Source organism: Dipodomys merriami, unplaced genomic scaffold, assembly GCF_024711535.1.
Source record: "Dipodomys merriami isolate MVZ:Mamm:240054 unplaced genomic scaffold, mDipMer1.0.p SCAF_47, whole genome shotgun sequence".
NCBI lineage: Eukaryota > Metazoa > Chordata > Mammalia > Rodentia > Heteromyidae > Dipodomys > Dipodomys merriami.
In genome coordinates, this window is record NW_027206035.1 from 322,437 (window position 1) to 466,615 (window position 144,179).

Below are 144,179 nucleotides of genomic sequence, written 5' to 3' on the forward strand. Positions count from 1 at the left end.
CAGATGATACGTTCATAAATGTGAAAGATAGCCTATAGTTGTGAGAAAATTAGTACTACAATATGGCCAAAACACCTGAATTTTGAAGTGAATCAAATTAAGGAGCATCAAGTATAGATTGCCTTTATTTTCCACATTTGACAGAAGAAACACAAACAAACAATACAAACTAAAATCAGTGCATATCTTTCATATATTATCTTTATATAGCAGTGGGGAAAAGGCAGTGGCCAAGCTGGTGCAAGTGAAAATGTGAGGTGGTCATCATGAAGCTATAACCTTTGAAACCCTCATGTTCTTGTGTAATCCAAATATTTACCTCAACCTGACACATATGAATTCCACCCATTCTAACCCTAATCCCTCAAAAATAACTTCCAAAGAAACCAGTATGCACTCAGGTTCTCTGTGATCAATAACATAAATGCCAGTGCATCTTTCTGACAACAGTCATTCTGGAAGCTTTAGAGCCATGGAAAACACAGGGAAACTGGGACAGAAGTGGATTTGCATCATATTTCATTACTCAAATTATGATTGTGATTGTGAAACCTTTACTACTGTGATTTACAATAATCCAAGAGAACATAGCTGGATTCTTAGATGGTAGGTGGAGAAAACAACTTCTGACTGGAGACAAATCAGTTTTGCAGTTCTGTATTGTGTTAATTTGATAAGGACGTCACAATGAGAGAATATGTGTGGAATACTGCAATATCCTTATTACAGGTGCTTTTTCTAACAGTAAGATTTTGATTAGAATTTAGCAGCATACAGAGATCCCTATAGGGAATTGTCTTCATACAGAAACTTTCAGAAATCTGATTAACTGAAATTTACTGAAAGTGTATCTGTTGGTCTCATGGAAAACAACAGAAAAATCAAAAACCTCTTCAACTTGGCCCCAATCTACATTGTTAGGACTAACTTTTTACTTACCTCATAGTCACATTTCAACTCATTTCTTCTCATTACACTGTTGTCTGGATTGCAGCTTTCAAGAATTGCTCTATTCTCTCCTGAGCTCTGTAAGATTAGGTTAAAACTCATACCCTTATGCACAAAGCTTTTAAGACTTCTACAGATTAAAGCAATGCTGGATTCTTTGTCTTTAGAGAAAACAGAGAAAAGGATATTCATTCAAAAGTGACTAACAAATACTTGAAATATTATTATGATACTTGGTCTCATAATTTGTTTAGAAAATAGTTTATTTATGAACTTTTAGTCACTTTGAGCTTTAAAGGACTTAAGAACTCCCTCCTTTTTAGTAATTCACTGGAAAGACTTGAAGACCTGGGTAAAGCAGTGCCATTTATTGCAGTGAAAACTGAAGCAAAGGCATTAAAAACAAACCCGACAGCAAAGTCCATCAGCAAACTTTGAGTTATTCTCGACTAATATAGTAGAAGCAGACAGAAGTTAATTCCCCCAGCAACAGTATGAGACAAGGTTTGGTACCAACCAGAGAAACTCACAAGAGTGTTAACATCAGGGTTTTTACTGGGGGCTGCTCATGGAGGCATGAATCAGCTATGAGACTCAGTCCCTATAACCTCCTGTCTTCATTGAAGTAAACTTACATACTATGGTCAGCATCCTAGGATAACAAAAACATTCACACGTGTCATCCTTAGTATAAAGCCTCTGGTTTGTCCCAAATTCTCTGTACAAAGATAGAGCTTTCCAAAGCTCCCAGAGGCTATGAGCCAGGCCTTTGATATGGGCACATGGCTGCAGAGTAAAATCTTCATGGCACAACTTGTTTGGTGATATTAAATTGTTCTACCATATTTTATTGTCCTTTGGTGTCAGTGTAGAGTGAGGTTTACATATTTTATTAAAATATTACTTAATTTTAGAATTTTTGCATCATTATATATTATATGAATATGATAAATATGAAGTGTATGTCTCTCATTTATATACCATGGCTTTTGTTCAGAGTACTATAAAAACATCATTTCTTGGCTTAATTTTCCTCTGTTTTACAATGATATTTTTTGTAGCTATTTCACCTAAGAAAATGTAGTTGGAGCTATAGAATGACATTTTTCAAGAGAAAGTAGGGATATGAAATGTTCAGAGTGCCCATTTTCACTATAAAACCTGAAGAAATAAATCTGAAACCTAAATTCTTTCTTGAAGCCTAATGAGTTTCTCCATCAATTTTGAATAAGGGTTTATTGTTGTCTAATATTGAGTATGATAAAGAAAATATCCCAAATCCCATCCATTATAAGAATAATAATATTTTTTTTAATATTTAAGTTAATATTTTTAAAGCAAGGAAAGCTAAGAATAAACAGTTCTTAGGGATACAAATTTTCTTTGAATAACATCAGACCAGATTCAAAGTTCACAGTATCTAAGTTGAGACACAGGTAAGTGGCACGATAAGAGTAAGTGGCTGAGTATAAGGACTCATTCTGACAGGGACATCTGTAAGAAGACTACATTCCTGCACACATTCTGAAAGTGAGGTTGAGATCATTTGTTTTCATTCTTTGTAAAGGAATTTAATGTGTCACTTCCAGTCTAAGGCAGTAAGGGAAGTAGAATACATTCCTCAGGGTGTTCTGAATACCTAGTAGCCATTATGAAAGAATAAATCACAGTTTTCTATATTAAATCCACTGAGATTCAAGTTTGCTACAACCTTGCTTAACGTAGCCTTGCTATTGTACCTTATAATTCCAGCTCTGTAGTTCACAATATAGTCAAAGGCAAGATACTTCAGCTCTTTGGCTTTTAGTATACTGAAATAAAAAAAAACATATAGTTCCCACTAGTTCTATAATATTACCTTCAATTGCAATTGGTTAACAGGAGCCACCTAGATCCAATTCCTAGATAATATCACTGACTATCTGTGATGTTAGCCTCCATATTTCTTCCTCATAAAATTTAGATATGAATGTCTGATATATAGCATCATTTCAAACAATTTTACACATAAAAGGACTTGATAATTCAATAACTCATAAATATATCCAGTATAAACCATTCATGTGAAAAACAAATTGACAAACTACCAATTTGTTTCCTACAGATCCTTAATTTAAAAATAGTATTGTTAGGCTGGAAATGTGGCCTAGTGGTAGAGTGTTTATCTAGCATGTATGAAGCGCTGGGTTTGATTCCTCAGTAGCACATAAACAGAAAAAGCCAGAAGTAGTGCTGTGCCTCAGGTGGTATACTGCTAGCCTTGAGCAAAAGCAGCTCATGGACAGTGCCCATACAGAGTTCAAGCCCAGGACTCGTGAAGGAGGAGAAGGAGAAGGATGAAGAGGAGGACAAGGAGGAGGAGGAGGACGAGGAAGAGGAGGAGGAGGACGACGAGTAGTAGGAAGAGGAATATTATATTATTAGCCCCTTCCATATGGTTCCCTGGAATGATTTCAAATAAATATTAAACACTTAAAAATAGTATTGTTAACTGAAGTAAATACATACTTATATGTTGATTCTTAAAACCTTTTTTCTAATGAAGAAAAGATCACAAATTTATCCCAACCATTATTGTCTTCTAGTCATGCTTGTGACACTGAAGAATGATAAACCACAGTTCTTGCTTATCAAAACACAAAGCAAAATTCAGAGTATTCTGCAACATTTGTGACTAAAATGATAAATATAAGTATGAAAAGATTATGTCTTCTTGACATGATTACTTTCAACTATGAGACAAATCCATTTTGAATTTCCTTCAGTCTATACTTTAAAGTTGCTAATTTTTATATAAAGAAGATATAATTCTTATCTTTGAGGTAAATATATGAATGTTAACATACAAAGATTGCGTACAGATGCTTTAAATAAAATTTCAATGTACCAGATATTGAGATAGTAAGCTATAGTATCCATCCTTGGCCTGTGGTAACCCTCTTTTTATGCCCATTGTGTTTCACAGGCAAGAAGTGATGTTTCTTAGAATCCCTCATCTGCTGGACTTGAAAGGCAGAAGGTTGGCAGCCAGTACTCTGATGGCAGTAGGCACATCTTTAGGAGGCCAGCAGAGGCTCCTCTACAAACTCCTGAGTACCATCCACATTGAGATTCAATTGTACTTCAAGCAAAAGCTGTTTCCACATTGAGATGTTACTAATACGGGTAGAACATAAGATTTTTTTAGAGCTATTTTCAATAATAGATTAGACAATAATAAATAAATAAAAGCTCATTAAGATTGGCAAATTAGTAGTTTCAAACTTTTTTCTTAAAATCTATATCATCTATATTCAAGGACGTGGATTTGATTATAATTTAATTGCTTTTCAAAAATATATAATAGTCTATCCTGTATATCTTTCTCTTTAAGCCTATAGTTACATTTGAACTGTCATGAAATCTCCAAAACAGAGGTGGCTTAATAGAGTTGGCTTATGCCTATAAGCTTAGCTACTCAGGAGGCTCAGATTCAGAGGAACACTGTTCAAAGCCAGCCCAGGCAGAAAAGTACTTGGGAATCTATCTCCGAAATAGACAGCAAAAAACAGGACTGGAGACATGTTCAAGTAGTAAAATGCCAGCAAAGAAAACAAGCTAAGCAAGCACAAGACCTTGAGTTTAAACCATGGTATCAGCAATAAATATATAAATATTATGATATAATAAATACACTATAAATATAAATAAATATGAAATAAAAATAGATTTATATGGCATGTACCATTGCTCACATATTTTGTCAAAAGTCTCAGAGAAGCTGTATGCTCCTACCATGTGTAATTTCTCTGCACTGATGTTATAGCTCTAAATGCCCATGGATTCTTTTTTAAAAAGTAAATTTTCATAGTAGTTAGTGTATCAAAGCCCATCAAGTGGAAGACACAAAGCCAACAGACTCATAGTCCTAATATTGCTTAGTTTTCTTTTCTTTTGTATTATTTATATGCAAGATATCTAATTCTTGCTTATTCATTAACTATGAGCAAAAACTAAACTGGAAGGAAATCTACTGACATTTAGTTTGATATGAAACTGTTCATGAGAAGCTATGGTTGAGATATAACAATTTCTTTACAAAATATTTCCAGGTGGTATGAGATGTTGCTAAGAGAGATTTCTGAATTTGATAATGGGTCATGAATTTATTAATGATAAATTAAGTTGATCCCATTCAAGAGAGAATATATATCATTAAAGGATATTTACTAACATTAGTAAATATTACTTACTCTACTACTTTTACTTACGCTTACTCTATTTATTCTATTTACTAACATTAGTAAATGTGACTTACTCTATTACGTTTACTCCTATTTTGCATTTTGGGTGAGTATGCTTTGATTTTATAAGACAGGATATCATCCCCTAGCATAATGCATCCTTATTATATCACACTGAGAGAATATGTTAAATTCAAAGAGGAAAGGTCACAAAAACTGCCCAGATTATATCAATTTGTCCCATCTCCCTTATGCCAGATAGTAAAGAGCACGTTTTTAAGTATCATGTGTAAGTTTTTTCTTTCCTTACTTTTTCCTTCCTTCCTTCCTTCCTTCCTTCCTTTCCTTTCCTTCTTCTTCTTTTTGTATGTGTGACTCATGGTGATTGAACTCAGGATCTGAGTACTGTCCCTGAGCTCTTTTGCTCAAGGCCAGTGCTTTCCTTTCCTTTCCTTTCCTTTCCTTTCCTTTCCTTTCCTTTCCTTTCCTTTCCTTTCCTTTCCTTTCCTTTCCTTTCCTTTCCTTTCCTTTCCTTTCCTTTCCTTTCCTTTCCTTTCCTTTCCTTTCCTTTCCTTTCCTTTCCTTTCCTTCTTTCCTTTCCTTTCCTTCCCTTCCCTTCCCTTCCCTTCCCTTCCCTTCCCTTCCCTTCCCTTCCCTTTTTCCTTCCCACTTTCGTTCCCTCTTTCGTTCCTCTTTTCTTTCCTTTCCTTTTTTTGTGTGAGTCGTGGTGCTCGAACTCAGGGTCTGAGCACTGTCCCTGAGCTCTTTTGCTCAAGGCTAGTGCTCTACCACTTTGGGCCATGGAGCCACTTGTGATTTTCTAGAGTTTGATTAGAGGTAAGAGTTTCATGGACTTTTGTGTCCTGGCTGGCTTCAAACCATGATCCTCAGACCTCAGCTTCTTAAATAGCTAGGATTACAGGCATGAGCCACCAATGCTTGAACTGTTTTACCTATTAAAATTTGATGTGAGATACATTTACTAGGTAAATGAATATGAGACAAACAAAATTCCTTAAAGTTTATCTGATTCTGTTCTTAAGTAATTACAAAATGATTCAGATTTCAGAAAGGAAGAACTTGGCTGGATTTCAACCCACTGGATTTTGCCATCTGGTAAATAAACAAAATGTTTCCAATTCATTCGATTCCATTGTAAGAGGATACTTCTAGGGAAGAGAAAAGATGACTAGTTAAATATCCTTATAAACAAATATTCTAAGGATAATATCCTTTAACCAAAAACCCAGGGTATTGCTAACAAGAAAGTTGTCATTCACAGCGGGGTATACCTGGCATAAGATTGTTTATTGTAAACATAACAGGAATCCAATCGTATAGATTACCACATAGACATGCTTCATATAAGGTGTTATTTGTATGAAGTAACACCTGTTTGAAATGGATATATTTTATGGCCAAAGTATTAAAGCCTCTGTAAGTAACCTAATTAACATATAATCATTAGAGACCTTGTATGTTAACCTAAACCCAGGATACATTGAGATTTAATTCTTAAGAATTGGCCCTTACTCTGTATTAGCAATTCTGTTACCTAGCTCTTGTCTGCCTTCTGTTATCTGAAAACCTCCCTTAACAAGATTGTTGAGTATATCAGTTCTTTTTGTTTGTTTGATTGATTTTTTTTGGTATGTTACAGCTTGAACTCTGAGCCAGCTTGCTGTTCCTGAGGTTTTTGCTCAAGGTTAATGTTCTACCACTTGAGTCACACCTCCTTTTCCAGGTCTTTGGTGCTTAATTTGAGATGAGTCTACGGAATTGCCTGCCCAGTCTGGCTTTGAACCTCAATCCTCAGATCTAAGCCTCCTGAGTAGCGAGGTTTCAGGCATGAGCCACCAGCCAGCTAACACTTGAATGTTTTATGACAATATTTGGCCAACATTTTGAATCTTGCTACAAGGCCAGGCATGGTCACTTTTGACTTCGTGTCCATTAAAAACTATGATTGATAACTCTTAGAACCAACTCCTGGAATTTGTGGGCACTGTTTTTGTTGTCTCGTGTCAGAAAAATCCTCTAAAAGAAAAAAAAAACAGGAGAGGGGGTAACACTGTTCAACAAGAAATGTACTCATTGCACTACTTATATAACAGCAACTCCTCTGTATAACACCTTTATAATAAAATTAAAATTTAAAAAAGCCTCCAGTGCATGCTACTGAGTGTATAAGTGCTGTGTCTGCAGTGACTGGCTTTATTCTCGCTTCACTATTAAGAATAATATCAGGTTTATCCCTCTTACTGTTCCCCTTTCCACCCAATCATACATAACAGAAATTGTATCTGAGCATTAATTTATATTTGTCCACAGAACAGACCTGTGCACAGAAAAAGAAAGAGAACCCACATAAGGCCTACAAATTGCTTATGATCACTAACCATCAGTCAAAGTATGAGGAACATCATATAATTTTAAATCTTCAAAAAATATATCCTCAAAATGGACCATTATTTAGTAATAAACACTGGCTTTATCCAAGGCTTTCCTTTCAGAAGAGGAGAGATACAGGGAAAGGATTTTCTGGATTCTAGCATAAACTTGCTCATAAGTCCATGGGAGTTCCTTGTGCATTCTCTAGTTCATTACTATACTCTTTTCACCAGCAATTAAGGCAAAAGAAGGAAATCTTATCAACTGCATCATAGGAATTTAACAGAAATAAGCAATAATCTGTTTAGACTATAGAGAAAGATGGTGCACACCTCATAGAATCTAGGGAGAAAATGAGACAAAAAACACTTCATGTTAATATTTTTCCTACTTAATTTAAATTTTGTGTGAAGAGGTTTTCCCCTATTGTTGAAGATACATTGTCTTGTGTCTTCTTTTTATCATTTGTACATACATATGAAAAAATTAATTTTGAACACATAATTTTCATTTGGTGGGTCCAAATTAGGTTACATAGATTTGACCCATCTTAAAAATTATTTACAATGATTTATAGTATAGTGATGTCAGTAATGGATCTTCACACTCTTACACAAACTTGATACATAGGACTCCAAGTGAGAAATTTAGTTTTGCCATTTAATCACTAGAGGGAAAGCAAACCAGGCAAAAATATACTTTAAAATAAACAGAAATGTGCTTATTATTAGTCAAATAAAAACATGTACTTTTTTGATATATCATGTAGAAAAAGCTTATAATGTTCTCAGTGGATGCCTCATGTCACAGGACAATTTCATTTTGACACTAGATGCTAATCCTCAGATAGATCTAGTTGTTTCAGTGCCTAGAATATACCCAACATCTTAAGAAATGTTTGTCAACAAACTTCAAATAGTATCTCTTCTGCCTGTGAAATCAGAAAGAAAAGAGGTGGAATAGAGCAGAAAGATAGGTAACAACTTACCTCTTCCAATTCCTACTTTTAAAAAAATCCTGTAGTAATTATTACATAAAATTCAATTTTTTTCAGTAAAAGTGTGTTGAAACTCACCACTTGTTCAGAGGTTAACAGAGCTGAAATGAGAGACCAGATTACTGCTATTTTGAAACACAACAGATTCAAAGGGAAATTTCTTCACAGAAAAACAAAGATACTGAAATCACCTAACAGAACTTAATTCAGAGCATTAGAAAGTTTTATTTAAGCTAATAAGTGGAGTAGAAATTATCCATACCTCACATTTGATAATGAACCAGAAATAGTATTAAATAAATCCAACTTATCCCAGTTATTTTGGCATATAATAGCTTTACGTTATATCTTTAATCTAAAGAAGATAAAGAGTTAACATATAGCTAGTGGCAAAAAGCTTGCCTAGCAAAGGCAATGTTAGAGGTGGTGGTCAAACAGACTTGTATACTTATTACTTGGGAGATTGAGGCAGAAGGATCATGCTTTTGAGGCTACCCTAGGTTATTCAGCAAGCTCTTACTAAATAAAAACGTGGAAAAATTATAAACTTTTTTGCTGTCCTTTGTAGGAGTGTAAGAATTTAGTTATTCTGAAACTTTGTGTATATTGTAGAACTACATAAATTGAACAAGTAAGGAAATGTATTTATAGTGGGAACAAAATTTCTCATTATAGATGGTTATTACAAATGGAATATTGATAGTAAAGGAAAAATTCTATGAAGTCTGGATTAGAATGTAAAGCTTAGTAGAAGTTTGAATGCATGGACATATTTTGTGTTTTCTAGCTTTCTTTACTAAAGAAAATTAATTAAACACATTATCAAGCACTCAAATCTTTTTTCCTTAGTACCTTTCCACACTAATAAGATCTAGAGTTCCTAGGAAAATAATATATATAAATATCTGGGGACACAACAAAAGAATATGGCAATTGATCAATTCTAAAAAAGTCCCATTTGGCCATATCTATGAAAATGTAAGTAGACAATAATCCATTGGATAGAATAAGAATCCAAGGCTACACATTGGTTCTTCCAAAAGTGCAAGACAACAGTGATGATAGACAGACAGACAGACAGATAGATAGATAAATAGATAGATAGATAGATAGATGGCTATGTGGGTAGATGTATGGATAATTATATAAATTAGATAGTAAATAGATGTGAAGAAAAGGCTTCTTTTTACAGTAGAAGTGTGACACTGAATACATCAGAGAGAACAATGTAGTTAGAAATTTACCATTTTATATTTATAATAAATGCTAAGAGATAAGTCAGACAAAATTACTGGCTGCTAAGTGAAAAGCCTTTGGAGGAAAGGGACTACTGGAAAGAGGATGGATCTTCTGTGATCTTGCCCCTGGTAAAATGCCTGTGTGTGTGTGTGTGTGTGTGTGTGTGTGTATGTGTGTGTGTGTGTGTGTGTGTGTGTGTGTGTGTGTGTGTGTGTGTGTGTGTATTTGTAGAATTTGAACTTCTGTTTCAAAACCCTCTATGAGAATGACTGGAGTTTTCCCTCATAGGTTGATGCAGGAGAAAGTGTGCCTGTCTTCATGCCACACCAGTGCATACTCAATGTAACATGTGGTGCATGACCATTGGTTCTGTTATACAATATAGGACCTAAGCCTTGCACCTGCTAGCTTTTCAAGGACTTACATAAGTGCTGGAAGCATAAAAATACTTTGAAATTAGTTTCGAAATATGAAACTGACTAAAGTCAAAGTCCAGAAATAACTAATTAAATATTTAAATTAGTTATGTCAACTTCATTCTTAGTATTTATAATCATTAATTTTATATGTAAAAAGCAATTTTTAAGCTAAGATTTACAGGGGTGAGCCACTAGTGCCCAACAGAACATATACCTTTAATAGTCAAAAACTTTGAGACACACAAGTTCCAAGCTAACCAGAACTTAACACTCCAACTCTTGGCTGCCTAATCCCTCTACAAAATCCCAATGTCTTCCCTCTGCTTTAGAGTTGGGGGTTGAAATACTCATAGTTTTATGTCTGTATATTTACTTGATATTTTCATGGGGGTCATTCCTCTCTATAATGTTATGATATAAAGTTTAATTACCAAAGCAATCAGAAGGGATACTTTCCACCAAACCCTTAAGCCCTATCACACTCTCAGTTTCCATATCTATGTGCAGTGTGTGTGTGTGTGTGTGTGTGTGTGTGTGTGTGTGTGTGTGTGTGTGTGTGTTCCCTTTTTTCCCAGTACTGGGGCTTACTGAGTGCTTTCCCTTGCTTTTTTTCATTCAAGGCTGGCTCTCTGCTCTCTACCACTTAAACCACTCATCTACTTCTTGTTAATCAGAAATAATTTCACAGGCTTTCCTGTCTGGCTAAGCTCCAAATCAGGATCCTCAGATTTAGTCTCCTTAGTAGCTGTGATAGCAGGCATGAGCGCTTACATATATTTTATCTATTGTTCTAGTTCCCATTGCATATAAATCTTCCTCTTATACCCCTTCTCTTGTCCATTGTATAGAGATCTCTACTTTCATTATGTTTATCTTTCTTTTTTTTAGAATTAATTGAGAAAATGTTTTGAAATCAGTTCTAAATTTTACACATTTTTTCTATTCCTTATGGTTATAATTATAGTCCTATTCCTTATGGCTATAATTATGGGATATAATTCTGTTAATTGTGTATCATTCTTATCTTTTATGAAGATTTAAAGAAAGTTATTTAGGCCCTAAAAAGCTTTGTTCAATGCATTGTTTGACATATTTCATGTATTTTGGAGCTAGTTATTTATTGGAAATTGAGTATCACATGCAGATCTAGAGAACAAAGAGATTTATGTTGTAATTGAAGACATGAGTTTCTAGGTAACATTCATGTGAGTCTTAAAACCCTCATAAATGTGAGGCTTAAAATCCTCACATTGTAAGTAATTAACACATTCAATGTGAGTGTTTTGGATAAATTATTTAAGCCTTAGTTTTGTTAGCGCTAATTGGGAATAATGATACCAGCTTCATAGAATTGGAAACGGCTGAACATTCCTAACCTGAACATCTAAAGTCCAAAATACTTGAATCCAGAGCTTTCAGAGAATTGACACGACCTCACAAGAGGAAAATTCCCAATTGCCTCTGATGTAATTCAGCGAAAATGAAGGTACACACACACACACACACACACACAGTATATATATATATATATATATATATATATATATATATATATATATATATATATATATATATATATATATATATAATCACCTCAGAATATGTTCATTGTATATGAAACAGTAAATTTCATATTTTTATTTCAATCTTGTCCTAAAAGATACATGCAAACACACACACATGTACAAATATTCCAAAATCCAATCACAGATCTGAAATCTAAAACACTTCTGATGCCTAAAATTTCAAAGAAAGGATAGTTAATCTATATAATTGAAATAATAGAAATGAAACACTTGACCATTGAGTTGAAACCACTTATACAATAATAAAAAATGTTAATTAGAAATAAAATTAATTTAAAAATGAAACATTCAATTCACAATAAACACTTAATGAACAGTAGTTACCTATATCATTAATGCCATCGTCATAATTAACATTTTCAGTGTATCTAAAATTTTTGAAATTACTGCTCAAGAGGAACAGAGTATGTATATAGTTCTGTAGCTCTATAACAGAGAGTTCTCACATACCAGAGGAATATCACTTCTTTTAATTTCATGACTATTGTTATACCCAACCCTTTAGAAGTACTCTGTATTCTTAGAACCAATCAATCAAGTTGAAATAATTTGTTTTTACAATCAGTTCAATTTCTTTCAAGTCTGTAATTTTCCAGAATACTTTTGTAACTTATCTATTGTATTATCTTTGGAGACAGAGTGATTTCAAGTGAAGTATTACAATGGAATGACATTTTTATCATTATCTTTGTTTTAGTAGATAATAAATATAGTAGGCATAGATAGATTAATATTAGAAATTACTTAAAGTGCCTAACAAAAATTATATCAATCACTTGCTCTATTATGGCTAGAAATTTTGAGGAAAATATACTATTGACTGAATACTCCTTAAAAGTTTCAGTTATGACAATGTATTGTTTTCTTCCTTTTTTATAGTCTATCCTTTATCTGACATCTTAGTGATCTTTTAAAAGGCAAATTTTTAAACCTATTTTATTTTATTTTTATTGTGAAAATACCGTACAGAGGAGTTACAATTACATAAGCAAGGTAATGAGTACATTTCTTATCAAGCATTGTTGCCTCCTCCTTTGTTTACCCTTCCCATCCCTTCCCATCTCCCCTTCTTCCCCGCACCTCCCCGTCTTCCTCCCCCCTCCCCCGCACCAAAGTTATAAAGTTCGTTTTTCGACATAACGTCTTGTACTTCTCATTGTTGCAATGGGTCAAACTGTATCCCTATTTAAACACTTTGCTTTTTCCCTTCCCTTCCCCAAATGATACCAACATCAAATACAGTGACAGGGGTTATAACGTGGGGGAGGGACATCCAAAGCAACAAAGAAATCATCTCATAAATATATTAGAAACAATAGCAAGTAAGAAAAAAAAAAACATTTGAGTCCCTATCTTGGGGTTCATTTCACCTAACATCAACTTATCTGACCGTTTCTACTTCTGAACCAGGTACCAGAGGCTCGTATCTATAATCACAGATGCTCAGAAGGCTGAGATTTGAGGACTGAGGTTAGAAGCCAGCTAGAGGGAAAAAAAGTCCAAAGTCTCATCTTCAATTAACCAGGAGAATGCCTTGAGGACAATACCTAGCCTCTGAATTCAAGCTCCAGGCCCAGTGCACACATGCTCTGCACATATGCGTACCTACGCATATACACACATGCACACTCAGTGCAAATCTGACCGCATTTCCCTTGTTTACCTTTTTCTGAACTCTCATATAACAAAGCCCCCATGAGGTGTTTTCTACGATGCAATTCATCCGTATGCACCCCATGTCTCAACCAGATAGAACTATTTTCAGTTGTCAGAACATATGATATTTTACTCAGAATATCCTCCTTGCCTTGAAGGCCCTTTCACATTGTTTACTAAATTTCTCCGTGGATTGTAGGACTCAATTCTTTTCTTTTTGAATTATTTCTGTATATTTTATCAAATGAAATTGAGCTCACTGACTTGTACCCACCTACCTGCTGTTATCCTTTATTGTATATACTTTGTATCTGTCCCATCAGCTGGAGTATTGGCTCTATGAATGCAAGGCAGAGATTTCTGCAGTGAGAGTGATTTCTCCTGTATCTTCTGATCTATACCTATATAGATTACACTTCTGGCTTGTCATACTTAATATGGCATGTCTAGGGGAAGAGATGTGGTACTTAAGGACATGTCCTTGAACTTTGCCAACCTCAGCATCCTATACTTTTTACTTTCTCATAAGCAAACTGGAGATGGTAATAAAATGAGTTTATTGCTTGGCACTCAGAAAACAATATGATGTCATTATTATCCTTTGTCTGTACAATGTATTTTTTAAAATAAGATAATACATAGTCTCACTACATGAGCTATTTATTTTTAATAAAGGAATTAATGAAGATTATCATAATAAACTAGTATAGCCAAAAGTAAATACATGAATAATATTTTTTAAAGTGATCAGAAAAAGGTGGGCATTGTGGTATATATCTGTAAGTTCAGCACTTGAGAGGCAGAAGTGGGAATTCTGATAAAGAGTTCCAGGCCAACCTAAGCAACAGGGAGACCTTATCTCAAGAAAGAAAACAGTAATCACAAACCAAATGCCTATTGAAAGCATGGTAGTCTATTCCTATATGGCATCCTCTATAGAAATGGTTCTCAAGATACGATCCCCATTCCAGCATCACATATTGGCATTGTTAGTAAAACCAGTCCTTAAAACTTACCCTAGAGTAGCTAAAACAGAAGTTCTGAAAGTGGATCTAGAGATCTGCTTTAATAAACACTCCAGATTTTTTCTAAACATACAAAGTCTTGAAAACAGTGCTATGCAGTGTGAGTATAAATAATCTACCAATAAATACACGAATATGGAAGGATCTCACAAATACAGTGTTGAATGAAAGAAACCAAACAAAAGAAAAACACATAGTACATAAATCTATTTACATATATCTCAAAAACAGTCAAAATTAATCAGAATTGTTAGAATCCAAGTAATTATTATTGGTCACTCTGGCTACATAATTTGAAGGGCCCAATAGAAAACTAAGAGGCAGATACTCTTGTTAAAATCTAGTCCTTTTAAGTATTTAGCATTCATCTCGGGTTCTAGGATTTCTACTCTGTCAGATTCCATTTTAGAATGGGTTGATTTTTAACATCAGACTTAGTTCTTCTGCAATGTCAATGTCTGGCTGTCACTCAAAATTTTCTTCAAATATTTTTATTCTCATTAAAATAATTCATGTGACATGGTTAAACTCTCATTGGTACTTCAAATCATAACAAGAAAGCATTCCTCCACTCTACCTCTCCCACCATGTCCACTTCCTGTATGACAGTTACCTTCAACTCTAAACATCACTCCTAATATCTTCTACTCTTCTTTGTATAGGATAGTATTAAAAAAAACCTACTACTTCATTTTCAATAAATATCTGTGCTATGTGTAGGACATTTGTTTTTGGTTGGTCGTGGGGCTAGAACTCTGGGCTTGGGCGCTGTCCCTCAGCTCTTCAGCTCAAGGCAAGTACTCTACCGCTTGAGCCACAACTCCACTTCCGGTTGTCTAGTGGTTTATTGGCGATAAGAGTCTCCCGGACTTTCCTGCCCGGACTGGCTTTGAACTGTGATCCTCAGATATAATCCTCCTGAGTAGCTAGGATTACAGGTTTGAGCCACTGGCACCTAGCTTTGCTATGTTTAGAATATTATTGTCTTCTCAGAACTAGCACTGAAACTTCATCATCCAAGGCCTATTAGAAAGAGGCATTGTCTTTAGGAGGTACTTGACAGGTAAGTAGATTACAAGTCCTTGTATGTGTTTGATGAAGGGAATTGTCCCCTCCTTGCCCTTAGATCTCCTATAGGGAAGATAGAGCACCCCTCTTAGAAGAGTGCAGTGACAAGATATCATCTTGGAAACAGAGAGCCTGGGTCCTAACCAAAAGAGACCTTGAGCTTGGATTTCCTAGCCTTCAGAAAAAATGCTATTATTTCATAAAAAGCAACAAAAAAGGCATTCAAAGTTCATAAATGATAAGATATTTTTATCAGTAGGGATTGTATTTTATTTCTAAGAACAAGTTCCTGCTGTGGTGTCATATCTAAACTCCTAGACTATAGTTCCAAGTCTGGAAACCTAGCACTACGTTTATTTTCAATGAGTGACTTGTTCCCCTCATTGCATTTATCAATGGTAACAACAGGAAAACTCTGGAACATTATGGGATAGATGGTGGAACTAGTTTTGTTGCATTTTTGAGGTAGGAGTCACATAAAAATGATTCAGAACAAGTCCACAAACAGTCATAAAGTCTTGAGAAATAACATTGTCTGCTTTTTTTCTTTTTTTTTATACTGAGTTTGTTAAAGCTGACAACACTGCCTTGTATTTTTCAATTAACACTTACATGGAAGATAACCTTGCAAGTGAAAATTTACAAAGAGCCTTCCCCCCAAATGGTTGAAATATTCTAATAGCAGCAGAGGAAGACTCTGAATCATAGAAGGCATCTGATCCTTGAGACAAGAAAAAAAAATTGGCAGACAAGAGCTAAATAATATGACGAATCTTGTTTACCTTGAAACAGCAGAGAATGAAGTAATTTATCCAGAAATACATGAAGTACTGGCAGACCCAGTTTACTACTCTTATTAGAGACCATAATGTAATATACTACCATAAAAAATCTAATAGACATAGTCTTGTTATTCTAAGGCTAGACGTCTAGGACAAACAGAAGTTCCAAGAATCTGAAGCCTATTTAAAATGCAGTCCAAATGACAGCCATGTTCTATAGAAAGTGGGTTCAAAGCCAAAGGAGGAAGAGCACTGTGACTGTGAGCATCACAGGCAGGTAATGGAAGAGAATGCCAAAAGAAAATGCCAAAAAAAGCAGGAACCTGAATACGTTTCGTTCATGGACTGTCTAATATGCAACAGGCTCAAACTTAATTTTGGAAGCCATAAACATCAATTGCTGGTTGCATTTGCAAGAATTCTGTCCCGGCAATCTGAGGATGACAGTTTTTGTTGAAAGTGACATTCTTTCAGAAGAATAAACAGATGTTATAGACTATTAAGAATGTTAACAGATGTTATAGATGTTAAGGATTAAGAAGACAATGATCTTGTTTTCTTATTGTGAAAATACTGTACAGAGGGGTTACAATTACATGGGCAAGATAATGAGTACATTTCTTACTAAGCATTGTAGCTTCCTCCTTTGTTTCCCCTTCCTATCCCTTCACATCCAATCCCCACCACCCCGCCACCTCCACCGAATTCACCGCTCCCTATACCCCCATCACCAAAGTTGTAAAGTTAATTTTTCAATATAATGACTTGTACATCTCATTGTTGCAATGGGTCAAACTGTATCTCTATTTAAACGATTTGTTTGTTCCCTTCCCTGCCACAAATTATACCAACATCAAATACAGTGAAAGCAAGGGTTATAGTATGGGGGAGTGACATACAAACCAACAAAGAAATCATCTTACAAATATGTTAGAAACAATCACATGAAAGAAAAAAAATTGAATATATATCTTAGGTTTCATTTCCCTAACATCAACATAACTGACCTTTTCTGCTTCACTCAGAAATATACTAGTTATTGAAAATAAGGGAAACTATGGGACCTTTGTTTCTTTGTGCCTAGATTACTTCACTTAATGTAATTTTTTCCAAGTCTTTCCATTTCCTAACAAATGAGGCAATGTCATTCTTTCTGATGGAGGCAGAGAATTCAATTGTGTATATATATGGCATTTTCTTGATCCATTCAGCTACTGAGGGGCATCTGGGTTGGTTCCATATCTTAGCAATGGTAAATAATGCTGAAATAAACATATTCGTGCTGATAGCTTTAGTGTGGTCTTGTTGGTGATCATTTGGGTAAATGCCCAAAAGTGGGACTGCTGGGTCATAGGGGAGCTCTATGTGGAGTCTTTTGAGGAATATCCATACTGCTTTCCAAAGTGGTTGAACAAGTTTACACTCCAATCAACAATGCAGTATGATTCCCATCTGTCCACATCCCCTCCAGCATCTGTTGTTATTAGAGTTCTTGGTTATAGCCATTCTAACTGGGGTGCGGTGATATCTCAATGTTGTTTTGATTTGCATTTCTTTTATGGCTAGAGAGGTTGAGCTTTTCTTCCTGTGTCTATTGGAAATCCTCTTTCCTCTTCAGAGCAGTTTCTCTTTAAGTCTTCAGCCCACTTATTTATTAGGCAGTTGTTTCTTTGAAGATTTGTTGTTGGGGGATTTAATTTTTTGATTTCAAGCTATATTTTAGATATGAGACCCTTGTCCATTGTGTGGCTATTGAAGGTCTTCTCCCAAACCGGGGGTTTCTATTGATCTTGCTAGCTATGTCCTTTGCCATACAGAAGCTCTGCAATTTCCTACAACCCCATTTTTCCAATCTTTCTTTTATTTGTTGAGTTTCTGGGTATCTATTAAGAAAATTTCTGCCTGTGCCAAGGAGACCTAGGGTTTGTCCTCTATTCCATCCAGAAATGTTTTCAGAGTGTCTGCTTTAACTCTGAGGTCTTTGATCCATTTGGAATTGATTCTCGGGCCGGGTGATATATAAGTATCTAGCTTTAGTTTTCTACAAGTAGTTAACCATTTTTTTCCAGCACCATTTACTGAAGTGGCTGTCTTTCTTCCATTCTATTTTTTTTAGCTCCCTTATCGAAGATTAGATGGCTATAGGTCTGTAGGTTCATTTCTGGGTTTTCAATTCTATTCCATTGGTCCTGAGGTCTGTTCTTGTGCCAATACCAAGCTGTTTTTACTACTATGGCTTTGTAGTAGAGTTTGAAATTTGGTATTGATATTCCTCCAGCAGTGTTCTTTCCGTTGAGGAGCGTTTTTGCTATTCGGGGTCTTTTATTGTTCCATATGAATTTTTGGATTGCCTCTTCTATTTCCTTGAAGAGTGAGGTTGGAATTTTGATAGGTATTGCATTGAATTTGTAGATAGCCTTGGGAAGTATTGCCATTTTCATGATGTTGATCTTTCCAATCCAGGGACATGGGAGTTTTTACCACTTTCTAGGTTCTGTTTTGATTTCCTTTTTCAGGTTTTTAAAGTTCTCATCATAGAGGTCCTTAATTTCTTTGGTTAAGTTAATTCCTAGGTAATTTATTTTTTGTGGGGCTATTACTAATGAAGTTGCAATCCTAATTTCAGCCACACTTTTCTCATTGTTGGCATACAGAAAAGCCATTGATTTTTGAGGATTAGTTTTATACCCTGCTATTTTGCCAAACTTGAATAAGTTTGAGTAATTTGGTAGTGGAATCTGTGTGATTCTTTAAATACAAGATCATGTCACCTGCAAAAGGGGAGAGTTTAACTTATTCTTTCTCTATTTAGATCCCATTTATATTTGCATCTTGTCTTATTGCTGTATCTAGGCATTCTAATAGTAATTTGAACAGACGTGGAGCGAGTGGAATTCCTTGTTTTGTTCCAGAGTTAAGACGAAATTGCTTTAGTTTCTCACCATTAAGTATAATGCTGGCTGTAGGTTTGTCATATACAGCCTTTACTGTATTGAGGAATGTTCCATGGATTCCTAATTTTTCCAGAACCTTCATCATAAAGGGGTGTTGGCTCTTGTCAAATGGTGCATCTATTGAGATAACGTTGTGGTTGTTATGCTTTCTCTTGTTTATGTGATGAATTATATTAATTGATGTACCTATATTGAACCAGCTTTGCATCCCTGAAATGAATCCTGTTTCATAGTATGATTTTTTGGATGAATTGTTGAAGTCGATTGGCCAAAATATTGTTGAGAAGTTTTGCATCAATGTTCATCAAAGAAAACTGCCTATAGTTCTCTTTTTTTGATGAGTCCCTGCCTGGTATGGGGATGAGGGTATGATGGCATCATAGAATGAGTTTGGTAGTGAACTTTCTTTTTCAATATTATTGAAGTGTTGGGGAAGTATTGGTGTGAGCTCTGCTTGGTGTGAATTCTGCTGAAAACCATCTGGTTATGGGTTTTTCTTAGCTGGGAAGTTTCTTATTGCTGTTTCTATTTCAGTGCTTGATATGGGCCTGTTAAGATGGTTTAACTCTTCTTGGCTTTCTTTTGGCATGTCAATATTCGCTAGAAAAAGGTCCATTTCTGTCCATTTGTCACACTTATTAGCATAAAGTTTTGAGAAGTATTCCCTTATAATATTCTGAATCTTGGTTGTTTCTGTGGTGATGTTTCTGGGTGTGTTCTCTTCTTTCTCTGATAAGATTTGATAAGGATCTGTAAATTTTGTTAATTTTTTCGAAGAACCACCTCTTTGTTATGTTGATCCTATATATGTTTTTTTTCTAATCCTAATTCATTTAATTCTGATTTAATTTTAATTATTTCTTTCCATCTACTGGATTGGGGTTTATCTTGCTGCTCTTTTTCAAGGAGGTTCAGATGTGTCATTAAACTGTTAGTTTCAGATCTCTCCAATTTGTTGATGTAGGAACTAAGAGCTATAAACTTGCCTCTGAGTACTGCCTTTGCTGTGTCCCATAGGTGCTGTTAATTTTTGTGTTCATTTTTGTTCAATATCTTGAACCTTTGAATTTCGTTTCTAATTTCTTCCATGACCCACTCGTGATTCAGCAGTGTGTTGTTCTGCCTCCATGTGTTACAGGATTTTGGTGGTTTTTGGTGTTGAGTTCTAATTTTATACCCTTGTGGTCTGAGAGAATCCAAGGTATAATTTCAAGGTTTCTGAATTTGGACAAGTTTTCTTTCTGACCCAAAAAGTGGTCTATTTTAGAAAATATTCCATATGTTGCTGAGACAAATGTGTATTTGGATGCTGCCTGAATGAAATATAAGGTAGATGTCTGTTAAATCTAGTTGACATATGCAGTTGTTTAGATTTGTGGTTTCTCTGTTGAGTTTTTGCCGTGTTAATCTATCTAGTGGGGAGCATGATGTGTTAAAATCCCCAATTAATATCTTTGGATCTATGTGGGATTTGAGGGAAAGTAGTGGCTAACTATTGGTGCTCCGTTGTTCGGTGAATAGAGATTTAGAATTGTAATATCCTCCTGAAAGAGAGATCCATTAATTTGTATGTAGTGACATATTTTATCCCTTCTCAATAATTTTAATTTGAAGTCTATGTTATCTGATATTAGGATTGCAACTCCCGCCTGTTTATGGGGGCCGTTTGCTTGGTAGAATTTGTTCCAGCCTTTCACCTTGAAAATGTGTTTGTTTTTATGGGCAAGGTGTGACTCCTGAAGGCAGCTGATAGAAGGATCTTGATTTTTAATCCAACTAGACAGTCTAGGTCGCTTAATTGGAGAGTTAAGTCCTTCAACGTTGAGAGATAGGAATGAGAGGTATTTGGGAGTTTGTGCCATGTTATCCACCTTCTTGTGTGCTGCAGCAACTGGGTTCTTCCTATGATTCTTGGATTCTCAGTTTAGGGGCGATTTCTTGGCCTTTATTGTGGAGTTGCTGGTTTTCTATGTGTAGGACATCTTTAAGAATTTTTGTAGGACTGGTTTGTTGGATATATATTGTTTCAATTTTTCTTTGCTATGGAAGGTTTTTGTTTGACCTTTGGTTATGAAGGAGATTTTAGCTGGATACAGTATTCTTGGTTGATAATTGTTTGTCTTTAGGCCATGGCATTCATCATTCCAGGTTCTTCTTGCTTTAATTGTGTCTGCTGAGAAATCTCAGGTGATTCTGACTGATTTCCCTTTATATATGATTAATATTTTCTCCTTGACAGCTTTAAGGATCTTTTCCTTGGTCTGAATTGATCCTGTGTGGATTATACTGTGATGGTGGGATGTCCTATTCTGGTCTTGTCTATTTGGAGTTCTAAAAGCTAATTGTATCTGAATAAGCCTATTTTTTGCATGTTTGGGAAGTTCTCTGCTAAGATTTTGTTAAAAAATTTCCTACACCATTAACTTCTGTCTCTAAGTGCTCCTCTACACCCATTATTCTCAGATTAGGCCTTCTGATGGTGTCTGCCATGTTTTGGATAGATCTATCATATTTCATGGATTTGTCTTGTACGGTTGTATGTTCTTTCTCTATAATATCTAGGCTGTCTTCAATCCCTGATATTCGATCTTCTGCATGGTCTAGCCTACTATCAAGACTTTCAACTTTGTTTTTATATTTCTTTTCCTTCTATTTGGTCGGCTTTGATGGCTTCAAATTCTTTGTTGGGGCTTTGTTTTACATCTTGTATGAACTTTACTTCCTTAATTTGGTGTTCAGTGTTTATTCTCAAATCACTTAGTTGATTGGTTATGGTTTCCTTGACTCCCATTCCTTCTGTTGTTTTCCATTCAGCATTCTCTTTGTGGACTCCCTGACTTCTTTCAGCTTCTTTCAGACATTCATGGATTCCATGAATGTCTTTAGTGATCTTTGTGTATTCTCATCCTGCTCTCTCTATTCCTTTATTACTCTTTGATTAGCTTCCTCAGTTCATGAAATTCCTGTAGTTTTCTTTCAGTGTTCTGAGCATTCTCACAGCATTCCTGACTTTCTCTTTGTCTGTCCTCAGCCAGCTGATGCAATTCCTGTCTCTTTGACTGATCTCAGCCTGTTCACGCCATTCCTTTATTTCTCTTTGAGTGTTCTCAAGCTGCTCATGCAATTCCTGTATCAATCTTTGAGTAGCTTCCTCAAGCTCATGATATTCCAGTATTTATCTTTGTTTTGCCTCCTCTCTCCTTATCACGCTCACAGTGAGTCTTTTGCAGGTTTTAATCTTTTCATTTACCATGTTTACCAATAGTGTATGTAGAGCTTTATGGGAGCTCTCCTCTGGATTATTCATTGTCTCTTCTGTCCCTTGATTTTCATGAGTGGGACTTGAGATACCAGGACTTGCCATTTTTCTTTTGTTTTTCCATCTTCTTCTGCCCATTTGTGATGAAAGTAACACCAGTTTTGTGCTAGAATACTATCTTAATGCAAGCATCAACCAAAGTGTGTAGTTGAACAGTCAAAAGTCTGCAGATACAATCTAGTTCAACAGATATATTTATTCAACATCAAACAACTGTGTATTAATGGACTACGAACAGCAAAGAAGAATTTGTCAAACCAGAAATTATTAGGTTTAGGGTAAGATGTGGGTAAACATAGGAATAGAGGGCTGTGGAAAGACAAAGGGAGTGTTGAATTAACTAAGTCCTACTCTCAAAGAGGGAAATAGATTGGATAGAATGATAGTAGAGAGAGAGAAAAAAAGAAGAAAAAGAAAAAAGAGAGAAGAAAAACAAGAATTATAATTAAAAAGTGAAACACTTTAAAATTCTGCAAAATTAGAATTGTAATATACCGAGAAGAACGGGGATAGGATGAGAAAGGTGGAGGGATAGGAAGAAGACCTGAAAACCTAAAAAATAAAAATGCTTAAAATAGTATATAGGTATAAAGAGGTAGTACTGCTATTAAGGAATTTAAGTCTAATCAACCACGGGTATATTTGAGGGTGAGCAGAACAGCAATTAAGTCACGCAAAAATGAACAAAAGAGAAGAGAATGTGAAAAGAATGAGAAAGAAAGAAAATAAAGGATCAAAACATTAGTAAACCTATATGAACAAAAACACCCACACACATATACCCCTAAAATAAAAATTATGAGGAAGAAAAAAAGTTTAATAGAAAACAATTTTTTAAAGTTAAAAATTAAAAATTAAGAAAAGTTAAAAAAGTTTTTTTTTTTTAAAAAACGGTACAATAAAAGAGTTCTTTGATATTTTTGAGGGGCATGGGAAGATCCTGTATGTCCCTTGTGTCCATAACCAGTCTCTTGTTGGAGTCTCTGGTATGATTATGGTGTTTGATTTTCCTGTGGGTTGATTGGTTTCTTAAGTCAGTTTGTTTGGGTAAGCAGAAAATTGCTCTGCTTTATCCAAGATTTTGTGATCCTCCTCCTAGGGTAGTTCTCTGGGAGGAGATCTGCTTTGAGTATCACAGAAGAGAGAGATGGCTGTTTCCTCTATTTTGGAGATGCTTTGATGAGGCTAGGTTCTGGGTAGAGTTGAGGCCTTTCAGCAAACTGTAGCTTTTCCCTGAGGGGCTAGCTTCTGAGACACTCACAGAGCCCATCCTGGAGCCATTCTCATGCTTTATGTTTACTGAATTTCCATTGATCGTCAAGGCTGCTGTAGGAAGGGGCTGCCTCTGGCTCTATTTACCCAGTGAACAAAACCACTCCTGTATGGGTGGAGCTTTTTCTGCCTGGGCTGGGTGTTGCTGAGCCTGCCAAGTCAGGTTAGGTTCCTGTGACCTGCTAAATCAATCTTTTGTTTTCTTCCAAGTCCTGAGTTGGAGCTAGCTGCCCAGCCAGCCCTTTGTCAGTATCAAAGATGGAGATCTCTGGTAGTGGGGATGGGGAGGGGTGGCCTTCCCTCCTCTGCTCCCTGAGAAGGAGTGAGGATGTCATGCTTCTACTCACTCCAGAGTCTTGTTTCCTGGGTTGTCTCTCTTCTGAGATCTGCAGGATGAAGATGTCTTCTCCTTGTCAGTTCTTGCTGGTGTTGAGTAGAATCTGCATGCCCACTCCGTCTGGCACCTAGGTCCCAGACTCGCTGTGTTGCAAGTATGGTGGCTACGGACGCTGCCACCTCTGCCGTCACTGCAGCTGCGGCTTCTGGCATTTGCTCAGGTCTGTTTCCTTCCTTGGATTTTCCCTCTCTGGCCAAAGTCTCTGTACTGTAGTGGCACACTTGGTGTGATTCCTTGGCTTAAGACTGTTCACTGGAACACTAAACCTGCTTTACATGCGAGAGCTTGTTTAGCCTCCAGCTTCTCCTCTGCCGTCTACCCAGAACCACTGAAGACAATGATCTCTTTCTGAACAGATATCTCCTGGTTGATATATTATTGGGAAAAATAAATGAAATTTCATATTCAATTTGTAGAATACCTGAAATTTCAAATGCACAGAACTTCAGACTGCAGGTATATAACAGAATTCTTTAAAAAAAAAAGATGTGACTAGCTATGTAAAAATAATTTTTAAATTAAAATTAATTAATTAAAATATGAACATTTAGTCCTGTAATCATTATCTTTATTGTCTCTGGAGATACATTGCTCTAGGGCATATCTCAATGACGTCTGTCTTAAGTAGTGTCCTGATCAGATTTATTCACCAAGAGGTATGTATTGCAAATACAATTGTTTCATTACGAAAATGATTATGTGAATGTACAGTACACAAACACACAACCTCCTCTATTTTAAACAGCAAATAATCAAATCAACTTATATCAGTCATGACAAATGTGAAGTGTCATGATTCCTTTTCAATATGCAAATGAAAGATACTAGAATTCTAAAAAGTTCATAAAATCCTGAACAAAGAAAGCATCTTAAAATAAACATAGTGTGTTTCAATTTTCATAGGATGGATTTTTTTCTTCTTTAGTAAAAAAAATAACATAAAGCTTTAAATTTCTGAATACTAATTTTGACAGGATTTTTAAATGCCAAGTATGTGCTAAATAATTCAAAAATTCACTAAGGTCTTTTTGTGCATCTAATGAAAATCTTATGAATCTTTTGAAAGTTTGGAAACAAATATTTTTCTGAGCATCTAACCATTGATTACAGATGTGAGTATTTCGTTATTTATTTAGTTAATTTTTTAATTTTAATTTTTGTCAGTCATGGGGCTTGAATTCTGGGCTTGGGATGCTGTCCCTCAGCTCTTCAGCTCAAGGAGAGTGCTCTACCACATGAGCCACAACGCCACTTCCAGTTTTCTAGTGGTTAATTGGAGATGAGTCTCATAGACTTTCCTGCCCGGGCTGGCTTTGAACTGTGATCCTCAGATCGCAGCCAGCTCATTTGCTAGGATTACAGGCGTGAGCCACTGGCGCCCAGCAGATTTGAGTATTTCTATACAACGTTGCAATTATAATTTAACATAACTGATTCTTTTAATACATCAAATCTTTGCACAGCAAAGGTCCCACAAATTCAATGACTTACAAAATGTGTTACGAAGTATACAATTAAATTTATTAAAACATATCAGCATCATGTGTTAACATTTTATGATTTTACACCAGACTAAGACCAGAGCTACACTATAAGACTTACTCTCTTCATCATGTTTGGACTTATTTTGACATCTTCCAAGGTTTGTGATAGTCTCACCACATCAGTAAAGGATACCAGTTTGTGGCAGATTGTTTATTGTTTAAACCAAATGACTTAATTTCTTCTTTAAACTTGGATTCAACTCTAAACTTTAGCAATCCATATTTTTAAATATGTTTCTCTTCTATGTAACTTGATGGCACAACTTACCAAAAAGTGAAACTTTTAAGAATTATTATAACATTTTCCAGACAAAATTATAGCGAAGTATAACATTTCTAACACCCATTCACTACCTGAAACCCCCATCAACATGTTTCCAAAATTATTTTATTTCTTCCTACTCTCTTTCTCCTTGAATATTTTAAAGCAATAGCAAAATCATGTTATTCCATGTTTTAACATTTCAAGATGTCTCTGACAAAGGAGTATTATCACAGCTACCCAAATTAGTGAGTCTTTGTTATATTTCAATTAGGAGCCCATTTCCAAATTATCATTACCATTGTTTTATTTCATTTTGTTTTGGGAAATAAGCATAAAAATCAATCTGCTGATATTTATTGGTCTTACTTTTTTGTTTGTTTGCTTATACTGGGATTTGAATCCAGGGTTTTTTAGTTGCCCGGCAGGTGATCTCCTACTTGAGACATGTCCCAAGCCCTTCTTTTGCCTTCGTTATTTTTTGGAGAGAGTCACCCATTTCCATTTTCTCTCGGGGGCTGCCTTGGACCATCATTTTCGTATCTATGCTTCTTGTATATCTGAGTTTATCTTGTATTGCTCCTATTTGTTGGTCTTTTAAGTTGTGTTAAAATCTCATGCTCTTTCATTCACTCTCTTCCTTTATGTTTTTAGCATATTATAGAAATTAGTCAATTATTTTCTTGAATATCTGCAAATGCACGTGGTTATTTCCTCCTATGGCAATTGACGTGTACTAAAGTATTTCCCATTGATTGGAAATGAGCACTAAATACTGAAGTGAATCAGATTCATTATTTGAAGGAGAAAGTGCTCTTAAGGATAACTAATAGGAGGTGCTATTGCTTTAGTAATATATTATGCCAGAAGTTACTGGTGCTGAGACCATCAGTGAATTCAAGGATTTGCCAACTTGATTCCTTTCATTGTAAAGCTCTACATCAAGATCTTAGCTAAAAGTTCTGGCATATATTGATCATCATTACTTAGTGTTTAAATATGACTTTTTTTTATCCTTCACAATTAACTAACTGGAATCTTTCTGTATTCCTTTATAATTTATTTCTTTATAGTTATCTGAAATAACATTTGTAAGTAAATATAGGATAATTGCTTAACTTTTTTTAAAGTTACTAATAGTAAAATAATGAGTTGATGTTTTAACAATGACATACATATTTCAATGAGTTTGGTATGTGATTTTCATTTTTGTTCCTCTGCCTCCTTTTAAGTACCAACAGAAGCAACTTATATTACATTGCAATTTTATTCTTTTTAGTTTTACTTTATTTTCCTTTTGTGCACTTTTATTATTATTATAAAGTGATGTATGGAGATGTTTCAGTTAAGTCAGCTAAACATGTTTTGAACAATATCATTACCTTCTGATTTTCTGGTGGTTGGCCAGAGATCAGAGTCCTACCCTGGCTGACTTCAAACCTGAGATCTCAACCTCCTGAATAGCTAGGATTATAGGCATGAGCCACTGGCACCTAGATTTTTGCATCCTATTTTTGACATAACCTCATTAGTTTTTGTTTCTTGCTTTCTGATACAAAAATACATCAGATGTTCATACTGAAAGAATACTTCCTGTCCTACACAAAGAACCAACCATTTTCCCAAGGAGCTCTGGTTCCATTTAGGAGCACATTTTTATATGACAATTTGGAATTCTTCATGTTCATTGCATCTGATTTGTCATACTCCCATGCCTTAAAAACAGCTGCATTTTTCCTTAGAGGGGAAAATAGCAATCATGAATTCTGTCTAATATTTCTAACTTAAGTTTAAATACACAAGGTTTTTACTTCAACATCTTTGAATTTCTCTCCTCAGCTTTCTCCTCTTCTTTCATCTCTGTCTCTGAAAATATTTCTTACTAATAGTATTAAAACATTTATTTGCCTTTTATGTATCCAGAATAACATCACAAATATTACAAACATGACTACAAAAGTGACCACAATTCAAAATATCTTCGTGGTTCAGGGTCTACAACTAAAATGATGCATTCCACAGTCAGTTACACTAATCATTTTATCTGCATAGTTATGTTGTAAGTTGTACTTTTAAATAATGACAAGGTTAACCATAATCCATTGTTCATCTTAAGATATCGACCTGTATTTTTAATATTGTTACACTTCTATATGTTTATTATTATTTTTTAATATTATTAAGATCTTCTAGAGTTGTCTCCAAGGTGGTAGAGAAAAACTGAGTTGTCATCATTAATCCCTTCTTGGGTCATTTGAGTCCTTTTTCATCCTGAACACAACCTGTCATCCTTCGTTATGATGTGCAATTGCTGATGCTCAATTCTCCTGAACTGTTGTGACCACCTGGTGTAAACACTAGGCTTTGGTGTAATTTTGGTTTAAGTGCTATTTTTACTGAGACCATCTTAGTATTTTCATATGTTCGGATAAAAATAAGTAACCATATATACTTCCTAAATGGGCAGCATTATACTGAAATCAATTAATATTCTACAGTAATTTTTTCCTTCTTTCTACTCTATCTTACTCTTCTATCCCCCTCCTTAGACATGAACTCCTTCTCAATCCTAGTTTTGAAAGAGCAGAGATAAAGGATCGAAGATAAAAGATAGAAGATAAAGGATAGAGATCAAAACAAGCAGAAATACAGTTGCTACTATAGTGACAGAGATGATTAATACTGATTTCATTTCCCAAGTTAAAATTTTTCATGGCAAGCATTGCCTTTGTTATAAAACATCGTTACTTTGACAAGATTTTCTCCTACATTGACAAAAGTTGTTAATGAATACCTTATGGTGACAAGGTAACAATACTGACAGAAGCTATATCTTTGATCAAAAGGACTGAATTTTTCTAAGAATACCTTTCCTCTCATCTAACAATTATTAGACACTTACATGTCAAGCACTGGGCTTAGAGCTAAGAGTACAAAAGTAAGAAAGCTGACGGTAAATAATTTAGATATTTTCCTGTCAGAAATTTGGACAATTAAAAAGGGCATGTTCTGATATTTATAATTCTATAAAGGTCATAAAAGAAGGTATCTTGGGTATTGAAAATTGATTCTTATTCAGGACAGGGAAATGAATGTATCTTTGCAATGTTTAGGAACATTCTTACTTTGCCTCATCTTTTTATAAACCTCATTAACTCTAGAAGAAATATAATGCTACCTGACAAACTAAATTCCCAATCAAAAAAGCAGTATATGACTCCAATTAGCATTTTAAATATAAAATTCTTTCAAAAGTTTTCTCTCTACTTGAGAATTTTGTGAGTGGTTTTCAGAAATAGATGAGAAATATGTTTGAGAGTGTGTAATTTGCAGGACCACTATATGTTTTAGAGTATATTTGTGTGGATTAATTTCACCTATTTCTCCTCACTTGTTTGTAATCAGTATGGAAATTTCCAGGAACTGAGAACTTGAAAAGCCATAAAACATTCACTTTCCCACTCTAGATTTCTACTCAACATTGCTGATTCAATGTCTAGTAGAAATGATTACCACTGTCACCTGCTAAATGCAGACAAAGCTTTTGGGCTTTTAGGTCATGATCTTTTGGAGATAATATAAACAGATTACAGAATAATTTGCTCCTTTTTCCCTCCTGGTAATAGACATATCCAACCCAAAATTTCTTCATATTCCCTTGTTTTTCTTTTGTAGCAAAAACTCTTGCTATGAAATCTAAACATCTTAAATTTTGGCATATGCAATATTGAATTGTTAACTACAAGCACCATATTGTAAACCAATCTCCAGAACATACTTATCCAACATAAAGTTTTTTTCTTACTGGGCACCAGTGGCTCATGCCTGTAATATTTGCTACTCAGGAGGCTGAGATCTAAAGATCTTCGTACGAAGTGAGCCCTGGCAAGAAAGCCGATAGAACTCATCTCTAATTACGTACTAAGAAATTTGGAATTGGAGATGTGGCTCAAATGGTAGAGCATTAAACTTGAGCAAAATAGCATCCAGGCCTTGAGTTAAAGTCCCAGGATAGTCACAAGAAAAAAAATCCCAATCATTATTCTCATCAAGCAACTTTCCACTTTCCCCTTCCCCTCAGTTGTTGGAAACCACCACTATGTTCCCTGTCTCTGTAGGTTTGATCATTATAGATACCTCAAAGAAGCCAAATCTCGTAGGCATTCTTCTGTGACTGGCTTATTTCACTTAACATAAAGTCCTCCAGTTCACACCTTTTGGGGAACGTAGCAGAACTTATTTTTTTATTGTAAAGATACTCTACAGAGGGGCTATGGTTACATGAATAAGGTAATGAATACATTTCCTATGGAGCATTGTTACTTATTCTTTGTTTTTCCCCTACTATTCCTTCCTTCCCCATCTCCCGAACTCCTCCCTCTCCCCGACACCGAAGTTGTACAGAGTTGTAAAGTTCATTTTCAACAAAGTGTCTTGTACATCTCATTGTTACAATGGGTCAAACTGTATCCTTGTTTCAGCACTTTGTTATTTCCCTTCCACTCCCCACATTAGAAGATGAAGAGCACTGAAATCAAATAGAGTTTCAACAGGGGTTATACCATGATGGGAAGAACATACAAAAAAATCACCTAGTAAATTAAAAACAACAGTGAGAAAGAAAAAACCACTTTTGTCCCCATCTTGGGGTTAATTTCACTTAGGGTCATCTTCTATGGCCACATGTGCATAGCTTTTGACCTTTTCTGTAGCAGAATTTTTTAAGGCACATTTATATCCCTTTATATGTACATACTGTACTTTCTGCATTCATCTATTGGGGAATGCTTGGTTTGGTTCATTATATTGGCTATTGTGAATAATTTTGCAAAAGATATAAAATATTTATGTCTATTTGGGATCCTGATTTTATTTTATTTATTTATGTATTTATTTATTTATTTATTTTTATTGTGAAAATACTGTACAGAGGGTTACAATTACATGGGAAAGATAATGGGTACATTTCTTTTCTTTTCTTTTCTTTTCTTTTGGGGGGGAGTCCAGTCAAGCTCAAGGCTAGCACTCTACCACTTGAACCAGAGCACCACTTCCATTTTTTTTTCTTTTTGCTTATGTGGTGCTGAGGAATCGAACCCAGGGCCTCATGCTTGGAAGGTAAGCGCTCTACCACTGAGCCACCTTCCCAGCCCATGAGTACATTTCTTATCAAGCATTGTAGCCTCTTGTAGCCTCCTCCTTTGTTTCCCCTTCCCATCCCTTCACATCCTACCCCTTCCCTCGCACCCAATCCTCCTCCCACTCCCCCCCCCCCGCACCAAGTTTGTAAAGTTCGTTTTAGACATAACGATTTGTACATCTCATTGTTGCAATGGGTCCACCTGTATCCCTATTTAAACAATTTGTTTTCCCCTTCCCCTACACAAATTATACCGACATCAAGTACAGTGAAAGCAGGGTTATACTGTAGTGGAGGGACATACATAGCAACAAAGAAATAATCTTATAAATGTGTTAGAAAAAATCGCATGAAAGAAAAAAAAATATTTGAATACATATCTTAGTGTTCATTTCCCTAACATCACCTTATCTGACCTTTTCTGCTTGACTCAGACATATACTAGATATTGTAAATAAGGCAAACCATGGGACCTATGTTTCTTTGAGCCGGCCTTACTTCTCTTAATATAATTTGTTCCAATCTTCCCATTTCCTAACAAATGGGGCAATGCCATTCTTTCTGATGGAGGCAGAGAATTCCATTGTGTATATATACCACATTTTCTTGAACCATTCATCTACTGAGAGGCATCTGGGTTGGTTCCATATCTTAGCTATAGTAAATAATGCTGCAATAAACATAGTCGTGCTGGTAGCTTTAGTGTGGTGTTGTTCATAAACATTTGGGTAAATGCCCAAAAGTGGGATTGCTGGGTCATAGGGGAGTTCTCTGTGGAGTCTTTTGAGGAATCTCCATACTGCTTTCCAAAGTGGTTGAATAAGTTTACACTCCCACCAACAATGACTTAAGGTTCCCTTCTGTCTACATCCCCTCCAGCATCTGTTATTATTAGACTTCTTGATTTTAGCTATTCTAACTGTAGTGTGGTGGTATCTCAATGTTGTTTTGATTTGCATTTCTTTTGGGGGGGGGTGTCTGGTCGTGGGGCCTGAACTCTGAGCCTGGGTGCTGTCCCTCAGCTCTTCAGCTCAAGGCTTGCGTTCTACCAATTGAGCCACAGCACCACCTCCGCCTTTTTTTTTCTTTTTCCTTATGTGGTGCTGAGGAATCGAACTCCGGACCTCATACATGCAAGGCAAGCGCTCTACCACTGAGCAACCTTCCCAGCTCCTGCATTTCTTTATGGCTAGGGAGGTTAAGCATTTCTTCATGTGTCTATTGGCCATCCTTCTTTCCTCTTCAGAGAAGTTTCTCTTTAAGTCTTTAGCCCACTTGTTTCTTTGAAGATTTGTTGTTGGGGGATTTAATTTTTTTGAGTTCAAGGTATGTTTTAGATATGAGACCCTTGACCAATGTATGGCTAGTGAAGATTTCTCCCAATATGTCGGTATTCTATTGATCTTGCTAGCTATGTCCTTTGCCATGGAGTAGCTCTGCAATTTCATGCAATCCCATTTGTCCAACCATTCTTTGATTTGTTGTGTTTCTGGATCTCTATTAAAAAAATTTCGGCCTGTGCAACGGAGACCTAGGGTTTATTTCTACTCCATCCAGTAATGTTTTCAGAATGTCTGCTTTGACTCCAAGGTCTTTGATGGGATCCTGATTTTAATCTATTAGATATATATCCAAATGTAGAATTACTAATCATATAGAAGTTTTATTTTTAGTTTTATGAGGCATCTTCATACTGGTTTCCATAGTTATTGCACTATTTTGAATTACCCTCAAGAGAGCACAAAGGTTCTGAGATCTAGGTTCTGAATTCTCTATCTGATTGACAATAGTTGTTTTTACTCCTCTTATCTGTTTTCTTATCTTTTTTTATAATAGCGATCTTAACAGCAATAATATCTTAAGATAATTTTACTTGCCTTCCCTGATAATGATGGCGAACATACTCTCAAAGACTAATGATGATGATTTGTATGACTTCTTTGGATAAACATCTGTTTAAACTGACATTAAAAATAGTTCACACATATAGATTGCTTCTTTTTATTTCTCATACAGGGAATATTTAAAGCAGAATAATTTGAGACTCAGGAGAGTCATAAAAGTTTACATTGCCTTCCTGGACTCTGAAATGGGGGAAATACTACCAATTTTGCATAAAAATCCCTTGAGTTTTTCTTTGTTCCCAAAATAGTAAGTGAAAAGAATTTCAACAGCATGTTGGTAAGAGCTATGAGTCAATTATGAATGGTATACATAATGGATAATAGCTTTTCCTGAAAACCCATGTAATGGTCATGGACAATATTAGCACAAAGCAAGTGAAAACTTTTGGATACTGTAAATCATTCGGAGCAAAGCCTCAGTGATGTTCTCATTTATTTATTTTATTTTTCTTAGGTTTCTATGGGAAACTTTACCAAAAGAGAATATTTTGTTTTATTTTAAAATAGAATGTTAACCATTTGTTTATTTATGCAAACCAAAAATGTTTGATAGTTTTCTGAACCCTGAATAAAATATAATTTCATCATTATTCATCTCCTAAAAAAGTCAAAATCACTAGAGACAACATTCCAAAATCTTTTGCAAATGTGCATTTGAGAAGAAAATTATTTCTCATCTCTCAAATAAAAAGGCTTAAATTATTTATTTTAGAAGTGAAATCCCAGGCAATACACATCTTAAGGCATTTAATATTTCACAAAGTCTGGCTAAATTTTTAATTCAACTAAGTTTTATTTTCATATGTTTCATGGTTTTTCTTAAAAGAGAATATTTAAAAACATACAAAACACAAAAACATGCATAGACTTATCAGGTAGGCACTGACTCATGTCTCATGCTTGTAATTGTAACTATTCAAGAGGCTGAGATCTGAGGATCACAATTTGAAGACAGCCAGGACAGAGAAGACTTTATCTCCAGCTAACTAGGAGAAGTTATATTTGGAACTTCTAGAGCACTAGCCTTGAGCAATAAGCCTATGGGGTAGTACCCTGGCCTTGAGTTCAAGTCCCAGTGCCCAGTGACAACAGCGCGCGCGCATGTACACACACACACACACACACACACACACACACACACACACACACACAGATCATCTATGAATCATCCACCTATAAAAAACAATTAGTTTTCCAGAAAACAGCTTTTATTTCTATTTCATTTATGCAAATCTTTGTTGCCCATTCCTATTCCTATGATAATTTGTTTTCCCATATTCCTCTTCAGAGAACTACAATGAACTACAGTTCGTCTTTATGGTTATATACACTTGTTTATTTCAACTTATTAAATATATTTGCAACAATAGTGGCTGCCTTTAGTTAAATATTTTATCCTCACTGTTAACCCGACCATCTTGCTCCACGAGGCCCATCTGTCTTTCTTTCATCATTTTATTTGATAGGAAATGGCTGTAGCCACTTTTTTACTCATTTGTTTTTATCATATCACGTCATTTTAGATTGCTTTCTTGGCAGGCGGGTCTTGTCTGGACCAATTCTGTAGTCAGACTTCCAGCTACCATGGCAGTGCTTCATGAGCTGTACCTCTGAATAATGTAAATTGTCACCATCTTTTGTTACCTCACAGCATATAATAATAAAGAATCAAATTACAATATAACCTCCTCCTCTATGTTCTGCAATATATAGCCTCGAAATTGTTTCTAATTCTTTCTTTTCATAAAATTTAAAGACAACATGTCATCAGGCAGAGCTAACTATTGTTCCCATAGCTAAAAATATGTTCTTCAAATTAGATTGAAAATTGAGAAAATGGATTTCCTTTTTCACTTGGATAGTTGACTTTTTAAAGACATAACTAGTTCTAAAAGTTGTAGGCTTAAAACCTAAAATGGGAGATTGAAATTCTTTATACAATCATTTTATTATGAGCACCCAACAGCCCAATAGCTTACCTTGCAGTATATGAAAAAGCTGAACCTTCAAAATAAATTATTGTTTTGTAATACCACACTTTCATCATTTGAAATTCTTTACTTCAAAATGGTTCTAGAAAACCAGTTGCCTGTAAATTTAAGATATTCCTGTATACACATCGGCCACTCTAACTAGGATGATAAAGGATGACAAATTTTAAGCCTATTTTATTTGGAAGCATTGTTAATTGAAGGCACTGAGAAACAATGACAATTACAAAGCAACAAATTAGCATAACTCTTTTAGATCTAGATGTTACTTTATAAAGCAAAGGTCATACATTTGTTCAAAACCTGAAAAGAACCAATCATTTTTTTCTCTTTTCTTCCTTTTCCTTTGCTTGAGACATTTAAAACTACAGTGCTATCAAATGAAAATCTTGCTTCTGGCTTCTCCTCAGGAAAACAAAACCAAACGAAACAAAAGAACAACACCCAGAAGATCTGGCAGGTCATATTTCCATGGGCAACAAGCAGCTTGGGATTGAGTAGCTGAGTCTTTTGGGTAAATTATGATCTGTGCCGTACTGCACAACAACCCAAACAAATCTAATCCCTGAAATTACCTTATCATTGGGTTTAGGGTCTACTCTAAATTCACATGTTGTCTCACTAAGATCCTTTATTGACTACATTTGCAAAGAGCCTATGTTTAAATGAGATCATACTCCCAGGTACGCAAAGGTAATAGAAGGGTCAGACTTTGTACCTATTTTTGAAGGTCACAATTTAAACCATTAAATATTTATTTATCTTTTTGACAGATTAAAGTAAATCTGTGTCCTATTTGTGTTTTAACTATTTAAGCGTATTTTCTAATTTAAAAGCAAGTACTGAATAAACTCTGGCTGTAACTGTGAAGTTTTACTTTGATTCTGAATCTAGGATCAGTGCTGGATTATCAAGAGTTGAAGCCAATAAGCCACCTGTTAACCATAGTTCTGAAATGACAGAGTAACTGTTATTTTTCTATCTTGGCCAATGTTTTTGAAGAGGAGTTTCATAGTATAATAGTCAGCTGGAAGGCATCTTTGACTTTACAAAAATCCGTGACAAAGTACTTAGAAATATAAAAGGGCTTAACTTTTGATTAGCTTAAAATAGCCCATTATGGGACTACTTACAGCACAAAATTTGGCAAATGCTGCAAATCAAGGTCCTTCCTCCCCAGAGTCACCACTAACTTCAGGTTATCAAATAATCTGTTGGTAGTTTGGAAATTTCAGAGAAAAGGTAATTAAAAACTTAATTTTTCTCACATACATTTCATTAATGTAAAATGCAAGAGCAGTTATTATAGTCCCCAAACTAGTACTTCCTATTATTATTCCTTAAGTGATCCTTAAGATCACTGAAGATAGGTACAAATTTAAAAAGATGAATTGATCTCAGAGAATAAATTTTTAAATCATTTGCCAGAGACTGGACTTGTTATCACAATGTTATTGACTACAGAAATAATGACCCAATTTCAGAAATTATTCATACTTTTCTGATGAACATTGCAATAGAAATATCACTATTCATCAAACATATAAACAATATTCCTGTGTAAAGTTTGAAATTCAATGTGCATAGGTTTATTTGCAAGCAAAAATAAAACAAACAGAATTAGATTTCCAACGCCTGTAATTCTAGCTACTCAGGAGGATGAGATCTGAGGATCATGGTTTGAAGCCAGCCTGAACAAGAAAGTTGGTGTGATTGTTATTTCCAATTAGTCACCAAAACCCTGGAGTGGAGCTATCAAGTGATAGAGCAGTAGCCTTGAGTACAAAAGTTCAGGGATAGTGTTCAGGCCCTGAGTTCAAGCCCAGAACCAATACACACACACACACAAAACCCATAGTCTGGGAATGTGGCTTAGTGGTAGAGTGCTTGCATGAAGTTCTGGGTTCAATTCCTCATTGAAGGCCAGAAGTGTTGCTGTGGCTCAAGTGGTAGAGTGTTATCCTTGAGTAATAGAAGCTCAGGGACATTGCACAGGACTTGAGTTCAAGAGTTAGGAGTTGCAAAAAACAATCCACAATTAGAAATATTTACAAAATAGATTGTTGAGCAAGAGATATAGAAAAATCTATCCCTTTGTATGGGTTTGCTCCTGGAGAGGACCTAGCACCACAAAGCTCTTCCATTTTCAAAAAATGCATATCTGGCAAACTAACTACAGTTTAGCAGAATAAGTTCAAAATAATGATTCCATCATAAAGTTGATTAACTGAATCAATATAAGGACACAGGCCTGCCTGGTATCATTCCCCATTGCACCTTTCACAGGAAAAAGATGTAGAGGTTTGGTTGTCACTGAGATGCTTGTTAAATTTGCTACAAAGTTAACAAGTACCATGCTCACAGGGAAACACAAAAAACTCCATTATGTAATGACACTATTAAATGGAATTTATATTACAATCCCATGACAGAGCAATGGCTGTGGCATGTTCACAACGTGTGCTGGGATCAGGGTTGATGTGTGTGTGTATTGAAAGGTGTATCATTAGACATGTAGAGAAATCACACCCAAAGGCCTTCTCTGTGGAAGTGCTGTCAATTATCATCCTGATTTTTTTTATCTTAACTCAATATTGAAGGAAATGATTGAGATTGAAAAGATGGTTTATATCTTATTATATCTGCCAGGTACTGGATTTAGGGAAGTAGGGATAGGTGACTGATGAAGCAGATAAAATGTCTTGTTTTAATGTTGGACCATGTGGAAGTAAACATAGAAACCAAACAAGAGCTTCTACCCTAAGTGAATCACAATTTCTTATAGTTCAACTTGTTATTTTAGAAGACAGTAAGTAGTGTGGAGAAAATGAAGACAGTGTGAGCAGAGAGACAGAAATTGGGGTTAGAGAAGTGTCTAGGGACAGGGTAGTAGGAGGTAAGGGAAGATTTCTCTGGGACGATTGCTTAGGTGCTGTGGAGGAAAATTGGTATAGAACAGAGTACTGCTACCTGTTCCAATGGCAGGTGATCACAGAGGTTTTGAAAAGTTAAAAATATTTGTTATAGGAGGGTGCCAGCGGCTCAGGCCTGTATTCTAAGCTGCTCAGGAAGCTGCGATCTGAGGATCACAGTTCAAAGTGAGCATAGGTAGGCAAATCCAAGAGACTCTTTTCTCCAATTAACCCACAAGAAGTCAGAAGTGGAGCTGTGGTTCAAGTGGGAGATCACCAGACTTGAGAGAAGAATCCAAGCAAGAGTGCAAGGCTCTGAGTTCAAGTCTGAAAGTTAGCAGAAAATGTTGTCATAAATTCAAAATGCCAAATAGATGGCTTATGAATATAAGCATCAAAGATACGTCCATTAACTTTGATAGATGAAACCCATTGTTACAGGGTCCAGGAATATACTCCTGGTTCCATAGGTCCAGTCTAACCATATATTTTCTTCTTTTTTATGTTTTTTATTATAAAAATAGAATACAGAGGGACAGTTACATAAGTAAGGTAATGAATACATTTCCTATCGAACATTGTTTCCTCCTTTGTTTTTCCTCTACCATACCTTCCCTCCCCACCTCCCCAGCTCCTTCCTTCCCCCTCTCAAGTTGAGTACACATTTTCTTTAGCTTTATATAGGAGGAAAAGGCAGTGGCAGGAGAGAAATGCATATTTTTTTGTTTTTGTAGTTTGGTTTTTTGTTCTACTCTTAGGTCTTGAACTCAGGGCCTGGATGTACTCCTTTAGCTTTTATAGTCAAGCTAGCACTCTACCACTTGTGCCACAGCTCCACTTTGGGCTTTTCAGGGCTACCTAATTGGAGATACATATCACTGACTTTCCTGCCTTGGCTGGCTTTGAATCAGGATCTTCAGATCTCAGCCTGCTGAGTAGCTAGGATTACAGGTGTGAGACACCAGCATCCAATAACAAATGCATAATTTTAAAGTCCCAGTCACACACGTGTTCATGTGGTGAGAGTTGGAAGGCAGTACTCATAGAGAGCCAGGCAGTTCATCATCTCAGGATTTCTCAGCTGGAACCTGGATACAGTAAGTCATTGGTCTGGTAGGTGGATATAAAGTCGAAGCTGAGATACCAAGCTTTTATACTGCTTTTGGTTAATCTCTGAGCCCAAATGATAGTGCCCCTCAGTCAAAGGGCCTTCGGACCTGTTACAATATTATGCTCAAAATGGCACAAAATATTAAGATTGGGGAACTCCAGGTTTCTTCTTGGTAGACGAAGTGAGACAAGTATTTGACTTGCTAAGGTTTTGGATAATCTACAATGCTTATTAGAGAATCTCAGAAATTGGACTTTATTTTAAGCAAAATGCAAATCCTACAAACAGAATATGGTTTATACTTTCAAAATTGATTATTACATAAAAATAGATTGGAAAGTAATTGGACATATCTCCCAATTGAAGCTTTCAGAGTTTGCAGTGTGTGCTAAATTATCTAGACCAGTGGAAAATTGCTTTATAATGCTGGGTCCATATATAGTCTAAAAGTCTGAAACAATAGGACAGAGTAAAAAAATAATCACTGCCCTTTCTAAGACCTAAAATTACAACAGAGGAAATAAAAACAAAGCTATGGAACCCATAGCAAATGCTATAGAATTCAAAGTGAAATAGAAATCCAGGTATGGAATTATAAATGCATCCTATCTCACAGAAGTGGCACAGAGAGGAGTACACTGCACTAAGGCACAAACAACAAATTCTGGTTTGTGCCCCCGGTCTGCCATTTAAACCGCCTCATAGAATTGAACAATTTATTTTGCATCAATTTCTTTCTGGAAAATTTGTAGTTACACCAACCTCAAAGCATAATGTAACTATCACACAGGTTAATAATACATGGAAAAAAAAACTAGAATAGCACCTAGTATAAAAAGGGATAAATAAGTAATAAGATTTCACAGTCTTTGTGATAACTTGATAGACTTGAAGTCATTAAAAATACATTAAGATGGACAGGTTCTGGTTCTCACACCTGTATTCCTAGCTATTCAATTTTTTCAATTGATTCAGACTTATCCTGCTTGATTTCTTCTTGTGTAAGTTTTGACAAATATTTTGGAAGAAATTGGTCTATTACATTTAGATTATCAAATTTGTGGCATAGGTTTGTTCACAATATTCCTTTGTTATCTTTATTATACTTTAACATCATTGAAATTATCAGATTTCTCTTTTATTTCTCATATTGTTAATTTATCTTATCCTCATCTTAAGTAGTATCTTACTGATTTTCTTGATCTTTTCAAAGAATTACTTTTGAATTTATCATTGCAGGTTTCGGTGTATGGATTTTCTACAAGTTTCATTTATTTTTTCTGGGTGGTGGTAGTGGTATTAGAGATTGAATTCAGGAATTTTTCTAGTTAACTAAAATAGAAACTTGGTTTAATAACTTGAGGTCTACCTCCTACTGTATGCATTCAGTGCTAGAAGTTTCTTTCAAAGCACTGCTTCTGATGCATTTCACAGTTTGAGATATATTTGTTCGTTTCTTTGTTTAGGTGACACTGGAGTTTGACTCAGGCCCTCACATTTGCTAGTCAGGTGTCATACTGCTGATCCATATCTCCAGTCTTTTTAGCATTGGTTATATACTTCTGAGATGTGTCTCACCTCCTTCCCATATGGATTTTCATCATTGCTGAGATGACTGGTGTATACCATCTTCATTCCATTAAATGAAGTTTTGAAGACTTTTGTTTTCCACCCTGGCTGGCCTGGAACATCAATCTGCCTAGTCTCAGCCTTTCACATAGCTAAGACAAGAGATATGTACCCTGGACACCTAGCAGTGTTTAATCTTTAAGTATCTTTCTATTATTAATTTATATTATGGATTTCAAGTTTAATTCTATTTGGTCCAAGAGCAGGTATTATATTATTTCTATTGTTTTCATTTATCTTCTTACCTGGAATTTTCTCTGTCTCGATGAAAGCTCATGTGTGACCTTTTTTTTTTTTTTTTTTCATGTGTGAACTTGAATACAATCCCTTCTAATGTAGATGTCAATTATATTTATCTGATTGATGAAGGATAATTTCATGGGTTCAGAATTCCAGGTTGGTGATTTTTGTTTTTAATAGAGTTTAAGTATTTCACTTCATATTCTTACTTGTTTGGCTTCTAAAAATGAAATTCTTGTCTTTGTTCGTCCATAGAAAAATATATTATAATCTCTCTGTACAGTATTTTCACAATAAAAAAGTAAAAAAAGGAAAAACATATTATATAATCTATATCATGGTTGGACTCTCTTACATGTATAAATTGATTATATATTTTAAATTATAGCTGTACGTATTACATGCGTATATAATATAAAGTTATAAATCTTGAGCCCCTTCTAATACTCAAAAACTTTCCTTTAGCAGTATTCTTTTTTATTTTTTATATTTTTGATGCTCCCCTCCCCCCATAACAGTATTCTTTTAGTTTGTTTTTCTGTGTGCCGTAATTGAGACTTGAACTCGGGGCCTTGGATTCTCTCTCTATTTATTTGAGATTTGAGGCTAGCATGCTACCATTTGAGTCATACTTCTGGCTATTTGCTGGTTCATTGGAGATAGGATTTCCTGGTATTTTTCTGCCCAGTCTGACTTCTTTGACCTGCCATCCTAGGATCTCAGCCTCTTGAGTAGCTATAATTACAGGTATGAACCACTAGCAGTGTTACAATGTAGAAAATAGAAGCAGGTCCAGGGCATGTATATGGTCATTAGTCAGCTGACTAACTTTGAGAATTCCATTTTCAGAGTTTAGGAATGCTTCCCATTTTCTTATTCTTATATTGAGCTATCAGTTCTTTCTTTCATAAATGCACTTTAAGCAGATTTTGCAGGAGTAAGCTTCATTTAAAGATTCATATAGCTTATAAGTAGTGTAATGACTTTGTCCCCAGGGAAAATAAGGTATTTCAGATTCATTGTCATAGGAACCTCGTAATCCTCTAGAAAGTTCTGCTCTCATGGGGTCAAGGAAGGTTTCCCTCTGATTGTCATAGACATCAGGAAATTGTCCAGGGACTTGTCATCACCTGTACTACAGTTCTGCAAGATGCTTAGACCTTTTGGCTATTTTTAATTTATAACCATGAACTATTACAGCATGCCACATATACCTGTTTGTGTGAGGATTTTTTTCTTCTTTTAGGGGCCTTTATTGTTGTTTGCAGAATTCATTCTGGTAACTTGCTGTTACCAGAGTTTCTCCTGAAAGTGTAGCTCATACCTGACATTAATTTGGGGAAAGTTCTGTCATTATTATTTCAAATACTTTTTCTATTTCTTTTCCTTTACTCCTTATGATATTCCCATCATCCATATGTAACGTCTTTTGCAATTATCCCATATTCCTTTGGTATCTTTTTTTTCATTCTTTGAAATGAAAAGGTATTTTAATATTTTAGGTTATACTATAAATCTTTTGTAAAATGATAATTGTTTATTAATATATTTTATAAAAAATAATTCATACTTTCATACAATATAATTGACTATATTTTCATTCTTCCATATTTTCAGTTTTGAATTGTCTTGTTTGTGAAATCCTCTCTCTGAAGTTTTTTCTAGGTGAGTTCTACATTCTCAGATCCTTTTATTTTTTTCCTGTCCAGAGACTAACCTTAAATCATTTCCAACTTACTTAGACACTCATTAACCTGTGTGTCTAACAATTATGTTGCTTTCATCAATTTTAAGTGTATATATATCAATCAGCAAGAGAACCAAAATATTCTCTCAATCTATGTGATGAATTCCTCTTCATTAACAAATGATTAAACAATTAAACAGCTTTGCTCAATGTTTCTATTAAAAATGTGCCATAAAAATTATTGCTACAGTACAATCACTATCAGTAAATAAATTATTCAATATGTGATTATCAGAGACTTCTGTAAAGTCAAACTAAATGAATTCCAACTCACATTCTCCTTAGTTAATCTCAAAATAGTCCTAGCCACTCTAGAAAGTATGACAGACCTGAAGTGGAACAGACTAGAAGGCGAAGAAATGAATACAAGAACCCACAGCTATCTGATAAAATGTATGGTGGAAAAAGACAGCCTCTTCAACAAATGGTGCTGGGAAAACCAAATGTCCATATATATGACCTCTCTCACACCTTAAATTAATATCAATTCAGAGTGGATCAAAAACCTCAATATAAGATTTAAAACTTTACTACAGGAAAGAGTAAACATTAGAATGTATTGACATAGGCAGAAACTCCCTAAATATAACTCCAGGAACTTAGAAAATAGAAAAGAGACTTGGCAAATAGGATTGTATCAAGCTAAAAAGCTTCTGCACAGCAAAGGACATGGTTATTAACCTAAAAATACAACCTGTAGAAGACCTCTAGCCAAAAAAGAAATGCAAATCAAAACAGAATCAAGATTTCATCTCATTCTAGACATAATGGCCATCATCAAGAATACAAACAGCAACAAATGCTGACAAGAATGGAGTAGGAGGGGAGAAGGAACCTTAATTGGTGGAAATATAAATTAGTACAACTTTGAACAACAGTTGAACAAAAAGAATACTAAGGAGCTCAAATATGAGTGAGAGGGTTGGGAAATAAGGAGAAGTGAGTAGACAAATAGAGGGATGAATGGTGGGCAAATATAGTCATAATATTCAATTTGTACATATGGAAATGGAACTCAGACATATTAGAAAATAGGCAAGGAAATGGATAGGTGGAGGGGAGAATGATGGAAGCATTAACTGATCAAAATGCACTGTACATGTAAAGGGACACATTTAGTTGAAACTCCTACAACTATCTAAAAATAATTAAGAAGGGAAGAAAGCATGCCAAATGACACAGGAGATATTGGGTTAGAAAGATATACTAGTTCTATCCATTTGAATTTATATGTCTCAAAATGTATCAAAATTTTTGACTGGGTGACCACAGCTTGTTCCTCTTCCAGGATCTTGAAGGGCTCCCAAGAGGATAAGCTTAAACTTCATTAGCTTCATACAAACCTATCTCTGCAGATTTTTACTTGACCCTCAAAATTATCTATTAGCTTAGTGTTTTCAGAAGCCTGGGCAGCTCTGGGAAAATGTTTAGTGAATTAATGAAAGTGGTCAAATTTTAATCAACACAATGAGCAGGAAGTCCATCAGAGGTGTGGTAAAAATAATGTACAGAGGGGATTTTTAATACACTAAATCAAGCAGTATTATAGTGTCAATGGTGTGTTAAGTCCTGTGGGTTCTAAAACAGAATTCCTGGCTTCCTCTTCTAAAATATCCTCTGATCTTTCCCATGACTCAGTTTCCTCATCTGGAAAATAAAATAGTATATATAATTCTAGTGACTTTTCGTGTGTTAACTATAGGTATTAGTTAACACAATCATTTTTGTGAGAAGTAAAATTATTAATACCTGTAAAGCTTAAAATTTCATGCCAAGTGTTGTAGTGTGTGTGTGTGTGTGTGTGTGTGTGTGTGTGTGTGTGTGTGTGTGTGTGTGTGTGTGTGTGTGTGTGCGGTAAAATTGGGCTTGTTCACATGCTTGCTTGGTTTTTACTCAAGAATGGTGCTCTGCCACTTGAGCCATACCTTGCCTTCTAAGAGTTTCAATACAGAGTAAATATTTTAAAGGGTAACTATCTTTATTTTTCAAACAGAACATTCCTTCCTTTGCACAAATATTTTAAGGAAAACAAAAGTAAACTATAATTCTTAAAATTAAAATGAAATTGATACTTGGAGTGAATTAAGTGATCCATAAACTAAAGATAAAAAACTTGACAAGAGCTGGTGTATGGACAAAGTGGTAGAATGCCACCCTGAGTTCAAACCTCAGTCAAACAAAAAAATGAGTTAATTTTACATTGAACACGGTGGCATATATATAATCCTAGCTATTCTGGAGGTGGATATAGGGAAGATTGCATTTCTAAATTGTGAAAGTACCATATAGAGAGGTTACAATTACATGAGCAAGGTAATGTACATTTCTTATCAAGCATTGTTGCCTCCTTCTTTGTTCCCATCCCTTCCCCCATATGCGCCCCCCCCACCAAAGTTGTAAAGTTCGTTTTTTGACATAACGTCTTGTACATCTCATTGTTGCAATGGATCCACCTGTATCCTTATTTAAACAATTTGTTTATTCCCTTCCCCTCCGCAAATTATACCAACATCAACTACAGTGAAAACAGTGGTTATACTGTGGGGGAGGGACATACAAAGCAAGAAAGAAATCATCTTATGAATATGTTAGAAATAATCACAAGAAAGGGGCAGGGAAAGTGGCTTAGTGGTAGATCACTTGCTTGCATGCATGAGGCCCTAGGTTCAATTCCCCAGCACCACATAAACAAAAAGAAAAAAAGCCAGAAATGGTGCTGTGGTTCAAGGGATAGAGCGCTAACCTTGAGCTGAAGAGCTGAGGGACAGTACCAAGACCCAGAGTTCAGGCCCCACAACCAGACCCCCCCCCCTCAAAAAAAGAAAAAATCACAAGAAAGAAAAAAAACATGAGTCCTTATCTTAGGGTTCATTTTGCCTAACATCAACTTATCTGACCGTTTCTGCTTGTCTCAGACATATACTAGTTATTGCAAATAAGGGAAACCATGGGACCTATGTTTCTTTGGGCCTGACTTCACTTAGTATAATTTGTACCAATCTTTCCATTTCCTAACAAATGGGGCAATGCCATTCTTTCTGATGGAAGCAGAGAATTCCATTGTGTATATATACCACATTTTCTTGATCCATTCATCTATGAAGGGGCATTTGGGTTGGTTCCATATCTTAGCTATGGTAAATAATGCTGCAATAAACGTAGTCATGCTGGTAGCTTTAGTGTGGCCTTGTTTGTGATCATTTGGGTAAACGCCCAAAAGTGGTATTGCTGGGTCATAGGGGAGCTCTATATGGAGTCTTCTGAGGAACCTCCATACTACTTTTCAAAGTAGCTGATATGGAATAATAAAATACCCTGAATAGCAAACACGATCCTTAACAGAAAAAATAGTGCTGGAGGAATATCAATACCAAATTTCAAACTTTACTACAAAGCCATAGTAATGATACCAGCTTGGTACTGGCACAAGAACAGACTTCAGTACTAATGGGATAGAATTGAGAACCCAGAAATGAACCCACAGACCTATAGCCATCTAATCTTCGATAAGGGAGCTAAAAAAAATAGAATGGAAGAAAGACAGCCTCTTCAGTAAATGGTGCTGGCAAAATTCGTTAATCACTTGTAGAAAACTAAAGCTAGATCCTTATATATCACCCTGTACCAGAATCAACTCCAAATGGATCAAAGACCTGGGTGTCAAAGCAGACACCCTGAAAACATTACAAGATAAAATAGGAGAAACCCTAGGTCTCCTTGGCACAGGCAGAAATTTTTGTAAAAGAGATCCAGAAACACAACAAATCAAAGAAAGGTTGGACAATTGGGAGTGCATGATATTGCAGAATTTCTGCAAGACAAAGGTCATAGCTGGCAAGATCAATAGGAAGTCCACTGATTGGGAGAAGATCTTCACTAGCCATACAACGGACAAGTGTCTCATATCTACAATATACCTGGAACTCAATTAAATCCCCCAACAACAAATCCTCAAAGAAACAATTGCCCAATAAATAAGTGGGCTAAAGAATGAAAGAGAAATTTCTCTGAAGAGGAAAGAAGGATGGCCAATGAAGAAATAAATGCTCAACCTCCCTAGCCATAAAAGAAATACAAATCAAAACAACATTGAGATTCCACCTCACCCCAGTTAGATTGGCTATAATTAAGAACTCTATTAACAACAGATGCTGAATGGGATGTGGACAGAAGGGAACCTTACTGCATTGTTGGTCGGAGTATAAACTTGCTCAACCACTTTGGAAAGTAGTATAGAAGATTGCATTTTGAAGCCAGCTTGGGTAAAATGTGAGTTTCCAGATCAACCAACAAGCAGGGATAATGGTACACATTATAATTTGAGCTATGAAGGATGAGTATGTAGAGGATTGTGATCCGAGGCTGGCCCCTGGCAACAACAGAAATGGATACCTAAACCTACATGCTCAACGTTATCTTTTGCAAAATGTGGGAGAGAAGCCCTTTAAGGCATATGTGTGTGTGTTCTATCTGAATGTCAAGGGTTGAAGTGTTGAAGTAGCATGGAAAATAAAAACATGGACCTCTTCTTGTTGAACTGAGGAGCATAACGTAAATTCTTTTTTTTTTTTGTCGGTCGTGGGGCTTGAACTCTGGGCCTGGGCGTTGTCCCTTAGCTCTTCAGCTCAAGGCAAGCGCTCTACCACTTGAGCTACAGCGCCACTTCCTAATGTAAATTCTTCTATGAACTCAGGAATGCAGCTCAGCTGAATCCCAGCTTTGAGATATTGCAATAACAGACTTTCATCAATTTTTCCTCCTACTGGAAAAAAGATACTGAACGAAATATTAGTGCTTAAGTCTCAAACACCTCTCTTTCTCATCCACTTCAGAGTTTACATGATGGAGAATGATCAAGTTTTCCTGGGGGGACAATGCTCACCAATATGGGGCAGGATTTATCAGGCATGTGCTCACTAATATCTGAGAAAGCAAGATTGGAATAAAGGGGATATTTGGGGGTTTTCTCTTGGGTGGTATTTTTTGTTTGGTTTCGTTTGGTTTTTGCTAATCCTGGGGCATGAACTCAGGACTAGGGTCCTGTACTTGAACATTTCTGCTCAAGGCTAGTACTTTACCACTTAAGCCACAGCCCTATTTCTGGCTTTCTTTGGTGGTTAATTGGAGATAAATTTCTCAGGAAGTTTTCTTCCTGGCCTTTCAACTGCAATCCTCAGATCTCATCCTCAGCTAAGATAACATGTATGAGCCACCAGCAACCAGCTGGAATACTTGGATTTTCTTGCTTTTTTTGATCCTGTGGGGCAAGCCAGACAAAATGTAACATTTTCTTTTACCAAATAAGAAAGAGAAACTTTTAAATCCAACTGTATGTGATCTGTTAGAATGAAGAGTTTTAAATTTTATAAAAACTTCATATTTTCATTGTGCTAATACACAGAATCTTAAAAATCCAGAAAATATTCATTCTGATTATTATTATTATTTTGTTGTCTCAAAAAGAAATTGAGGCATTCCTAAATGGTCGTGTTATTCTTTCCCATATTTTCTTTTAAAAGGTCTTTGATGTGCCTCTAAATGTTACTGGTTTCTGCAAGATAAAAGAAATTCCCTAGTACCACTTGAAATATAATGCTCTCCGTTAGAGTTTATGAGAAATTTCTACCTTCCGCATAAATTATCACTTCAGTTAACTCTGTTAGTGTAAATTGTGTCTCTCTTAGGAGCCACAGATTTGCTAAATATTAGTCAAAGAAATAATAGAAGCCATTCTTATAGGAAATGATCAGTTAAAACAATACTTTTGTTTATGAGTATGTGTGTTGTGATTTGGAGTTTTTTCATAGAAGTCGTGGGGATGGAGCACAGGGTCTTGTGCACACTTCGCAAGAACACTACCACTGAGCTGCATCCCTAGCCCCTTGTGTGTGGTTTTGAAATCATGATGTCACAAGCCTGTAATAGAAATCAGTATAGCAATTCTGGGATTTGCCATGCATTTATGGAAACGCTGAGGAAAGATGAATTTTTAAAAGTTCCTGGATGTGGTTTTCATATCCTAACATTAGGGAAACATTGAGAAAGAACAAATATTAGTAGGTTTCTTGAGTGCTGAGAACAACCATTATCATTTGGGTTTTTTTTTTTTGTTCTTTTGTGCTAGTACTGGGGCTTGAGCCCAAGTCCCTTAGCCCTTTTCACACAAGGCTGGCTCTCTACCATGTGAGTCACAGCCACAATTCTAGTTTATTTTGTATATAATTGGAGATCAAAAGTCCTGACTGGATTAGCTGCAAACTGTAATCCTCAGGTCACAGCCTCCTGAGTAGCTAGGATTACAAGCATGAGCCACTCATGTTGAGCTGTCATTTTGGTTTTTATCAGCCCATGAAACACATCTTTAATACTAATTTTCATGTTTTGACATTTTAAACTGTGGTGAATTATAAATAACCAAATTTCCAATATATAAGTGTTTAAGTTACATTGCTCATATTCATAGTGTTGTGCAACCATCACCAGTATTTAAATTTTTTATTGCTTCAAACAGAAACTGTAGAGCACATGGGCAGCAAAGATGGTGCTGGGAGGGAGTAGAGTGGGCAGAGCCCAATTGACCTTCTGATCAGTTCCTAACCAGTCCGTGAAGGCTTAGGTGCATGATAGGGTATGACCTTGACAGTGATTGGTTCCTCTTCCTCCCTTGCCTTTTTGTCTTTAAAAAGGGCTGCTCTCTGTTAATAAATGAGTTTTCTACCTGCTGGATTTGGCTCCCTCCTGTGTCTGATTGTCTCCCGGGCTGAGGGAGGCTGGGGAACGGGCGAGCGCCGCACTTACCTTTCCTCAGACCCCGTCCGTCTTTCGTGGGACGGACAAAGACCCGACAGAAACTGTATCATCATTAATCAATAAATTGTCACTCATCTCTTCCTCCCTCTAACTGTGGACAATCTCTAATCTGCTATCAGTTTCTGTTGTCTATTCTAGATATTTCTTATAAGTACAATCATACATGAGCTATGCTTTTGTGTCTGGTTTGAAATACTTAGTTTTATAATGTTTTTCAAGGTTGTGCAGTCCATGTTACAGCATGGACAGAGTGTCATTTATTTCTTGTGGCACATTAATTTCCACACTATGAGATGCCATATTTTGTTTATTCATTCATCTATAAATGAACATTCGGAAGGTTTCTCTCCAGTATTTATAAATAAGGCTACAATGAACACTGGCATCCATGTAAGTTCTATTGTCCATTGTTTGTTTGTATCTTTACAAATAGAATTGTTGAGTCATATTGTAATTCTATGTTAGACTCTTGGAAGATTCACCAACTTGTTTTCTATGTGGTTGTAACATTCTACATTCTCATTACCTTAGCTGTGCCAAAAGAGTTCAACTCCTCCTCTTTTTTTCCTAGTCCTGGGTCTTGAACTCAGGGTCTGGGCACTCTTCCTGAGCTTCTTTTTCTCTACCACTTGAGCAACACCATCAGTTCCAGCTCTCTCAGTTTATGTGGTACTGAGGAATTGAACCCAGGACTTCATGCATGCTAGGCAAGCACTCTACAACTAAGCCACATTCCCAGACCATTTTCTGTATTTTTTTTAAGTCACAGTCATTGTAGAAGGCATGAAGCAGTATCTTCCTGTGATTTTGATGGCATTTTCCTAGCAACTTTGGGGTTGCTTAGTGGTGCTTTATCTCTCTGCTTTGAAGAAATGTTTGTTGAAGTTCCACAACTATTTTAAAGTGAATTTCCTTTTGTGTTACTTGATTGAGGAGTTCTTCATATATTCTCTGAGGTTAAAATCTATAATATATAGTTATTTTCTCACATTATTTAGGTTTTCTTTTAGCTTTCTTGGTAATGAAACTTGGTCTGTTTAAGAATAGTATCTAATTTTTTTCTTTGGATAAAAAGGGATACAAAAGTTCTTAAAATAATAATAACAGCCATAATTAAAAATGCCATGGGTTTTTCTCTCAGAGGTTCATTCTTCTTAGTGTATAATAGATTAATTAACCTCTTTTCTTGTGTGTGTAAATAAAAGCTGCTTTTAGTTAGGAGCTCTAGAGTTTTTCAGAGGTTAAAAATGATAAAATTTGATAAAACTAAGTATTTATTTCACTTATAGAACAACTCTCTCCTCAACCTGAGTAATTATTTATACTATACTATTGGAGTTAGCTAATATTAATTAGAGGAAGGACTTTTTATCAAAGGAAGGGATTGCATAAGTTGTGGGAATACATGATGTATTGAGGAATACTTACAGGCTTCTGATATATTTTAGAAAAAAATTAAATTTAAGAGAATCTTCATCAGGCTGGGAAGTTGGCTCAGGGGTAGAGTGCTTGCCTGGCATGCCTGAGGCCCTAGGTTCAATTCCTCAGCATCACATAAGCAAAAAGAAAAAAGCCAGAAGTGGCATTGTGGCTCAAGTAGTAGAACGCTAGCCTTGAGCTGAAGAGCTGAGGGACAGTGCCCAGGCCGAGTTCAGGCCCCACAACCAGACCCCCCCCACAAAAAAAGAGTATCTTCATCATAGAATCTACAGAAGTTAAATGAGTCGTGAACAAAGTTGAAGTTTGCCCAAATGCACAGAGTACAGAGATGAGACCAAAGTGGGTAAGTACTACCTGGATCTCCTTACTGTGAAATATCCTCCACATATTAATGGGATAAATGGAATTTTTCCCAAGCACACACAATTCATACCTTCAAGATAGAAGCGATTCCATTCAAGTATAGGCTTTGGAGGAATTTAACATTCAACAATAATTTTAAGAGATTCTTGATTATAGTAGACAAAAAGGATTATATTGACCTTTCAGTCTCAAAGCTTTATCCCTATTAGAAAATCTTCAAAAAATGATTTTGTGACTTTGGAGAAAATAATTAACTATAAAGCTTCATAAATTATATTAGGAAAATAAGTTCATAAAATGAAGAGTTGATGCGGAGTTATGAAAGACTTCATACTATTTTTCAAAGTCTCTTGGAATCAAAATCTGTTCTCAGTGTATTGAGAAAGTAGAAATGTATCTAGTGTTAGAATCATGGATACCTAAAACATTGAGTCATCCCAAAATTCATTGTATCCCTGAAAAGTACGTAGAGTTCTAGTATCTTAATGGCACTCTCATGTGGAACCCAACTATTTGTCTTGGCATTTAAAACTGGGGAAGTGTTTTCCAGGGAATGAACCTTTAAAATATTCTTTTCTAAATAAAACAAAGGAAAAATCTTTCTTAAATAATTCTTTAAAAGGATTCATCAGCTGCAGAGATCTGACATTATGGGTATCCGGGATGTGCAGGTACAGCAATGCCCTTGCGGAAGGGCTCTGGGAATATGGAGCCACAATGAGCTCCTGGCTAGAATATGCTGCCAACTACAGGCAGAGCCCTGTGCAGTTAGGTGACCTATTGAAGTCCTCATTTATTTCTTTGTCATTGAAGGCAACTTTTTTTTCGGGGGGGGGGGGGTCCGGTCGTGGGGCCCTTCTGGGCCTGGGCACTGTCCCTCAGCTCTTCAGCTCAAGGCTAGCGCTCTACCACTTGAGCCACAGCGCCACTTTCGGCTTTTTTCCTTTTGCTTATGTGGTGCTGAGGAATCGAACTCAGGGCCTCAGGCATGCAAGGCAAGCGCTCTACCACCGAGCCACCTTCCCAGCCCATTGAAGGCAACTTTGAGATAGTGGTGCAGGCCCTGGAATCAGCAGGTATGGCTGCTCTGCAAATGCACTGCCCCTCATTTAGGGAAGACAGCTTGAGCCCTGGGTAGCTTCTGCAGGTGTTAGGCCTAGCCAGGACAGGTTAGCTGTGCAAGCTGGAAGTGGCCCACAATGTGCGGCTACATGCTGGCATGTGCAGCAGTTGTTAGCCCAGGTGGGATTCCCTCGTCTGACTTCACTCATCCTCCCCATTAAGGCCTTTGACACACCCTTCACTTCTGTCCCAACTTCTAAGCATGAAGACTGCCTCCTTGGCTCCATCTCCTGAGAGCTCAGTCACATGACTTACCTGATAGAGCTGAGTATGGCCCTCTCCATGCTGACAGGGAAGATCCAGATTCTCCTAGGGTGAATCTCAGAGACTGAAAGGAGGAGGGATGGGTCAAGCACTCTGGTCATTGGCTTCACAGGCTGTAGGGGCACTGAGTGATAGGTAGAAGAACAGCTTATTCACAAAGCCCCAAGCTTAATGCTCTCTGGAGCTGCACATAAGAGAGCACAAAAGAGAAATAAAGAAGTTGGAGGACCAGGAGTGATCCAGAATAGTGAGGGACCTCAGGGGACTGCTTCTACTTAGAAAGAGACAATGTGTAAGGTAGGCATCAAAACCAGGCTTGCAATCCCAACACTCAGAAGCCTGAGGAAGAAGGAAAGTGAGTTCAAGTCCAGCATGGATAACATGGGGAGACTGCCTCAAAAAACAAGGTCTGGAGGTGTAGCTCAAATATTAGAGTACCAGCCAGTGAGCAAAAGCATCAGATACTGAGTTTGAATGGTGTCTTGGTCTTCAAAATAAGAAAAGAAAGAGAGAAAGAGACAGACCAAGAGAGAGAGAGAGAGAGAGAGAGAGAGAGAGAGAGAGAGAGAGAGAGAGAGAGAGAGAGAGAGAGAGAAAGGAAGGAAGGAAGAAAGAAAGAAAGAAAGAAAGAAAGAAAGAAAGAAAGAAAGAAAGAAAGAAAGAAAGAAAGAAAGAAAGATAGAAAAAAAAGAAAGAAAAAAGAAAGAAAGAAAAATAAGGGCTAAAATGTGCCTTGATGCTACAGTGTTTGACTAGCACATGAAAAACCCTGGCTGTAATCCCTAGCATAGATAGGAGGAAGAGTGGGGGAAAGCAAGAAGAGCAGGACAGAGAGGGAAAGGGGGAGGGGGAAGGGAGAGGGAGAGGTCTCTGTGAAAAGAACATGCTAACTAATGGGTCTAGAATGTTGCTTTATAAGGCAAAGCTAACTATAGTGACTCCTGTAGCTGTCTATTGTGGTGCAAAAAAAGTTCCCAACACTGTGTGACTGGCATTATCTCAGGTCAGGTATAGAAATCTGGCTCAGCTGGGTGACATGAGGTTGTTGTCAGCTGACTGTGGGACTGCAGTGTCACCCTGGCCTTTCTGAGCAGATATTAACCCAAGATCATTCATGGGAATTGGGGGAATGCCTGGCCTCCTCCATAAGCAGGATTATCATAAGGTCTTAGCTAATAGTTTCACCCATTTACAGTTATGATATCAAGAGGGGCATGCACAGACAGTGAGGGACTCAGTCAGAGACAGGGCCCAGCTGCCCCTTTGCTGATGCTTGCTGCCAACACTATCTAAATCAGAATTATTGGATTGTGGATATGGTGCCTCAGTTGGGGATGTCTGGCTTTCCCTTCCTGGCTCTACAGTAATGGATTCTTCTATTGTTAGAGTAATGGCTCTTTTTTCTTACTAATGCCTCATTTCTTCTGTAGCAAGCTCTCAGAGTGGATGTTCTCTCCAGGATCATGTACATAACTCCTTTCATATGAAAATGGTTGTTGAGAGTTCTGGGAAGATGGCAGAGGAGAAGCTGGAATCTGAACAAGCTCTCGCATAGAAAGCAGTTTTAGAGTTCCAGTGAACAGTCCTAAGCCAGAGAATCACACCAAGTGTGTCATCACAGGACAGAGAGTTAGACAAGAGAGGGGAAGCCAAGGAAACGCAGCAGCTGCCGCTCCGGCGGCGGGGCCGCGGCGGCGGCGACAACCGCCGCGGAGACATACCTGAGACACAGAGAGTCGGGGATGAAGGAGCCAGACGCAGCGGACGAGCGGATTCTACTCAACACCAACAAGAACCGACAAGGAGCGAACATCTTCATCCTGCTGTTTGCAGTCCAGAGACGACCCAGGATCCAAGACTCGGCGTGAGTACAAGCCCGACATCCTCACTCCTCAGGGAGCAGAGGAGGGAAGGCCACCCCTACCCCCCCAGCACCGGTGATCTCCATCTTGGATACCGACAAAGTTCGGAGGAGCTGCTAGCTCCAGCTCAGGCCTTGGAATAAAATGAGTCATTTAGCAGGTCACAAGAACTTAACAGCGAAGTGACCTGCCAGACTCAGCTCCATCCAGGGAAAAGTCACCCAGCTCAGGCGCCAGCCATCGGAGTGCCTTGCTTCACTGGGTAACCAGAGCCAGAGGCTGCCCCTCCCTCTAGCAGCCTCGACAATCAATTGAAAAACAGAAACCCTGAGAATGGCTCCAGGCTGGGCGCTGTGAGCTTTATCACAAAATAGCCCCAGGGAAAAGCTACTGTTTATTGAAAGGCCTCAACTCTACCCAGAACCTAGCCTCATCACCACATCCCCCTCTTTTGTGACTCTCAAAGCAGACCACCCTCCCAGAAAACTAACCTGGGAGGGGGATCTCAAAATCTTGGGTAAAGCAGAGCATTTTTCTGCCTCTTCCAACCAACCGACTTAAGAAACCAATCAAGCCACAGGACGTCAAGCTGACCAGAGACTCCAACAAGAGACTGGTTGCAGACAAAAGGGAGATACAGGATTCTTCCCACTCCTCCCCCCCACCAAAAAAAAAATCTAAAGACTTTTTTTTCTTTTTTTTTCTTTTTTTTTCTTTTTTTTCTTCTTCTTCTTTTCTTTTTTTGCTTGTTTTTTGTTTTTTGTTACCTTATATATATATATATATATAAATTTTTTTCCCTTCTAAAACTTTTATTAATCTTTAATTTTTGCCTCTTCTGAAAAAATAATTGTTTCCCAGTAACCTTTTTTTTTTCTCATCTTATAATTTTTATTTTAGGAATACGTGAATAAGAGTTTTCCTTTCTTTTCTTGTCTTCTTTCTCTTTTCCTTTCTTTCTTAATTATCTTTTTGTTTTTTATCTAGCTCTACTGAACTTCTGATCTTTTCTTCTCCCGTTCCCATCCTTAAAGCTTTTCACATCTCCTCTATGTCCCTCCCCTTCTCTGAACATATTCACATTCGTCTCTAAATAGACGGTCTTTTAACCTCTATAATAATATTAATTTTTACGTTTCTATTCTTTTTCTGGTCTCTCTTTATTCCCCTTTCCGTCTCTTCTTTTTCTCTCTCTCTCTACTTGCATTCTACCCACCTCATTTCCTGCACTGTGATTAGGACATAGTTAACTCTCCCTGTGCCTCCCCACACCAATCTATTCCTATTTTTTACCCACATCTCTCCCTAATCCTAATAATTTCTGGTTTTCCAAATTCTTTTCTGCGGTTCGAAGTCCTTTAACATATAGTCGTTTGATGTTGAATAGATGTATCTGTTGAACTAGATTGTATCTGTAGACTATTGACTGTACAAATGCAAACTTTGGTTGATGGTTGCCTTAAGATAGTGTTCTAGCACAAAACTGGTGCAATCTTTATCTCAAATGGGCCGAGTAAGCCGGAAAAACACAAGAAAAATGGCAAATTCGGGTATCTCAATTCCCAACCTTGATAATCAGGGATTAGAACAGATAAAGAATAATCCAGAGGAGAGTTCCCAAATAGCTCTACAAATACTAATAGCAAACATGATAAGTGAGAAGTTTGACAATGTACAAAGGACACTGTATGAGCGTGATAGGGAGAGAGAGGAGGCATCCCAGAAGTTTATACAGGAATATCATAAGCATGAGGAAGCTTCTCAAAAACTGATACAGGATTTGCGTGAACAACTTGAGAATACTCAAAGAGAAAGGGAGGAATGGCGTGAGCAGGCAGAGAACACTCAAAGAGAACTGCAGGAATCCCACAGAAGGGAGGAAACTAATCAAAGAGTAATTCACGAATTAAGAGACCAGGTAGAGAATACACAAAGATCACTAAAGACATTCATGGAATCCATTAACAAAGAGGTGAAGGAAGTCAGGGAGACCACAAAGGGAATGCTGAATGGAACCCAACAGAAGGAATGGGAGTCCAAAGAAACCATAACCAATCAACTAAGTGATTTGAGAACAAACACTGAACACCAAATTAAGGAAGTAAAGAAAATCATACAAGACCTAAAACAGAGCTTCAACAAAGAACTTGAAGCCATCAAAGCTGACCAATTAGAAGGAAAAGAGATAAAAAACAAAGTAGAGAGTCTTGACAGCAGGTTAGACCATGCAGAAGATAGAATCTCAGGGATTGAAGACAGCCTAGATATTATAGAGAAAGAACATACAACCATCCAAGACAAGTCCAAGAAATATGATAGGTCTATATAACACCTGGAAGACACCATCAGAAGGCCCAATCTAAGGATAATGGGTGTAGAGGAGCACCTAGAAACAGAAGTTAATGGTCTAGGAAATTTGTTTAACAGGATGCTAGCAGAGAACTTCCCAAACATACAAAAAGATAGGCCTATTCAGATACAAGAAGCTTTTAGAACCCCAAATAGACCAGACCAGAATAGGGCATCCCACCGTCACATTATAATCCACACAGGATCAACCCAGACCAAGGAAAAGATCCCTAAAGCTGTCAAGGAGAAAAGGTTAATCACCTATAAAGGGAAACCAATTAGAATTACCTCAGATTTCTCAGCAGAGACAATCAAAGCAAGAAGAGCCTGGAATGACGTATGCCATGCCCTAAAAACAAACAACTATCAACCAAGAATACTGTACCCAGCTAAACTCTCCTTCATAACTGAAGGCCAAATAAAAACCTTCCATAGCAAAGAAAAATTGAAACAATACATCTCCACCAAAGCAGCCCTGCAAAATATTCTTAAAGATGTCCTACACATAGAAAACCAACAAGAACGCAACAAAGGCCAAGAAACTGCACCCAAACTGAGAATCCAAGAACCTTAGGAAGAACCCAGTTTTCACAGCCCCCAAGAAGGTGGATAACATGGCAGGAACCCCCAAATACCTCTCAGTCCTATCTCTTAACGTTAACGGGCTGAACTCTCCAATTAAGCAACATAGACTGTCTAGTTGCCTTCAGGAGTCACATCTTGCCCGTAAAAACAAACATATTTTCAAAGTTAAAGGCTGGAACAAAATCTACCAAGCAAACGGCCCTCATAAACAGGCGGGAGTTGCAATCCTAATATCAGATAAAATAGACTTCAAACTAAAATTCGTGAGAAGAGATAAAGAAGGTCGCTACATACTAATTAAAGGATCTCTCCTTCAGGAGGATATTACAATTCTAAATATCTATTCGCCAAACAATGGAGCACCCAAATTTATCAAAGAGACACTACTTTCCCTCAAATCCCATATAGATCCAAAGACATTAATTGTTAGGGATTTTAACACACCACTCTCCCCACTAGATAGATCACCTCGGCAAAAACTCAACAGAGAAACGGCAGATCTAAACAGCTGCATAGATCAACTAGACTTAACAGACATTTACCGAACATTTCAACCAGCAGCAACAGAATACATGTTCCTCTCAGCAGCACATGGAACGTTTTCTAAAATAGACCTCATTTTAGGCCACAAAACAAACTTGTCTAAATTCAGAAACATTGAAGTTATACCTTGCATTCTCTCTGACCACAAGGGAATAAAATTAGATCTCAACACCAAAAGCCACCAAAGAAAGTCCGGTATCACATGGAGGCTGAACAACACACTGCTGAATCATGAGTGGGTCATGGAAGAGATTAGAAAGGAAATTCAAATGTTTATGCTATTCAACAAAAATGAACACACAAATTACCAGCTCCTCTGGGACACAGCAAAGGCAGTACTCAGAGGCAAGTTTATAGCTCTGAGCTCCTACATCAACAAATTGGAGAGATCGGAAACTAACAATTTAATGACACATCTAAACCTCCTTGAAAAAGAGCAGCAAGATAAACCCCAATTCAGTAGACGGAAAGAAATAATCAAAATTAAATCAGAATTAAATGAATTAGAATCCAAAAAAACTATAGAAAGAATCAACAAAACAAAGAGTTGGTTCTTCGAAAAACTTAACAAAATTGACAGACCCTTAGCAAACCTTATCAGAAAAAGGAGAGAACACACCCAAAGTAATAAACTCAGAGATGAGAATGGAAACATCACCACGGAAACAACCAAGATTCAGAACATTATTAGGGGATACTTCTCAAACTTTATGCTAATAAGTTTGAGAACTTGACAGAAATGGACCTTTTCCTAGCAAATATTGACATGCCAAAACTAAACCAAGATGAGTTAAACCAGCTTAACAGGCCCATATCAAGTATTGAAATAGAAACAACAATAAGAGACCTCCCAGCTAAGAAAAGTCCAGGACCAGATGGTTTTACAGCGGAATTTTACAAGGCCTTCAAAGCAGAGCTCACACCAATACTCCTCCAACTCTTCAATGAAATTGAAAGAGAAAGCTCACTACCGAATACATTCTATGAAGCCATCATAACCCTCATCCCAAAACCAGGCAGGGACTCATCAAAGAAAGAGAACTATAGACCCATTTCTTTGATGAACATTGATGCAAAATTTCTCAACAAAATTTTGGCCAATCGACTTCAACAATTCATCCAAAAAATCATACACCATGATCAAACAGGATTCATTTCAGGGATGCAAAGCTGGTTCAATATACGCAAATCAATTAATATTATTCATCACATCAACAGGAGCAAGAATAAGAACCACAGGGTTATCTCAATAGATGCAGAAAAAGGATTTGACAAGATCCAACACCCCTTTATGATGAAGGTTCTGGAAAAATTAGGAATCCATGGAACATTCCTCAATACAATAAAGGCTGTATATGACAAACCTACAGCCAGCATTATACTCAATGGAGAAAAACTAAAGCCATTTCCTCTTAACTCAGGAACAAGACAAGGATGCCCACTCTCTCCACTTCTCTTCAATCTAGTATTAGAATGCCTAGCTACAGCAATAAGACAAGATGCAGACATAAAGGGGATCCAAATAGGGAAAGAAGAAATAAAACTCTCCCTCTTTGCAGATGACATGATCTTGTATTTAAAGAATCCCATAGACTCCACTCCCAAATTACTCAAGCTGATTCAAAACTTTGGCAAAGTAGCAGGTTATAAAATTAACCCCCAAAAATCAATGGCTTTTCTATATGCCAACAATGAGAAAAGTGTGGCTGAAATTAGGAAAGCAACTCCATTTGTAATAGCCCCACAAAAAATAAAATACCTAGGAATTAACTTAACCAAAGAAGTGAAGGACCTCTATGATGAAAACTTTAAAATCTTGAAAAAGGAAATCAACACAGAACTTAAAAAATGGCAAAACCTCCCATGCTCCTGGATTGGCAAGATTAACATCGTGAAAATGGCAATACTTCCCAAGGCTATCTACAAATTCAACGCGATACCTATCAAAATTCCACCCTCATTCTTCAAGGAAATAGAGGAGGCAATCCAAAAATTCATATGGAACAATAAAAGACCCCGAATAGCAAAAACGCTCCTCAACGGAAAGAACACTGCTGGAGGAATATCAATACCAAATTTCAAACTCTGCTATAAAGCCATAGTAATCAAAACAGCTTGGTATTGGCATAAGAACAGACCTCAGGACCAATGGAATAGAATTGAAAACCCAGAAATGAACCTACAGACCTATAGCCATCTAATCTTCGATAAGGAAGCTAACACAATAGAATGGAAGAAAGACAGCCTCTTCAGTAAATGGTGCTGGCAAAATTGGTTAACTACATGTAGAAAACTGTACCAGAATCAACTCCAAATGGATCAAAGACCTTGAACTCAAAGCAGACACTCTGAAAACATTACAGGATGGAATAGGAGAAACCCTAGGTCTCCTTGGTTCAGGTCGAAATTTTCTGAATAGAGACCCGGAAGCACAACAAATCAAAGAAAGGTTGGACAAATGGGATTGCATAAGATTGCAGAGCTTCTGCAGGGCAAATGACATAGCTGGCAAGATCAATAGAAAGCCCACCGATTGGGAGAAGATCTTTACTAGCCATACAACGGACAAGGGTCTCATATCTAAAATATACTTGGAACTCAAAAAATTAAACCACCCAACAACAAATCCTCAAAGAATCAACTGCCCAATAAATAAGTGGGCGAAAGACTTAAAGAGAAGCTTCTCTGAAGAAGAAACAAGGATGGCCAATAGACACATGAAGAAATGTTCAACATCCCTAGCCATAAAAGAAATGCAAATCAAAACAACATTGAGATATCACCTCACTCCTGTTAGAACAGCAAAAATCAAGAACTCTAACAACAACAGATGCTGGAGGGGATGTGGACAGAAAGGAACCTTACTTCATTATTGGTGGGAATGTAAACTTGTTCAACCACTTTGGAAAGCAGTATGGAGGTTCCTCTGAAGACTTCACATAGATCTCCCCTATGATCCAGAAATCCCACTTTTGGGCATTTACCCAAATGTTTACAAACAAGACCACACTAAAGCTACCAGCACAACTATGTTTATTGCAGCATTATTTACCATAGCTAAGATATGGAACCAACCCAGATGCCCCTCAGTAGATGAATGGATCAAGAAAATGTGGTATATATACACAATGGAATTCTATGCCTCCATCAGAAAGAATGACATTTCCCCATTTGTTAGGAAATGGAAAGGTTTGGAAAAAATTATATTAAGTGAAGTAAGCCAGGCCCAAAGAAGCATAGGTCCCATGGTTTCCCTTATTTGCAATATCTTGTATAGGTATGAGTCAAGCGGAAAAGGTCAGATAATGTGATGTTAGGAAAATGAACCCTTAAATATGTATTTTAATGTTTTCGTTTCTTTCATGCATGTGTTTCTAACGCATTTATAAGATTATTTCTTTGTTGCTTTGTATGTCCCTCCCCCACAGTGTAACTCCCGCTTTCACTATATTTGATGTCAGTATAACATGTGGAGGTGATGGGGACAAACAAGTCGTTTAAGGATTCAGGTGGACCTGTTCCAACAATGAGAAGTACAAAATGTCATGTCAAAACCAGCTTTACAATGTCGGTGTGTGGGGGGAGGGGGGTATAATTGGGTGGGGGGAGGGGGGTAAAATTGGGTGGGGGGAGGGGGGAGGCGGGGAAGGGAAGTGAAGGGTAAACAAAGGAGGAGGCTGCAATGCTTGGTAAGAAATGTATGCATTATCCTGCCCATGTAATTGTAGCCCCCCCTGTACAGTATGTTCTCAAATAAAATAAAATACAATTAAAAAAAAAAAGAAAATGGTTGTTGATAAAATCTGCCATTTAGGTGAGATGAAGACAAAGGTTTCGTTCGTTCAGGTTAATTCTGAACCACACAGCAAGCCCAGAAGCTGTAGACTGTCTGAAAGCAAGGGAGCCAGCCTGCATCCCAGTGAACCATATTTATGGACACAGACATTTGCATTTCATGTAGCATCATGTGTCACAAACTATTTTCATAGACTGCATGCAGTCAGGTAAGAACAAGACTTGCCCTGCAAGGTGTAGTCTTTGTTCTCTGTGACAGACAAGCAGATGGATTGCTCACATCCATTGTTGCTCACATGGAACTCCTCTGATTAGTGCTGATTATTCCATGTTCTACAGCCCGTTCAGGACATGATTGAGAATGCTGGACCTGGCCAATTGTGCTCTGAACCATGTGGACATGAACTTCTTGGCAGACTGTATCCATGCTGCCCAGCTGGATGTGTTGCACCTCAGTAGACACAATCTGCTTCATTTATATCCTTCTACTTTCCTCAAGCTCCGGCAACAGGTTGCCCAGATAGTGCGGGTGTGGACCCCAGTGGAGTGTGCTATTACCCATAGCTATGTGGTCATGATGATCCTGGGCCTGTGTTCCTGCCTCTATCTCTAGGAGCTCAAGTTCCTTGCTAACCTGCTGTCAGCCTGCACCCTCAAGCGCCTCTTCTCTGCACTGTGTAAACTCCCTGAACTTCATTACATGGAGTTCCTGGTGCCTAAGAAATACTACCTGGAGAGTACTAGTATGAGCTGGCCATGTCCACATATGATCAGTAGAAATATGCTTGATTGCAGAAGAGCTGCATGCCATGCTACTATGGGCCAAGCAGGAAGACATCCCCACCTCCCACCACTTTTCTGGAGTTTTCACCCAATAGTTAATGAGACCAGCCATGAGCTTGGTGCTTTCTTGTTTCAAACTTTCAAAACTGCTTTAGAAAACTTTCCCAGGGGCTGGGAAGGTGGCTCAGTGGTAGACCGCTTGCCTTGCATGCTCGAGGGCCTGGGTTTGATTCCTCAGCACCACATAAGCAAAAAGAAAACCCTGGAAGGGGCGCTGTGGCTTAAGTGGTAGAGTGCTAGCCTTGAGCTGAAGAGCTGAGGGACAGTGCCCAGGCCCAAAGTTCAGGCCCCACGACTGGACCCAAAAAAAAAAAAAAAAAAAGAAAACTTTCCCAGAACATTAAAACAAGTAGAGTAGGCCCTTGAATTGTGCTAAGGAAATGTCTTGCATTTCAACCAGCCCTGTTGCCCAGAGATCAATCCCTATATCAGATCCTAAGGCTAAGATGAAAGCAAATGTAGTTTCAATGAAAAACCTTTGTTAGAGAAAGCTGTAGATACACATGACAGACAATGTAGGAAGAAAACATGCCTTCTAAATGTGACATCGGAAGCCCTGGGGTTCAATTCTTTTTCCTTTTTTGTGCCAGTCCTGGGGCTTGAACTCAGGGCCTTTGCACTGCCCCTGAACTTCTTTTACTCAAGGCTAGCACTGTACCACTTGAGCCAAAGCACCACTTCTGGTGTTTTCTGCTTATGTGGTGCTGAGGAATCGAACCCATGAATTCATGCATGCTAGGGAAGCATTCTATCACTGAGCCATATTCCCAGCCTCCTGGGATTCAATTATAGGACTAGGTGAAGCTGTTACAGCAGAGGTCCAGGCATTGTGGTAGAGTGTTCAATTGGACCTAGGGCAGCATGTGCTGGAAGCAGTAACAGGGAAAAATCAGATCACTTGTCACAGAATACAAATAAAAGGTAATGGGTACATTTCTTATCAAGCATTGTTGCCTCCCACTTTGTTTCCTCTTACCATCCCTAATAAGAAATGTACTCATTACCTTGCTCATGTACTCATGTAATTGTAACTTCTCTGTAAGGTATTTTCACAAATGTGTGTGTGTGTGTGTGTGTGTGTGTGTGTGTGTGTGTGTGTGTGTGTGTGTAAATACAAATAAAAGAAGATCTCATAGAAAAACAAACAAGAGAAAAAGACTGAAAATGAAAAGTAAAATGGAAAGGGAACCCGACTTTTGGGCCTAGCAGAAACTCAGCAGATCTGGTAGGAATTGTTCTGCATGGTGTGGCAATATTTCCTGGAGAATGTTTGCAGGGAATAGAAGCAGGGCTGGTTTTTGGTTGTTACCAGTGGCTTTGTGCTTGTTTTGCTCTGCATCCAGCTCAGTGAAAGCCTGATTTGAGGGTATCTCATGACTAAGAGATGCTCCAGTATTTCTTAGTAAAATTCATATTCCATTTTCTGCTGAGCAGCTAGATTCATTTGACCACCAGCCTCTACCACTCCCAAGCCTCGTCCTTTGGTTCTACTAATCAGAGCCAGCCCTAGCTCTGGGAACAGGCATTAGAACTCTATTCTGTTACAGTAACATTCTTACCTGCCAGTGGCAGTCAACAGAGAGACCCAGTTCTCCTTTAGAGATGCCAGAGACGTTCTGCAGCTAGCTGAATCACAACTAGCTACCAACACTTTTCTGTTCAAGAGTTCCTATGACTCCAACAGAAGTCACATACTGGGGACTCTTTTCATTGCTCTCACTAAAACGCCACAGCACTGTATAACCTGATGTCCCCACATTCTGCTGCAGGAAAGGTAACAGGCTGGAATCTGTGCAATTTGGCTTGAAAAATTTGTTACAGTGAGTGAAAGATTGATTCCTGCCTAATTCCTCCAGCTCAAGCAAGACACCAGGTACAAGAAAACAAGGGTGGCCACATGCCTGTCAGCAGGCAGGTTCCAATCAGTGCCTGGCCAAGGATATAACACTTGGTCCCCAGGGGACAATAGCCCTTCATCCAGTGTAGAACATTCAACTTGTGGGCCTGGTCAAGGAAGTCTCCTTGTGGCCTAAGAGAGCATAAGCCACTTTTTATTTTCTGCTTCTTTGTGAAAACAAGCCCTATATAAGTCCATCCAAAATATAGTCCCTCAAACAACCTCCAAACCTGAAAGGTCTATGCACCTTGCTGGCAATAAACAGTCCCCACCTGTTGATCATTGAGTCTGGCCTATTCCTTTTCTGTTTTCCTCCATTTTCTTAACAGTGAGAATGCTGAAACAGGTATGTGGGTTCAGGAGACAATCATTCCCAGGTTGCCAATGGATGTTCATGGCTACTTCTAGATTTTAGGTCTGATCCTACTCTATTTTTACTTTGAGGTTACCTGAGATATCCTTAAAACAAATTCCCCTCATTAGTGTCTAAGACAACTTAATCACTGTTATTTCAATTCTTACAGGGTCTGAGAATGAGTCCATCAAAACGGGCTTAGAGATTAAAGAAGTTTTTTAGGTGTTACAGAAGTTGTCCTGCCAGGGACACAGTGTAGACTTGGGAGCTAACACTATGACCCTAAACATGAACACAGCCTAGGCTAATGAAGGCAAAAAACACAAGCAGGTACAAGCTGCAAAGTTCTATTAATATGATAACATCAACTTTTTTTTTCAAACAAGGGACTTTTACAATGGCAATTTCCTGTTATTTCATTCCTCAGTTTCAAGCAAGAGATTATTGCATTCCTCAGTTCCCCATAAGAGGTTAATATTCTGACTCAGTGTCCTTGCTTGGTCTTGGGGTCTTTAATCCTAAGAGATCCTTACATTCCCCTTTCTTTTTGTAACTGAGTCAAATTCTTGACTCTTTTTCCTGACTCAGGAGGCTGTACTGGGCCTGAAGGGCCATCAGCTTGACAGTCCCAATTATTTTTTCTATAAGTGATATCAAAGACTTAACCACACAGGAACCAGTAATAACAAGTAGAAGAAATAGTATAATTGCTGGTGGCTAGGGATACTAGCCACCAGGCCAAAAGGCTTTGAACCCATACTAGATCTAGTTTAGCAGATGGATGCTGTTGGAGTCCTTCACACAGTTTACCTACAACCTTTATGTTTTCTTCTCCAGCCGTGATTCATTTACACAGTATCAGCACTCTTCCCTTAGAAAAACATAGGTTCCCTCTTTGGAAGCTGTGAGAAGGTCTAGTGCCCTATGATTCTGCAAGGCCACCCCCGCTAGAGAGTTCAGTTGTCTTTGTATGCATGCCAGAGACACTGAAGAGGCATGAGTATCCTCATCTACCCTCTCCTCAAATTCTTGAGCAAGTTTTAAACTATGTCTTACAGCACCTCCAGCAAAAGCTACTCCTCCAACAGAGGTAACCATACTCACCCCTAACATTATAGGAATAAAATCTGTCCTCTTGGTTAAGAGGTGGGATAACAATCTCTGAAAATTTTCACTTTTGGTATAAAGATTTAATTGGGGAACTGCTGTTATCAAAATCCAAGAGACCAAGGTTGGATTAATGTATGAACATAGGCTTCCATTGCACCAGAACATAGTAGGAGAAGGGGTGTGACATCAAGATACCTGAAGCAGTTTGTCATATTCCACAAGTTGAGTTGGTTGGTAAAATTAAATTGCTACAATCAGGGACATTACAATAGCAGAAGTAAGAAAACTGTCCCCTTGTCTCTGATTTTAAACTGCCAGTGGTAGTTAACATCATTTAGAGCACAGAAGCATAAATGAAAAATTATGATGAGATAAGTCTTAGCTTGAGAGGCTTTTCAGGGTCCTTATACACCATCCATTTGTCTCTTCTGGTAGCAGGGCCACCTTAAGTGGTGAAGCGTGGATCCAGGACCAGATCCCATTCACCTTGACAGTGGTTGGAGCTGTTAGGATAGCAGTATAAGGTCCTTTCCATTGAGGATAGTTAGTTTTTTTTTTATGTCATATGACCCACACAGTGTCTCATGATCAGTAATTAGGGCCAACTACAGGGGCTGCCTGCAGGAGTGCCTGAAATTGGGAATGGAGTTCCTGTTGAACAGTCTGCAGTGCCTGTAAAGACTGGAGCAGTCATCTATGTCAACATTGCAGTTTTTAAGCGAGGACACAAGAAGGATGGTCTGCCAAACATAATTTCACAGGGCATAAACCCTTTGGAATAGACAATGCAATGGGAGCGCAAAAGGGCAAAGGGAAGGAGTCATTCAGTCATGGTAAATTTAAGAGAAACCCCTCTCACAACGAGTCTACCTGGCTGCTCTAATTAGCTAAACCAGCATCTAGATTGAAGTGGGCATATCCTTCCTCCCTACCATACAGATAAACATAAAGAATAGTTCCACATCAATTCACCCATCCTGACTCTATGTATATGAAAGCTAGTTTAATTTCATACCAACTTACTCATAAGCTTCATTTTTAAGACATACTCCTACCATTTGTTACATACTTAAACTTTCTGGGGTTTGTCTTCTTCCCCTTTTCACTGTGACAAACATTTTAAGACAATCCTTATTTTTATATCTTTTTTTTTTAATCCAGATGAGATTTTTTTTCAATTCCTTTCTAAGGCTTTCTTTACTACACTCTTTCTTTCCCTGAGTTTCTTTGTGGCTTTTGGGCCCATTTTGCTTCTTTGGCTTGAGGAACCAGGTTATCAGAACTGCCTCAAGGCATCCCTTGGGTGGAGAATTTTGTTAAATTTTTAATTCTAATAGCAGGGGTGAGTTTCATTCCTCTTACTACCTCCATTGATAAAGATCTCTCCTTTATAGCTATTGTTGGAAGCGGCCTTTTACCACACCCAAACCAAGCAAGGCTTTGATTGTAGAGTGGATTTCTAGTTTCCTAATCCTTGAAGTGCCTGAGGCATGCCAGTGATATCATCCTTGCCCTCAATATCTACTGTGGGAATAGAGAGAGTTACTGGATATCACTAAAATAATATACCACAGACTCAGTTTCAGCAGATCCAAAGCAGCTTTCCACTGGGAAGCAGTCAGAGGTGATGGAGTCAGGCAGGAGTCCAGTCCACTGTCACTATGGTCAACATGGTCAGGATGACAACATAGATTTCCTTCCAGATGACTATAAGGCCGTCCTTGAACTTTATCCAGAAGGGTGGGTAGAAGCAGCAGCAGGGTCCCACACTGACTCAAAAGGGTTATCACACATTTTTCTGGGCTGCAAATTTCTACTAAGACTGGTTAAGGATATGTGGCATAGGCTTGATAGGCGGGTGTCCAGCTGGTTTTTAAGGCAACATTTGAGGCAGTGGCCCAGGACAATTGACCAGGGTGACAACTTTTATTAACTAGATAGTTCTTTTAATAAGGCTTGTAACCATTTCCAAAATGTGCAGTCTCCACACTTACACACTGTTAGCACTATGTCCCATGCCTCTTCCTTTTCAGGTAAGGAAAAAATTATTTCTGACCCCTTTTTGTGGCCATCAGTACTTTAATACAAGAACACATACACAAAGACATTAGAGAGGGATATGATACAATTCAAATAACATCTGGAGCTTGAAAATATTGTGCAAATGTGAATGTCTTAGAATCAGTAAATGAGAGTGGTTATATAAGATGTTAATAGTATGTTCATAGTAAAAAAGCAGTGAAGAAGTATGTGGGAACTCTCACTACTCTTTGCAACTCTTCTTTGAGTTTAAAATAATTTCAAAACAAGAAGGCTTTCAAGACAAGATATGGCTTAAGTATATCCATCCCATATTTTTTGGTTTTGTTTTTGAGAAAAGTGTTAAATCTTTGAAGAGGAAGCATTCACCCAAAGGGAGACAAAACATTCAAATCCAACTTTGACTCCCTAACCTGTGGCATATATCTCTGAATTTTTTATTTCCCTATAACTTCTCAAAGTACAAGATAGTTCTCAATTTGACACTTCGAGATTTGACTCATGGAGGTCGTTGGCACCAAAGGTGAGCAAGTAAGAAGCAACATTAGCCAGGCACCAGTGGTTCACACCTGTAAACCTAGCTACTGAGGAGGCTGATCTGAGGATCACGATTCAAAACCAACATGGGCAGGAAACTCCCTGCAATTCTTTTTTATTTTGGCGTGGGGGTCGGGTGGTGGGGCCTGAACTCTGGGCCTGGGTGCTGTCCCTCAGCTCTTCAGCTCAAGGCTAGCACTCTACCACTTGAGCCACAGCGCCACTTCTGGCTTTTTTTTTTCTGCTTATGTGGTGCTGAAGAATCGAACCCAGGGCCTCAAGCATGCAAGGAGAGCTCTCTACCACTGAGCCACCTTCCCAGCCCTCCCTGTGATTCTTATCTCCAAATAATCACCAGAAAACCAAATAGAGTTCTCGACCTCAGCTGAAGAGCACAAGGACAACGCCCAATCCCAAAGTTCAAGCCCTACTACCACCAAAAAAAAAAAAAAAAGAGAAACAACATTAAAGCTGTTTGTTTTTTGGGCTTTGTGTATAAGCTACACATCCCTCAATTGTGAAATCATACAGTTTGGCTTTTCTTACCATGCCTTTTTCTCATAATATTCTGCATAATCTCCACTTATTTATGATGCATTAGGCTTTGCAGCAATAAATAAGCCCCATGATGAAAGTACCTCATTCTGTTCACAGCTTTGTACCCAGTATTCAGGACAACACTTGATATTCACTGAAAAGAAAAGAGACCATTATAATAAGAGATAATGCCTCGATAAAAGACATAAGGTCTGGGGATATCAACTTCCCACCCCCGCCTCTACCTCGAGAGCCCTCAAACAAGCCCAGATGAGCTGGTTTCTAAGATGATGTCCAGGTCCAGTAGGCACTTTGGGCAGGTGACGTCTCTCCTGGGGACAGAGCAGCCAAAGCTTTTGCAAAACTATTGCTGGAAACTTATTTTGGAACTCTTGTGACAAAAGAACACTGAGAATTGCTTTGATGTGCTGATGTTTTCATCATTTTCTTGGTACTTCAAAGACAAAATAGTCGAGAAGCCAGCAGCAACAGCTAGCTCTGCTCAAAGCTTCAGGGTAATCCGTTTGTATGACTCTTCTAGCTCCACTAGGATTAAGGTGCACTCCCATCCATAGATGGTGAATTTGCCAACACAATGCTACAAATGACCAGACTTCATTTCTTTAGACAGCCTAAGTAGTTTGTCCCCTCCAATGTCCCTGGGAACATCAGCTTTTGATGTTACATTGGCAATATAGGAATTGTCTACATGACCAAGGGTGGAGCCACAAAGAGGCACTCCAGCCCAGGAATGCTAGCTAGTAAATGGAGAGGCCTCATGGAGGGAAGACCATATTCCAAGCAATTTCCAATCTATGACTCTTTCTCAAAGCTCTTTTGGGAGGTCTTCTATTTCACTGTTGTCTTTTTCATTCATTCCATATTAGCTGCAGCTCTGAGTGCCCAGTCAAAATCCTGGCAGATGGGATTGGGCAGAAACCTGAGTTACTGCCCAAAGAGGTATTATGTCTCATTCTCCCTGGAGACAGAATGCATCTTCCAACAAAGCTTGCTCAGCCTTTTGGAGAGGAGCACACATGAGCTGAATCCTGACAACAGGAGGAAGAAAACTTCAGAGGAGGTTTCAGGAGCCAGGGGGCAGAAAAGTCTTTTTTGTTTGTTTGTTTTATTATTAGTAAATTTTATTGTGAAAACATTGTACAGAGGGGTTACAATTACATGAACAAGGTAATGAGTACATTTCTTATTAAGCATTGTTGCCTCCTTTTTTTCCCCTTACCATCCCTACCAGCCCAACACCCTCCCCCCCCCCCCCGCTGAAAAGTCTTTACATTACAAGGGACAGTCACTTCCATAGGAAGTGTCTAAAGACTAGAAGTACCCTGTGGACAGTGTCAGCTGGCAAAGGCAGACTCAACCATCAGTTGATTTCATTCAGGCATAACATCCCAGTACTTGTAATATTCAGTTGTTGAAACTCAGGGGTTTGAGGAAAACACAGGACTTACATCCAAGTTCACTGTAGAAAAAGCAACTGAAATGTGCTCTTTCCTAAGGTTGTAAACAAGTAGCCTTATTCAAACACCAAACAATAAAACCAGATTACATTATGTGTTTTAATGCGTATTTGTGTACATGCACAACAGACCTGGGCCTGTACATGGTCCCTGAACTTTATTACTTAATGCTAGCGTGTTCTGTCACTTGAACCACAGCTCAACTTCTAGTAGTTAAGTGAAGGTAAGGTTCTCGTGGGCTTCACTCTTACTAAGCTGACTTTGACCCACAATCCTCAGATCTCAGACTCCTGAGTTGCTAGGAATACAGGCTTGAGCTATTGGAATCCAGGGGTTCTTTAAATGCCAGGAATGGGATGGATAGATGACTAGTTCCAAGGTAATGATGAGATTATGCATGTCTGGGTAGAAGGTGAGAAAAGGGAGAAAGGATATAAAAAGATTGGAGCTAGAACATGGCAGGGAGATGCCTCATGTGGTGAAGGCTTCGGTAGGGTCTAGTGGGATGAAATCACAGGCTTTGAGACTGTCAGTTTTGGCTGCCTCCATCTTGAAACCATGGACAGAATGGGTAAGCTTTCTATGGCTAGAAGCCCTTTGGGTGATGACACAAACCATAGGAGGTGTATGAAGATAAGAAGTCACCCAGGGGTGGCTCACATTTGTAATCCTAGCTACTTGGAAGGATGAGATCTGAGGATTGTGTTTCAAAGCCACCCTGGGCAGGAAAGTCCATAGCCTCTTATATTTAATTAACCCGCAAAAAATTGGAAGCAGAAGTGTGGCTAAAATGGGAGGCTGACAACCTTGAACAAAAACAGCTAAGGAAGAGCATGAGGCTTTCTGTTCAAACTCCAGTACTGGCACACAAAATAGAGCATAGATAGACAGACAGACAGACAGACAGACAGACAGACAGATAGATAGATAGATAGATAGATAGATAGATAGATAGATAGATAGATAGATAGATAGATAGATAGATAGATAGATAGATAGATAGATAGATAGATAGATAGATAGATAGATAGGTAGGTAGGTAGGTAGGTAGGTAGATAGATAGATAGATAGATAGATAGATAGATAGATAGATAGATAGATAGATAGATAGATAGATAGATAGATAGATAGATAGATAGATAGATAGATAGATAGATAGATAGATAGATAGATAGATAGATAGATAGATAGATAGATAGATAGATAATGGACTAATGGACTAATGGACTTCAGGTACTGTAAGGAATATCCTATCTCAAGTTGGGAGACATGGACTGGAGATTGGGGTGGTCAGTCTTCAGTGTGCAACCATAAAGCTTCCCTAACTGATAGAAACCTGGTGGGAAGAAAAAGCCATGCCAGTGTGTCAGGGTGATGTCAGGGCCAGCTCTAAAGCAAGAAGGCTATCAGAATCTGTGTTCTGCCTATGAAGAAGAGAACTCATTGCTCTAGAAAGTGAGGGAATTGATACCTAAATTACCCATCTTGAATAGAAATGGAAGTGGAGTTGTTTTTACGATAACTTAATATTCTGTCTAAGAGCTATTTCTGTACATACTACCTCCTAAATAAAAGCAGGTTTATTGACAAAAATACCAGTTACGTATGATTATACATTTCAATAAAACAATTGTAGTACTTAATACTTTAGGGAATATACTACAGTATTTGTTCTGAAAATGTTTATTCCCTATTTTTACCTGATACATAATGTACTATGTGCTACCACATGTTGTTCAGATGCATGTATAACATGGCATATTTTTTAAATCAGAGTAATTCTAGTGTGAGTTAGTGCAAAGTAGTCAATCAGAACATGTGGTCTATAGAACTGGCAGATGGCATGATCAGCTGCTAAACCAAAGCTAGCTGACATGGATATGGGCGAAGAGGGCTACAGAAGAATAAAGAGTATGCTCAAAATGTTGAGTACATAAGGATGGGGCAATAAATCTTTGAAGTCATAACATTACAAGAAACAGAAAGGATAGCCACCAATCGGAAAGCCATCTTCAAGGTCTACAATTCTCCCTATTTAACCCAAGACCAATCTCTGTAATGAGGAAGATGGCCAAGATGGCTGACCTGGGCCGAATTGCCCTTTTCTCTGTGGTGTGTCTATAATATGTGCTCTTTGTTATTTTTCTCTTCTACTAAACCCTTCGATCATCTTTACATATGTTTTCTTCTTACCTGAATTCTCCTTATGCTGGATGCAAGGACCCAGGTTGGATAGCTGCCTTATAATTTGTGGTAACATGTAATGGATTCAATTAAGTATGTTTTATTCTGATTTAGGCTCAATGAATGGACACAATTCTATCTGTCTGTCTGATCTGTTCAAATACAGCATTTATAGTGAACACAATAAAAATTCTGTCTTCAAGCCTTAAATATTTGTCATTACCTATCTGTCACCCTTGTATGTGAAGGTACACCTGAACCTCTTCTTCCTAAGTGTACTTTATACAAACATTTGGGACTACATAATTTCTTGAGCATGGTCTGGTTGGATGAAGACAGCTATTTGTGTTTAGACAGTATCTCAATATGTTGCTTAGGTGAGCCCTGAACTAGAGTTCAAGTGAGCTTCTGGCTTTAGGTTCCAGAATAGCTAGAACTATAGACATATGAGACAAGCAGAGATGGTCAGAAAAGATGATGCTAGGCGAAATGAACCCCAAGATAACTCTATTATTTTTAACACTTTGTTTTTGTTTTGCTTCCTGTGTCAAGAATACCTTTTCCTTTCAATAGGCATGTAGTATTTTAAGAATTGCTTTCCAGTTAGTTGAATACATGCGGTAATAATTTTATCACCTAGGTTATTTTTCCAGACCTTGCCTAGGACGGACATATGGTGCTGAGGCATGCTTGCCCAGAATATCTTCCTCTCTCTGTGACTTATTTTGAGGAATATTCAGATGTATTTAGCTGGGTCAAAGATGAGGCATATTTCATTACTTAATGTACTTTGTCAAGCTGTCCACAAAACATTTAATTAATTTGCTCTCCCAACAATAGATTCTAATTTCTTGCTTTCTCTGCAAATCTCACAGTATTTAAAAAAAGAAAAAAGAAAAAATTTCTGCCAGGTGCTGGTGGCCCACGACTGTAATACTTGTTACTCAGGAGGCTGAAATCTGAGAATTGTGGTTCAAATCCAGCCCAGGCAGGAAAGTCTGTGAGACTCTTATCTCCAATTAACCACCAGAAAACTGGAAGTGGAAATTTGGCTCAATGTGGTAGGGCTCTAGTCTTGAGCAAAAATGCCCAGGGACAGTGCCGGGACCCTAAGTTCAAACTCTATGATCAACAAAAACAACAATTCTAATAGACACAGAGAACTCTTCTGATATTTGCTAAAAGCATATTTCTTTGTCCCCTTGCTTATATGTTATACCTCAGAAAGTGAGACAACTGAGAATTAAGGAATTTAAAATTAAAAGAGAACTCCACCTCCAAGGATTTCTATCTTGCCCCATTAGCAACACTGCTCCACCAGAGCCTTGCGTTACAAGAGAGATAGTATATACAAAGAAACTTGCATGAAATAAGGAAGGCAGAAGGAGGCTGTCCTCTGCTGCCCTACCAGCACCCCAGGAATTGATTCCTGGTAAGCAGAGACACATCAGTATGGAAAATAGATGACTTCAAGTATTTTATTCTCTAGATAGAACTGGAGTATAGGGAAGTGGGCACTGAGCATGGAGCTAGTTAGCTGGCAGGCAGGAAAAGAGAATTTTCTTATTTCAAGGTCAGAAAAGACAAATGAAGTGTAGGTTCACAGCTGGAGTCATAGATCCAAGTGCAAGCATTGCTGCTTACCAAGGAACTCAGGCTCATATCCCTGAGCCTCAGTTTATTTAAAGAGTGTTGAGTACAGTGTACTGTATCATCCTTGGCATTTGGGTGAATTGTAAAGGGAAACATGCAGGTAGGCAGAATCCAGGAGGCACATCAACTCAGTGAATGATTTTATTTCACAAATCAAGTGAGGCTTAAATTGAGGGCTTCCACATGTGTGCACCTCCTCTTCTAAGATCCCTAACAAGGGGCTAGGACAACTCTGTGTCTCTGTGGCCCTTTCGATCCCCTCTGTTTTTTCCTTTCAGTGTCTTTTCCAAGACAAGCTCTAGTGCATTAAGCAGCCTTTAATGTAGGCAAAAGAAACACTGAGAGCTATTCCCAATGCTTAGACAAGAATCTCCCACTGGCATTACTGATGATCTTGTCTAATGTAAAATCTCACCTATCCCCTATGGTCATTAAGGCCAGCGATGGACACAGCTAAGTCCATCACTTTGTTGCCTGTATTTTCCATGCCACATATTAGTGAGATATCCCTTCTATTGTTCAGCTATCTTGGGGAGGGCAGAGATAGCTATGCCAGCAACAAAGAAAGGTACTTTCTGCTTTATTAAGCTGGCACAGGGAGGAGCTTCTCTGTGGAACAAGTGGCCAAGGATGCCGCTTGCTTCTATGGCAACCCAACATGCAGCCAGCATTCAGGGTTAGCTCTGTCCACCACATTTAACAGAACTGAAAAACGTGGCAGAATTTCTGTTATTTCTGAAAGACCAGGTTACACTTTAATCACTGGTTGTAATAGCTAATCTGAGAGGGTGATCTATCCCACTGCCCAGGGGCCTTGAAAAATTAGCTCAACTTCAAGGGTTACCCACAATGATTTCCATGGTGTCAAGTGAGTACAACATCAGCAGAGTGGGAAACAAATAAAAATAGATGCATTTGGGGCTATTCCAGTTTCCCATCCAGGAAACACGAATTCAAACAATCTTGAAAATACATTCTTAAAATATGGCTGCAGAATTTTAGCTCAAAAACACGAAGGAGAGATGGGAATTCCATTGCTTATTTGTCAGGACTTTTGATTGGGACTGGCAAAAGGTGAACTGTTTTGTAAGACGTTGGTTGGGGTGAAGCCCCTGTCTCTGAACAGGTTAGGAGAATGGCTTTACAGCCCAGAAGGATAGCAGAGGTTGGCAAAAATTTTTTCAGGGGACTGTAGTAAGGGCATGGCTGGTCTACATCCCAGTTCAGCTGCAAATATGTCTGAAATCTGACCTGCTGCTTCCATTTTTAGTGTCTCAAAGCAATGCTTGACATTCTTCCTCGATAAATTGCCAATTTCTTCTGAAGCTCTCATATTCATTCTAATTGCCTATTATTCCCACCATAATATAAATAAGATAAATAAGCCATGTTTGCTGCAATTGCAATTTGTTGAAATTCTTATCTCTTTCTAAAAATTCCTGTATAGATTTGATGGCTAAATGGTTATCTAGAAATATCTGCACAGTATCAACTTTGATAATTCAGGATTTTTTCTCTTCCTTTTCACTTTTGTTTCCCCTGAAGATTGAACCAAAGCCTGTGCATGCTATGTAGGTGCTATAGTATTTGAGTTATGTCCACAACCCCTTTTGTTTATACTTGGGGGTTAATATAGTTTTGCTAATCTACTAGGGCTGGACTTGAACAAGAAATCTTCCTACTTTGGCCTCCAAAGAAGACAGTATTATACCTATATACCAGAACACATAGCAATTTTTTATTATTGTTTTTTATTGTGAAAATACCACACAGAGGGATTACAATTACATGGGCAAGGAAATGAGTACATTTCTTATCAAGCATTGTTGCTCCTCCTTTGTTTCCCCTTCCCATACCTTCCCATTTCCTCCTCCCTCCCCCCCTCCCCGCTAAAGTGGCAAAGTTTCTTTTTTTTGCCCCATGACCGACAAAAATAAAAAATAATGAAACACATAGAAAATTTTTCTAGCTAAAATCTCCACAGGATCTATTTGTATATGAAAGAATTTTCCACAATTATTTGAAACTCATTTAAAAAAAGAGAATGTACCAAAAAAACGAAAAAATCACATAGTACATTAAAAGTGCAACAACAGGATGGGAAGGTGGCTCAGTAGTAGAGTACTTGCCTCTATTTATTGCAATCATGTGGCCCTGGGTTCAATTCTTCAGCAACATCTAAACAGAAAAAGCCAGATGTGATGCTATGATTCAAGTAGTAGAACATTAGCCTTGAGCTGAAGAGCTGAGGGACAGGCCCCAGCCCAGAGTTCAGGCCTCATGACCACCCGCCCCCTGCCAAAAATAAAAAATAAAAACAAGTAAATTTTTTGTATTTTCTTCCCACTATGATATATCCCCTGTTGTCACTGTATTTGATTTTGGTACTCTGGTATTTTATATACGTTTATCTGAATAAGGAAAAGGAAGGGGAACAACAGAAAGGTGAGAAAAGATGACAGAGCAGCAATATACACAGAATAATATGTCGGAAATGATTGTACAACTTGGGGGGACGGTGTAAGAGGGGAGGGAAATTATGAGAAAAATGAGGGAAGTGGTAACATGTTTGAGAAGAAATGCACATTCTACTTTACTTAGGTCAATGTAACCCCTCTGTACATCATCTTGAAAATAAAAAAAAAATATGAGTAAACATATGAATGATTAAGTGCTTGCAGCTGCACTAGTTCAAAAGACAGTTACCTTGATGGAATGCCATATGCATTAAATAATTGATGGTGATGTAATTAGCAAAGCAGATCTGTAGAAGGTGCATTTCTCCAATGTTTCAATTAGAGAAGATGGAAAAAGTTTCAAAGTAGATCACTGGACAACATCATTAATGTACTAAATTGCATAGAAATGCACATTTTAAAATATCTAAGTTGGCAATAGTAGATCTACTATGTGATCTTGTCCATATTTATTGCAATCATTAAGAAAGCTGTAGGTCCACCAATGATGAATGGGTAAAAGAATAACACAATCCCTACGTATGTGTGTGTGTGTGTGTGTGTGTGAGTATGCACATTTTTGGTTATGGGGCTTGTACTCTGGGCCTGGGCGCTGTCAGTTAGCTCTTCAGCTCAAGGCTAACACTGTACTTGAATCACAGTGCCAGTTCTGGTTTATCTTGTGGTTTATTGGAGATTAGAGTCTCATGGAGATGGAATTCCGGGAAGATGGAGGAGCAGAAGCTGGAGTCTAAACAAGCTCTCCCATAGAAAGCAGTTTTAGAGTTCCAGTGAACAGTCCTAAGCCAGAGAATCACACCAAGTGTGCCATCACAGAAAAGAGAGTCAGGCCAGAGAGAGAAAATCCAGGCTAGGAGACAGATCTGAGCTCTTGCTAGCAGCTGCGGCAGCGGCGGCGGTGGTGGCAGCGGTGGTGGCGGCGACTGCAGGGGCCATACCTGAACCACAGAGAGTCTGGCATGAAGGAGCCAGATGCAGCGGGCAAGTGGATTCTACTCAACACCAGCAAGAACCAACAAGGAGCGGACATCTTCATCCTGCAGTTCAGAGAACCAGAGATGACCCAGGAACCAAGACTCGGCGGGAGTAGAAGCCTGACATCCTCACTCCTTCCCAGGGAGCAGAGGAAGGAAGGCCACCCCACCCACCCCCCCCAGTACCGGAGATCTCCATCTTGGATACCGACAAAGCTCGTTGGAGCTGCTAGCCCCAACTCAAGCCTTGGAATAAAACAAGTCATTTAGCAGGTCAAAAGAACTTAACGGCGGCGTGACCTGCCAGACTCAGCTCCACCCAGGGAAAAGTCATCCAGCTCAGGCGCCAGCCCTAGCAGTGGCTTTCAAACTGGGTAATCAGAGCCAGAAGCTGCCCCTCCCTTCAGCAGCCTCGACAATCAATTGAAATTCAGTAAACAGAAACCCTGAGAATGGCTCCAGAGTGGGTGCTGTGAATTTCTCACAAACTAGCCAGCGGGAAAAGCTACTGTTTGTTGAAAGGCCTCAACTCTACCCAGAACCTAGCTTCATCACTGCAACTCCCTCTTTTGTGATTCTCAAAGTAGATCTGCCTCCCATTGAACTAGCCTTGGAGGAGGATCGCAAAATCCTGGGTAAAGCAGAGCATGTTTCTGCCTGTTAGAAAAAACTGACTTAAGAAACCAACCAAGACACAGGACCACAAGCAGACCAGAGACTCCAACAAGAGGCTGGTTACATACACAAGGGAGATACTGGATTTTTCCCACCCCTCCCCCAAAAAATCAAAGAACTTTCTTCCTCCTCCTCCTCCTCCTCCTCCTCTTCTTCTTCTTCTTCTTCTTCTTCTTCTTCTTCTTCTTCTTCTTCTTCTTCTTCTTCTTCTTCTTCTTCTTCTTCTTCTTCTTCTTCTCCTTCTTCTTCTCCTTCTTCTTCTTCTACTTCTTCTTCTTTTTTTGGTACCTTATATAATTTTTTTTTTCTTTTCTAAAACTTTTTTTAATCTTTAATTTTTGCGTTTTTTAAAAAAAATTGTTTTCCAGTAACTTTTTATTCCTCTTATAATTTTTATTTTAGGGATACCTGAGTGTGCGTTTTTCTTTCTTTTTTTGTTTTCTTTCTCTTTTTTTCTTTTATAATTATCTTTTTTGTTTTTTGTTTAGCTCTACTGGACTTCTGATCTTTTTTTCTTCCTTTCTTGTCCTTTTCACCATTTCCTCTCTTTTGTTCTTCTTTATGTGACTTAATTGTTGTCCTGCACATCCTCAGATAAACTCTTAGTTGACTATTAGACAATATCCCCCATTGTGTACACACTTAATCCACAAATTTATTACTCAATTCAAAACCTCTGAGGCTTAAATTCCTTAATAGCAGTACTACCTCTTTATACCTATATAATATTTTAAGCATTTTTATTTTTATTTTTATTTTTTTGGTCGGTTGTGGGCCTGAACTCTGGGCTTGGGTGCTGTCCCTTAACTCTTCAGCTCAAAGCAAGTGCTCTACCACTTGAGTCACAGCACCATTTCCGGCTTTTTTTGTATATGTGGTGCTGAGGAATCGAACCCAGAGCCTCATGCATGCAAGGAAAGCACTCTACCACTGAGCCACCATCCCAGCCCCTTAAGCATTTTTATTTTTAAGTTTTTCACATCTCCTTTATATCCCTCCCCTTCTCTCAATATATTCACGTTCTTCTCTAAATAGATTGTTTCTGTTCTGCATAATATTATTAATTTTTACTTTTATATTTTTTCTATTCTCTTTCTTTTCCTTTTCCATTTCTTCTTTTTTATCTCTCTCTCTACTTTCATCCTACACAACCTATTTCCTGCTTTGAGATTAGGACTTAGTTAACTCTCCCTGTGCCTTCCCACATCAATCTATTACTTTTTTAAACCACATCTCTCCCTAAACCTAATAATTTCTGGTTGTGAAAATTCTTTGCAGTTCGTAGCCCATTAACATATAGTTGTTTGATGTGGAATAGATGTATCTGTTGAACTAGATTGTATCTGTAGACTATTGTGTGTGCAAATTCAGACTTTGGTTGATGCTTGCCTTAAGATAGTGTACTAGCACAACACTGGAGCTCTTTTCATCTCAAACGGGCAGAGTAAGCCGGAAAAACACAAGAAAAATGGCAAATCCGGGTATCTCAATTCCCACTCTTGATAACCAGGGGAAGGAACAAATAATGAATAATCCAGAGGAGAGTTCCCAAATAGCTCTACAAACACTGCTGGCAAAAATGATAAATGAAAAGATTGAAAACATAAAAAGGACTGTATGAGCATGATAGGGAGAGAGAGGAGGCAATCCAAAAGTTTATACAGGAATATCATAAGCGTGAGGAAGCTACTCAAAAATTGATACAGGATTTGCGTGAGCAGCATGAGAATACACAAAGAGAAAGGCAGGAATGGCATGAGCAGGCTGAGAATACTCAAAGAGAACTACAGGAATCCCACGAAAGGGAGGAAGCTAGCAAAGAGTAATACAGGAATTGAGAGAGCAGGATGAGAATACACAAAGATCACTAAAGGAATTCATGGAATACATTAACAAAGAGCTGAAGGAAGTCAGGAAGACCAAAAAGGCAATGCTAAATGGAACCAAACAGAAGGAATGGGAGTCTAAGGAAACCATAACTTATCAACTAAGTGATTTGAGAATAAACACTGAACATCAAATTAAGGAAGTAAAGAAGTTCATACAAGATCTAAAACAAAGCTTCAACAAAGAATTTGAAGCCATCAAAGCGACCAATTAGAAGGAAAAGAGATAAAAAACAAAGTAGAAAGTCTGGACAGCAGGTTAGACCATGAAGAAGATCGAATCTCAGGGTTTGAAGACAGCCTAGATATTATAGAGAAAGAACATACTACCATCCAAGAGAAGTCCAAGAAATATGATAGATCTGTCCAACACTTGGAAGACACCATCAGAAGGCCTAATCTAAGGATAATGGGCATAGAGGAGCACCTAGAAACAGAAGTTAATGTTCTAGGAAATTTGTTTAACAGGATGCTAGCAGAGAACTTCCCAAACATGCAAAAAGATAGGCCTATTCAGATACAAGAAACTTTTAGAACCCCAAATAGACAAGAAGAATATAGAACATCCCACTATCACATTATAATCCAAACAGGATCAACTCAGACCAGGGAAAAGGTCCTTAAAGCTGTCAAGGAGAAAAGAATAATCACCTATAAAGGGCAACCAATTAGAATCACCTCAGATTTCTCAGCAGAGACAATCACAGCAAGAAGAGCCTGGAATGATGTATGCCATGCCTTAAAAACAAACAACTATCAACCAAGAATACTGTACCCAGCTTAACTCTCCTTCATAACTGAAGGCCAAATAAAAACCTTCCATAACAAAGAAAAATTGAAACAATACATCTCCACCAAACCAGCCCTACAAAAGATTCTTAAAGAGGTCCTACACATAGAAAACCAACAAGACCACAATAAAGGCCAAGAAACTGCACCCAAACTGAGAATCCAAGAACCTTAGGAAGAACCTAGTTTTCACAGCCCCCAAGAAGGTGGATAACATGGCAGGAAATACCAAATACCCCTCAGTTCTATCTACTAATGTTAACGGACTTAACTCTCCAAGTAAGCGACATAGACTGTCTAGTTGGATTAAAAAACAAGATCCTTCTATCTGCTGCCTTCATGAGTCACATCTTGCCCGTAAAAACGAACACATTTTCAATGTTAAAGACTGGAACAAAATCTACCATGAAAACAGACCCCATAAATAGGCGGGAGTTGCAATCCTAATATCAGATAAAATAGACTTCAAATTAAAATTCATGAGAAAAGATAAAGAAGGTCGCTACATACTAATTAAGGGATCCCTCCTTCAGGATGATATTACAATTCTAAATATCTATTTACCAAACAATGGAGCACCCAAATGTATCAAAGAGACACTATTCTCCCACAAAACCCACATCGATCAAAAGACATTAATGGTTGGGGATTTTAACACACCACTCTCCCCACTAGTTAGATCAACTCAGCAAACACTCAACAGAGAAACCGCAGATCTAAACAGTTGCATAGGTCAATTAGATTTAATAGACATCTACCGCACATTTCACCCAGCACCATCAAAATACACGTTTTTCTCAGCAGCCCATGGAACATTTTCTAAAATAGACCACATTTTAGGCCACAAAGCAAACTCAGAAACATTGAAGTTATACCATGCATTCTCTCTGACCACAAGGGAATAAAATTAGAACTCAACACCAAAAGCCACCAAAGAAATTCTGGTAACACATGAGGCTGAACAACACACGGCTGAATCACGAGTGGAACATGGAAAACATTAGAAAGGAAATTCAAATGTTTATGCTATACAACAAAAATGAACACACAAATTAACAGCTCCTCTGGGATACACCAAAGGCAGTACTCAGAGGCAAGAGTATAGCTCTGACCTCCTACATAAACAAATTTGAGAGATCTGAAACCAATAATTTAATGACACATCTAAACCTTCTTGAAAAAGAGCAGCAAGATAAACACCAATGCAGTAGAGGGAAAGAAATAATTAAAATTATATCAGAATTAAATTAATTAGAAGCCAAAAAGTATAGAAAGAATCAACAAAACAAAGAGTTGGTTCTTCGAAACAATTAGCAAAATTGACAGACCCTTAGCAAATCTTATCATAAAAAGAAGAGAACACACCCAAATAAATAAACTCAGAGATGAGAATGGAAACATCACCACAGAAACAACCAAGATTCAGAACATTATAAGGCAATACTTCTCAAAACTTTATGCTAATAAGTTTGAGAATAACGGAAATGGACCTTTTCCTAGCAAATACTCACATGCCAAAACTAAACCAAGATGAGTTAAACCATCTTAACAGGTCCATATCAAGCATGGAAATAGAAACAGCAATAAGAGACTTCCTTCTAAGAAAAGTCCAGGACCAGATGGTTTTACAGTGGAATTTACAAGGCCTTCAAAACACACCTCACACCAATACTCTTCCAACTCTTCAATGAAATTGAAATAGGAAAGTTCACTACCGAACACATTCTATGAAGCCATCATAACCCTCATCTCAAAACCAGGCAGGGACTCATCAAAGAAAGAGAACTATAGACCCATTACTTTGATGAACATTGATGCAAAATTTTTCAACAAAATTTTGGACAATCGACCTCAACAATTCATCCAAAAATCATACACCGCGATCAAACAGGATTCATTTCAGGGATGCAAAGCTGGTTCAATATACCCAAATCAATTAATATTATTCATCACATCAACAGGAGCAAGAATAAGAACCACATGGTTATCTCAATAGATGTAGAAAAAGCATTCGACAAGATACATCACCACTTTATGATGAACGTTCTGGAAAAATTAGGAATCCATGGAACATTCCTCAATACAATAAAGGCTGAATATGACAAACTTACAGCCAGCATTATATTTAATGGTGAAAAACTAAAGCCATTTTCTCTTAACTCAGGAACAAGACAAGGATGTCCACTCTCTCCACTTCTCTTCGATCTAGTATTGGAATGCCTAGCTACAGCAATGACACAAGATGCAAACATAAAAGGGATCCAAATAGTGAAAGAAGAAATTAATCTCTCCCTCTTTGCAGATGACATGATCTTGTATTTAAAGAATCTCATAGACTCCACTCCCAAATTACTCAGGCTGATTCAAAACTTTCGCAAGGTAGAACGGTATATAATTAACCCCCCAAAATCAATGGCTTTTCTGTATGCCAACAATGAGAAAACTGTGGCTGAAATTAGGAAAGTAACTCCATTTGTAATAGCCCCACAAAAAATAAAATACCTAGGAATTAACTTAACCAAAGAGGTGAAGGACCTCTCTGATGAAAACTTTAAAATCTTGAAAAAGGAAATCAAAACACAACTTCAAAAATAGCAAAACCTCCCATGCTCCTGGATTGGGAAGATTAAGATCGTGAAAATGGCAATACTTCCCAGGGCTATCTATAAATTCAACGCGATACCTATCAAAATTCCAAACTCATTCTTTAAGGAAATAGAAGAGGCAATCCAAAAATTCATGTGAAACAATAAAAGACCCCGAATAGCAAAAAACGCTCCTCAACGGAAAGAACACTGCTGGAGGAATATCAATAACAAATTTCAAACTACTATAAAGCCATAGTAATCAAAACAGCTTGGTATTGGCATAAGAACAGACCTCAGGACTAATGGAATAGAATTGAAAACCCAGAAATGAACCCAGAGACTTATAGCTATCTAATCTTCGATAAGGGAGCTAAAATAATAGAATGGAAGAAAGACAGCCTCTTCAGTAAATGGTGCTGGCAAAATTGGTTAACTACTTGTAGAAAACTAAAGCTAGATCCTTATCTATCACCCTCCACCGGAATCAATTCCAAATGGATCAAAGACCTCGAAGTCAAAGCAGACACTCTGAAGATATTACAGGATGGAATAGGAGAAACCCTAGGTCTCCTTGGCTCAGGCTGAAATTCTCTTAATAGAGACCCGGAAACACAACAAATCAAAGAAAGGTTGGACAAATGGGTTTGCATGACTTGCAGAGCTTCTGCATGGCAAAGGACATAGCTAGCAAGATCACTACAAATCCCACGGATTGGGAGAAGATCTTCACTAGCCATACAACAGATAAGGGTCTCATATCTAAAATATACTTGTAACTCAAATAATTAAATCCCCCAACAACAAATCCTCAAAGAAACAACTGCTCAATAAATAAGTGGGCTAAAGACTTGAAGAGAAACTTCTCTGAAGAAGAAAGGAGGATGGCCAACAGACACATGAAGAAATGTTCAACCTCCCTAGCCATAAAAGAAATGCAAATCCAAACAACATTGAGATACCACCTCACTCCAGTTAGATTGGCAAAAATCAAGAACTCTAACAACAACAGATGCTGGAGGGGATGTGGACAGAAGGGAACCTTACTTCATTGTTGGTGGGAATGTAAACTTGTTCAACTACTTTGGAAGCAGTATGGAGGTTCCTCAAAAGACTCCACAAAGAGCTCCCCTATGACCCAGCAATCCCACTTTTGGGTATTTACCCAAATGTTTACAAACAAGACCACACTAACGCTACCAGCACAACTATGTTTATTTCAGCATTATTTACCACAGCTAAGATATGGCACCAACCCAGATGTCCCTCAGTAGATGAATGGATCAAGAAAATGTGGTATATATACACAATGGAATCCTATGCCTCCAACAGAAAGAATGATATTGCCCCATTTGTTAAGACATGGAAAGACTTGGAAAAAATTGTATTAAGTGAAGTAAGCCGGGCCCAAAGAAACATAGGTCCCAAGGTTTCCCTTATTTGCAATATCTAGTATATGTATGAGTCAACCGGAAAAGTTCAGATAATGTGGTGTTAGGAAAATGAACCCTTAGATATGTATTTTAATGTTTTTTTCTTCCATGCATTTGTTTCTAATGCATTTATAAGATTATTTCCTTGTTGATTTGTATGTCCCTCCCCCACAGTATAATCCCTGCTTCCACTATATTTGATGTTGGTATAACTTGTGGAGGAATTGGGGAAAATCAAGTCGTTTAAGAATTCAGGTGGACCTGTTGCAACAATGAGAAGTACAAATTGTCATGTAGCAAAGGAGCTTTAGAACGTTGGTGCGGGGGGGAGGGAGAGGGGGAGGATTGGATCGGGTGGCGGGGTGGGGGGGGGAGGCTGGGAAGGGATGTGAAGCTTGAACAAAGGAGGAGGCTGCAATGCTTGATTAGAAATGTACGCATTATCCCGCCACTGTAATTGTAACCCCTCGGTACAGTATGTTCACAAAAGAAATGAAAGAAAAATTTAAAAAAAAAGTCTCATTGACTTTCCTGCCTGGATTTGCTTTGATCTTCAGATGTCAGCCTCCTTAGTAGCTAGAATTACAGGCATGAGCCACCAATGCGTAGCATACAAAAATATATTTGTTAATACCTAAAAATTATAGTTCAAATATTTTATCATAAGTATGAACTTAACCATGGTTATTTTTTGATAATGAGGTTCCATTTCGTATTGTCACTACATGTGCAACATGGACTGGTCAGGCAGAGGAGTCTGTGATATTCTTATCTCCAATTAAACACAGAGAAGTTGAAGTGGAACAGTGGTTCAAGGAGCAGAGTACTAGCCTTGTGCAATAAAAAGCTCAGGGACAGCACCCAGGCCCTGTCTAAACCACAGAATTGGCACACACAGCAAACTCTCACCCAATTTTTGTTTCAGCTGAGTTGAATAACTCGTATTGTAATAGCCAAAATTCATCTTTGCCCTTTTCATTTTGTCAGGTGAACTTTTCCATTGACACTCTAATAAACTGAGTCATCTAAGGAGACCCACAAACACTCACTTGTTGCTTGCTAATTCATTTAAGTACCACCGTTGTGAGTAATCAAATCTCTACAACTTTATACAACTTTGTATTAAAACTTAAAAACACAAACCTTCAGTGTTTCTCAGGCCTTTTGCCTCTGTGCAGCTCCCTTGTCTCCTTTTATGTCTGCTAGTCCTGAGGCTTGAATTCTGAGTCCCTAAACTGCTTTGATAAAAGCCTAATGCCCTACAACTTGAGCCACAGCCCCACTTCTGCCATTTTTCGGCTCTTAATTGCAGATAAAAGTCTCATAGGCTGTCCTGATAGGGCTAGTTTTATCTATGATTCTCAGATTTCACTCTTCTGAGTAGCAAAGATTACAGGTGCGAACCACCAGTACCAAGCTTATATGTCACTTTGATATACAAAATTTAAGTCAATTAAATCCCCGAAGTTGTAGGGATTTTTAATGACAGCAACAAAATTAATGCACATGCTATAATTAGAATATGCAATCAAAGCTTTTAAGGAGAATAATGATTTGTTCTAATTCTGCATACAAATGAACATGTTAAGATCTCTATAATAAAAGCTTTCAGGATACTGATGATATATTCATAAATCCCAGCTACTCAGGAGACTAAGATCTGAGAATCATATGTATAGCCAGTCTGGGTAGGAAAGTCTGTAATACTCTTAACTCGAATGAACCATCAACAAACCAGAGGTGGAGCCATGTCTGAAGCAGTAGGGCAAAAATCTTGAGCAAAAATGCATGAGGACATTGTCTAGGCCCTGAATTCAAGCCCAGGAAAGGCACAAAAATTAAAGTTAATTAATTACAACTTGAACCCAGATATTTTGTAGACTTTTTTATTGTGAAAATACTATACAGAGGGGGTACAATTAGATGGGCAAGATAATGAGTACAGTTCTTATCAAGCATTGTAGTCTCCCCCTTTGTTTCCCCTTCCCATTCCTTCCCATCCTCTCCACACCCCGCCACCTAATCCTCCTCCCCCATCACAGTTGTAAAGTTCGTTTTCGACATAACGAGTTGTACATCTCATTGTTGCAATGAGTCCAACTGTATCCTTATTTAAATGATTTAAGACACACAAATGCTTGAACTATATGGGCCTACATTGCTGACTGTCTTTCTAATAAAGACTGAAATAATAGTTTATTATTCTACTATTATTCAATTATGCATGTTAACTTAATAATGGATATCTGCTGCCTGCTGGCTGTGTGTGGACAGGATGTTAGCTATGTTTGACAATATGGACATAGTTTTGCCAGCTTTGGATGTCACATGTTTGTGAAGGGACAGATAACAAATTAAAGAGTGATAAACATGTTTTTCCATCACTCATATCTCTTCAAAAATCAGCCTTTATCATCCTTAGAATATTTTTTTAAATTTCTACTAAAGCAGTCCTCAACACAGTTCCTGCAAATCCAATCTACATTTAATCTACATTTCCCCAAAATCATTTGGATAGGCTCACTCTTACCCTTCTTCTCTAATTAACTTATCTGGGGCAAAGGAAAAGGACAGCCAACAATTTGGGTTTGCATTAGCCAATAATCTCAGCTACTTAGGAAGCAAGGAAAACTCAGAAAAAATATTATCAAGATCCTATCTCAGGATCAAACCCATCTGTAAATCCAACAACTCAGAAAGCTAGATGATACGATAATGGTTTGAGGCTTGCCTTGGGGTTGTAAACATAGAACCTTATAGGAAAAATAACTAAAGTTTAAAAGGCATGGCTCAAATTGCTAGAGTGACTACCTACAATGTGTAAAACCCTTCATTCAAACCTCAGAACTACCAAAAAATATTAAAAGACAAAAAACCGGACAGTTCTGACAATTCCTCAGTGCTGATGATGTAGGTTTGAGCCATACTCTGAGAATCACTGTTCTAATTAAAAGCAATTAACCTCCAAAAATGACAGATTTACCTATTTTTATCATTGTGGTAAACACGCTCAAGGGCAGTTTTGTCCTTTGATGAATCTGGGAAGATTCCAGAGAGTCTGCCACATTGTGATGGAAGCATGTGTTAAGAAAAAGCTACTCAGCTCATGGACCAAATAGGAAGCAAACAGAGCACGAGGATAAATGAGAGGAACAGGCCAGGAAAGGATATCACTTTTAAAACCCCAGGTCTTTCAACTAGGTCTTTTAACCTACAAAGATTCCATCGCTTCCAAAAGTCTATCAAATTAGGAACTTAACAATGGATTTACTTACTGATGAGGACAGAGCACTCAAATGCAATTACTTCACTGAAGCTGCATCTCTGAACATTAATTGCTACAATGGATGACTATCCTTTTTGGAGACATTCCAGGTCCGAACCATAATGAATATGATTTTAATGAGTAGCATTAAAAATTGGAAAAATTATGTAAGTATATCCTAATTTCTATTTAAACAATATTAACTAATACACCTTAGAATCCTAACGACCAGCTCTCTACTCCTATCCTCCTCACCAAGTTTTTAATCTCCTGTTACCTGGGGAAAAATTTCAAGCCCCAACTTTTTCCTTGTATGTCTATCAAACAATGAGATTTGTCCCACCATCAGAGATCTGGTTACTGATATCACTGAATGCCAAAGGAAATGAGTCAGAAAACCACAGAGACTGCCATTGAAAAGAAGAGGGGGGACCATGAATGCACAAAAAAGAAATTTAAGGCTTAAAAATAGTTTAGAGGTCATGAACTCATTTCTCACGCCTGTAACCCTAGGTACTAAATCTGAGATCCAAAGATAAGAGATTGAAAGCCAGTCTTAGGAAGAAAGTTTATGAGACTCTTATTTCCAAGTAAGCACTGAAAAGGTGAATAAGCTACATCACAGTAAAAGGTCCTGAGTTCAAGACCACATAACAGCAAACACAAAACAAAGTGATTTAATTGGAGGACAGAGGGCTGTGCATATGTGGGACTTGCCAGGGGAAGAGAGGATCTTCCCAGAGAGCCTGTCCTTTGCTCAGGGTTGGGAGAGATCTCCTGAGAAGTAGTTTCTAGCATACCTACAAGTTAATCTCTGGCATACAGTGCTAGCATCCTGCTTACCTGTGTGTGTGTGTGTGTGTGTGTGTGTGTGTGTGTGTGTGTGTGTGTGTGTGTGTGTGCATGTGTCCCACTATTAGGTCTTGAAAAATGGATCTCTCATTCTTACTGGGGTTCTTTGTTTTATTTTGTTTTGGCTTGTGGCTGGTGCTATGCCATATAGTTATGCCTCTAGTATCATTATTTTTGCTAGTTAATTGGAGATAACAGTCTTGAAAACTTGTCAGCCTATGCTGACTTTGAATGTTGGTCCTCAGATGTCAGCTTCCTGAGTAGCTAGAATTGTATCCATGAGACAATAGTGCCTCGCATAAAATGTATGTTTAAATATGTGCTCATTGTCTTCTGAGGCTGAGTAATATAAAAATGAATATGACATCATCTTTTCCTTCACTAACCTAAGAAACTATTCTTGTTTGACTGTGCTTTCATAAACGTGACTTTTCACTCCCAGTCTGCTATGCTGAAATTTTCCTTTTATTTATACATTTTTATTTATTTATTTTTATTGTCAAGATGATGTACAGTTTAGTGTTACATATGGTAATAAATACATTTCTTGACAAACTTGTTACCCCATCCCTCAATTTTCTCCTGCTTTCTCTACCCCCATCACCCAGCCCCAAGTTGTACAGATCATTTCCAACATATTGTTTTGTTTATATTGTTGTTGTATTGGTTCCCCCCTTGACCTTTGTCTCTTCATTGTGTTACCAAACGTTTCTTTTAAAAATGCTATTTAGAGTAAAAGATCACTAAGCATGGAATTTTCTGCACTTCATCTGGTCATGTGATTGTTCATTACTCATTCCTGTTGGCAGCGAGGGCTGGTGGTGAGGGTGCCTGGGTACACAGGGTCAGAGAAGCTTCAGAAATTCCTGCCTGGGTTTGACCAGAGCTAGCGCTACCGGTGGCCACTGTCCAAAGGCAGAAGCCACATTCTCAAGCAGAACTCATGAGGGAAGGAGATCATTAAAAACACTGGCATAGCTGGGTGCCAGTTGTTCATCGCTGCAATCTTAACTACTCAAGAGGCTGAATCTGAGCATCATGGTTCAAAACCAGCCTAGGCAGAAAAGTCCATGAGACTCTTTTTTGTTGTTGTTGTTCTGTCATGGGACTTGAACTCTGGGCCTGGGCGCTATCCCTCAGCTCTTCAGCTCAAGGTGAGCACTCTACCGCTTAAGCCACAGAACCACTTCTGGTTTTCTAGTGGTTTATTGGAGATAAGAATCTCACGGACTTTCCTGCCTGGGCTGGCTTTGAACCGCTTTCCACAGATCTCAGCATCCTGAGTAGCTAGGATTACAAGCATGAGCCACCGGTGCCCGGTCCGTGAGACTCTTTTTTTTTAATTTTTTTTTATTTTATTTGTGAACATACTGTACAGAGGGGTTACAATTACATGGGCAGGATAATGCATACATTTCTTACCAAGCATTGCAGCCTCCTCCTTTGTTTACCTTTCACATCCCTTCCCAGCCTCCCCCCTCTCCCCCCACTCAATCCTTCCCCCCCCACGACGTTGTAAAGCTCGTTTTTGACATGACAACTTGCACTTCTCATTGTTGCAACAGGTCCACCTGAATCCTTAAACGACTTTTTTTCCCCCATCTCCTCCACAAGTTATACTGACATCAAATATAGTGATAGCGGGGGTTATATTGTGGGGGAGGGACATAGAAAGCAACAAAGAAATAATCTTATAAATGCGTTAGAAACACATGCATGAAAGAAAAAACATTAAAATACATATCTAAGGGTTCATTTTCCTAACATCACATTATCTGACCTTTTCAGCTTGACTCATACATATACTAGATATTGCAAATAAGGGAAACCATGGGTTTACAGGCATGAGCCACTGGTGCCCGGTCCGTGAGACTCTTATCTCCAATAAACCACCAGAAAACCAGAAGTGGCGCTATGGCTCAAGTGGTAGAGCATTTGCCTTGAGCTGAAGACCTGAGGGACAGTGCCTAGCGTCAGACTTCAAGCCCCATGACCAACAAAAGCAAACAAACAAAACAAAAAACCACTGGCAGAGTCCCAATTGTTCATTTAGTCCATGTAGCTTCTCCCACTCTGTGAGTGTGTGAGTGTGTGTGTGTGCTTGTATATGTGTGTGATGGCCCTAGGGTTTGAATTTTTGGCCTTATACTCTCTCTTCACTTTTGTGGTCAAGGCTAGGGCTCTGTCACTTGAGATACACTTGAGGGTTTTTGTTGATTAACTGGAGACAAAAGTGTCAGTTTTTGGCTATGGCTGGCTTCAAACCTCAAACCTCAGATCTTGTCCTCCTGAGTAGCTCAGATTTCAGACAAGCCACCCTTTTTAAATTTTATTTTATTTTATTTTTTACTTTTTTTACTATGAGAATTCCATACAGAGGAGTTACAATTACATGGGCAAGATAACGAGTACATTTCTTATCAAGCATTGTTGACTCCTCCTTTCCCCTTCCCATCCCTTCCCATACTCTTCCCCTCCCCCCAACCGATCCTCCCCCAAGTTGTTAAGTTCGTTTTTCGACATAACAACTTGTACATCTCATTGGTGCAATGGGTCCACCTGTATCCCTATTTAAACGATTTGTTTTTTCACTCCTCCTCCACAAATTATCCCAACATCAAAAACAGTGAAAGTATGGGTTATACTGTGGTGGAGGGACATACAAAGCAACATAGAAATAATCTTGTAAATATGATAGAAACAATTGCATGAAAGGAAAAAAAACCAAAAAACATCTGAATACGTACCTTGGGGTTCATTCCCCTAACATCAACTTATCTGACCTTTTCTGGTTGACTCAGACATATACTAGTTATTGCAAATAAGGGAAACCATGGGACCTATGATTCTTTGGGCCTGGCTTACTTCACTTAATATATTTTTTTCCAAGTCTTTCCAATTCCTAACAAATGGGGCAATTCCATTCTTTCTGATGGAGGCATAGAATTCTATTGTGTATATATACCACATTTTCTTGATCCATTCATCCACCAAGGGGCATCTGCGTTGGTTCCATATCTTAGCAATGGTAAATAATGCTTCAGTAAACATAGTTGTGCTGGGAGCTTTAGTGTGTTGTTGATTGTGAACATTTGGGTAAATGCCCAAAAGTGGGATTGCAGCTCTATGTGGAGTATTTTGAGCAACCTCCATACTGCTTTCCCAAGTTGTTGAACAAGTTTACACTCCCACCAACAATGCAGTAAGGTTCCCTTCTGTCCACATCCCCTCCAGCATCTGTTGTAATTAGACTTCTTGTTTATAGACATTCTAACTAGTGTGAGGTGGTATATCAATATTTTTTTGATTTGCATTACTTTTATGGCTAGAGAGGTTGAGCATGTGTCTATTGGCCATTCTTCTTTCCTATTCAGAGAATTTTCCCTTTACGTCTTTAGCCCACTTATTTATTGGGGAGTTGTTTGTTTGAATATTTGTTGTTGGGGGATTTAATTTATTGAGTTCCAGGTATATTTCAGATATAAGACCCTTGTCTGTTGTAAGGATAGTGAAGATCTTCTCCCAATCCTTGGGCTTTCTATTAATCTTGCGAACTATGTCCTTTGCCATTCAGAAGCTATGCACTTTCATGCAATCCTATTTGTCCAACTTTTCTTTGATTTCTTGTGTTTCTGGGTATCTATTAAGAAAATTTTGGCCTGTGCCAAGGAGACCTACGGTTTCTCCTACCCCATCCTGTAAAGTTTTCAGAGTGTCTGCTTTGACTCTGAGATATTTGATCCATTTGGAGTTGATTCTGGTGCAGGGAGATAGATAACAATCTAGCTTAATTTTCTACAACTAGTTAACCATTTTTGCCAGCACCATTTACTGAAGAGGCTGTCTTTCTTTCATTCTATTTTTTTTAGCTCCCTTATCAAAGATTAGATGGCTATAGGTCTGTAGGTTCATTTCTGGGTTTTCAATTCTATTCTATTGGTCCTGAGGTCTGTTCTTGTGCCAATACCAAGCTTTTTTGATTACTATGGCTTTATAGTAGAGTTTGAAATTTGGTATTGATATTCCTCCAGCAGTGTTCTTTCTGTTAAGGATCGTTTTTGCTATTCTGGGTCTTTTATTGTTCCATATGAATTTTTAGATTGCCTCTTCTATTTCCTTGAAGAACTGAATTTGTAGATAGCCTTGGGAAGTATTGCCATTTTCACCATGTTGATCTTTCCAATCCAGGAGCATGGGAGTTTTTTGTCACTTTCTAAATTCTGTTTCGATTTCCATTTTCAGGTTTTTAAAGTTTTCATCATAGAGGTCCTTCACTTGTTTGGTTAAGTTAATTCGTAATTATTTTATTTTTTGTAGGGCTATTCTGAATGGAGTTGTTTTCCTGATTTTAGCCACACTTTTCCCCTTGTTGGCATATAGAAAAGCCATTGATATTGGGGGATTAATTTTATACCTTGCTACTTTGCCAAAGTTTTTAATAACCATGAGTAATTTGGGAGCAGAGTCCATGGAATTCTTAAAATACAAGATCACCTCATCTTCAAAGAGGGAGAGTTTTACTTCATTTTCCCTATTTGGATCCACTTTATGTTTGGGTCTTGTCTTATTGCTGTAACTAAGCATTCTAATACTAGATTGAAGAGTAGAGGAGAGAGTGAGCATCCTTGTTTCTTTCCTGAGTTTAGAGTAAATGGCTTTAGTTTTTCACAATTGAGTATAATACTGGCTGTAGGTTTGTCTTATACAGCCTTTATTGTATTGAGGAATGTTCCATGGATTCCTAATTTTTCCAGAACCTTCAAAAGAGGTGGTGGATCTTGTCAAATGTTTTTTCTGCATCTATTGAGATAATCATGTGGTTCTTGTCCTTACCCTTGTTGATGTGATGAATTATGTTTATTGATTTGCGTATATTGAACCAGCACTGCATCCCTGAAATGAATCCTGTTTGATTGTGCTGTATGATGTTTTTGGATGAATTGTTGAAGCTGATTTGCCAAAATTTTGTTGAGAAGTTTGGCATCAGTGTTCATCAAAGATATGGGTCTATAGTTCTTTCTTTGATGAGTCCCTGCCTGGATTTGGGAAGATGGTTATTATAGCTTCATAGAATGAATTCGGTAGTGAACTTTCTCTTTAATTTCATTGAAGTGTTGAATGAGTACTCGTGTGATTTCTGCTTTGAAGGCCTTGTAGAATTCCGCTGTAAAACAGCAGAAAGGAGGTCTCTGATTGCTATTACTATTTCAATTCTTGATATGGGCCTGTTAAGATGGTTTAACTCATCTTGGTTTAGTCTCTGCATGTCGATATTTGCTAGGAAAAGGTCCATTTTTGGCAAGTTCTCAAACTTATAAGCATAAAGTTTTGAGAAATATTCCCTTATAATATTCTGAATCTTGGTTGTTTCGGTGGTGATGTTACCATTCTCATCTCTGAGTTTATTTATTTAGGTGTGTTCTCTTCTTTTTCTGATAAGATTTGCTAAGGGTCTCTCAATTTTGTTAATGTTTTTGAAGAACCAACTCTTTGTTTTGTTGATTCTTTCTATGATTTTTTTGGATTCTAATTCATTTATTTCTGATTTAACTTTCTTTATTTCTTTCCATCTACTGGATTGGGATTATCTTGCTGCTCTTTTTCAAGGAGGCTCAGCTGTCTCATTAAATTGTTGGTTTCAGCTCTCTCCAATTTGTTGATGTAGGAACTCAGATCTATAAACTTGCCTCTGAGTACTGTCTTTGCTGTGTCCCAGAGAAGCTGGTAGTTTGTGTGCTCATTTTTTTTGAATATCATGAACAATTAAATTTTGTTTCTAATCTCTTCCATGACCCACTGGTGGTTCAACAGTGTGTTGTTCAGCCTCCATATGTTACTGGACTTTCTTTGGTGGCTTTTGGTGTTGAGTTCTAATTTTATTCCCTTGTGGTCTCAGAGAATGCAAGGTATAACTTCAATGTTTCTGAATTTGGACAAATTTGCTTTGTGACCTAAAATGTGGTCTATTTTGGAAAATGTTCCATGTGTTGCTGAGAAAAACGTGTATTCTGATGCTGCTAGGTGAAATATTCAGTAGATGCCTGTTAAATCTAGTTGATCTATGCAGCTGTTTAGGTCTGCGGTTTCTATGTTGAGTTTTTGCTGAGTTGATCTATCTAGTGGCGATAGTGGTGTGTTAAAGTCCCCAACAATTAATGTTTTTAGATCTATATGAGATTTGAGAGAAAGGAGTGTTTCTCGGATAAATTTGGGTGTTCCGTTGTTTGGCGAATAACTATTTACAATTGTACTATCCTCCTGAAGGAGAGATCCCTTCATTAGTATGTAGGGACCTTCTTTATCTCTTCTAACTAATTTTAATTTGAAGTCTATTTTATCTGATATTAGTATTGCTACTCCTGCCTGTTTATGGGGACCGTTGCTTTGTAGATTTTGTTCCAGCCTTTCAAAGTCAAAATGTGTTTGTTTTTATGGTCCTTGCCCAATTTCTATACAAGACTGCCCAACATCTTGCTACCTTGTTATCATCTCCACTGGGTCAGAAGCACATGTGAAGGCTGTTCTGATTTAATTCACTTAGTAAAGAAAGGCATATGCAACGTGAGTAATTTTCTACATTCTGGAGTTGGAAAGCTAAGGTATAAATGATTCTTGATTTCTAGATCCGTTCCTGTTGGTGAGAAGACAAACATACTCATGAAATATTTTATTTATTATTAGTATGATCAATGAATTAATTCAGATCAGGCCTGAAGAAGCACCAAGCTCTTCTCCATAGCTGGTACAGGGCTGACGCTGGATGTGATGGAAAAAGATGGGGTCAACTGAAACAAAGAGGCTACCCCTCTTGATGTTTGTCACTGTGTAGTTGGTATGTCTGAAAGAAGACCCTTCTCTCTGCCAGGTGATTGTGACTCATGCTTATAATCCACGTTATTCATGAGGCAAACATCTGAGGAATGAGGTTCAAAGCCAGCCTGTGTAGGGAAGTTCATGAGACTCATCACTAATTAGGAGCCCAAATATCTGGAAGTGAAACTGTTGCCTAAGTTCTACTCTTGACTAAAAATCAAACAAGCAAGAAAAAATAAACAAACAGAAAAACTGACTGAGCCAGTCCCTGAGATCAAGCCCAAGACCAGCACAAAAGATGGAGGGGGAAGAGAAGCCCTCTCCCATACTGCAATCCCCACTCCGCACCCCCATAGAGAGTTCTCAGAGGGCTGGAGCTGACTCCTCTAGCTAAGTGTCAAAGAGCAGAAATGGAGAAAATGAGCATTTCTGGTGAAAGGAGCACTGGTGCAACAGCAAGCTGGGGCAAAAGGAAAAGGCTTCAGCCTGGCCTTTCCAATTGCACAGCAGTTATCCCAAGCCTTTTTATGTCTGAGGCCTCTGGACATATCCAAGGCAGAATATCTCTATTTTAGATTATAAAAAATACTGTGCTACTTCATCAGCTGAAACCTTTAAAATGGAGATATTTGATAACTATTTTCCTATACACAAAGATGAAATCTACTGCTCATTTAAAAACAAATCCAAGGAAAGAAATATAAGTGCAATGGGAAAGTGCTTGCCTTACATGCATGATGTCCTGGTTTCCATCTAAAGCATTGGAGAAAAAAAAGAGAAAACATGGAAAAACCGCCCAGAGTTATCAGAACATAAAAAGAGCATGTCTGTGCTGGGAAGTTGGCTCAGGGGCTGGGAAGTTGGCTCAGTGGTAGAGCGCTTGCCTTGCATGCCTGAGGCCCTGGGTTCGATTCCTCAGCACCACATAAGCAAAAAGAAAAAATCCGGAAGTGGCGCTGTGGCTCAAGTGGTAGAGCACTGGCCTTGAGCTGAAGAGCTGAGGGACAGTGCTCAGGCCGAGAGTTCAGGCCCCACAACTGGACCAAAAAAAAAAAAAAAAAAGAGCATGTCTGTGCAATGGAGGCAAAGTCTCTCTCCCATGGAAGTTCTCTTTTACTTTGGCCTTGAGCAGTCCTGTGTGCAGGCTCCTTGACATCATATCATGGCCCATTGCCCCTGGAACAATGAACACTGTGATGAGGTGACTATACCCCAGAGGTAGGTAGCAAAATTATAACTTACTCAGAAGGACTAAAGAATGCATAAAGATCTTGGGTTGGCTTTGTGGAGCTTCTGACTAGGCCTGGGGAGTGATATGACCTGCAGACTGTCCAATGGTCATGAGAGACATATAGTTCATTCCTAAAGACACCTCATTAATACCTACATAACCCACACCAACTAGTGCCTTCCCTCCCATGGGCCTCTCCTGTCTAGCAAGGGTTCTGATGGTCTTTTCTTTCAATAAAGTTATGCTGTCTTACCTCTTCCTTTTTGTCTGTAGACTCTTTCCTCAAACAAAGGAGACAAAGGACCTGATCCAGGTGTTACATTTTATTTTTCTTGTCAGTCGAAAGGCTTGAACTCAGGACCTAGACACTGTCCCTCAAGGCTAGTGCTTTTGCACTTTGAGCCACAGGACCACTTCTGGTTTTCTGGTGGTTAATTGGAGATAAGTCTCAAACTTTTCTGCCTAGGCTGGATTGAAACTCTGAAGTTCAGACCTCAGCGTCCTAAATAGCTAGGATTACAGGTGTGTGAGCCACCAGTGCTGGACAAATGGTTGTGTGTGTGTGTGTGTGTGTGTGTGTGTGTGTGTGTGTGTGTGTGTGTGTGTGTGTGTGTGTGTGTTGGTCCTAAGGCTTAAATTAATGCATAAACATTGATTTGGATTTTTTTTTGCTGAAGATTAGTGCTCTACCACTTCAGTCATAGTTCTACTTTGGGATTTTTGGTGGTTAATTAGGGATAAGAATCTCACTGAATTTTCTTGCCTGGACTGGCCTTGAACTTAGATCCTCAGATCTTAGTCTGCTGAGTATCAAGAAATACCAGCTAGAGCCACCACCACTACAGCTGAGTATTCTATTTTATTCCATTCTCTGCTAACTCATGATAAAGAGGCTCTCTCCTAAATTCCCATAGATTTTAGAGTGCTGTGTGGAATACCAGCTATACACAAGTAATGAAAGCTGAAAATCTCAATGGGAAAATGGTGCCCTTCTATGGATATTCTGCATCATTCACTATAGTACTGAGCAGTCCCATATGCAGACACTATACATCCCATCACCATGGCACTGAGCAGTCTTGTGAACAGAGCCATAGACATTGGATCAATATGGCCCTGAGCAGTCCTGTGTGTAGACCCCAAAGATATCAAATAACCATGACCTTGATAGTTAAGCATGTGACCTCTACATTAGGATAAAAACCCAACAGTGAAGACTTTCATAGGGGAGGCTGGACGTGAGGGAAGTGTTTATTAGAGGAAAGTGGCTGCTAAAAGATCTGAAGTGGGTGGGTGACATGATGGAGTAGGGTCTTGGAAAGCCTCTACTGAGAGGTATGTGGCCACGGTGTCTTCAAGGAGCAGATGTGTCAGTGTTAGGGAAGAAATGACTAAAAGAAGGATTCAGCTTGTTTCCCCTGGGGTCTATGGAATTCATTTGCTAGGAACAACCAGGATATAATCTGTGTATGAGAAACAAAGGTTTCACCTATCATCCACTCAAGGCATGGGGATGAGACTCTGGTCCAGGGAAACCTTGTGCTGAGTGGCTGACATCACTAAGTCACACATCTGTGAGTACCCATCATGTTTGCAGACTCAACACCTAGGTATACCATGTGTGATTGGAACAAACGCATTCCCGGTGTGTCCCTTGGGCACTGATGATACTCTAGCACAGGTTTGGTGGCAACACAAAAAGGGCTCAAGATAAAAGCATTCAGGATCCACCAGCTTTGGTGCCCAGGAAGCAGATAAAAGTTCTGTTTTGAAGCAGGCCATCATGTTGATACTGAAAACCTAATAACTGAATCACATCTTTTGTCTCTATGATCTCAAAAAATGAGTTCATGGATGCAGAGGGAAGAATAAAACAGCAATGATTTATTGAAGAAGAGAATATCAAATGTCTTGCTAGACAGGAGGGGTCCTAAGGGAAGGTACTTACTGGGATGCTTTGTACAGGGTTTAATTGTCTGTAGGAGAGAGCTATATGACTCTCAAGGTCATAGGACAGTCTGTGGCCATATCCATCCCAGACCCAATCAGAGATGTCACACAGCTTGTATGAGATATCTGCATCCTTTAGCCCTTTTAATGGATGTCTGGTCCAGCAGACACCTGTGAGGCTCAATCAGGTCACTGTTCACATGGAAGTCTACTAGTGGCTCAATTGATAGAGCTTCTCTTCTAGCTTTGTGTTGTGTTGTGGTGCGTGTGTGTGTGTGTGTGTGTGTGTGTGTGTGTGTGTGTGTGTGTGTGTGTGTGTGTGTGCGTGTGTGTGGTTAATTGGAAATAAGAGTTCCAAGTACATTCCTTCCCTTCTGAGCCAACACTGAACCATGATCCTCAGATCTCAGCCTCCTGATTAGCTAGGATTATAGATTTGATCCATAAACAAAGGGCTGAAAAAATAGTCTTTTAATAAGTTCATAAGTTCATTTAAAGAAGTATGAAAACAGCACCATTACTTAAAATTCAATCACCCCTCAATATCCTCATGGAATGGGCTCGAGGACCCCCACCAATAACAACATCTTCACACACTCAAGTTCTTTATATAAAATAGTATTTGTATAGAACCTACAAATAATCTGCCACACACATTCAAGTGTCTCTACATGACATCATACTTAATAACAGGTACATGCTATGTAGCCAGTGGATTTACTATAGAGTACAGTACAAGTATATGAGAAGAAAATAGTGTATAATGGAATCTACAGTGTTGGAATGTGCAGAGACAATAGCAGGTGAATTAAAGGTGAACCTGAAGATGAAAACTGGCAGGAATGGAGACGAGAAAAATGCGAGGAGGTGGAGAAGGAATGGGTTAAGGCCTGAGGCATTTGGAACTGGAGAAGAGGAGCCAGTGGCCCAATTAACAGTACTAGGGAAGGAAAAGGGATGAAGAGGAAGGATTAGTTCACATATATTTGTTCTTATCCTATCAAGATTTATTTAGCTTCCTTCAGAATTGAAGTTCTAAGAGAATTATCAGAATTCTCAAGTCCATTCCTTACTAAGTCAGAAATGGATTTCATCTCACAACAAGATGGTAATCACAAAAATGTTCAACATCTCCATGGAAGTTTTAAAGGCTAATATCAATCAATGACTTGAATTACCTTGGCAAGGAAGACACCTGTAAGAATTTATGGGTGAGTAACTTTAAAAAACTCCAACAATGACAACTGGCTCTTAACAGCCCAACACTCATCATGAAGCAATGAGCTTTTCCTTCAATGTTGTCTTTTCCATTTTTTTTTTTGTGAAGCAAGATTACCATATTGTTCCTCTGTAATTTGAGAGACAGTGTCAAGAAAGAGAATGGATAAGTTTGAATCACCTCTGATGACAAGAAAGCTGAAGCAATTTGATTGTCTCATGACTGTCTCATTGGCCAATGGGCAAAAAGGGTAGTCACAGTTGAGAGGCATTTTCCATCCACCTTCCAAATGCATTTCTACTTTCTTCTGCCTGTTCTGAATCCACATAAGCTAGCTTATATTGACTGCATCAGTAAAGACTGACTAGCCCTGGAGGATTGGCAGGGATGGGATGGTGTGCAAAAGGCGGAAGTGACCAGGAGGCCTGAAAAGAAGGGAGGGCTGAAGTGAGAGAACCACTGCTAATCTCCTCTTCAAAAAATCCCTCAATGGTTGAACCAATCTTTTCTGTTTCCATGTCTCAAATGCTGTAATTTCTGTAATGAATGCTGAGAGTCACTCAGAATCATAAGCTCTGCCCCTAAGTTTCTTGTCAATTATAGGCCTAAGTCAACTCTTGTCTCCACAGGCAAAAAATATGTTCCTCGGGCCATCATGGTGGACCTAGAGCCTGGAACCTTAGACTCAGTGAGATCAGGACCATTTGGCCAGAGCTTCAGGCCAGACAACTTCATATTTGGTATGTCATCATGGTCTATGGGTCCTAACATCCAGGCACTCCAGTGCTGGGCTGAGCCTTTATACACCTAGATATTGTCCTCACCTAACCCACCTATTCCAGTCCACTGGAGTCATGCCCCTGGCCACTCAGACAGCTCAGATCAGTGCAACTCTGCAAGCCCTCCATGACAAAGAAGCCTCTGAAGGGAAAGATCAGCAATCAGGGAAAGCCTCCAACAAGGTTTCAGAACTGCTGGTCATTTCAAAGGCCCGGCAATAACAGAGAACTACTTCAGGACACCAGAAATCAAAGCATAGCTCTGTGTGAGCAAGGTGCAGACAAGTGCTTGCAGCTTAGCTTTCCTATGATCACAATGTGCTCCTGTCCCTCCTGTGAAACTAATTACATTTCCAGTATTGAGGCAGGCTCTGTTCTTCATTTCTACAAGTAGTTGATTTGGGTTAAAATGTATCTTCCTCCACATTGTCTTTATTTCTTTAGAACCTGGGTGATTTGTAGGGTCCCAGATACAATGAAAACATTTCCTTTATTTCACCAAAGTTATCTAAATTAAAAGCAAAGGTTGGCTCAGAAGAGTCCTGTTGTCTTCACAATGCAAATGGCACAGTAAATATTCTTGGAGTGTGTGTCCCATCATGGCTTCTGTCTGATAGGCCAGAGCGGGGCAACCAATAACTGGACCAAGGGCTACTACACAGAGGAAGCTGAGCTGGTGGAGCCGGTACTGGATGTGGTGAGGCGGAAGTCAGAAAGGTGTGACTGTCTACAGGGTTTCTAGCTGGCCCACTCTTTGGGAGGTGGCACCGGGTCAAGCATGGGCACCCTGATTCTCAACAATATTCAAGAGGGGTACCCAAACCACACCATGAACACCTTCAGTGTCATGCCCTCCCCGAAGGTGTCAAACACAGTGCTGGAACCCTACAACGCGATCTTCTCTGTCCACCAGCTGGTGGAAAATGCAGATAAAACTTTCTGCATCGACAACAAGGCCCTGTACAACATCTGCTTCTGTAACTTGAAGCTGCCCACGCCCAACTATGGGGACCTGAACCACCTGGTGTCAGGCACCAACAGCGGGGTTACCATCTGCCTGTGCTTCCCTGGCCAGATGAATGCAGACCTGCACAAGCTGGCCTTGAATATGGTGCTCTTTCCCGCCTGCACTTCTTCATGCCTGGCTTTGTGCCCCTGGCCAGCCGTGCCAGCCAGCAGTACCATGCTCTCTCAGTGCGCGAGCTTCACCCAGCAGATATTTGACCCTAAGAACTTGATGGTCACCTGTGATCTCCGCCGTGGCTGCTACCTGACAGCGGCTGCCATCTTCCGAGGCTGCATGTCCATGAAGAGGTGGATGAACAGATGCTCAACGTGCAGAACAAGAACAGCAGCTACGTTGGAGACTGGATCCCCAACAATGTGAAGACGGCTGTGTGTGACATCCCCCCTTCCCTTCCCCCCCACCCCACCCCCACATGGACTCACGATGTCGGCCACCTTCATCGGCAACAACATAGTCATCTAGGATCCCCTCAAGTGCATCTCAGAGCAGTTCAGTGGCATGTTCCAGTGCAATGCATTCTTGCACTGGTACATAGGTGAGGGCATAGATGAGATGGAGTTCACTGAAGCTGAGAGCAATATCAATGACCTGGTGTCCAAGTACCAGCAGTGCCAAGATGACACTGCTGATGAACAGGGGGAATTTGAAGAAGACTTGGTGGAGGAACTAGTTTAAGACTTCCCATTGCTAGCAGTGCAACAGGAGTGTCAGAGCCTGCCTACTTCTCAAATTAATGGTGCTTTCCTGAGCTCCTGTTGTCCTGGAGTGGGATCCTTGCTGTGTATCATTATGCACAGCCTTTCCTGTCAGAAACTCACTGGTGGTGAATGTAAAAATACAGATTTCTTTTAAATATAATTGTATGAAAGCCTTATTTATATAAATAAAGAAGTATACATTTTATACTCTTAGTCCTTATTCTTCTTAAGAATCCCTTTTATTCTTTCAATGTATTTGAAATATAAAGGTGGCCAGCAGGATTTAATCTTAGCAATATAGGACTGGTGCTCAAGAGGAGTTTCAAATTCATGGTATTCCTGCTATTTTGAAGAGGAGTATGACAAATGCCAATATTTTTTATTTTCCCTGGCCCAGTTCTAAAGTTAGCAATCTCTCAATAGCATGCCAGTAGCAAAAAAGCAGTTTGAAGAGAAAGAAAACGAAAACTAAATGTTACAATTTTCCTAGTACCAATTTGATGTTTGGAGTACTGACAGGATTGACGTTCAAGGCTTGTCTGGGCACTGAGGTAGCAGGGCCTCTTCCTCCTTTATTCTGACACAGGACTGGCTATACCTGCCACCCATTACACATTCCTCTTTGGGAATGGAACCACAAAAGGCAGTTATGAATACTGGCCATTAGAGATCTACTTCTCCTTCACACAATGATAGGTTCTTGTCTCATGCCCCATCAGAGGGATTGCAGTCACATTCTCCAGAAATTGTAGCAGGAACCCCGATCCCTGTGCTTACAGTTCAGTTTACAGTGAAGCAGAATTCACAGGATGAGTGCAAGATCTTGGTTGCCAGGGTAGTTTCTCAAGGCATCTGGCAACATTAAGGACAGAAGTGAGTCTAGCTCTTTGAGGGAGTGAAAAGCTGACCAGCCCCATAGTGTATCAAGAACTGCTTGATTCTGTCCTTCCAAGTGAAGGAGAGAAGGGGAGACATGGCCCAATGACCCATTCTCATACTCACTTTTCCAGCATTCAAAGCTATCTGAGGCCCAGGGGGGAGTTGTAAGGACAAAAGGGATGCATGGAGCTAGACTATTGGGTATGGTTACTTTACATGAGTAAGATGGAAATCTCAATTGCTTAGAACCTACAATGGCCAGGAAGAGGTCGAACATTTCTGTTTTCACAGGAGGCCACATCAGTCAAGGGTTCTTTTTGCCAGAATCTTTCACTCTTCTTGCAGTGAGGCTTCAGGTATGTTGTCTGTGCCAGGCATTCCTCCATGGCCACCAATAACCTGTAAGCCCCTTTTTATTCAGAAACAGGACCTATGGGAATTTAGCAACTTTTAGAAAGCTCTAAGGAAAAGATACTACTGGGTGAGGTGCAAGTTCCTTGCTTCTAGTAAAGTTGGGAAATAGTAATTTCCCTAAGCTTTCCTCTACCAGGCCTGAGGTTGGAGTAGGGTGGAGATGAGTGGGGTATAGATCTTTAAGCCAAGCTGATCTCACTCATTAGAAAGTAAACTTCCCCAGGGGGTGATCTGTGACTAGAAGCAAGATGTTTTCTGTCCTTGCCCCAAGGCATATCAAAGTGCAATTAGCTTCTAATGTGGAAGTCCTAGGGAGTAGGTGTTGGCCAGCAAATTGACATTCCTGGGTCTCTAGTACTGGAACTGATCAGGTTGGATGATCCCCAAACCCAATAAGGCTGCTGGGTCAGAACTGAAGGCAGGTCTGGCCAAAGCACTCTCACTCCTCAGTGGGTTAAGGATTGAGGCCAAGCTGTGATGGAGGTCCCACCTAGCATATCTACCAGTATTTGACTAAGAATATTTTTTAAATTTTATTTTATTTGTGAACATACTGTACAGAGGGGTTACAATTACATGGGCAAGATAATGAATACATTTCTTACCAAGCATTGCAGCCTCCTCCTTGTTTAACCTTCACCTCCCTTCCCAGCCTCCCCCCCTCCCCGCCCACCCAATCCTTCCCCATCTACCCCCCACCGACATTGTAAAGCTCGTTTTTGACATGACAATTTGTACTTTTCATTGTTGCAACAGGTCCACCTGAATCCTTAAACGACTTGTTTTTCCCCATCTCCTCCACAAGTTACACTGACATCAAATATATTGAAAGCGGGGGTTATACTGTGGGGGAGGGACATACAAAGCAACAAAGAAATAATCTTATAAATGCATTAGAAACACATGCATGAAAGAAAAAAAAACATTAAGATACCTATCTAAGGATTCATTTTCCTAACATCACATTAACTTACTTTTTCCACTTGACTCATACATATACTAGATATTACAAATAAGGGAAACCATGGGACCTGTGTTTCTTTGTGCCTGGCTTACTTCACTTAATATATTTTTTCCAAGTTATTCCATTTCCTAACAAAGGTGGCAATGTCATTTTTTTTTGAATGAGGCATAGAATTCCATTGTGTATATATACCACATTTTCTTGATCCATTCATCTACTGAAGGGCATCTGGGTTGGTTCCATATCTTAGCTATGGTAAATAATGCTGCAATAAACATAGTTGTGCTGGAAGCTTTAGTGTGGTCTTGTTTGTAAACATTTGGGTAAATTCCCAAAAGTGGGATTGCTGGGTCATAGGGGAGGTCTATGTGAAGTCTTTTGAGGAACCTCCATACTTCTTTCCAAAGTGGTTGAACAAGTTTACATTCCCACCAACAATGAAGTAAGGTTCCCTTCTGTCCACATCCCCTCCAGCATCTGTTGTTGTTAGAGTTCTTGATTTTTGCCATTCTAACTGTTGTGAGGTGGTATCTCAATGTTGCTTTGATTTGCATTTCTTTTATGGCTAGGGATGTTGAGCATTTCTTCATGTGTCTATTGGCCATCCTTCTTTCTACTTCAGAGAAGTTTGTCTTTAAGTCTTTAGCCCACTTATTTATTGGGCAGTTGTTTCTTTGAGGATTTGATACAATAGAATGGAAGAAAGACAGCCTCTTCAGTAAATGGTTCTGGCAAAATTGGTTAACTACATGTAGAAAACTAAAGCTATATCCGTATATATCACCCTGCACCAGAATCAACTCCAAATGGATCAAAGACCTCGAAGTCAAAGCAGACACTCTGAAAACATTACAGGATGGAATACGAGAAACCCTAGGTCTCCTTGGCGCTGCCCGGAATTTTCTGAATAGAGACCAGGAAACACAACAAATCAAAGAAATATTGGACAAATGGGATTGCATAAAGTTGCAGAGCTTCTGCATGGCAAACGGCATAGCTAGCAAGATCAATAGAAAGCCCACAGATTGGGAGAAGATCTTTACTAGCCATACAACGGAAAAGGGTCTCATATCTAAAATATACTTGGAACTCAAAAAATTAAATCCCCCAACAACAAATGACTAAGAATATTTTTTTGTTTTCTCTTAAATACTCATTTATGAGCCTTTTCTGGTGGCTTTGGATTATTAGTTTACACTCTTGACGAAGTAGTTCTTGTTTCACAATTAATAACTCTTGCCTCACCCCTCAGAAAACTCTTCTTGATAATTATATCAGTAGATCACCATATATTTCTCAGGCATGGCTTTTGTTTCCTCCCAGCCAGAGGTCTGCACTCATTGCCACACAAGCCAACATTGAGGTGACTCCTATAGACAGGTTGATTATTTTGTCCAAATGCTAAGTGCAGCATCTCCCTTATTCTCATGTACCTTGGTAATTGTATCAAATACTTAATAGAGTCCTTGACTAGTATGATACGCAAAGCTCTGGGTGAAGATGCAACTCAATGGTAGAGTACATCCCTGGCATGCACAAGACTCTCTGTTCAGTCCTCAGCACCAAAAGGAGGAAAAGGTAACAAATGTTAGAAAAGTGGGGCTGAAATTAGGAAAGCAACTCCATTTGTAGTAGCCCCACAAAAAATAAAATACCTAGGAATTAACTTAACCAAAGAAGTGAAGGACCTCTATGATGAAAACTTCAAAAACGAAAAATGAAATAAAAACGGAACTTAGAAAATGGGAAAAACTCCCATGCTCCTGGATTGGAAAGATTAACATCGTGAAAATGGCAATACTTCCCAAGGCTATCTACAAATTCAATGTGATACTTATCAACATTCCAACCTCATACTTCAAGGAAATAGAAGAGGCAATCCAAAAATTCATATGAAACAATAAAAGACCCCGAATAGGAAAAACGCTCCTCAACGGAAAGAACACTGCTGGAGGAGTATCAATACCAAATTTCAAACTCTACTATAAAGCCATAGTAATCAAAACAGCTTGTTACTAGCACAAGAACAGACCTCAGGACCAAAGGAATTGAATTGAAATCCCAGAAATGAACCTACAGACCTATAGCCATCTAAAATTCGATAAGGGAGATAAAAAAATAGAATAGAAGAAAGACAGCCTCTTCAGTAAATGGTGCTGGCAAAACTGGTTAACTACTTGTAGAAAACTAAAGCTAGATACTTATATATCACCATGTAACAGAATCAATTCCAAATGGATCAAAGACCTTGGAGTCAAAGCAGACACTGAAAACATTACAGGATGGAATAGGAGAAACCCTAGGTCTCCTTGGCGCTGCCGAAATTTTCTTAATAGAGACCCAGAAACACAACAAATCAAAGAAATGTTGAACAAATGGGATTATATAAAGTTGCAGAGCTTCTGCATGACAAAGGACATAGCTAGCAAGATCAATAGAAAGCCCACGGATTGGGAGAAGATCTTCACTAGTCATACAACGGACAAGGGTCTCATATCTAAAATATACTTCGAACTCAAAAAATTAAATCCCCCAACAACAAATCCTCAAAGAAACAACTTCCCAATAAATAAGTGGACTAAAGACTTAAAGAGAAACTTCTTTGAAGAAGAAAGAAGGATGGCCAATATACACAGGAAGAAATGCTCAACCTCCCTAGCCATAAAAATAAATGCACATCAAAACAACATTGAGATACCAACTCACACCAGTTAGAATGGCAAAAATCAAGAACTCTAATAACAATAGTTGCTAGAGGGGATGTGGACAGAAGGGAACCTTACTTCTTTGTTTGTGGGAGTGTAAAGTTGTTCAACCACTTTGGAAAGTTGTATGGAGGTTCCTCAAAAGACACCACATAGAACTCCCCTATGACCCAGCAATCCCACTTTTGGGCATTTACCCAAATGTTTACAAACAAGACCACACTATAGCTACCAGCATAACTATGTTTATTGCAGCATTATTTACCATAGCTAAGATCTAGAACCAACCCAGATACCCCTCAGTAGATGAATGGATCAAGAAAATGTGGTATATATACTCAATGGAATTCTATGCCTCCATCAGAAAGAATGACATTGCCTCATCTGTTAGGAAATGGAAAGACTCAAAAAAATTATATTAAGTGAAGTAAGCCAAGCCCAAAGAAACATAGGTCCCATGATTTCCCTTATTTGCAATATCTAGTATATATTTGCGTCAAGCAGAAAAGTTCAGATAAGGAGATGTTTGGAAAATGAACCCTAAGATATGTATTTTATATGTTTTTTTTTCTTTCATGCATTTGTTTCTTACCCAATTATAAGATTATTTCTTTGTTGCTTTGTATGTCCCTCCCCCACAGTATAACCCCTGCTTTCACTATATTTGATGTCGGTATAATTTGTGGAGGGGAAGGGGAAAAAGAAGTCATTCAAATAAGGATACAGGTTGACCTATTGTAACAATGAGAAGTACAATTTGTCATGGCAAAAACGAACTTTACAACTTGCTGGAGGGGGATTGGGTAGGGGGCAGGGAGGATGGGAAGGGATGGGAATGGTAAACAAAGGAGGAGGCTACAATGCTTGATAAGAAATGTACTCACTATCTTGCCTATGTAATTGTAACAACTCTGTATAGTATTTGCACATTAAATAAAATTAATTTTTGCAGCAAGAAAAAACATAAAATAAAAATAAAATGTAAAAAAATAAAATATCAACAAAAAACAAAAACAAAAAACAAATGTTAGGCTCAGAAGACAAAATATTAGGACTCATGGAAAAACACCCAGATTGGCACTGAAGTGTTGTGTCATGAGGGAACACTGGTAGAATGTTTGTAGCGGGAAAGAAGAGAGCCCATTGATGTATGTACCCTTTTAGAAAGCAGAGGTAGGAACAGGGAATGAACTTCTCGTAGTCATCCTAGGCCCTGGAATGAAGAAGCCCTGACATGTATGTTGCTCTAATGGGACCAGAGTCTAAAGTGGCACCACCATACCAGGCCGTGGCCCAACAAGAACAGGTTTGTCAGAAGGACCTTCTTGCATTGAGAGATTTCTTTTGACCACTTCGGCCTTGTTAATCATATTTCCTTACGCTGTTTCCTTTTTCCTTCCACCTTGTCATACCTATAGCAGATCCTGTCCAGAAGACCCATTCTCTCTAATCTCATTCTCTAAAAGTCTCCCAGTTTAGAGCTGTACATATCCTAGACCAAAAAAGTAGGGGGTGGTTATTCTGTCAGACATAGAATTAAACTAAAAGGTATCTTTAAGTAGACTTTGACAAGGTTCTCATATGGACAGTGTTTTGTTGATAAGTCCTGGAATTGCGACCCGCTTTGGGTCTAATTCTGAGATGATAGTGGAAGACAACTGGTGATAGGACTTCACAGACCACTGTGATTTCAAAACCTTGGCAGGTACATCTCTATTCAAGGATGTGCTATCAGCCAACATACATATGTCTGTTACAGGAGTGATGACTGGGAAAAGGAATTTATTGGCGACAGAGGAGACCAGCCTTTAGACAAGTTGTTGCCTTTCAGTGTGAGGCAGACAAAGAGTGCCTATGGATGCAGAGTAATTTCAGGAAGCTTCCCCCAAGTCTTGTTATCCACAAATCATCTGAGAATATCTGTAAACCCAGAGGTGAGAGACATGTGCTTTGTGCTTTTGCACCACTGCTTTGCTGCATGGCTCTTTATGCTCTTCTGAAACCTCCTTCTGAGCTGGTCCACAATGTTCCCAGGAGGTGGGAAGCAGAGGGGACTTGGCAGCTAGGCTGCTAATGACTCTGGCCACACGGACTTGGGGAGTAGGCAAGTGCTGGGCATCTGCTGCATTCTAGTGGTATGTGCTCAGTGGAAAATTTTTCTCTTACTAAGAGCAATTCCTCTGTCCTTGAGCCATCTCCCAGGTCAGGATGTCTTTATCTGCAGAGGCTGAAGCTTTGCCATAGCTCTCATCTTGACAGGTGTCTTTCTGTTTTTCAATTTTCCCTTCCTTCCTTCCTTCCTTCCTTCCTTCCTTCCTTCCTTCCTTCCTTCCTTCCTTCCTTCCTTCCTTCCTTCCTTTCTTCCTTCCTTTCTTTCTTTCTTTCTTTCTTTCTTTCTTTCTTTCTTTCTTTCTTTCTTTCTTTCTTTCTTTCTTTCTTTCTTTCTTTCTTTCCTTCTTTCTTTCCTTCTTTCTTTCTTTCCTTCTTTCTTTCTTTCTTTCTTTCTCTCTCTTTTCTTTCTTTCCTCTCTCTTTCTCTTTCTTTCTTTATTCTTTGTTCCTTTCTTTCTTTTTTTGTTGTTGTTTTGTTGGTCATTGGTCTTGAACTCTAGGCCTAGGAACTGTCTCTTAGCTCTTCGGCTCAAGGCTAGTTCTCTATCGCTTGAGCCATAGTGCCACTGCTAGTTTTCTGGTGGTTTATTGGAGATAAGTATCTGAAGGGCTTTCCTGTCCAGGCTGGTTTTTAACTGCCATACTTAGATCTCTGCCTCCTGAGTAGCTAGGTTCACAGTCATGGGCCACTGGTGCCCAGCTTGACAGCTTTCTTATTCGTGCAAGATAACAATGGCTATGTTGTGTTCTGTGAGGAGTTTCCCTATCATCCTACAACACTAATGGTCTTAGTGTTGTGGCAGAGCACACAGCAATGGAGCTTTCTATGCATGCACATTGACTAGTATCTGAAAAGCCAGCATGCAAAGGCCAGGAAAGCTCTACAACTGCACACATCTCAATTTGCACTGGGAATAACCAAATACTAAGTTCTAGTGTTGGTGGTTTTCCTTTGTATACAGTTTAAGCAGGTTGTTTCCAGATGTCTATCATTTAACTCAATTGACTCAATCAACTTATCTGCTCTTTCTATGGGTCTGACATAAATGTCTGCTTACCAAAGGCCAATAACTGATTTTAAGTCTAAGTGAAATCCAGCAAGTGTTCAGGCATGGTGATTAAGAGTGCTGTATAGATAATTTACAGCTGCATAGTACTTGTGCTGCACACTTCTCATAACTTCACCAAATTCTAAATATTTCTTATAGAGTGGAAAGAAGCCGTACTTTTATGGCTTCTTGCATAGGTATTTGAATCCATCTAATGAGCACATCTTACATTTGTTTGCTTTTTTTATAGTATTGTTGTTTGATTGGACTCAAAGCCTTATACATGCTAGGCATGCACTCTACCAAACCACCAGCCCCCTTCTTGTTTTCAGTATTTAAAGTAATTTTTGGGCATTGAGTCCATACACCTCCCTCAGTGCTGGGATTGCAGGCATGAACCACCTAGCCAGAAGTATTTCTTGAGATAAAGTCTTCTTGTTAACACTTTGCCTAGACTAGCCTGGGACCTCAGTCTTCCTCATCTCTATTATTCCCCAGAATAACATGCCTGTGGTTTGAAATTCTATAATCCCATTATTATTCTGGGTTCTTTAATTGGAGTTTTGTGATGTAGTACTAGAAGGCACTGCCTTATTACTTGACTTGAAATTATAAACCTTAATCAGTGGATATAATTCTGCTCTAGACTTTCAAAACCTAATATCAATGTGTGGACACTGCATATTGTTAAACCATAGTTTAGGATATGTTGCATGACTTTAAGCCTCACTTTTTACACACACACACGCACACACACACACACACACACACACACACACACACACACACACACACACACACACACCATTGTCTTCTGTGGTGACATTGTACATCTGACCTTGACAGTGGCTGAGGCTTGTAGAACTGGGATTAGAAAAAGAAAAATGATAGATACAGATAGTTAAGCAGAAACCGCATCTCTTGCACTTTTAGGTGAGTTTCGATGCATGTTTTCATCAGATCCTCACTCCTACTTTTTCTACCAGCGTCCCACTGCCATGTTCTTCTCCTGGCTCCCACAGAAGGTTCAGCTGATATTATAGGAAACAGAAACATTGTGCTTCTGCAAAACCTGCGTTATTGCTGCTTTGAGTGAATCTATTTTTGTCACGAGAATTTTTCTTAATGGAATATGGGAGAATCAGAAAAAATACTTACTTAAAACAATTTCACTTAACCTTTTTCTTTCTTACTCATTTTATTTAAAAAAAAACTTTATTTGCCTAAGAGGACATTACACAAAACAATCTTTCTGTATATTTTTTTTTGCTTATTTCTCTGGGGTCATGTCTCAATTTCTTAAACTTTTTGATGCTAAGATCCACATTGTGGCAAATATCCAAAATGGAAAGGAAGGGAAGTGAGAATGCAGATCAAATAACATCTTACATCATCCACTGTCTAGGGCTGCTATTTCAACTATTGGATTGATGATGGTCAGTTTGCAGATTCATTGTCATAAAATGGCCCTTACATCATTTATAAAACTGAGCAGCTTGGGTTCCATTTGTAGCATTGGTCTTTTGATGTCTGCAGACTATGTGTCTGAAGGATGCAAAAGCAAGCTCCTCTCCACAGAAGTGAGATCTCCTCTCATGATAGAGTGAGATAACGTGGGGAGTTTTCAAAGGAAGAGGCTATTAGTCAGCAGTCCGATACTAGAGGATTTGGAGAGAGAGCAAAATAAACCCCAAAACTGCCCCTAGAACTTGACCTCTTCCCACTCAATCCTTCCTTCTTCAGATAATAAAGCTGAGTAAGCTGAGGAAGGCAGCACACTACTTCCTAATTCAGATCTTTTGCCTGGTTTTCCGAGACAATTCCTACTCCCTTCTATGAGGGTCTGACTTATTATCTGACCATGTCAAGGGTCTTTGCAGAAGGAATTCTGTCTTCATAAACTAATTTTGCGGCAAATCTTTAACTCAGTTAACCGATGATCCAGTGGGAAAAAATAAAAATTGAGTATGCTGCATTGTGCACCTTTTAATCTTTGTGGGCTTTAATTGTAAGTTCTTAAAGATATATATATATATATATATATATATAAACCAGGAGCCTGTTAGTTCATGCCTGTAATCATAGCTACTCAGGGGGCTGAAATCTGAGGATTGCAGTTTGAAGCCAGCCCAGAAAAAAAAAGTCTATAAGACTCTTATCTCCAATAAACTACTCAGAAAAACTGGAAGTGTTGTTGGAACTCGGTAGAAGACTAGCCTTGGAATTCTATTTCTCCATCAGAAAGAATGACATTGTCCCATGTGTTAGGAAATGGAAAGACTTGGAAAAAAATTATATTAAGTGAAGTAAGGCAAGCCCAAAGAAATATAGGTCACATAGTTTCCCTTATTTGCAATAACTAGTATATGTCTAAGACAAACAGAAACTGTCAGACAAGTTGATGTTAGTTCAAATGAACTCCAAGATAGGGATTCAAATGTCTTTTTTTCTTTCTTGTGATTGTTTCCAACATACTTAAAAGATGATTTCTTTATTGCTTTGTATGTACCTCCACCATGGTATAAGCCCTGCTTTCACTGTATTTGATGTTGATATAATTTGTGGAGGGGAAGGGAAAAAAACAAATCGTTTAAATTGGGTTAGAGTTGGACTCATTACAACAATGAGATGTACAAGACGTTATGTTGAAAAACAAACTTTACAACTTTGGTCGGGTGAGGGACTGGGGTGGGTGGGGTGGTGGTGGTAGGAGGGTGTGGGGGTAGAGAGGGGAAGGGATAGTATGGGGAAACAAAGGAGGAGACAACAATGCTTGATAAGAAATGTACTCTTTATCTTGCCCATATAATTGTAACCCCTCTGTATGGTATTTTCACAATAAAAAAGAAGCTCAGAGACAGTGGCCAGGCCCTATGTTCAAGACCCATGGATAGCAAACAAAACCCTATATATACTTAACAAAGTTGTACACATTTTTCTCTTTAGGTCCATCATGATCTCTTACCGCTAGATATACTGCAGCTGGATTTTTGTAATTCATGAAACTACATCTTTGTGGCCTGGGGAGGTCTCTCCTGACAGGTCATTTCTACAGAGCTTTGATGGGTCGCTGTGTTTTAACAAATTGAGTTTCTGTTCAACTCATATTTACAAATGAATTCACACATCATCATGGCACTCTTCCTCTGAGGAGGGCTGATGGTAAATTTAGCATGGATCTCTAAAACAGAGACATAACTTCATTTGACATTATTATCACACCAGGAAAAATAGAAATTGCAGTTATAAAACAATGTATCAATCCTGTATCAATCCTGGTATTGATTTTCATCATAGACTTTGAGACCAGAATTTTTTATATATGTACAAATATATCATGGGAAAAGCATGGAATAGTGGACAGTTTTTGATTCTTATGTCTTTATGCACCACAGATTTATCATTAAACCACAGTGTAAACTTTCTAACAAGGCCTGTGCCATCTCATTTAGAATACTCAGATATTAGTGTAGCTTGCTAATTTAAAATAATTAATTCTTGCAGTGTAAAACAGTACTAACCTTGGGGGAAAATGGCAAAGTTGAGATGAGGTCGGCCTCACCTAATGGACTACACCTCACACCAGTTGCTGGAATCTTCTTCTGCAAGCCCTGTACTCCTGTGTTCTTTATAAACCTCCCAACCTCCCTCCTTACAATATAATCTAGAGGGATACAGGTGGTTCACATCTGTAATCCTAGCTACTCAAATGTCTAAAATCCATCCAGGCGATCTTGGCAAGCTCAATTTGAAAAGTCTGTTAAAGGCTGGGATGGTGGCTCCGTGGTAGAGCGCTTGCCTGACATGCCTGAGGCCCTCGGTTTGATGCCTTAGAACCACATACGCAAAAAGAAAAAAAGCCAGAAATGGCGCTGTGGCCTAAGTGGTAGAACGCTAGCCTTGCGCTGAAGAGCTAGGGACAGTGCCCAGGCCCAGAGTTCAAGTCCTACGACCAGACCCTCTCCCCCAAAAAAGAAAACTCTGTAAAAATTGAGCCTCCAAGTGCTTAGTGAAGATTGGACTGGAAGTGTGATTCAAATAGTCAAATGCCAGCCAACTAAACAGATCTTGAGTTCAACCCTCAGGACTTGTGGTGGGGAGGTACATGGAGGCAAGGGGAGATGCAGGACTATATTCCATCTTGATAGTGTTCGGAGGATGGGGAATTAGTAGGAAGTGTCTCAATGGCTGTTTTCAGTAAAGCCCTTAGAACTCTGTATATGAAAACTTGTAGTTGTTCTTCAATGGTCAGACTCAAACTACATAAAAAGAATCACTTTGTATATATGTAGGTATAAGTTCATGCTTTCCTCTACTGTGTGAAATCAGAACAAGAAACCACCTCTGAAAACAGAATCAGCTGTATGGCAGGGGAGGAAGAAGCAGATTCCCTATATAGTATAGCATCAACCTCCCTGGAACTACAAAGCTTGTAAAAACAAACTCCAACAAAGCATTGGCTGTGCTTTGTGGCAATTTCTTGTCCCCTGCAAAGGCCACCTTCCCCCAAGCCTGCTTTGCTCTCCAATCTCCTGTGCCAGTAGCATCCACCAACACATAATGGGATACAGGCATTGGGATGTTTGATGATGTTTCTTTCCAACCTCATGTCTTAAATTAGCCTAGCTCCATATCCCTAAGTTAATTTAGTCCAGTTTATAAGACCTTAGAAAATACCCGTTGTTTCCAGATTCAATGTGTAAAGTCTCCTAGCAGGGGCAGGTTATTACCCTTAGTCAATACCATTTAGTCACTACCAGACAATCTTGGTGCCAAGTTCACTCTGAATTTTCTTTCTTCAACACAAGAACGCCCTAAAGTCAGTATGATCCTTGGGTATTCAAAGAGAAAGTTGGAAATGCTACATATAATGGTCAGAGTGGCCAAGAGCCACTGTAAATACCCAAAGCACTTCTGGCTATGTCATCTACAACCGGTGGCAGCAGCCACCTTTGCGTGATATCCAGGCTGTAGGTAAGCTTTTACAACATGCAACCAGTAGATCCACAGTCTACCTTTTCTGGGAGAAGGCTTTTTAACAAATCTTAGCTTTTATGGTTTGCACGTTTTCTGTTTGGCAACTTGCAATCTAGAATAGATTTTTGTCATCTGCTCACACATGCAATGTTATTACTTGTTCCCCATTTATATTTTTTAATTTAGAAATTTAGTGAATATTTTCATTCAGTTTAAGAAGCCTAATATTGTAGCAGTAAAGGGCCCAGCCATTGGAGTAGGAGCATCCATATTGCCTCTTTGTGATGTGGATTGGGCCAAGGAAATCGCTTGGTTCCAAACACCCTATAACCACTTCGGACAGGATCCAGATGGCTGCTCTACTGTTATCTTTCCCAAGATTATGGGAGGGGCATCTGTGAGTACCTTGGTTAAAAAATTATTTTACACAATTTCTTTAAAATCTGTGGTTTGTGTGTTGTTCTACTCAGAGTATCCAGTGTGTTCTCTGGGGACATTTCATCAAATCTATTTGGTTCAGGTAGTGCTGTGATCCTTCCCAGGAGGCCATTCCTCCCATGAGGAGCCTCGAGATCTGTACATAAATAAAAGAAGTGGGGAGAGGAGTTCAGTATAAATTTGTGGGTTTTTTCACTATTTAAATTAGCCCATTCATGATGAGAGATTGTGTTTGCTTTTTCTCAATTACATATACCTGTTCCTTACTTCTAGAGAGAGACTGAGAGAGTTTGTAGAGAGGAGCATCCACAGAGATTGAACCCTGTTGAAGGGAGGGACTGGATGTCAGGTTGGATAGGGGGACAATGCAACTCCTCCAGCTCCATCACTGGGTGCCCGGAGTTTGACTTGGCCAATTGGCATGATGCTGTCTTCATACCCATCAGTGTGGTGAGTGCATGGAGGATGACTGTAGCTGAGGGAGTAGCTGAGGGAGTTGCAGAAGGAACTGACAGCCCACAGCTGGAGTAGCAGGACTTCCCTTTGGGTTTCATAACTAAGTTTACCTCTGTGTCACTGGGACCTACCTCCTCATGCATAAACATCCAGGATCTGGGGGTATCATTTCCTTATGGAGCCTACAATGAGGGGAGATAGACAGTACAATTTCAGGCAATCTTGGGAGCAATTAGAGTACAATGAAGAAGAAAATGTGTGTCTCCTCTCTGAAATTCCAGAGGGTAAGAGTAACAGGAGAGAAAACTGTCAGTCATTGCTGAGTGGGTAGTGTTGAGAAGGAAGGCACATTGGAGCTGGGAGTTGCCTGTGTAATCCTAACTATTTAGGATGCTGAGATGTGGATGATCATTATTCAGGGCCAACCCAAGCCAAAAAGTGGGTGACATCTCCTCTTAAGCTAGGGATGCATATCAACTTCATTAAAATAGGAAGCTTAAAATAGGTGAGTCCAGGCCCTGGCATCTACCTGGATAGGAAGCAAGATCACAACTTAAAAATGACCAGCACAAAATTGGAGTATAGGTCACCTACCTATTAAGTACAAGACTCTGACTTCTAACACTAGTACCATGAACAAATGTAAGCTTGGTGAACTCGTGTCCCAGTGAGATTCGCTGAGATGACTGTAGCATATGTTGCTCTGTGGACTGCTGGCAAAGAGGAAGAGTCTGTTGACATTCGACAATCTATGCCTACAAAGACAGCAAATGCTGAGTGGAACCCTTCACGATGTCTAACCATGGAGGTATGGTGGGCACTTTTGTTCCTCAAAGGGAAAGAGAGCAGGAATCTGCAGGGCCAGATAGACTCCTGAGTGAGGGAAGGGTGGGCAGAAGTAGGCAATGGTGAGGTTGGCATAGGGTTTGTGTTTAGTGACTAATCTGACTTCAATGGAAATGTTCTGGCTTTGATTCATATGTTTTATGACATGTGCATTGAGGGAGAGCTGGGACAGTCCAGAGAAACACTAATGTAAATTGTCCATAGGTTGAAACTTACTCTAAAGTCTAAGATGTTTTTGAAAAGTGAAATATGGAGAAGTTGATAAAAGAGCACAGCCCCCAGTACTGGCACTGTTCTTTGTAGATGTACCTGCCCTAGCCACCCTTCTACTGGTGGGTGCTTGTCCCCAAGGTGTCTCATGCCTCATTCCTTTGTAATGCTCAAGCCAGAACAGCTGCTTTTGGGCAGGGAGGATCAGGAAAGCCTGTTGCATTCATGTACCAACAGTGCCTCCTTCCCTTGGAGGTACAACACATTACAGAGCTCTGCAGCACCCTGTCACTGCTATGAATTGGAACTTCCAACACTTGGGCTTTGCCTGCATTAGGATCCCACACTTTTAGACCAGCCTTTGGGGGACTTTTGAGACCTGGAGCGCAAAACAGGGAGGCCTGCAGGCAGCACCTGTTCCCATCGGAGAAGTGAGTTTGCCACAAGGAGCTAACAGGCTGAGAACCTTGGGAATGAGCAGTGCAGGGTGGCCAAGACTTGGTTCTCTCCACTACCATGCCAGGTATTCACTGATATTTATATGTTAGCCCTCTGTGTCCACCAAACCATTGCCACATGGCATGCTGTTTGATAAGCCAGGAAGTGATTGGCCAGCAACCAAGAATGAGCAGTGCTAATGGGTTCATATGGTTGAGTGCACTGTCCCTTTATGACTGATCCCCGGTAGATGTGAGTGTACTGTTGCTTTTGACAATTATTTTCATCAACCCATCCCTCCATTTATAACTCAATTCACATCCTATGTCCTATGCCCAGCAGTCCAGGTTCACACTCAGTACTGGTCAGCCACAATACTTTGATATCAGGTAGATGACTAGTGAAGCCCCATTTGAGGTTATTCTCTTTTTGTCACTATTGTATGACACTGTATTGAAATTGCCAGTCCCCTCATTGGCTTGCATACCCACACTGTCTGACCACAACCAATCCTGAGCCATTTATAAAAGCCCTAAGTTCTTAGTAAGTATAAAGGTGTCTTCTCAGAAATTCCATGCCAAATTTTTAGCTCCTGTCTTTTCTTCACCTGTAGCTTGGCATACCTTCCTTGAGCAGATTATTGAGTTTTTCTGAAACTTGGCCAGCAATCTGAGAAGTGTAAGGGTTGGGCTCAGTCTCAGCGTCCTGCTTCCCTGAAATTCAGGAGTCCCACAAGGACAAAAAGGTATTCTGCCCTCACCTGTGAAGGCCATGTTTAGCACAAATTGGTATGAGGTCAGGTCCCATAGTGCTCTACCTGACATTGAAATGATGTTTTGTCCATTTTATTATGCTGTGTCCACCTAGCCCAACCAAATTAAGGGTAGAACTTTAAGCTCGTTGTGAGTTATTACTGAAGAAGGTGACTTGCTAACAATTAAATGCTAATTCTTTCACTAAAGAATCCTTATTTCAGGAACATGGTATGATCATTGTAAGCAATAATCTGGGGAGTGTATGGATTTGCAATGGTATGGAAGGATGAGGGTCAACTAGAGGAAAGACTAAGTAAATTTGGATAGATAAACACCATCTAGCGAAATGGCATTTTGGAAATGGAAACTTTGTACTGAATAATGACAGTGGTAGAATTCTTGATGGTTCATTGTATTTGGAAAGATTCAAATTTGTTTGAAGTCTCTGCAACATAAGCACCTGCACCTTAATTAATACTCAATGTACACAAAAAGTGCATGAGTGTGTAAAGTTGTACACATACACACACATACGCAAAGTTGGAATTAAAGAGTTGCTATTCGTACAAACCTGGGACTAAAGACCCTGTGCTACAAGAAGCACAAAGTGACCTATACTATGACAGCTATTGCTCAGATTGTAGAGTTACTTTAAGCTATACATACAGCCCTTCTTTTGTGATTATTTTGAAGGTGGGATCTCAAGACTTTTCTGCTTAGGTTGGACTTGGAACCACCATCCTCCAGATTTAAGTATCGAAGATTACAGATGTGAGCCACCAATCCTGGCCTACTACTTGTGTGTTTAAGGGGGAAACTGTTAACAGCCTTGAATTAGTCATTTACACTCTTGAGAAAATTCAGGAATTCCTTTCAATGTCCTGCACAATCAGGCATTTTGAAAAGAGAAAAGCACAAGTCAGGAAAGACTCCCTAGTAACAATCAGATGTGTATGGAGCTAGCTTGAAAGAAGCAAGATGGGCCACCATAACAGTATGATGGCTAGAGACAGATGGCTCCAGTTAGACCAGACGAAGAGAACCATGTAAGGGCATGAATAGAAGACAAATGGGAGAGAGCCATGTTAGAGCTATTGACTGACCTTGAAAAGGCAGAAAACATAAAAAGTAGTAACGAAGCTAGGCATGCTGGTATATGCCTCTGATCCGCATACACATGTAGCTTAGCCCAAAGGCCTACTTAGACCCGATCTCAAAAAAGAGAAAAGTGACTGTGGAGAATATAATGGAACCACTATCACTGGGTTCTCTGAACCTGAACATGTTGGCATATACTGTGTTGAAAATATAGTTCCTGCTTGACTGGGGGATTAAGCTGTGGTTTCTCTACTGTATGTTGAGAAAGAAAATGATGCTCTAAGATGGGAAAATTCAGTGGTCCTAGGACCCTTCTCCTTTATCCATTCTCACTTCTCTGCCTTGAAGAACTGACTTAATATAAAAAACAAGGTTTAGTGAGATTTCTAATAAGTGTTTACTTTTAGACCATCCATTTCCCCCAAGGAGAGGCTGCTAGTCAACCTTTGGCTTAGCAGAACATTCCACACTCTTCAGATGCTCATGACCTGTCCAAGACTGTGCTCAAATAGCCAGCCTCACATAGGGTCATGTTCAGATTTTGCAAGGCTTTCTGCTGAGGTACAGGTTTCCTGCCACTGTGTTCATCCCTTCTGCCCCTCTTAAAGGAGAATCACCCACATCTGTGCCCTCCAGCATTCGCTCGTGTGCTCTGGGCACTTGTGGAAGTAAAACTGTAGTATCCAGTGAGCACTATTCATGACGATTGCATCTCTTGAGAAGGGAGTCTCTATCAACAATTTGTTTACCTGAAGACCAGAAGCTCTTGGTCTGGTTTTCAGCACTGCCAGAGAAACACAGAAGGAAGTCATCATTTCGACCCATTCTCACATCCTCACCCAGAGAGAGACTGTTTCTGGAATGGTGAAATCCAAACACTTTCCTCTGAAACCAAAATGAAAACTTTGGACAAAGTTAACGTCAGTGTAATGTGTATAAGCATGTATATATGTATATACTACATGTTTTAAAAACAAAAGAATGTTCACTTGCTCCATACAGTCATGGGATGTCATGTGTCAGACTCACTCAGTATGGCAATAATTTTGGGAACATGAAAGTCTTGGTCACTTTTTCTCTTATATCCACGTGTTGAAATGTGATCTCTAAGGTGATATCCAGCAGCAATACCCTCAGCCATAGATCATGTTCTCTGTATCTCAGGAATAAGTCAATTTTCATAACTCATATAGGAAAAGAAACTTCAGACAGCCATTCTATGCCTGGCTCACTTCCATAAAATTACCAATTATTTGGCCTTATTTATGGCTTATTTTATTGCATATGAAGAGTTCACACATGAGAGCTGGCTTTAGAAGCCAGAGTACAGAAAAAGGAAGTTAGAACAAGAACATCAAACCAAAGAGATCTTTTTTAGTTCACAGTTTTGGAGTCCATGTGATTCTCAATAAGGTTATATCTCTTAATCGCCTAGCTTATCTTCCCATTGGATTATGACCCCACACAATTTATACTTGGTGTCCACTAGCACAACCCCTCCCCGAGGGTCTGGGATTAGTGAATACTCATCCTCAGTGTTGACATTGAGGAATGAGGCCCCCTCTGTCTGCTTGGATCATGTTTCACAACACATCACTCTGCTTCCTTTCAGGCCAATGAAATGTTGATCAGTGGATAAAAGCTCACTGCATAGGAGATATATGGCAAAGACCTGGTGTCCCAGGTTTCTGGCCAGGGATGTCATGGTTCTAATCAAGGAGTTTGCCTGCTGTAATATAGTTGTTCATGTAGTTTGTTCTATTACATGTTAGTTTTAAAAAATAAAATCTTGGACAGGGAAGCTGGCTCAGTGATAAAGTGCTTGGCTAGCATGCATGAAGCCCTGGTTTGATTCCTCAGTAACCACATATCCAGAAAAAGCAGAAGTGTTGCTGTGGCTCAAGTGTTTTTGTGTTAGACTTAAGCAAAAAAGCTTAGGGACAGTGCACGGGCACTGAATTCAGGTCCCAGAATTTACAAAAATGAACAAATTAATATTTGATCAGCTGTTGCCACTTCAGACCATAAAAAAGAGTAACAAGGGTCAGGACTGTTGCTCCAAGAGCTCATGTCTCTGCCCACAAACCGGGTGATAAGGTTCATGTCTCTCACTTTCCAATAACTAGAAAAACCTTAAATCATGAATGGATCAATAAAATGTGGCATATATGTATGAGGTTACACACACACACACACACACACACACATGTATATGTGTGTGTATACACACACACACACAAACCCCACTCATCCATCAGAGAGCATGATTGAATACCATTTGTAACAATGTGGAAAGACAGGGAAAACATTATATTGTGGGAAGTAATCCAGACTCAGAGAAGACAGGCTGCATGGTTTCCCTTATTTTTGGCAGTTAGACTGCTCCAATAAATCAAAAGCAAATACACTGGATTTTGGCTGAGGATTACAGATGAATTATCTGAAGCATAGTGGACTCTATGAAGAGAAGAAAGTCTGATTTTTATGTTCTCTGAAGAAATGTTTAATGGTTTGCCAAGAAAATAAAGCAAAAACCTCCAAAAGTTTGTCATCTGAGTGGACCAGACTGAATACTAGTCACACACAGTTTAGACTAAAAATCCAAAGCCTACTAACTTCACAAATAAATATGTCTTGTTAAAAGTTTTAATCTATTTCTATTTCCTGACTTTCCAGACTAATAATTATTGTCTTACAAGGGAATATGAAAAACAAAACATCCATTTGTGGAAATGAACATGAGGCTAGTTGTTCTTTCTCAGAAGTTTGTCTCAATTAAAACAAATAACTAAACTTAAATACTGAGGAAAATAAATGTATTACTCCATCATACCATAAAAAGAATGTAATCTGTGAGCAAGGTAAACATGACAAACAAAAATAAGGCAAATAACAGAAGTTTCAGTGAAGTAAACTTCTTCTTTCTCATTGCCATATTAAGCCCTCCACCTCTGTGTTCTTCTGGGAAGCAGATGAGAATCTGGCAGACCTCTTAATGACCAGAGCAGAAGGGACATCTCCACAAAGGCCAGATGAGCAGAGTGAGTTGACAGGTACCCAAGGTAGGTGTTTCAGTATGGGAAGCTTTTGGAACGATCCTTTCCTCATAATTCAGACACATGTTCATGGCAAGGTCCAGAAATGTCGAAGTAAGGCTTATAAAGTTCAAAGGTGAAAAAGCAATAATCTAGCATAAGAGTTAAATGTTTCAAACAGGAATGTGGTAGTGCAAGACTGTAATCCCAGAACTCATGAACTTGAGGCAGGAGAATCTTCAGTTTTAGTCCAGCTAAGCAATAAAGCCAGGTCTTGCCTTAGGAAGCTCAGGTTTCCTATCATCACTTGCCAAAGAATAACTACTTGCACGAGAATCACCATCTGAGATTTCCATGGCACCCCTTCCATCTTCACATTAATTGCCTTTAATAGTTTCTTCTCTGTCACTGTCCATTTCCCAGTTAATCAACTGCAATTCATCTCCCTTGTCCATATTTTCTGCACACAAATTATCCCTGCCTATTCTAGTGGCATTCCCATTGTTTCTCTGTATTTATATATATATATATATATATATATATATATATGTGTGTGTATATATATATATATATACATATATATATATATATATATATATTCTATTGTAAAGATACTATACAGAGGGTTACAGTTACATGAGTGAGGTAATGAGTACACTTCCTCTTGAACATTGTTACCCCCTCCATTGTTTTCCCCCTAACATCCCCTCCCTCCCTCCCTTCCCCAAGGTTCTTTTTTTTTTTTTGTGATTAAGTGATTACATAATTTCCAGAATTTCACAGTATTGTGGAATAATGATGTTCATTTAAAGTCACAAGTTCATTCTAACTTTCCTGGAGCAAATTGTCTATCACAGTCTGTACCATATAACGGTGTTCACATGTTATATACCATATATGTGATCAGCAGCATAGGGATATTTAGTAGTGGTTCAACCAGATGAATGGGAGTTCTTTGTTTCTTAAGTCCTGTTAGTTTTGTCGTATCACCTAACATTTTGGATTTAGCATCCGCTTATCAGGGAGACCATGTACCGTTTGTCTCTTCGTTCTTGGCTTACCTCGCTCAACATGATTCCTTCTAGCTCCATCCATTTTCCTGCAAATGCCATTATTTTGTCATTTCTAATGGCGCATAATATTCCATTGTGTATAGATGCCACAGATTTTGGATCCATTCATCTGTGGTGGCGCATCTGGGTTATTTCCATATCCTAGCTATTGTGAACAGTGCTGCAATAAACATGGAGGTGCACGTGTCCTTGTATATTGGTTCCTGTTGTTCAGGGTAAATGCCTAGAAGTGGTATGACTGGGTCGTAAGGGAGGTCAATCTTTAGCTTTCTAAGGACCCTCCAGACTGCTTTCCAAAGTGGTTGTATAAGAGTACATTCCCACCAGCAGTGTAATAGGGTTCCTCTTTCTCCACATCCCCTCCAGCATTTGTCGTTGGCTGATTTGTGGATGTGGGACATTCTGACTGGGGTAAGGTGGTATCTCAGGGTTGTCTTTATTTGCATTTCCTTCACCACTAGGGATGATGAACATTTCCTCATGTGTTTCTTTGCCATTTTTATTTCTTCATTTGAGAAGTCCCTCTTTAGTTCCCTTGCCCATTTAGTAATTGTTTTGTTAGGTTTGGGAGGGATTAGTTTCTTGAGCTCCCTGTATATACAGGATGTTAACCCCTTGCTTGATATATTGCTGGTAAATATTTTTTCCCAATTAGTTGGTTGTCTTTCTAGCTTAGTTGTGATAGATTTAGCTGTGCAGAAGCTTTTTATTTTAAGGTAGTCCCATTTGTCGAGTCTCTCTCCAACTTGTTGTGAACCTCGGACTTTGTTCAGGAAGTTCCTTCCTGTGCCTATTAGTTCAAGAGTCTCTCCTACTCTGTCCTGCAGTAGTTTCAGAGATTCAGGTTTAATGTTAAGGTCTTTAATCCATTTTGAGTTGATGTTGGTGCATGGTGATAGGCTGGAGTCCACTTTTAGTTTTCTGCATGTGGCTGCCCAGTTTTCCCAGCACCAGTGGTTGAAGAGTCTGTGTTTCTTCCATTGTATGTCTTTGGCTCCTTTGTCGAATATCAGCTGGCTGTAGGCCTGTGGATTTATTTCTGGGTCTTCTATTCTGTTCCATTGGTCTTTGGGTCTGTTTTTGTGCCAGTACCATGCTGTCTTTGATATTATAGCTCTGTAGTAGAGTTTGAAGTTTGGCATGGATAGCCCTCCCATATTGTCTTTATCCCCTAGAATTGTTTTGGCTATTCTAGGTCTTTTGTTGTTCCATATGAATTTTTGGACTGTTTTCTTTATTTCAGTGATGTACGTCAGTAGGATTTTAATAGGAATTGCATTGAATTTGTATATTAGTTTTGGAAGTATTACCATCTTTACTATATTAAGTCGGCCTATCCAGGAGCATGGGAGGTCTTTCCATTTCCTAGTGTCTTCTGCAATTTCTTTCTTTAACTTTTTATAGTTCTCATTAAATAGTTCTTTTACATCTTTGGTTAGGTTAATTGCTAAATATTTTATTTTTTGGGAGGTTATTGTGAATGGAGTTGCTCCCTTTATTTCCCTCTCTTCTTGTACATTGTCAGTGTACAGGAAGGCAACTGATTTTTGTGGGTTTATTTTGTATCCTGCTATTTTGCCGAACTGATTTATGATTTCTAAGAGTTTGGGGATGGAGTTTTTGGGATCGTGATGGTATAGTATCATGTCATCTGCAAAAAGGAATAGTTTAACTTCTTCTTTCCCTATGCGGATCCCTTTAATGTCTTTTTATGCTTTATTGCCCTGGCTAAGGGTTCCAGGACTATATTGAAGAGGAGTGGAGACAGAGGGCATCCTTGCCTTGTTCCTGATTTTAGGAGAATTAGTTGTAGCTTTTCCCCATTAAGTATAATATTGGCTATTGGTCTGTCATAAATGGCTTTTATTGTTTTTAGAAATGTTCCTTCTATTCCTATTTTCTCCAGAGCTTTTAGCATGAATGAATGTTGAATTTTATCAAAGGCCTTTTCTGCATCTGTGGTGATAATCATGTGATTCTTGACCTTGGCTCTGTTGATATGTTGGATTAAATTTATTGGCTTACGTATGTTAAACCATCCCTGTGTCTCTGGGATGAAGCCTACCTGGTCATAATGTATAATTTTTTTAATGTGTTTCTGGATTCTGTTAGCTAGAATCTTGTTAAGGATCTTTGCATCTGTGTTCATCAAGGAAATTGGCCTGTAATTCTCCTTTTTGTTTGGGTCTTTGCCTGGTTTGGGGATGAGTGTGATATTGGCTTCGTAGAATGAGTTTGGGATAGCTCCCTCCTTCTCTGTTTCTCTGAAGAGCTTGAGGAGTATGGGTATTAGTTCTTGTTTAAAGGTCTTATAGAATTCTGCTGTGAATCCATCTGGTCCTGGGCTTTTTTTTTTTGGAAGAGTTTTGATAGCTTCCTGTATCTCGTTATAGGATATTGGCTTATTTAATTGGTTAACTTCTTCTTTGCTCAGTTTGGGCAACTTGTATTTCTCTAAAAATGCATCCATTTCTGCCAGATTTTCTTCCTTTTGAGAGTATAGCTTTTGAAAGTAGTCTGTCAGAATTGTTTGGATATCTTGGGTACGTGTTGTGATGTTTCCCGTGGCATCCTTAATCCTATTAATATAGGTTTCCACTCTTCTTTTTTAAATTAATCTAGCCAACGGGCCATCAATTTTGTTTATTTTTTCAAAGAACCAGGTTTTGTTTGGTTTATTTTGGTTATGGTTTTCTGATTTTCTAATTGGCTAATCTCTGCTTTTAATTTGGTTATCTGGCTTCGTCTAGTAAATTTAGGTCCCATTTTTTCTTGTTTTTCCAGCTGTTTTAATTGCAACATGAGATTATTTACTTGGTCTGTCTCCATTTTCTTGATATGGGCACTGAGGGCAATAAATTTGCCCCTCAGGACTGCTTTTGCTGTGTCCCACAAGTTTCTTTATGAGGTGTTTTCATTTTCATTGAGTTGTAGGAAATGCTTTATTTCTTCTCTGATCTCTTCCGTTACCCAGGCATTGTTAAGGAGTGTGCTGTTCAATTTCCATCTATTAGAGAAATTTCTGCGGTATGCGTTGTTACTGATAGCTAGCTTGATTCCACTGTGGTCAGATAGGATATAGGGGATTAGTCGATCCCTTTGTATTTGCTTAAGTTCCTTGCATGAACTATGATATGGTCTAGTTTGGAGAAAGCTTCATGAGCTATCTGAGAGGAATGTGTACTGTGTTGTTTTAGGGTGAAATACTCGGTAGATGTCAGTTAATTCTGCTTGAAGTATGGCCTCACTTAATTCGGTAGCTTCTTTGCCAGTCCTCTGGTTGGTAGACTTGTCCTTTGGTGAGAGTGGTGTGTTAAAGTCTCTTAGTATTATCATATTGGGATCTATTTTATTCTGTAAGTTTGAGAGCATTTGTTTAATGTATCTGGGTGCACCAATATTTGGAGCATATAAGTTGATGATGGTTATATCCTCCTCTTGGATTACTCCCTGTATTAAAATGTAGTCTCTGTCCTTGTCTTTCTGTATTGATTTTAATGAAAAATTTATTTTGTCAGATATCAGGATAGCTACGCCTGCTTTCTTACTGGGGGCATTTGATTGGTAGATCTTTTTCCACCCCTTCACTCTGAGTTTGTTTGTATCTTTGGCTGAGAGGTGGGTCTCCTGAAGGCAACAGATGTATGGGTTTTGTTTTCTGATCCAGTCCTCAGTTTGTTTTCTTTTAATTGGCGAATTCAGCCCATTTATATTAAGAGAAAGTATAGAGAGATGCATTGTTGTCCCTGCCATTCCGTTTTCCTAAGTTTTTCTTCTTTCCTTTCCTCCTGTGCTTGCTCAGTTAGACTTTGAGTAACGCCTGTTTGGGGCAGGTCCCAGTTCCTGGTTGCTTTCTTCAGGTTGTGTCCCCCCTCTTAGAATTCTTTGTAATGATGGCTTAATGTTTATGTATTCATTTAGTTTTTCTTTGCTTTTAAAAGTTTTCAGTTCTCCATCGAATGTGAATGCTAGCTTTGCCGGATATATCAGTCTGGGTTGGCAGTTATTGGTTTTCAGGGCTCGTAGGGTGCTTTCCCAGGCTTTTCTTGCATTCATTGTTTGTGTGGAGAGATCTGCAGGGATTGTAATTTTTTCCCGTTGTAGTATAGCTGCTTCTTCATTTTTGCTGCATGCAGGATTGTTTCCTTATTATTCAGATCTATCATTTTTACTATAATGTGTCTAGAAGTGTTTCTCCTGGGATCTTGCTTGTTGGGTGTTCTATAAGCTTTTGTAATGTAGTTAAGATGGTCTTTTTTGAGGTGGGGAAAATTTTCGCTGATTATCTTGTTAAATAGGTCTTGCATTCCCTTGCTCTGGAATTCCTCACCTTCGTCCACTCTGATTATGCGAAGGTTAAATTTCTTGGCATTATCTGCTTCCTCTTGAATTTCCCTTTGGTTTAATTTGAGTGATTTTTCCATATCTGTCACTTTTTGGTCCAGTTGGTGTATTCTGTCTTCTGTATCTGACACTCTACCTTCCATTTCATTCACTCTGTTGACCATGGCTTCTATTGTGGTTTGCATGGAGGAAATGGATCCCTTTATGGATTCAATGTTGGTTCTCAGAGTACTGATCTCAGTATGTATTACCTCTAATTTGGCGTTTATCTCACTTCTTACTGAGGTTTGTGCAGCTTCTATTTTTGCATCCAAATTTTGTTTGATATCCTGTATCTCTTTTGATAGTTCATCCTTGTGCTCTTTCAATTTCTGATCAATTTCTTGCTTTATTTCTTGATTCATTGCCTCCAGCAACCCTTGGATGTAGCTTTTATCTTCCATTCCAGCTTTGCTCCCACTGGGGCTCTCCCCTGCATGGCTGCTGGCTTTTGAGGTGAGCTTGCTGTCCTGGGTGGTGGTAAACCTTGTGATTTTTCTCTGTGATTTTCGCATGGGGGTTCAGGAGACTGCTCTGCAATTTTGTTTTGGTGTGTCTGTCTTTGCTTGGTTGCTAATTCTGTATTGGTAGAGAGAGTCTGTGCCTGATCCGGGTTCTGTTGGGAGCCTATTTCCAGCTGCTATTCTGACCTACTTAGGATTCTCAGCTCTCTGCTGTAGATTGCTGGCAATTCCCGCCTTTGGAAGGGTTGAGCAGCCTAGACTGCTTGTGTTTGCTCCTACGGGTGCTCTTGGGAAGATCAGATGCTCTGGATGCACTCTCCCAAATACTGGAGTCTGCTATGGGCTCCTGATGTGTTTTTCTTTGTTTGTTTGTTTTGGGCTGGTTGTGGGCTTGAACTCTAGGTTTGGGTGCTGTCCCTCAGCTCTTCAGCTCAAGGCTGGCACCCTACCATTTGAGCCACAGCACCACGTCTGACCCTTTTTGTTTTTGTGATGCTGAGGAATCAGATCCAGGGCCTCATACATCCAAGACTCTCACTCTACTGCTGAGCCGCTTTATCCGCCTGAGCTCCTGCTTACTATCAGGTGCTGGCAGCCTGTGTTGCCCAATTTCCAGCCTAGGGTATATGGGTGGAGTTTTGTTGGGGTTTGGGCTTCTCTTGTCCTGGGCCTCCAGGTATTTTGTTGTCAAGGGCGTGCTTCCTGGGGAGTGCTGTTTCCTGATTTTCTCCCCTCTGTTGAGGCCTATGTTCAGCTTTTTACTTCAGTTGGGAGGAGTTGGTTGTGTTGTTCAGGCACCGGATCCCCAGGCCTGGTTCTGGCCCCAACCTGGAGCGTGCTCATTAGGCCTGTGCTGATGTGTATACCACCTAGGTTATGCAGCCTGGAGGATACAGTTCAAATTCCTTCTACTGTTTGTAGTCTTGACCCAGGGGCGCTATTCCTGGATTGGGCATTTAAGCTCCCTTCCAGGGGAACTCTTGCTCTGGCCTGGCCAGCGGAGTGTGCTCCATGGGCTGGTGGAGCTCTGGAACAGTTCCCAGTTTTAGTGGGTTCTGTGGTCCGGGTGTTGGGGTAGAGAGTCTAGGTCAGGGTCTGGGGATTCCCTCCAGCTCTGGTCTCCCTTGAGAGATACACTGTCCCCTGGGGATTCCCTCCAGCTCTGGTCTGCCTTGAGGGATACACTGTCCCCTCTGCCGTACTCACCCTGGAGCTGGTTGTTTCTGTGTGGTGTAGATTATCAGTTGTTGTTGCAATCCGAGTTCAGTTGGGGTGGTTGCGGGCTGGGCTGGGCGGTGGTGGCTCTGTGTGATTCTTCTCTGTCTCTGCCTCTATCGAAGCTGTCGGGTCCACAGAGTCCACGCTCAGGCAGCTTCTTCGCGGGTCTGACACCGGTGCCTTAGGCGGCTTCTGCTTGGATGATCTGCAGGCAGCCCCCTGTGCCTCTGGGACCTGGGCGGCCCCGCTGGGTCATTGCAATCGCTATCAGGCAGGTCGGGTGCCTCAGGCGTGGGTGATCTGCAGGCAGCCCCCTGTGTCTCTGGGACCTGGGCGGTCCCCGCTGGGTAGTTGAGATCGCGAACGGGTGGGTCTAGTGCCTCAGGCAGCTTCTGCGAGGGTGGTCTGCAGATAGGTCCCTTTGTCATGCTGCCGTTGCTGGGTAGCTTTGGCGGGATGGAGCCTCTTTGCTCGGGTGGAGAGTGAGGGGTGGAGGTGGGATCCTTGTGGAGACTCCCGGCTTGTAGGTTTCTCTGTTCCTGGCGATCAGTTGTTCTGCAAGCCGGTACCTCAGGATGCTTCTGTGCGGGTGATCTGCAGGTGGCCCCCTGTGTATCTGGGGCTCCGGCAGCTCCCGCCGGGCCGCTGGCGCACTGCCGCGCGGCCAGTAAAGGTTGGGGGAGGGGTCTTCGCTCTTCTCTGTTCTGAAATTCTTCTTTTCCTCTCTTTCTTTTTTTGTTATTTTCCACCTCCAGTTTTTCTCTGAGTGTTCGTCTTTTTGTTGTTGTTGGTCTCTTGGGGAGATTAGCGTTGGAACTCGAACTCTCTTTTTGGTTGGGGAGAGCTGTGGCGTTCCCCTACTGCCCCGTCGCCATCTTGGTCCCCCCTCCCTGTATTTTAAACAGTGTCTTATCTTCATCTAAGTAATCATTTTCACTGGAACTCCATGGTATATTTTTGAGATCAATGTACAAGATGTGGTTGTTTTTTTGGTCTTGGAGATAATTCAGTATTTCAATAATTCTATACTTCAGGTGTCCTGAAATCCTTTTCCAAACTTGAGCCTGATACAGAGAGGGAGGCAGAAACTGTGCCCACTGTCCTAAGAATTGCTTTTCTGACCTGTGGTGGACTCTTTTGGAAAGGATGGGTACTCCATGTCCCACTTCCTTTTCCTCTTGAGTCTGTTGGTGTCATCACCAGAGACATGGTATCAACCCGCACTAGAATAATTCTTTGGAAAGAGTAAGACAAAATCCAATAAAGGAAGCACAAGGAAAGTATATGGTGTTAAGTGTGAAAATAGAAAATTCATAGTGAAGCAAAATTTATGGGGGTCAAACCTCCATTTCTAGAGACCTTGAAGGTCAAGCCATCATACTAGTTTTCATGTGTGTGTAACATTTATCTTCAGCTCTCCTAGTGTTCATATAAGTCCTACTGACCACCAGGAGTCACTGGGAGTCCAAGGTACATTAGATGCATGTGTGGAGGGGTCCTCCTGGAGGTCCTTTTTGGCTCTGACAGGCCAGGGATGAGGGCAAAGAGCCAAAAATGCAAAAGGGCAAAAGCCAAAAAGAGGCAGCAGTAATGTAGGGGAATCTGAAGCAGTGGCTACAGTCATAGCCTGAAACCCGAGGGGCTGCAGCATGGACACTGCAACCTTTGTAACTCATGCACTCATGGGGAGCTCAATTAGAATGCACAGAGCAGGGGAAAGTGGGGTATCCTGAAGCCAACCTCCAGACAGCTGTGGCCGTGCAAACCGAGGATTGATAGCTGAGAGTGGTCAGTCCAGAGGCTGAGTGCCTGGAGGTAGGTCCACATAGTGCTTACTTAAGCCCTGGGGTCATTTGATAGGGAAAATTTTTGTTTCTTTGCCCCCTGTCTAAGCTGCCTTCCTACCATCACCCACACACCTCACTTCCTTTATAGCAAGAGCATAGGCAAGAGGCACCCCACTCAGTTTAGAAGAGATTTTGCTGTGGGACCCTAATTACCCCTACCTCTTCAAGAGGCTGCAGCTGGAGCTGTCCTTGGAGTGTCATGTGCAAACCCAGTGGGCAATCAAAAGAATGCATGTGCTGCTGAACAGAAGCATGAGAAGCTGAGACGATTTGCATGTGGTGATGGAGGTGTGGCCCAGTTGGTAGACTAATAGCCAATGAACCAGAGTCAGGTCCTGAGTTTGAGTCCCCATCTAGCACCAAAGAAGAAAGAGAAAAAAATCCCTTTGTGGCATTTTTACATTTGAAATTCCTTCTGTACTCTCATTAAATATATCTCTATATACCCATGAGTAATAAATTTACTCCTTTTGTGTTTGGATTGGACTACATTTTTACATTACTGTATTTAGTAACCCAGGACCTCATCAATCATACTTCCACTCCATTCTTCTGTTTTTCCTTTTTTCATTTTCGTTTTTAATCTATTCCAGACCAGTGCTCTGTCCATCATCACTTTTTGCCCACATCCCTACTTTTTGCCTTTGTATCTTTATTGGATTTTCAAACCTCATGCAATTTCCTGCCAGAAGTGGCCTCCAATGGTGGTTCTCAGATCCCAACCTCCAGACTTGTGTAGTCATGAGCCAGCAGCATGCGACTTCTACTTCATTTGTGCTGGTGATTTTCCAAATCAGTTCTCAAAAACTAGGCTGTTCTGTGGTTCGTAACCCAAATCCTTCAGCTCTCACCCTCCTCAGAATCAGGGGTTTCAGGTTCAAACCACCAGCCTGTAGCTTAAGACATGTTTCACCTTCTTTTTCCCTTTTTAATCTTGCTGATTTTTTAGAAAATGAGAGTTTCAATAAAACCATGGATTCAGGGCCTGGGAATGTGTTTTATTTGTAGAGTGCTTGCTTACCATGCATGAAGCCCTGGGTTTGATTCCTCTTTATCACATAAATAGAAAAAGCCAGAAGGGGCACTTTGACCCAAGTGGTAGAGCACCAGCCTTGAGTAAAAGAAGCTCAGAGACAGATCCCACACCCTGAGTTCAAGCCCCAGGACTGGGAAAAACAAAAAACAAAAAGAAAAATGAAAACAAACAAACAAAACATGGTTTGCTGGCTGGTGCAGGTGATTCAACCTGTACCCCTAGCTACTGATGACACTGAGATCTGAATGCTCCAATCTGAATCCAGCCTGGGCAGGAAAGTCTGTGACTCTTATCTCAAATTAATGACAATAGAGAGATAGAAGTGCAGCTGAGGTTCAAGTGCCAGAGTTTTAGCCTTTAATGCAAGAAGCTCAGGGACAGCACCCAACCAAGAGTTCAAGTTCTAGGCCTGCCCCACAATATGTAAATAAATTTAAAAGTCAATTAATTTTAAAAATGAAATATCTCTAATTGTTGGAGATATGGCTCAGTCGGTTGAGCACTAGTCAGTGAGTAAAAGTGGCAAATACTGAGTTCACATCCTAGTTTGAGACCAGAAATAAACAGAAAGGAAAACCAAAGAAATAGACTAATATTAACTAAGTGGTGGTATCAGGGCAGAGGCAGGCCCTGCCTCCACTCCTCCCTCTTCCAGCCTTCTCTATCTCAGCAGATGTGCAGCCTGGCCTGAACTGCAGGCAGGTGGAGGAGCTGCTGGTTTGGGGAATTGTACCAATGCCCCCAGTTCCCAGCTCAAGTAGTCAATGAGGAAGGAGACGATTGTGTGGGAAAGGCCAGTGCTGCTGCTACCTTAGACTTGATCTCATGGCTGACTCTCTGCCAACTTGATCACACCTCCCAACTCCCTTAATGTCTATTTTTTCCCAACACATATTTTCTTTTTATTTTACAGTTTCTTCTTTTATTTTTAATGAATTTATTTATTTATTTTGTTCTGGTTCTAGGTAGGACTTGAATTCAGGGCCTGCCCATGTCCAGGACCATTTTTTTGTTGGCTATGGAACTTGAACTCTGTGACTGGGCACTGTCCCTCAGCTCTTCAGCACAAGGCAAGCACTCTGCCCCTTGAGCCACAATGCCACTTCCAGTCTTCTGGTGATTTTTTTTGTAGTTGAGTCTCACAGACGTTCCTGCCCCGGCTGGCATTGAACCACGATGCTCAGACCCTGGTGCCCATCCTAGACCAATTTTGTTCAAGGCAACTGCACCATAACATTTCAACCACAGCTCAACTTCTGGCTTATTTTCCTTGTTGGGTTGTTGAAAATAAGAGTGTCTTAAAAATCTGGTTTGCCTGGGTACTGGTGGATCATGCCTGTAATCTTACTTAAACAGGAGCTAAGGATCACAGTTCAAAGCCAATCTTGGTAGAAATGTCTGTGTGACTCTTATCTCCAATTAATCACCATAAGATTGAAAGTGAAGCTGTGGATTAAAATTGTAGAGTGTTAGCCATGAGCAAAAAGAGCACTGAAACACCACCCATGCCCTGAGTTCAAGCCCCAAGCCCAAAATAAATAAATAAACAAATAAATAAAAGCTTTCCAGTGTAGGTGTCTCACACCTATAAACTTGGTAGTCAGGAGGCTAAATTCTGAGGATCACAGTTTGAAGCCAGCCTGGGCAGGAAAGTTTGTGATACTCTTATCAGAAATAAGTAGAAAAGCCAAACATGGAGCTGTGGCTCAAGTGGTAGAGTGCTAGCCTTGAGCAAAAGAAGCACAGGGATCATGAGTTCTATCTCAGGGACTTCCCTTCCCAATTAAATAAATAAATTAAAATGAGAGGGCTATGAGGAGTGATAAGATTGTTGAGCATTAGCCAATGAGCATCAGCACTAGGTACCAAGCTGGAGTCCTGCTCTGACTCGGGCATATGTGGGTCCTGCCACACCCACACCCTCACCATCTGGCTTACGGCATAGACAGGACAAGCTAGATGGGGAGGAGGAAGAAACTGCTGGCTTTAGGGAACTTTCAAGATGTCTCCAGCCCCCAACTTCATTAAGAAAGTGAGTCAGGAGTGGATTTTTTGCAGGGGCTTCTAGTGCTCCAGGGAGGCAGGTGATGTGGGAGCTAAAAATAAGGTTTAATCTCTGCCCCTGTAGGGCAAGAAGGGAGCCTGGGCTGGGCCCCTAGACCTAGGGAGCCAGCAAGTTAAGGTAGAGTTTTGATGTAAGTGTCTGCCCCACATGTTGCCATGGAGCAGTCAAACCATGGGGTACCTGGAGCACAGAAAGTGCTTCTGAGATCTGAATCTACTTGGGGAAGGCTTGGATTTTGTCATGGGGTCGAGATTGTTTGGGGGAGGTTTTCTGCAGCTAGGCAGGGTCCAGCTGTGCTGCAGGCATAGGGCTGATGCTGCCTCATTGCTGGTTGAAGGCAGGCAGGAGGATTTTCTTCCTGGGCAGACTGTGAATCCAGATCCTCAGCTTGCTAATTTTAAGTACCTAGGATTGCATATTTGAGCCACCACTTCCTGACTCAGTTTTGAAGCTTTAATCGATTTTCTTTTTTTCCATATTATTACCTCCAGGAGCAGGACTCCCACAGGCCACCTGATGCTTTCACTTATTGGCTCTAGTAACGTAGCCAGGCCTCCCCACCCCTCTTTTCTTCCAACTTTCCTTTTATTTTTTGTTTGACATTGTTAAATTTTAATTAATGAATTTATTTATTTTTCTGTTGCTTGTAGCACTTGAACTTAGGGCCTGGCCATTGTCCCAGGGTGATTTTTGCCTCAGGTTAACACTATAACACTTGAGCAATAGCTCAAGTTTTTGCATGTGTGTGTGTGTGTGTGTGTGTGTGTGTGTGTGTGTGTGTGTGTGTGTGTGTGTGTGTGTTTGAGACTTTTATTGGAAATAGGAGTCTCATTGAAATAACTGGCTTTTAGTGGGTGTGGCTCACACCTGAAACCCTACTTATGGAGATGAGATCTGAGGGTCCCAGTTTGAAGTGAGCCTTGGCAGGAAAGTTTTTGAGACTCTTAGCTTGAATTAACTACCAAAAGTCAGAAGTGGAATTGTGGCTTAAGTGCTAGAATGCTTGATAAAAAAGCTCAAGGACAGAGCCCAGGCTCTGGCTTCAAACTCCAGGAATGCTCCTCACTAATGAATTATTTCAGGGCTTGGAAATGTGGCCCAGTGGGTAGAATGCTTGATAATGAGCAAGAATTTGCATACTGATTTCAAGTGCAGGCCTGTGAAAGATAACTGGCCTCAAGAGGAGTCTAAAGTTCATTTTCTTTTTCCTTTCATCTGTCTCTTACCATAACTACCTTAGGCTTCTCTGCAACTCTCACTCCACCTTTCAAATTCAGACAAGTGACTTCAAACTCTTCCCACTGAGCAACAGTTTAACTCTTAATGGAAGCATTTAATTTAATTTAATTTATGAGCTAATATTAACTGCATAATTATTTATGTTCTTACAATCCAAGAGAGTAACAGTGTTGGGAGCAAAATCAATATTCTACATGAAAAACTGCCTTAAAATATTTTCCAACCAGGAATTAAAATAGTGAACAGGGAGTCATTTATTGAAATTAGGGAAGGTGATTATGAAGCTTTCAAAAGTATCCAAACACATAGGATAGAAACAGATATGCTATAAGGAAAACATATCTGCACTTTCTCTAGCTGGGAAATTCTGTGTGTGTGTGTGTGTGTGTGTGTGTGTGTGTGTGTGTGTGTGTGTGTGTGTGTGTGTGTGTGTGTGTGTGTGTGTGTTTGCATCAACCACAGGTCTTCAACTCAGGCCTGGGTCCTGTCATCTGCTTATAGGTCTTCTTCTGGCTTTTTAGTAGTTCATTGGAGATATATATCTCATATTTTCCTGTCTGTACTTAATCTTCTGATCCTCAGCAATCCTCGGATTAGTGTTACTGTGATGCTACCACAAAGTGATAGTTCATTAAACTGGGAGCAATACGGAAGTACTTGAGCAAGATGCAAAGTAACCAGTTCATTAATTTGGGAGTAACACAGGATCATTGTTTCTGATGAGTTTATCAGAAGCCCAAAGAATAATCAAAACCTATTAGCCACACTGTATGAAGTATCACATATTTATGGTGTAGAATATATACAATGAATTAAATCCTTAATCAAAAGTCTTTGCTCGGTTTGCTACTTAAAAACAAATCACAAATAGAGTGTCATTGAAATGAAGTCCAGACTGGAGTCCTGCAGCAAGCAGCAGAACATCTGCTTATTGAGCACAGGCCCTGAGTCCAATACCAAGGACCATAAAGAAGTAGAAGAAATTGAAAAAGAGGAGGAAGAGAGGAAGAGAAAAGGAGGAGGAAAGGATGAGAGGAGGGAAAAGAAAAGAGAGGAGGAAGGGAAATCAGGCGAAAGAGGAGAAGGGGAAGAAAGGGAGGAAGGAGAGGAGAGGAAGGAAGGAAGAGGGAAAAAAGACGGGGAGGAAGGGGAGAGGACACACGAGGAGGAAGAGAAATGCAATATAACAACAAGAATTGTTGGCAAACATCTTGTATAAGTGATATGCATCTGCGTGGCAGGATTATTTTCTCATCAGAGAGACAGCTAACACAGTGAAAAATGTGGATGATTACCTGTGGCTCGGTCATTTTGTCCTCAAAGCATTACATTGAGTTTTTACACTGCATACTCACTGAATTTAAAGTTATCACAGATGCGTTCAAATGAGGCAGGATGAGTGTGAGGACTTCCATGTGCAGTGTGGGTTGAAGATCTCTCAGGAATATGTTGGCTATGTTGGAAGGCAATCAGTGATAAGGCCATTGCTCCTGGCTCTTTCCCGGGTCTATGTAACTGAGACTTCTTTTCAGGAGCAGGAAATAGAATGCACACTGATAAAATAAATTAAGCTCAAACAAGAAAAACTGGAGATACACAATTTCTTCAAGGCTGAGAAAGTGGTGAAGAAAGACTGGAGGCAATGGCCGCGGCCTGCCATCTGCAACATTGGACAGCTATGCTGTCTCCTGCACAACTAATCAGATCAGGACAACATTGGGGAGACACAGATACTGTGTGTTCAGAAAAGAGAAACTGTGATACCACCACTTCCAAGTGCTTAAAATATATTACTATCTTATCAGACGTTAAGGTTTTTATATTCTTCAATAATCCTCTTTGGCAGCAATACTCTTTCATTCTCTCTCTCTCTCTTTCTCTCTCTCTCTCTCTCTCTCTCTCTCTCTCTCTCTCTCTCTCTCTCTCTCTCTCTCTCTCTCTCTCTCTCTCTCTCTCTCTCTCTCTCTCTCTCTCTCTCTCCCTCCCTCCCTCTCTCTCACACACACACATACACACACACACACACACACATAAACAAAATTTTAAAAAAACTCATTTTTTACCAAAAAAAAGTAACAGTTAGCCAGGCGCCAGTGGCTCACGCCTATAATCCTAGCTACTCAGGAGGCTGAGATCTGAGGATGGTGGTTCAAAGCCAGCCTGGGCAGGAAAGTCTATGTTCCTATAAGAACTCTGGGTTATTTTTCCAACTTTGCTTTTATCTAAATCTATTCTTTTAAGAAAATATAGTTTAAAAAACAATAATAACAACCAGCTGGTCAACATTTATGAATAACCAGAAGAGGAATTTGAAGAATTTAAAGGTTCCTAGGTTCCTAATACAAAGTAATAAGATAATCAGTACATGTTGTACACAAGCAATGAAATATAAGACCATATGCCATAAATATGTACCATATGGACTAATCAAACTTAAAAAATTAATAATCTATAGCTAACATATGGAACCATCTGAGATGCCCCTCAGTAAATGAATGGATCAAGACAATATGGGATATATACAAAATGGAATTCTATATTCCCATCAGAAAGAATGACATCTCCCCATTTGTAAAGAAATGAAAGAGTAGGAAAAAATCATATTAAATAAGTAAGCCAGACCCAAAGAAACAGACTCCATGGTTTCCCTCATTGGTAATAACTAGTGTATGTCTAGTTTAGTCCTAGAAGAGTATCACAACAGCTCAATAGCTATGTACATATGGGGCATACAAGGTGATGCTAAGCGAAATGAACTCCTAGATGTGGAAACAAGAGGGTTTTCTTTGTTGGTGTTGTTTTTTAAGGTGCTAGGTTTTTTCCTTTATCTTTTCCCTATGGATTATCCCTTGTTGTCACTATTTGATTTGGGTCACTGTGTATTGTATATACGTTTATCTGAATAGGGAAGAGGAACGATAAAATGGTGAGACAAAAGACAGAGCAAAGCAATGCAACAGTGAAACTCATGAGACAATATGTTGGAAATGAACATCACAAGGTGTGGGGAGTGGTAAGAGGTGGGGAAGTGGGAGATAAAGGAGGGAGGGGGTAACAATGTTCAACAAGAAATGTACTCACTATCTTACTTATGTAAATGTAACTCCTATGGACATCACCTTGACAATATAATTAAATAATTTTTCAAGGGAAATAACATCTGAAGGGGAATAACCATGTCTTGCGTTTGAGGTTTTTATTTTATTTTTACCCAACAAATTACACATTAGTAGCCAAAAAATATTAATGATATAGAAATAGGAACTGTATTGACTTGATCATTAAAACCATGTATATATGCTGAAGTGTCCTTCCATGCCCCATAAATTTGTCTAGTTAAAAAAATAATACAAATAGAAGCATACAATGGGACATAGAATTGAAGATATATATGATTTAATTCAAACACTTGATATTTTGCCAACTGACTAAAAGCTATAACTGTCCTATTAAATACTGTTCCATAAACAGGAGCAATATATACATTAAACGTGTTCTTTCTTTGGGATTCTGGAAGTTTTGGTTTGCATCGTTGAAAAACTATTTAACAAAAGATCCAAAATGTCTTTGTTGTTTGTAAATCAGTCCTCTTAAGATTTTGTTAAATTTTGTTAAGAGTCACTTGGAAAAGCTTATATCACTCAGCAAAGTGAGTTATCAATGTTACCTTCAGCTCTTAAAGCTGAAGTAGATTAAAATTGTAAGCAACACTAGGAAACAGAAAGACACAGACGAACTGCAAGAACTAATGATAGGAACTCAGTACACAATGTTAACCATGGAACTCCAGCTGTGACCAGGAACATCTCAACTAACAAGCCTTTCTTGATGGATGCCCTATCTTGTGCTAATGAATACTATATTTTATCATAGAATGAAATGTTCTATAATTTTGAAGCATCTAAATGTAAAGAACTTTCCCAAGAATTGTCACAGACATATTTTGTTTACCAAGTCTCATCTATATGAAGCTGAGAAATGTGTCAAAATATTTGACAAAAATGTCTTTGAAATAAGTTATTTGCAATATTTAGTATATGTGGGAGTCAACCAGAAAAGGGCAGATAAGGTGATGTTAGGGAAATGAACCCTAAGATATGTATTAACAATTTTTTTCTTTCATGCAATTGTTTTTAACGCATTTATAAGATTATTTCTTTGTTGCTTTGTATGTCCCTCCCCCACATTATAAACCCTGCTTTCACTGTATTTGATGTTGGTATAATTTGTGGAGGGGAAGGGGAAAAACAAAACGTTTAAGTAAAGATACAGGTGGACTCATTGCAACAATGAGATGTACAAGTCATTATGTCGAAAACGATCTTTACAACTTTGGTGGAGGGGGGGAGCGGGGAGGATTGGGGGGTAGGGGGAGGATGGGAAGGGATGGGAAAGGGAAACAAAGGAGGAGACTACAATGCTTGATAAGAAATGTACTCACTATCTTGCCCATGTAATTGTAACCCCTGTGTACAGTATTTTCACAATAAAAAAATCTAGAAAAAAATAAAATAAAATACCATGGTGAATTAAAGTGTGAACCATAGAAAAATAAAGTAGCAAGGCAGAAATACTGTGGGATGGACTGGGAAGAGGCTAATCCAATTGTTAAGAGTTATGGTCCAAATCCTTAAAAGCAGTATCAAATAAAAAAAATTTAAAAAAACATTTCAAAGTCTGGAACAATCCAGATGCACCTCAGTAGATGAATGGATCAAGAAAACGTGGGATATATATATATATATATATATATATATATATATATATATATATATATAGAGAGAGAGAGAGAGAGAGAGAGAGAGAGAGAGAGAGAGAGAGAGACAGAGAGAGAGACAGAGAGAGAGAGAGAGAGAAAGAGAGAGAATTTATATATATATATGTATATATATGTGTATATATATATATATATATATATATATATATATAAATTCTATGCTTCCATCAGAAAGGATGACACCACCCCATTTGTTAGGAAATGGAAAGACTTGGGGAAAAAGGTCATATTAAGTGAAGTAAGCCAGACCCAAAGAAATTTAGGTCTCATGGTTTCCCTTATTTGCAATAATTGGTTTACATATAGGATAATCTTATCATATGAGCTGAAAAGATCAAAAGCTGTGTACATATGACCATATAAGATGATGTTAAATGAAATGAGCCACAAGATATGGACACAAGAGGTCTTTCTTTGTTGTCGTTGTTTTAAATGTACTATGTGATTTTTTTGTTCCCTTTGTATATTCTTCCCCCTACTGTACATCCCCTGTTGTCACTGTATTTGATTTTGGTACCCTGCATCTGGTATATACATTTGTCTAATCTGAGGAGGAGAAGGGGAATAACAAAACCGTGAAATAAGGACAGAGGATGACCATTTCAACAATGTTATCCACAGGACAATATATTGGAAATGATTTTTACAACTTCCAGGAGTGGGGTGGGGTAGGGAGGAGTGTGGGAGGTGGAAGAGGGAAAGGGTAGTAATAGAGCAACAACATTAAGGGAAGGGATAACAAAGATTGACAAGTAATGTACTCATTGCCTTACTCATCTAACTGTAAACCCTCTGTACAGCATTTTTACAATAAAATAAAATTAGAAATAAAAAGGAAAGAAGTAATAACACAGAACTAATGTCATTGTGGGTTAAAACATTAGCCAGGCACCAGTGTTTCATATGTGTAATCCTAGCTATTGAAGAGGCTGAGATGTGAGGATCTTGATTCAAAGCTATCCTGGGCAGGAAAACCTAAGACTCTTATCTGCAATTAATCACCAAAAAAAAAAAAAAAAAACACCTGGATGTGAGGCTGTAGCTCATGTGGTAGAATGCTGGCCTTAAGTAAAAGAACTCACATACAGCACCCAAGCAGTCCTGAGTTCAGACCACAGGACTGGTACATAAAAACAAAACAAACAAAAACATTATATATGCCACCATTTATACATTGTAAAACCAAACACAAGAATTGAGAGTATCCCTCATTTTTTTTCTCTTTTTGTTATTGTGAAAATACTGTACAGAGGAGTTACAATTACATGGGCAAGATAGTGAGTACATTTCTTTTTTCTTTTTTTTATATTATATTTTATTTTATTTTATTTGAGAACATACTGTACAGAGGGGTTACAATTACATGGGCAGGATAATGCATACATTTCTTACCAAGCATTTCAGCCTCCTCCTTTGTTTACCCTTCACCTCCCTTCCCAGCCTCCCCCCTCCCCCCACCCAATCATACCCCCCTCCCCCCCACACCGACATTGTAAAGCTGGTTTTGACATGACATTTTGTACTTCTCATTGTTGCAACAGGTCCACCTAAATCCTTAAACGATTTGTTTGTCCCCATCTCCTCTACATGTTATACTGACATCAAATATAGTGAAAGCGGGGGTTACACTGTGGGGGAGGGACATACAAAGCAACAAAGAAATAATCTTATAAATGCATTAGAAACACATGCATGAAAGAAACGAAAACATTAAAATACATATTTAAGGGTTCATTTTCCTAACATCACATTATCTGACCTTTTCCGCTTGACTCATACATATACTAGATATTGCAAATAAGGAAAACCATGGGACCTATGTTTCTTTGGGCCTGGCTTGCTTCACTTAATATAATTTTTTCCAAACCTTTCCATTTCCTAACAAATGGGGAAATGTCATTCTTTCTGATGGAGGCATAGAATTCCATTGTGTATATATACCACCTTTTCTTGATCCATTCATCTACTGAGGGGCATCTGGGTTGGTGGCATATCTTCGCTATGGTAAATAATGCTGCAATAAACATAGTTGTGCTGGTAGCTTTAGTGTGGTCTTGTTTGTAAACATTTGGGTAAATGCCCAAAAGTGGGATTGCTGGATCATAGGGGAGATCTATGTGAAGTCTTTTGAGGAACCTCCATACTGCTTTCCAAAGTGGTTGAACAAGTTTACATTCCCACCAACAATGAAGTAAGGTTCCTTTCTGTCCACCTCCCCTCCAGCATCTGTTGTTGTTAGAGTTCTTGATTTTTGCTGTTCTAACTGGAGTGAGGTGATATCTCAATGTTGTTTTGATTTGCATTTCTTTTATGGCTAGGGATGTTGAACATTTCTTCATGTGTCTATTAGTGAGTACATTTTTAATCAAGCATTGTAGCCACCTCCTTTGTTTAGCCTTCCCATCCCTTCCCATCCTCCCCCCCCAATTCTCCCCCCCCAAGTTGTAAAGTTTGTTTTTGACATGACAACTTGTACTCATTGTTGCAACAGGTCCACCTGTATCCTTATTTTCCCTCATTTTGTCA

At 38.9% G+C, this 144,179-nt stretch overlaps 1 pseudogene; it reads left to right on the plus strand.

Moving 5' to 3' along the window:
• Window positions 1-62,250: 62,250 nt before the first annotated feature.
• On the plus strand, window positions 62,251-103,153 carry LOC138808706 (tubulin beta-2 chain-like; annotated as a pseudogene).
• The last annotated feature ends 41,026 nt before the right edge of the window (window positions 103,154-144,179 follow it).